The 141357-nt window shown below is 47.0% G+C and overlaps 1 protein-coding gene across 2 annotated transcripts; it reads right to left on the reverse strand.

The window, feature by feature from the left end:
- Nucleotides 1-8050: 8050 nt before the first annotated feature.
- LOC121273538 (NACHT, LRR and PYD domains-containing protein 3-like) lies at nt 8051-120854 on the reverse strand. 2 transcript variants are annotated; one of them, XM_041180715.1, is made up of 18 exons: nt 120696-120789; nt 80829-81051; nt 77071-77166; nt 72066-72174; nt 71826-71963; nt 64166-64283; nt 59973-60078; nt 52597-52692; nt 48277-48443; nt 42405-42576; nt 42248-42313; nt 26046-27783; nt 22474-22560; nt 21950-22120; nt 10935-11105; nt 8958-9128; nt 8664-8831; nt 8051-8463 (listed from the first exon to the last, which is right to left on the reverse strand). In XM_041180715.1, exons 2-18 carry the CDS (start codon nt 80860-80862, stop codon nt 8376-8378), a joined length of 3696 nt encoding a protein of 1231 aa, XP_041036649.1. In that variant the 5' UTR covers nt 80863-81051; nt 120696-120789; the 3' UTR covers nt 8051-8375. The 2 variants fall into 2 exon arrangements, with proteins under 2 accessions (XP_041036649.1, XP_041036650.1); XM_041180716.1 differs by lacking the exon at nt 80829-81051 and having other exon boundaries at nt 120696-120854.
- Nucleotides 120855-141357: the final 20503 nt, after the last annotated feature.

A 141357-nucleotide genomic window follows, 5' to 3' on the forward strand; every position in this document is an offset into this window, starting at 1 on the left:
CCCACTGAGATGTTGCTGTTTAATTCTATTTCCTACAGTTAATTCAGTGGCGGTTGTGATCCTGAAACGAGGGAAATGCGGCCTCTCCAAATGTATCACTCAGTATCTAATGGCAATGACAACAGCAGATCTACTGCTCGTCACCATTGATGTTATACTGAATCGAATTAATAACATTTACTTTCCAATTAATTCCTTATTCATCACTCCAGTGTATAAATTGAAGATAGTTTTGTTTCTTGCAGCCCTGAATTGTTCTGTCTGGTTCACAGTAACTTTTACCTTTGATCGGTTTGTAGCCATTTCTTTTCAGAAGCTAAAACTAAGATATTGCACCAAGAGAACAGCAACTGTGGTTACAGGAACTGTGAGTGTAGTCAGCTGTATGAGTCCATTCCCGTGTACTTTGCCTTTGTTCCTTCAATAATTATCGATAATGTACCCTGGTTTTGCATTGAAACACCAGACTGTTACTTCTCATCCTTTTGGATAGCTTCTGAGCGGATTGACAGTATACTAACACCGTTGCTTCCATTTGTCTTGATCTTGATATTCAACTCTCTGACTGCTCATAACATTATTATTGTCAATCAGCTCCGGAGGGGTCTCCAGGGTTAAGGCAAAGCAGAGAATGATACTGACCCAGAAATAGAGAACCGAAGGAAATCCATCATTTTACTCTTTGCTTTGTCTGCCAATTTTATACTGTTGTGGATTATATATATATTGCACATTCGTTAAACTGGCAAATTGTAAACTATAATTATACCGACAAAACATTTAGCAATCCAGGATATGTCCTGCAACAAGTAGGATATATGCTGCGGCTTCTATCCAATTATTCTAATTGCTAAATTATTTGAACGGCAATCTAAACTTTAACGTCAACAAAAGCTGCATTTCTAGCGCTACAACTCAGTCCCCTTTCAAATTTCATTCCATACTGTCACTTTATAGTCATTGCCATACGTCACATTCTATAACGTGACAATGGTGAAGTTTCCATTCACCTTCTGCACAATCATGCAGGCTTCCAAAGTATTAACATACCATCCGAATCATCTGTTCCATTGACCAGCTCCGTGAAGTTTCACTCACAGAATCACAGTGCAGAAGAGGTCCTTCAGCCCATCAAGTCTGCACCGACATGTGAGAAACACCTGACCTACCTACCTAATCCCATTTGCAAGCACTTGGCCCATAATCTTGAATGTTATGACATGCCAAGTTCTCATCCAGGTATTTTTTAAAGGATGTGAGGCAACCCACCTCCACCACCCTCCCAGGCAGTGCATTCCAGACCATCACAACCTTCTGGATAAAAAATTTTTTCCTTATATTGCCCCTAAACCTCCTGCCCCTTATCTTCAACTTATGCCCCCTTGTGACTGACCCTTCAACTAAGAGGAACAACTGCTCCTTATCTACCCTGTCCATGCCCTTCATAATCTTGTACACCTCGATTAGATTGCCCCTCAGTCTTCTCTGCTCCAACAAAAACAAACCAAGTCTATCCAATCTCTCTTCATAACTTAAGTGTTTCATCCCAGGCAACATCCTGGTGAATCTCCTCTGCACCCCCTCCAGTGCAATCACATCCTTCCTATAATGTGGTGACCAGAACTGAACGCAATATTCCAGCTGTGGCCTCACCAAGGTTCTATACAACTCCAATGCAACCTCCCTACTTTTGTAATCTATGCCTCAATTGATAAAGGCAAGTGTCCCATTTGCCTTTTTCACCACCCCACTAACATGCCCCTCTGCCTTCAGAAATCGCCAAGGTCCCTTTGTTGCTCAGAACTTCCGAGCGCAATGCCATTCATTGAATACCTCCTTGTGAAATTACTACTTCCAAAGTGTATCGCCTCACACTTTTCAGGGTTAAATTCCATTTGCCACTTATCTGCCCATTTGACTATCCCGTCTATATCTTCCTCTAGCCCAAGACGCTCAATCTCACTGTTAACCACCCAGCCAATCGCCTGGTCCTATTTTTAAAATAACATAATAGACAGAGCATATCCACCAATAACTTCTCGTCTTGTCCTTGCACTGTTGCCCATGGATTAATCTAATGATCTATACTTGGAGCTCTGCTCTTTCTCATCTACATCTACAACTAGTCGATATCAATACAAGACGTGGTAGCAGACACATTGATAGGACACAGCTCTACATCTCCAAAATTTTTCTCAACGTGAACTGTCTTTGTATTGTCGAGTTGCCCGTTTGGTATAGAATATTGGTTGTGATTAAATCTCTTACAGCTAAACATGGCAGGGTCAGCAGCTATCAGTCTTGGTTCCTGCTATAAACTCAGCACCCTTTCCGCTGATTCTGTTCTTCCCCATTGTTACTGTCTCATGCTGCTTCACACTGTTTACAATGTTGACATCATGTAAGCCAGTCCGCTGAGATTCTGGTCTTCGTATCCTCTTCGTCCCATAGACAGCCCCCTTTCTCATCTGCAACATCGTCTATTCCTGTGTCAGTCCACCTGCTTATTCATGGGAGTGTCACCTGTAGATGCATCTATTCAAATGCTCTCCTAATCATACTTCTCACGAAGCAAGACGCACTCATAAATCATTCCTAATATTGCTGGCCTACATTAACATCCATTTCCCACAATGTCTCCAAGTACTAACTCCCACCATCGTGTTTGGTTTGCTTCATGGTCTTATCCCTTCCTAAACCTTTAGCCTGCTCCAGCCCTACAGCCCACACCCCCACTCTGAGAATTCACTGTTCCTTTCCCTGTAGCCACAATTCTCTTGCTGCCGCCCTTTGTTCACGATTGCCAGGCATGTCTCCAATCATGTGGCCAAGGATATGAAAGCCCCTCCCTAAACCTCTTTCCGTCTCGATCTATCTCACTCTCTTTAATAGACCTCCTTAAAACTCGCTTGTTCAAACCAGTTTTTCTGTGCCAACTCTGGTGAAACTTCCATTCACTTGGCATTCATTTATGTCTGCTGATGACTCTGTGAAATGTCATGGAATGTTGGGATTTATTTTCTACATTAAAAGTGATATAGTAAAGCATGTTGCTTTTGTATTGTTATATTTACTTACATACTCTTAAAATTTTACAGCAGGGAAGGAAATTATTTACCCACCACATTTGTGCTGCTCCCTGAAATAAAGAAACAGTTAGACCAATTCCCACAAACATTCACATGGTTCTAATTCTGTTTGTTTTATGCCTTAGCCACTCTGTGCATCAAATAATTGTTCTTTCAGTCTTTTGCTGAGAATGATAAATTCATGCTCTCCAGTTTCAGCCTCCCTAGATATTGGAAATATAACTAAATCATTTCATCAAAATTCCTCACAACTTTAAACAATTTTAGCGGATCACAACTGAAGCGTCTTAGTGCTAATGAAAGGATTTACAGCAACGCCACGGTTTTAGCATATCAGTGAAGTTCGTCATATTATTATTTTTTTGCGTTGGTGCCAGTGGAAAGGCCGACATTTCAGCCTCTCTAGTGACACTGCGAAGATAGTATTGTAGCTGCAATCCAGATGGTGATGGTGCTCCTACAGTGTTGATGGGAGGGAAAACCAAAATATTGATCCAGCAGCATCGAAAGAATGGTTAATATATGTACAAATTCACAGTTCTGAGGAAGTGTCATGCGGACTCAAAACATTAACTCTGTTTTTTCTCTTCACAGATGCTGTTAGGCCTGCTGAGTTTTTCCAGCGTTTTCTGTTTTGTTACAAAGTGACATAGATTGGTTAAGTGAGTGGGCAAAAACCTGACAAATGGGATATAATGTGGGCAAATGTGAAAATGTCCATTTTGGCAAAAAGAATAAAGAAGAAGCATATTATCTAAATGATGAGAGATTGTGGAGCTCTGAAATTCAGAGGGATTTGATTGTCATGGTGCATGAATCACAAAAGGCTGGTATGCATGTGTAGCAAGCAATTAGGGAAGCTAATAGATTGTTACTGTTTATTGTGAGGGGAGCCCAATACAAGAGTAGGGAGGTTATGCTTCAGTTGTACAGGACACTAGTGAGACCACATCTGGAGTACGAACTGCTATCCTTCTTTATGGAAAGATGCAAATGCATTAGAAGCAGTTCAAAGAAGGTTTACTGGACTAATATCAGGAATGGGTGGGCTGCCTTATGAGGAATGGTTGCACAGGTCGGGTTTGTATCCACTGGTATTTAGAAGAGTGAGAGGCGACTTTATTAAAACAGTTAAGATCCTGAGGATTCTTGACAGGGTGGATGTGGAGAGGATGTCTCCTCTTGTGGGAGAATCTAGAACACGGGGTCACTGTTTAAAAACAAGGGGTCACTCATTTAAGACAGGGTTGAGGGAAATCTTTTTCACTCAGAGGGTCATGAATCTTTCGAACTCTCTTCCTCAAAAGGTGGTGGAAGCAAAGTCTTTGAATATTTTCAAGGCAGAACAACCTAGATTTGTGATTAATAGGGGTGTGAAAGGATAGCAGGGTAGGCGGGAGGTTGCAATCAGATCAGCCATGATGTTTTGAATATCAAAGCAGGCTTGCAGGGCGGAGTAGCCTACTCCTGCTCCTAATCTATTATGTTCGTATGATTATAGGATACGTTTGTCTTGGAATTTTGTGCATAATGGCGGATAGTAAATCAGCCAAGCTTTTTGTACACGGCCCGATTCCGTTTTCCATTGACTGCTGCTTCCCCCGATGACGTGTTCATCCATGGCGCCCTCTGCTGCTCAAGTGGATACAACAAATCCGCACTGCTCGAATGCAAGAAGATGTGGGGAGTTCCCCAGTGTCTGCATAAACATTTATCCCTCAACTTGCTGCTCTGGTGAGAAACTGGTATTAGAAATCATCAGCCTTACAGAAACCTTTCAATTTCCATTTTAAGGATCTGAAACACCAGTTTTACACCTGAGTGAAATGTTTCTTTTCCATCCAATTCCCAGTTATAGGTGTCGCTGGTAAAGTCACTATAATTGTCAACTCAAATTGTCCAAAGATGTTGCTGTTGGGTCATCTTCTTGAATCATTGATGTAACTGTTTATGCAACTAAGTGGAATACTAGGGCACTTCAGAGGCAGTGAACATAACAGTCAATCACATTGGAGGGTGTATGCTTGTTGTTGGAATCTAGTCATTGCTCATTACAAATTTTTGAAGTCTGATGAATACATTGACGCTTCACCATTTATTATACCAGGGTGAGGAGAGAACAGACAAACTGCATATGATGGGGTATGTAAAATAAATCAGGAAATAATGTAATGTACAGCATGTCCATCAGTATCTGGAAAATAGTATCAATACAACAGAGTTACATCGTAAGGAACCTGACCCAGAACATCAAACTATCTTCTCTACTTAAATGTTGTCGATCCTGCTCTGTGTTTCGACCACAATCCATGTATTAGGGCCACAGTGGTTCAGGCTGTGGGTCCTTAGATGGATCCTGTCCATTTACTGCAGTGTAGTTTACAATGGGTCACTTAACTTCCACAACTTGTTATGCTTAGAGCGGGCAGATGCATTTACGAAGTCAACTTCTTAATTTGACACACTCCAGTCCAGTGTCATTCCAGCTGTTTAGAAATTCATCCTTCAGTGTGTAAATGACAGCAATATCAATAGGGCAGAGTCTGCATTCAATACATTGTTTTAACAACTGTTGTTTTCTAAGTTAGGGAAGGCAGAAAAGCATTAATGCTTTCAGTTCAATTTCCCGGTTACACAATCCAAGGGAACCTCCTATCAGGATGCTCTCCCTGGGTCACCCCATGCAGTGGGTGTTTGTCCCTATTGAACAGCAGGATCTATCTGAGCTGAACAGACCCTGTCCCCATCCTAAACCCACACAGGTTCACTACCCAGCAGGGTCACTGGACACTGATACTGAGCGGGAATCCTGGGCACATTACTCCCAAACCCATAAAGGCTGGGTGTAATTGTCAGTGTCTCATTGCAGCCCAGACTGATCCCTGCCCTGGGTCATTCCTATCTATATATTTCCCCACTGCCCCACTGAGGAACATTCAGCCCTGGATATCCTGCAGAAGGTCAGGAGTGGGGATGTTCGTTGATGATTGCACAATATTGAGCAACATTCATGACTCCTCAGATACTGAAGCAGTGCATATCCAAATGCAGCAAGACCTGGACAATATCCAGGCTTGGGCTGACAAGTGGCAAGTAACATTCACACCACACAACTGCCAGGCAATGAGCATCTTTAACAGGAGAGAATCTAACCATCATCACTTGATATTCAATGGCATTAGGGGTGACAATTAACCAGAAACTGAACTGGACTAGCCACATAAACACTGTGGCTATAAGAGCAGGTCAGAGGTTCAGAATCCTGCAACGAGTAAATCACTTCCTGACTCCCAAAAGACTGTCCACCATGTTATGATCCAAGCTGAGGTTACCCCTGGACAAGCCTGATCCCAGAATGGAACCCAGCTTGATAGATCAACACTTTTAATTGTTTGTTTAGATACATGGAGAGCAGCTACTGAACAGAGTCACAAGAGTCTGCTGACGCACTTTTTAAAAAAGTACAAAACATTTATTAAACAAGAAAAGATTAACCAAATTACAATACTCCTTCACCCACTATACCTTTACAGATATATACATATTTGTAAGGATAACACAAGTCAAAAAAACTATCTTACACTCTAATGTTCACAGTAAGTACACCAATATGTATATGTAAACCAATAGCCACCCTATGGTCAGACACACCACACTCTGAAACCAGGTGACAGATGCCAACTCAACCAGATGATATAGATCTCTCCTCGACTCCTCCAGACACTTGTCACACCATGAACCAACCAGTCTCACTGAACCACGTCTTTCACATGAGGTTTCCAATCTCCACTCTCCAAGAACTCGCTTTGGAATCTTGTGCCAAACCGACACTTTCTCTCAGATGCCTTCCACAAGGGTTCACCTCCAGTATTTTGAGTTCTCCTTCCGATGTTCCTCTCCCTGGGTCACCACATGCATTCAAGCTGTTGTCCACGCACTCTCTCTCACCGGAGCTCAGCATTAACAGTATGCCACTGAATCACATGCCCATAGCAAAAAGTTACAGACCTTCAGCGTCTCTTTGGGTCTTCTTACCTCATGCAAGCTGTTCTCACTTTAAAACTGCTTTCTGGAGCTTTTGTCTTTTTAAATCTGAAGTTTGGAGCCTTTTTCTCTGCCCCTCACTCTTAACTTCACTTAACAGATCTTTTTCCAGGTTCCTGTCCTTCCTTTGACAAGAAGGTCTGCTTGGGAATTTCCCCTGTTCCACTCCCCTGGATTTTGGAGGTATTTTCTTTAGCTTGGAGCTGGCTATCTGTCCCCTTTGCTCCAGTATCTCCTGGCAGCTAGTTTCAAAACCAACTGAACTTAAACAGCTTCCAAAATCAAACTGTTGTTTCTCTTCTTCCATGTGTGTGTCTGTGGGAGGGAACTGCATCTCTGGACGCCAATTGCTAGGCATTAGCACTCTTTTCTCTCTACTTTTGTTTGTTTAATTTAGCTTACAGTCAGAAAACTCCCATTAGAAATGCAAGAACTTTTAAAGTGCAACTAAAACTCAATTTGACCTTTCATAACTTAAATACAGAAATACAAATCAAACTTAAAGTTTAAACCTAAAACTCATTCCTAACACCCAAAAAATACAAATATAACTTACTTAAACTGTCTCTATTTCGTAACAACCATCTACAAGTCACAAGTCAGGAGAGTGATGGAATACCCCCCACTTACCTGGATGAGTGCAGCTCCAACATCATTCAAGAAGCTTGACATCAGCTAAGACAAAGCAGCCCACTTGATTGACATCCCTTCCACAAACATTCACTCCCTCCACCACCGACGTAAAGTGGCAGCGGTGTGCACCGTCTACAAGATGCACTGCGGAAACTCACCAAGCCTCCTTAGACAGCATCTTCTAAACCCACAACCACTACCATCTAGGAGGACAAGGGCAGCAGACAGAAGGGAACACCGCCACCTGGAAGTTCCCCTCCAAGTCACTCACGATCCTGATTTGGAAACATATCGCTGTTTCTTCAAAAATGCAGCTCATCACCACTTCTCAAGGGCAATTAGCATTGGGTAATAAATGCTGGTCCAGCCAGAAACATCCACAACCCATGAACGAATAATAGCAGCGCTGTGGGAGAAGGCGGCTGAGTCTCATGACCCTGTCGCTGGCCCTCTGACATCACAATGAGGGATGACACTCACTCAGCTCGAACTGGAAACTGGGAAATGGCCAATAGGATTTAGACCTGGAGCGCGACAGATTAAAGAGGAGGGGCAGAAAATCAGACAAAATGTTCATATGAGAGTAGTAATGTTTATAAATTGAAATGTTCACACTGTCACACTCAGTCCAGGTGTGAAATCCCGAAGCGACTCCAGGTGTCTCTTTCCATCTGGACCCAACCGATTTCCCTTTAACCTGAAACAGATTAAATATTAAACAGACAATATGCTTTAAACCTAATTTTTAAAAAAACGGAAATCAGATTGATCAATAGTGTCATTAACATGGAGACTAGAGTTAATATTTCAATAAAAATTAGACAAATACTAGACATAAATATAACTGAATCCATTTATATTTTATCTATTACATTAAAAATTATCATAAACACTCACTCGATTTGCTTCAGACTCTTGCAAGTCAGTATGAGGCGGCAGAGAGCGCGGACAGATTGATCTGTGATGGAATTTGATTGCAGATACAGTAACGTCAGTGATTGGTTAGTACTGAGAGCAGAGGCGAGATAATCAGTACCAGAATCTGTGAGACCATTCTTTTCCAGACTGAGAATCAAGGAGAAATAACAGGAATCAAAGTCAATGCAGCGTTTATATACTGATACTAATGATAATTGCAGTGTCAGGCAAGCAGTTCTTAATAACCCCAATCTCACAGTGCCTGGTACTTACTCTAGTGTCTGTATTCTGCAGTCTGGATTCCTCAGGGCCACAGACAGTAGTTTCACTCCTGAATCTCCTAGTTTATTATTATCCAGGTTAAGATCTGTCAGTGACCGGTTTGTACCGAGAGCAGAGGCAAGATCCTCGACACAATAATCTGTCAGACCATTATTACACAGCCTGGGGATTCAATGGAGAAAAATAACAGGAATCAGACTAAATTCACTTTTTTTTTAAGAACAGTATTAATAGCAATAACAATGTATAGTGTGTGACATTCAAGAAGCTATTTATATGGGAGACAAAATACTATTGATGCTGTAAATCTGAAATATAAATAGAATGTGCTCATAATACTCAGAAGGTCAGGCGGTATCTGTCAAGAGGAAAATATAGTTAACGCTTCAGTTTGATGAGCTTTCATTAGAACTGGGAAAAGGCAGGGTTTAAGCAACAGCAAAATGGGGGAGTAGGGGCAAAGGGAATAAAATGGAAGTGCAGGAGAGATTAAATGACAAAAAGGATGATGGTGCAAGGCAAAAGCACAGCATCCCCATGTCCTTACCCTGAGTCGATAGGGAGGAACATGGTTTGGTCAGTGGCTCAAGAATGGAATTTGTGAAGAGAATGACTGCAATTTTGCCGGAAGCCATGTCATCCTAGCAACAGTACTGGGGGTGGGTGGTGTGGCCGTGAGGGAAGGGTAGGCAGAGTTACGAACGCAATATTGCCAGAGCCAGGCAATTGGCCTGCAGGCGAGTGAAGCTATCTACTCAGATGGACAGCGCATATCCCAGTTCAGGCAATGCAGGCATCTTTAAAGGCAGCCAGCTGTACTTTCAAACACTGCAGATCTGGAGGGACCAGTGAGGGAGCCCTGGTTAGTGAATAAAGAGATGAAATGACAGAAGGCAGATCAAGGACTGCTCCCCGATTTACCAATGCTCCTCCAAGTTGTTTGGGCCTATTCCCTCTGGACGGGAAGAGGTCAACCCTGTCAATCCAAGCAAGTCTGGATGGAGATTGCCGAGGAGGTGAGCAGTGTCACAAAAGGATTAATGACCTGATGCATTCTGGCAAGGTGAGTGCAGCACATAATGTTAAACTTACAACCTTATATGTGACTAAGGATGAAAGTGAAATTGGTAGAAAGGTCATTGCTATCCAGCCACTGGCAATGCCCAGGCAGCAGCACTAAGTGTTCGTGACATGTCAGCCTCACTGTGGAGGGTCCTGGTCAGTCAGAATTGATTCCTGCTGCAGCAACTGTCTGCTGCATTCAGGAGGCATTCCTGTGGCTCCATTTTGCAGTCAGGTTGCCACTAGAATAGGCTAGTGTGAGTCTTTGATTGCAATCAACAATGGAAATTTAACTGTTTGTAGAAGAAAGCACACAGCATCAAGGAATGAACAAAAAATGGTGTTGGCATCCAGATCTTGCTATCCTTACACCAATGGAAGATGAAGCGCTGAAGCTGGGAGACCTGCAGGCAGGGTGAGGAATCACTGATGGTGAGATGGGTTGTGGAGCTGAGAGAGTGAGGGGCTGAATGGATGGGCACAGGAGAGCACCTGGTGATCACAAAACATGGTGTTCGTGTGCCCATCACTGGTCACGTAGAGTAATCTGAAGGACGTGTTGGAATGTGCAGTGCCCTCAATCATTCTTCTCTCTCTCACAAATGAAGAGCTGCTGTGACCAGGGGACAGCCGACCACCTCTGAGGAGGAGGAGGGGACCTCAGGGGCTGCAATATTCCCCTGAACCCTCAGCAAAAATTCTGTGAGAGTGACATCCCATAGACTGGGGATCAGAGAGAGGAATAACAGGAGTTACATAAAATTGAGTTTTTAAAAAAATTTAATAATGTTATCACTAACAATAATAATGGACAGTGGTTATTTATTACATTTTCTAACAGTGCTCAAAATATATTGTTAGATATCCAGTTATTATAAACACAATCTCACACGGTTTGGTACTTACTCCAGTCTCTGTATTTTGCAGTCTGGATTCTTTAGAGCCGCAGACAGTAGCTTCACTCCTGAATTTCCCAGATTATTATTAGCCAGGTTCAGAATGGCCAGTGACTGGTTTGTACTGAGGACGAAGACGAGATGCTTGACACAAGAATCTGTGAGAGCGTTATTATTCAGACTAGGGAGGAGAGAGAAATAAGAGAAAGCAGATTCAAATCCTCAGTAATTTAAACAACACTACCGATGACAACAATCAGGTACAGTGTCAACCATTCAAGAAACACAACTTCCAGTCATATAGAAGGAAAATAATGTTGTTGCTGTAAATCTGAAATATAAATAAATATGCTGGAATAAATATATATACTCAGCAGTTCAAGAAATATCTGTGAAAACAGAAACACAATTAACATTTCAGTTCGATGAGCTTTCATTGGAACTTAGAAAAAAGCAGCGACTTGACAGGGTTTAAGCAACAGGGAAATGCCAGGGAGGCAGAAAAAAAAGGAAGTGCAGGAGTGATGAAATGACAAAAGGAATAATGGTACAAGACAAAAGCATAGGATCCTCATGTGCTTACCCTGAGTCGCTAGGAGGAGGCATGGTATGGTCAGTGGTTTGGAATAGAAATTGTGCTGGGGCTGAAGATAATGGCTGGGAAATTATCGGAAGCTATATCATCCCAACATCTGGATTGGAAGTGGACGCAGTGTCCATGTGTATAGAGTAGGTAGAGTTATGTATGTAATATTGTCAGAGCTGAACAATTAACGGCCAGCGGGCGGGTGAGGAGAACAGAACACTCAGGCAGCGTAGACAGAGGATGTCCCAGTTCAGGCAATGCTAGCACCATCTTTAATGGCAGCCAGCAGTTCTTTCGAACACAACAGCTCTGGAGGGACCAATGAGGGGCCTCTGGTTACTGAACGAAGAGCTGAAAGGGCAGAAGGCAGATGAAGGGTTGCTCCCTGATTCACTGCTGCTTCCCTGGACATGCTTCTCCAGGCTGCTTGGGCTGGGGCAGAGGTCCTGTTCCCTCAGTGTCTGTAGCTCATGGAACAGTGGAACAAAGGAGCAGGAGTATGCCATTCGACCCATCAAACTTGCTCCACCATTTAATTAGATCATGGTTGATCATCTACCTCTTACACCATTTCCCACACTATCCCCCTTTCCCTTGATGTCATTGGTATCCAGAAATCTATTTCTGTCTTGAACATGGCCAATGACTGAGCTTCACAGCTCTCTGGCAGAAAAAATTCCAAAGATTCACCAGCCTCTGAGTGAAGAAATTCCCCCTCATCTCAGTCCTAAATGGCCTCCCCCATTTTCTGAGATTGTGTCTCCTGGGTCTAAACTCACCAGCCAGGGAAATATACTACCTACATCGACCCTGTCAAATCCTGTAAGAGTTTTGTAGTTTTCAATGAGAGAATTCAGCTTGGATTTGAAGAGCTGGGGGTCTGAGCTTTGGACACAGTGATGCATCACGGAGGTGGACAGTTATTTTGACTTTGTTCTAGGGGGCAATCACACCCTTAGGCTAGGTAATGGACAGGGAGGTGTGACTGTAGGAGACGCCAGTAGCTGAAGGTGAAGTCTCAGTCTTCGCACTTGTCCAACAGTTTTGATGTTCTCACAGCTTGTGTGGATGAGAGTAGGCACTGAGGAGGATGAACCAACTCACCACAGCAGTGGTGCAGGGAGATATTCAAGCAGGGGGAGCAATAAGAAATTTAGTTGTAGTTTGGGACAGTACAGTCAAGGCGATATAGATTGGACCCTGCAACCGAGGGCATGAGTCTCAAAGGCAGTGTTGCCTACCCAGTGCCAGGGTTTATAAAAGGAATTTGGAGTAGGAGGGCAAGGATTCAATTGTCATCGTACACATGGGTACCAACAACATAGGTGGGACTAAGATAGAGGTTTTGCTGAGGGAGTATGAGCAGCTAAGGACAAAATTTAAAAAGCAGAACCACAAAGGTAATAAATCTCTGGATTACTAACTGAGCCACAAGCAAATTGGCATGGGATAATTAAGATCAGAGGTCGAATACGTAGCTCAAAGATTAGTGTGGGAGAAGCGGATTTTGATTGGTGGGGAAGTGAGGAAAGAGGGAGCTATACAAGTGGGAAAGCCTTCATCTGAGCTGCGCTGGGACCAGTGTACTGACGAATCATATAACTGGCGATGTAGAGAGGGGCTTTAAAATAAATAGTGTGGGATGGATCACATGAGGGAGAATTTAGGAAGTTAAAGAGAAAGACAAGGCAATAATGCAGGGCAGCAATACAGGCAACGATAACCAGAGTGTGACAGGAAGGAAGGAATGTACAAACATAAGCAATAACAATAACAACAGCAATGAAGTCAGAATAAGGAAAGAAATTGTGAAATAAAAGAAAAAAAAAGGATTAAAGGCCCTCCCTCTGGGTGCAGACTGTATTTAGATCAAGATGAATAAAATTATTGCACAAATAGAAACAGACGAGTATGGTATGATAGTCATTACAGAGACAAGTTTCCAAAATTACCATGTTTGGGACCTGAATATTCGAGGCTATTTGACAATTTGGAAGAATATAAAGAAAAGAAAAGGAGGTCGGGGAGCTCTGTTAATCAACGATGATACTGGTACAGTGTGAGAAATAATCTTGGTTCCAAGGGTCAAAACGTCAAATCAGTTTGGGTGGAGATAAGAAATAGCAAAGCAAGGAACTCACTGGTGGGAATGGTTTATAGGTCTGCCGACGTAGCTACACTTCAGGTCAGATTATAAATCCAGAAATAATGGGTGTTTGTAAGAAAGGTACTGCAATAATTGTGGGGGATTTTCATCTTCATATACATTGGAAGAATCAAATTGGCAAAAGTAACATAAAGGATGGGTTCATACAGTGCATTTAGGACAGTTTCCTAGAACAATACATCCTGTAATCAAGCAGGGAACAGGCTATTTTAGACATGGAATGACCTTATCGTGAAGGATTCTCTAGGTAGGACTGATAGTAACATGATGAATTTCACATTCAGTTTGAAAGTGAGATACGCAGTTACCAGGGTATGAAATTTGGCTAAGATGGAACAGCAAAACAGATCCAAAGGTATCACAGTAGAGAAGCAATTGCAGGTATTTCATAACTCTCAGGAAAATTATATTTCATTGAGAAAGAACGACTATGAGAAAGACCATTGCTAACTAAGGAAGTTAAGAATGGCATTGAATTGGAAGAAAAGGCATGCAATGCTGCAAAGATTAATAATAGGCTGTCTAAAAAAGTAATAAAGATGGAGAATTGGGGTATGAGAGAAAATAGCAGGAAAGATAAAAACAGACAGTGAAAGCTTCTACAAGCATATAAAAAGGAAAATAGTAGCTAAAGTGGTTGATGATTCCTTAGAGTGTGAGACTGGGGAATGAATAATGGGAATTAAGGCAATCGCAGAGTCTTGAACAAGTATTTTGCATCTCTCTTCACACTAAAAGACACAAAATGCAAATCAAGAATGGAAGAAAAGCAGGGGGCGAAAGGGAAGGAGGAACTTAAAAAAATCATGATCACTGGAGAAAAAGCACTAGGAAAACTAATGGGACTAAAGGCTGACAAGTCCCCTGGGCCTGATTGCCTGCATCCTAGAGTCTTTAAGGAAACAGTAGCAGAAATGGTGGATGCAATGTTGTAAACTTTTACAATCCCCTAGATTCTGGAAAGGTCCCTGTGCAATGGAAACTCACAACTCTAACACAACCATTCAAAAAAGGAGGGAGACAGAAAACAGGAAACGCGAGGCCAGTTAGCTTAACATCTGTCTTTGGGAAAATTCTAGAATCTATTATCAAGAAGGTAGTAACAGGGCATTTAGAAAATCATAATACAATCAGGCAGAGTCAACATGGCTTTTTGAAAGAAAAATCATGTTTGACTAAATTATTGGAGCTCTGTCACGACATAATAAGAAGGGTGGATATAGGGAAACCTTGGGAGTTGGTGTATTTGGATTTCCAAAAGGCATTTGTAAAGATGCCACATAAGAGGTTACTGCCCAAGATCTGCTCATGTACTGGGGATGATATATTGGCATAACTAGAGGATTGGCTAATTATCAAGAACCAGAGATTTGGATAAATGGGTCATTTTCAGGTTAGCAAATTGTAACTAGTGGAGTGCCACAGGGGTCAGTGCATGGGACTCAAATACTTATGATCTATATTAATAACTTGCACGAGGGACCAACAGTATTGTAGCCAAATACTAGATAAGAAATAATAAATAAATAACAAATAAATAGCCTAAGACTGGAGAAAGGCCAATGCTGTTCCATTGTTTAAGAAGGGTAGCAGGGATAATCCAGGAAATTACAGGCCGGTGAGCCTTACGTCAGCGGTAGGGAAATTATTGGAGAAGATTCTTTGTGACAGGATTTACTGTCATTTGGAAGAAAATGGGTGTATTAGTGAGAGGCAGCATGGTTTGTGAAGGGGAGGTCGAGTTTTTGATCGAGTTTTTCGAGGAAGTGACAAGGATGATTGACGATGGAAGGGCAGTGGATGTTATCTACATGGATTTCAGTAAGGCCTTTGACAAGGTCCCTCATGGCAGACTGGTACAGAAGATAAAGTCGCACGGGATCAGAGGTGAGCTGGCAAGATGGATACAGAATTGGCTTGGTCATAAAAAACAGAGGGTAGCAGTGGAAGAGTACTTTTCTGAATGGAGAGCTGTGACTAGTCGAGTTCCGCAGGGATTAGTGCTGGGACCTTTGCTGTTTGTAGTATATGTAAATGATTTGGAGGAAAATGTAACTGGGCTAATTAGTAAGTTTGCAGGCGACACTAAGGTTGGAGGAGTTGCAGAGAGTGAAGAGGATTGTCAAAGAATACAACGGGATATAGATCGGTTGGAGATTTGGGCGGAGAAATGGCAGATGAAGTTTAATCCAGACAAATGCGAGGAAATGCACTTTGGAAAGTCTAATACAGGCAAGAATTATACAGTAAATGGCAGAACCCTTAAGTGCATCGACGGGCAGAGGGATCTGGGTGTACAGGTCCACAGGTCACTGAAAGTGGCAATGCGGGTGGATAAGGTAGTCAGGAAGGCATAGGGCATGCTTGCCTTAATTGGCAGGGATATTGAGTATAAAAGTTGGGAAGTCATGCTGCAGCTGTATAGAACCTTGGTTAGACCACACTTGGAATATTGTGTGCAATTCTGGTCGCCACATTACCAGAAGGATATGGAGGCATTGGAGAGGCTGCAGAGGAGGTTTACCAGGATGCTGCCTGGTCTGGAGGTTATTAGCTATGAGGAGAGGTTGGAGAAACTCGGATTGTTCTCACTAGAGCGATGGAGATTAAGGGGTGACTTGATAGCAGTTTACAAAATTATGAGTGGCATGGACAGAGTAGATAGAAGCTTTTTCCCAGGGTGGAAGATTCAATTACTAGGAGACATAGATTTAAGGTGAGAGGAGAAAACTATAGAGGAGATGTGCGGGGCAAGTTTTTTTACGTAGAGGGTAGTGAGTGTCTGGAATTCGCTGCCAGAGGAGGTGGTGGAAGTAGGTACAATAGTGGTGTTTAAGAGGCAGCTTGACAAATACATGAATAGGATAGGAATAGAGGGATACGGACACCGGAAGTGCAAAATGTTTTAGTTGACGGGCAATATGATCGGTGCAGGTTTGGAGGACCAAAGGGTCTCTTCCTGTGCTGTACTTTTCTTCGTTCTTTGTTCAAACTTACTGATTCTACAAAGGTAGGTAGGGAAGTAAGTTGTGAGGAGAATACAAAACGTTAAGAGAGTGGGCAAAAAATTGCCAGATGGAATATAATGTGGGCAAATGTTAGGTTGCATACTTAGGCAGGAAGAATCGAAAAGCAGAATATCACCTCAATGGACAGAAGCTGCAGAATGTTGCAATACCAAGTGATCTGAGTGACCTTGTGTACACAGATTACAAAGCTTCAGCATGCAAGTACAACAAGTAATTAAGAAGGCAAATGTAATTTTGGCCTATTTTACAAGAGGAATGGAATGTAAATGCAGGAATATCTTACTGCAATGTAGAGGGCATTGGTGAGCTCACACCAAGAGTGCACTGTACAATTTTGGTCTCCTTACTTAAGGAAGGATATACTTGTATTTGAAGCAGTTCAGAGACAGTTTACTAGGCTGATGCCTGGGATGAACAGGTTGTCTTATGAGGAAAGGTTGAGCAGGTTGGGCCTATACTCATTGGAGTTTAAAAGAATGAGAAATGATCTAATTGAAACATATAAAAATTCTGAGGGGCTTGACAGAGTGGGTGCTGAGGAAACTGGAGCACATACCTCCAGCACACTGTGTTAATTCAACTTTACTACAATCACACAGCTCTTGCTTGAGGTTTTTTCCTGCCTGGTTGATAACTCTGTGATGACAAGGCTGAAAAAAATATTTTTGTTAAGAGCTTCCATCTCACTGAGGAAGGTTCAGGGCAATCCACATCCAACAAGCTGCTCTGAAAACTCTGCTCACTTTTTGATAAATGTGACAAATTACATCAAAGCAGCTGAGGCAATCCACATCTAAAACAATGAACAACATTCTAAATTAAACAACTCTCAATATTTAAAAAAAAAGTCATCCTTCAATGTTAATGGACTCTTTAAAAACTCAGGATCCACATCTGCATCTTCACCAAAAACACACCCTGTGTACCACTTTTCATTGAAGCTTGCACATTAGTTTGGAGATATAGCGTTTACAGACAAACATACCAACAAACAGATGAAAACATTACCTGCACCTCTGTTAATTGGTGGAGCTAATAAAGGGACTCACATTTTAGACAGAGATGTGGAAGAATTTCTTCTCACAAGGGGTATTAGTCTCTGGAATTCTTATCCTCAGAAAGCATTCAGGGCTGAGTTAGACAGACTTTTGATTGACAAGGGAATCAGGGGTTATATGGGCAGGCAAGCAAAGTGGGGTTAAGGTCACAATCAGATCGGCCATGTTATTACTGAATATCGGAGCAGGCTTAAGGGGCCAAATGGCCCTCTCCAGCTTCTAATTCTCATGTTCTTATGAGTACAGGAAGAGGAGGCTGGCCCATTAAATCCAGTTTGAATGAAGATTGCGAGAAGGTGAGCAGACGTTGGGCAGGATCAATGATCTGATGTATTCTGCATCAGGTGAGTACAGCACACAATGTTAAACTTAGACCCTTACATGTGACTGAGGATGAAAGTGAAATTGGTAGAAAGGTCATCCCCATTCAGCCACTGGCAAAACCCAGGCAGCAGCATTAGCCGTTAGAAGCATGAAAGCATCTCTTTGGAGGGTCCCGATCAGTCATGGCTGGTTGCTGCACCGTTGAGACTGAATGGCCACATCTCTGGAGGAGTGGGTGCATCCCTGTGTTACCATGTGGCACCAGGCTACCACCAGCATTGGCTAGTGTGTGTCTTTAATGGGTGGTTAAGATTGGAAATTTATGTGCTTGTAGAAGAGAGCACACAACATTAGAAACAAGGCAAAACTGGTGCCGATATCCAGGTCTTGCCATCCTTATGCCCATGGAAATGAGGGACAAGTGGGGCTCTTGGAGGTAGGGTGGGCTCACGCTGATGGCGAGGTGGGTTGTAGAGTTAAGGCAGTGAGTAACCTAATGGATGGGCACAGCAGGGACTCTGGCGACCACAAACATCGTGCTCGTTTACACCACTGGTTGCAAGGGGCTCCAGATTAGGAATACTCTGAAGTGGAATGTGCATTACCCCCTAATCACCTCCTCTCTCACAAATCAAGGGCTGTTGTGACCAGGGAACAGTCATCCGCCTCTGAGGGGGAGGAAGGAAGAACTCAGACGTTGCACCTTCACATTACTCCTCCACACACTCCACCAGCACAGATACTGTCATGTCATTGGGCAGTCCCTCGTGATCAGCAAAGGGGTCACAACCTGGTGAGTCACGCCCAAGCAGCTGATTGAGACAGTGATAGACGAGGCCACTCACACTCTGAGGACTGTGGGAGGGCAGGGCAATGCCAAGTTTTAGGCTGATCAAATGCCCACTGGAGTCTCTAACAAAGTGGCAGTTGCTGGAGCTGCAGCATTTGTGAACATGTGATGGAACATACAGGCTATGTGCGTCTGTACTTAAATGTTTACAACCAGGCCATGAGTGTTGCCATATGTCTGACATGAGTTTGTATAGAATCCTCTGCTGAGAGATTAGTGACCTTCATGGACAGTCACATCCAGCATACCACCCACTGGAGATACACACTGATCTGCATGTCATCATCACCCCATTAAATCTGTGGCAGAATGATTGGGCGAGAGGGAGATGAGGTGCCTGGAGTCACCGCCAGGTCCTCACACTCCTCTGGTGAGCAGGGAGGGTCCAGTGTATCATGAAAGGGTATAGGAGCGGCTGCATGCATTATCTGGGGGTTCCTCTCTGCGAGCTCCTGGTGTGGGCAGCAGGTCCTCCTCTGCTCTGACCGTGGCACCAGCACTTCACGAAGCCACGTTGACAGAGCCGATTCCAGTTTCTGTGCAGGAGGCCCTCAGTATGTCGGGGCCCTCCAGGCCTCAGGCAACCAGAGGACAAATGACACGGTCGTGTAAAGCTTCGGTGAGAAGGGTCAGCACCCTGCCTGCACTTTAGCTGACAGCACAGTGGGCGCACAATGGAGGAGGATCTGTAAATGTTTTTCAAACGTTCACCTCACTGCACTTGGGTTTCTCGGGGTTATCCTTTATTGTTACATGTCACCTTGCTGTGTATGTGTCTTCAATGAATTCTGAGATGGTGTGCCAAGATAATAGAGATTTACTTTTTCATTTGTTCACACACTAATGGGCCTTTAAAACTGCACTGGCTCCTGCAAAGGGTGAAATGGGAAAGACAACACTGAATGAGGTCAATACATTTCCAATGTATTTGCCGCATGTATTGATGACTCCAGAGAAATGGTAAGGACATTCAAATAAACGGCAATGGGGCTGCAGAAGGTGTAAGGTTTATTACATTGAATGGGTGTGAGTAAGGCTGATGTGAAACATGTAGGTATTACTGAATCTCGTGCCTCCCTTGGACATATCCCATGGTGCCTTGCCTGTGATGCCTGGGATTCTTCATCATGCAGCGTCTGGTCAACACCCACTTCCTCAGCGTCAGAGGAGGCATTGCGCTCTAGGATGTCCTCATTGTTCATAGCTTCTCCCCTCTGTAGTTCCAGGTTGTACAGAGCACAGCATACTACCAGGCGAGACCTTTGCTGGGTATGGCAGCAGCTGTTGTATCTCTCCTCTGCAACTGTGCTTGGGTTCCACACAGTCACAAATAGTCATCCTTTCAGTGGGTAGCATTTGTTTTTATTCTTTCTTGGGATATAGGCACTACTGGAGAGACCAACATGCTTGTCCATCCCTAGTTGCCCTTGAGAAGGTGGTGGTGAGCAGCCTTCTTCAATTGCTGCAGTACGCCTGGTGCAGATATCCCTTAAGTGCTGTGAGGAACAGAGTTCCAGGATTTTGACCCAGCAGCAGTAAAGGAATGGTGATATAATTCCATGTCAGGATTGTGTGTGGCTCAGAGCGGAACTTGCAGGTGCTGGTGTTCCATGCATCTGCTGCCCTTGTCCTTTCAAGTGGTAGAGGTCACAGATTTGGAAGTTGCTGTCAAAGGAGCCTTGGTGAGTTGATGCTCTGCATTAAGTATATAGTACATGATGCTGTCACTATTGGGGTGGTGGGAGCGAAGGTTTAAGATGGGTGTCAGTCAAGTGGCTCCTTTGCCCCGGATGACGTCGAGTTTCTTGAGTGTTGTTGGAGCCACACTCATCCAGGCAATTAGAGAGTATTCTGTCCATCCACTGCTGAACGTAGGGCAAGCAGCACCAAAAAACTGGTGCACTGGAGAGGTCGAGAGAAGTGGTGGAAAAGTAGAGCTGGGTGACATCAGTGTACATGTGGAACATGTTTTTGTTATGTTATGTTTTTGGATGATGTTGCTGAGGGGTATCTTGTAACTGTGAATTAGGAGGAGGACCAAGGGTAGGTTCTTGGGAAATACCAGAGGTAACTGTGTGGGAGTGCAAAGGTAAGACATTGCTGGAGGTTCTCTGGTTGTGACTGGATGAATAAACATGGAAGCAGGTGACTGCAATTCCATCCAATTGGACAATGACAGAGATGTGTTGGAGGAGGATAGTGTTGTCAACTGTGTCAAAGCTGCAGACAGTTCGAGAAGGTGGAGAATGAATAGCATCTGTTGCTTTAAAAGATGCCCATTCCAAGCTGTGGCAGGGGCAGAAACCTGATTGCAGAGGTACTGACATACAGTTGTGTTGCATACAGATTTATTGAGGTACTTTCAATAGCAAAGCGAGATTGGAGATGGAATGGTAATTTACAAGGACAGAAGGGTCAAGGGTAGGCTTTCTGAAAAGGGGCTGATGATTCAGGTTGGGAAGGGAGAGGGACAGTACCTGAGGAAAGGGAACTTTTAACAATATCAGTTAGGATGATGGCCAGCAAGGCCATTGAGTCATTTACAATTTAGTGGAAATTGTGTCGAGAGCAGGAGGTGAGTCTCATAGATAAGATTAGCATGGAGACGGTATTGCGGAGGAGAGGAGAAAATCTAGAGACAGATACAAGATCATGGTTATGGCAGGGGGAACATTTGGGGACATTTGTCTCCCTGGGATAGGGAAAGGAGAGAAACAGCACTGACATCTGAACAAATGCTCTCAAACTGAGTGACAATGCTTGCTGGAGGCACGGTGTAAGGAGCAATGAAGAGTGGTGTAAGAAGTTGGTTGATAATGAAGAGAAATAAAGTCAGGGCTATGTTATTATAGGAATCAGAGTAAATCTGCGGTGCTTATTAATAACACTAATACTGATAGTAATGATAATGTGCAGTGTTTGTTAATGACACTATTACTGATATTGATAATAATTTACCATGGCAGGCATCCAGTTATTATAAACACGATCTCACACAATTTGCTACTTACCTCAGTTCCTGCATTTTGGAGTCTGGATTTTGGAGAGCATCAGACAGCAGTTTCACTCCTGAATCTCCCAGATTATTATAATCCAGCTTCAGATTCGTCAGTGACCGGTTTGTACTTAAAGCAGAGGCAAGATATTTGGCACAAGAAACTGGGAGATTGTTATTATTCAGCCTGAAGTGCAGAGAGAGAGAGAAAAACTATGAAAATTGGGATAAAATATGGTAGGGTTGAAACTGGACTTGGACAGAATTTCAGAATCGACAGTACTGTATTGGTCGCTTGTGATATGGATCTACTTCAATAGACTTCAATATCAGGTGTTTCATATCCATCAGCAAATGTAATTTTGCTTGTTTGGCATCACTGACAATGTCCACTTTCGCCCCCACTGTTTATTGTTAATCCTATTACTAATACCAATCATAATGCACAGTGTTTATAATAACACTATTTCTGATACTAATAACAGCATACAGTGTCAGATTCCAGTTATTATAAACACAATCTCACAGTCTGGCACTTACTCCAGTTTCTGTATTTTACAGTCCGGATTCCTCAGAGCCGCAGACAGCAGTTTCACTCCTGAATCTCCCAGATTGTTACGACTCAGTCTAAACAGAGAGAGTGAGAAACACATTAAAATGGGCTGAAATTTCACCACGAAGGTGAGAATCAGGAGCTGGGTTTATTTTCGCGTCAGAAACCCACCACTGGTGAGAAACTGATTAAAGTTATGGTTTTCACATGGGGATGTCATTAATTGGCATGGAGACAGGTTTCATGTTCACTTAGAGCCATTGGGGGTGGAATGGAGACAGGTCAGGTGAAGGGTGGATTATTTAGATTCACATGCAGCCATCACCGAGGATACTGGTTGTCCTGAGGGAGAGATCAATGGTTTGTGCCAAAGCTTTTCACAGTACCAGAGGGAAGCGAGATGTCACAGGGAAGCCAGAGACCTAGCACCTGGAGCAAGGGCACCCTGTGGGTTATCATTGCCAAACTGGAGGACATGAGGGAAGGGAGAGAGCTCCTCTTCGCCGTGGGTGGCAGGAGGAGGCCACCTCATCATGCAGCAGGGGGTCCATTGTTCAGCATCATCTCCCTCCCCCTCCACTCTCACAACCTGCTATTACCCCAATGAGCTGTCTCCTTCCAGTGCCTCATTGTCCTCAAGGTCCATACCTCTCTAGAGAGCCATGTTATGGAGAGTGCAGCAAGCTACCACACTGACAGAGACCCTTGCAGGAGGGTATTGGAGGGCACCGGCCGACTGGCCCAGGCACTGGAATCGCATCTTCCAAAGCCCGATGGCCTGTCCAACAGTTGTCCAATGAGTAGGTGGCATTGGTTCTATCCCCACGATGCCTCTTTCTCGGACTCCAGCCGAGGGTTCAGTAACATCACGTCAAGGGCTATCTGTTGTCCTCTAGGAAACACACTTTGGAGGTTGAAGTGTCATGGCAGCTGTCAGGAAAGTGAGGGCACACATGGAGGCAGTTTTTGTTGCGGTCAGCTGGATGGTGAAGGAGTGGAAATCCTTCCTGTTGATGGATTTCACTAGCCAGTCGCTAGGTGCTTGATGGCCAAATGGGTGCAGACGATGATGGCCTGCACCAGGCAGAATGCAGCAATGGAGGGGAAACCCAATGCCCTCTGTCCCTGCTTCGCCCGCCTGTCATTAAATGAATGGGCTGTCTAACTCTGGCAAAGAGGGCATCCGTGACCTGTGAGATGGAGTGGTGGTCGGCCATGTGTGACATATCACTAAGGCCCATAGCTGATCATTGGAAGGTGCCAGAAGTGAAGGAGTTCAAGGTCACAATGATTGTGACCAGGGCGGTGAGGTCTTCAGTAACAAGAACACAGATTTCTGTGACCATCTGCCTGGAGAGTCACAATCTCCTGCATCACTGGGTCTTGATCTTGTCTAGGTAGCTCCATCTTCAAAAATAGTTCCTGTGCTGATATATTGGCCTCTGTTGCTTTCCTATCCCTCTCTCCGCTCTAATGTCCTTCTGATGCCCGACGTTCTCTCCGTCCTGTGGAGGGTGTTGCCCCTGATCCAACATCTGACAGCTGTGCCCTCATTGCTAACGGGCACCTTCTTTCTGGGCGGGTGTCCACCCAAATGTTCTTGCAGCCTTGCCCCTATTCCTCTGCTTCCTCAATACGTGGGAGTGACAACCCTGTTCCCATCCCAGGCAACGAGTGCCAACATGCCCTGCCACTTACACAGCACCAAGGACACCTCCTCAGTAAGTTCCCAGTTCCTCTTTGGCCTGCTTTGTGATGCACTGGAACAACCATGACAGGCTCTCTGCTCCACAGCCACTTCCCTTCAGATGAGCAGGTAAATTGCCCACCCGTTTGAAAGAGTAAATCTCAAACCTTCTTCCATGTTTACCGGGGTTTTCAAATATCTCAATTTGCTTCAATTAAGAACTCTTCCCCCTCCTGCACCCCCCCACAGCCCCCACCCCCGACCCCCCATCTACGTCTGGTGATTAATGCCAGTGCCAGATGGACCTTGAAATTTGCACCTGGCCCAGCACCAGTATTCTGGGCACCCATCTCTGCTCTTGCCTTTGGGCAGCCCTGAAACTCCAGCTCAATGAGCTAAAACTCTGCCCTGATTCAAATGTTGTGCCCAATATCAGAGGAAACATGGTAGCAACATCAGAAATCAATGCAGAGGTTTTGCTGTCACTGAAAATTAAATCTATTGGGGGTAATTTGATGTTTTGTTCATCATGTATGATGGGTGATATTGGATATCCCACCCATACTATACCTCACCTGATTGTCCTTTCAATTGAATGGAAAAGAGTGAGCAGTGTAAACTGGTGAACAACTCACTATCGCTGGTTTAACTACTGGTGAAGGCCACTTTCCCCCTCTGTATTTATTAGATAGAGAGTTGTTTGTGTCCAGCCTGTAAATGTCACTCAGTCTGATCTCATGCCCTGATGATCAGAATTATCCTCGTGAAGTTCAGAGACTGGCCCCCAAAGTTTTGGGAAACTTGTTTGGTTTCTGCTGTTCCTTAAATCTGGGGTTTCATAAGAATGGAACAATTTTCTGAGAATTAAATGATAAAGCTGTGATTTCCTGTGCTTCATAACTCTATGCATTATATTAATACCTTAGGGTGAGTTATATTGTGAAACTATGTTAACTGCTTCTGTAAAATCCGGCCCCCTGGACTTTATACAACAGAGAAAGTTTATTCTGTCCTGATACAAAGCTGGAAGTCCCTGTTCACATAGTTTATAGGGGAGGGGTGTCTCTCACTTTATTCCTCATTAAACAGGCTCTACATTTACCACAGGTGCAGCTGTTATATTTCAAGGGAATTTCTGGGAATTCCCTATTCACTATGAATCCTCACGTATGGGGTGGATTATCAGAAAATCCTTTTGTATAAAACTGACAATTTTACTGGAGGCTGTCCACTCTGTGCAAGAACCAGCCAAAGGTACTAGTTACTGGAATTCCTCCCGGTTGTTCAGCCTGTGTCTGTATCCTGGGTATATATAGGTAACGGGGAGTATTCGAGCCTTAAAATAGCAGCAGGTTTCCCCATTTAATGAACAGTATTGGGAGAAATTTTAAATAATTAAATTTAAAAACATCTTCATGTGTAATTTTCCAAATTTAACAGATTTCACCCTCCCCGCCAGAAATCATTTGATTATTTAAGATGGTATATAGAAGTTATTTTCCCTTGGATTCTGTACAGCATACAGCAGGTATATTAAATATTATTAGTATTTTTAAAAACGATTTTGTTTACACTGGTGTTTAATTTGTTTAGAATATCTATATTCGATTCCTCTTGTAGATAAGTAGTTATCACTATTTCTTTTCATCTTAATTCCATGGTGAAACCCTTCGAATCACCACTAAGTATACCAACAACTTGTCAGCAAAGGCATCATTCTTATTTTCCACCTTGGAATGTTACACCTGTTTTCTTATTTGTAAAGTTTTTCTGACTCTGCCTCTTCTTGCTTGAATGGGTTTTTCTTTTATAACATAATAAATGGTTTTTCAACAATGAAAATACCACCTACAGGCCCAAACAAGCGGTTACCTCAACTCCTGGCATTTGTGCAGAACGGATCCCAGCCGCTGGAGTCCTTCACACTGAATGAAGCAATAGTGTAGATCGAGGTGTTTTATTGTATCACAAAATCCAATGATATGTGACAGGACCGTACAGTCAATTGGGGTCAGTCGCAATCGGCGAAATGTGAGTGTTTTCACAGATCCTGCTACGGCCCGAGTCAGTGCTTCATTCTGAGACTCAAACAGGTCGTGAAATGTTCTCAGGAGGTCCCTTTTACCAGCTTCATTCTCTGCATTTCCAATCTGTCCTTCAACCTTCTCCTTCACCGAGTCAATCACTTGACAGGTTGTTTGATGAAGAAATGGACCCAGAAACTCCTCCAGGGGCAGAGCTGACTGTGGGGAGGAAAGGCCAACAACGAAATGGAGAAATATCTCAAATCTCCCATCTCCCTCACTGTGGGCTTCACTGAGAAGTTTCCAGATGTCCTTGGGATCGGGAGTCAGGAATTGTGCGAGTGCAGCTACAAACTCTTGGATGGTGAGGTGTGGGAATGTGTAAGCCACACTCTGGGCAGAATCATCTCTCTCCAAAAGTTCCATCAGGAACCCAGACAGGAACTGGGAAGGGTGAAGATTGTACGTGATCAAATCTCCATTTGTAAACACAATCTTCTTCTCAGAGACTCCTGTGAAGGCCATCTCACCAAGCTTCAGTAACACATCACGGGGGCTTTCAATCTCTGGGCTATGGTTTTTCAGAATGTTGTAAATATAGTAGGAATACAGTTGGGTGATGGTCTTGGGAACTTGCTGCTCTTTCCTGCCTCTTTGTGTAAAGAAGGGACCCAGTGACAGACCGAGGATCCAGCAGTAGGAAGGGTTATAGCACATGGTGTACAGGATCTCGTTCTGTTCCACGTGTTTGAAAACAGCTGCTGCCACTGCCTGATCTTCAAAACACTTGTTGCAATATTCCCTCCATTCATCACCAACAAATCCCAGGATTTCAGCCCAGACACTGATCTCAGCCTTTTCCAATAAATGTAATGCAGTGGGGCGGCTGGTCACTAGCACTGAACATCCTGGGAGCAGCTTGTGCTGTATTAAACTGTACACAATGTCAGACACTTCACACCAGCATTCAGGATCTGTGCACATGAACTGAGGTTCTGTATTTCTCCGATTATCAGCAAAATCAATCCTTTCCTTGAATTCATCCAGACCATCGAATATAAACAGCAATCCCTCTGGGTTCTTCCAGAGCTCTCCCAGAACATTCCCAAAGTAAGGATACTGATCCAATATCAGATTCCTCAGGTTTATTCCACAGTTAATAGTGTTCAAATCCCGGATTTTAAAACTGAAAACAAATTGAAAATGTGGATATATTTTCCCAGTGGCCCAATCATAAATAATTTTTTGTACCATTGTTGTTTTTCCAATCCCAGGGGCTCCGTTCACTGCTGCTGAACTCCCAGATTTGGATTTTCTACAGGAAAAACTGCTCTGGAACAACTGATCAGTTCGGATTTTTTCCAGTTCTCTCCGGAGATGTTTCTCTCTCCACTGTTCATGGTCTCGGCCTCTTGCCAGCAGTTCATGTTCTACAAGTGTCCGATCTCGAACATTAGAAATGATCGTTAACTCAGTGTATTGATCAACCAGCTGGAAAATCTTAACCTTCTTCTCTGGTAGGATAGTGTTCACTCTCAATGTTTCAGTTTGTGCCTGGAGTGTTTCCCTGTGTTTCTGCTGAATATCTTCAATTAGAACAGAGAGAAAGTGGTTTTCAGTGTTACTTGTAGACATAAACACAACTTCTCAATAACATTTTAATGATCAGTGAAACATTGCAAGCTATAATTCATAGTTTCAGTAGTGTTTCATGCAGAAATTAAACTGTGTTAATGGAAGCCATGCTTTAGAGTTAACAACGTCCAAGGAAAGTTTGAATACCTCATTTTTTCTAATATTTGGTAAACATGGAGGTGGTGAGATAGTTGATGCACTGGTTTTAATTTTCCAAAATTACTTAGATTCAGGGAAGATTCCGTTCGATTGGGAAAATAGCAAATAAAACTCCTTTATTCAAAAAGGGAGAGAGACAGAAAGCAGTAAATTATAAGCCAGTTAGCCTAACACCTGTCATAGGGAAAATGTTAGAAGCTATTATTAATTCTGGGCAATCAGGCAGGCACAACATGGTTTGTAAAAGGGAAATCATGTTTATCCAATTTATTAGAGTTCCTCGAAGATTCTTTGAATAAAGGGTGGGTGTACTATACTTGGATTTCCAGAAGGCATTTGATAAAGTGCCACATCAAAGGATATTACATAAAACAAAAGCTCATGCTGTAGGGGGTAATTCATCAGCATGGATTTGCTAGCTAACAGGAAGCAGAGAGTTGGCACAAAGAGGTCTTATTCTATTTGGCAGGATGTGATGAGTGGTGTGCCACAGGGATCAGTGATGTGGCCTTAACTTTTTACAAGTTATATAAATGAAGGGAGCAAAGGAATGATTGCTAAATTTGCTGATGACACAAAGATAGGTAGGAAAATAAATTGTGAAGAGGACATAAGGGGTTACAAAGTGACATAGATAGGTTAAGTGAATGGGCAAAGATTTGGCAAATGGAATATAATGTGGGCAAATGTGAAATTGTTAATTTTGGCAGGAAGAATAAGAAAGGAGCATATTATCTAAATGGTGAGAGATTGCAGAGCTCGGAGATTCAGAGGAATTTAGGTGTCTGAGTGCGTGAATCACAAAAGGTTAGTCTGCAGGTACAGCAGGTAATTTGGAAAGCTAATACAATGTTATCATTTATTGTGAGGGGAATTAATGACAAAAGTAGGGAGGAAATGCTGTAATTGTACAGGGTAGAGATGAGAATACATCTGGAGCATTGTATACAGTACTGGTCTCCTTAATTAAAGAAAGATGTAAATGCGTTGGAAGCAGTTCAGAGAAGGCTAACTAGACTAATACCAGGAATAGGTGGGTTGTCTTATGAGGAAAGAGTGGACAGGCTAGGCTTGTATCCACTGGAATTTAGAAGAGTAAGAGATGACTTAATTGAAACCTTTAAGATCCTGAGGGGTCTTGACAGGATGGATGTGGAGAAGGGGGCTTCCTCTTGTGGGAGAATCTAGAACTAGGGGTCACTGTTCAAAAGTTAGGGGTCACTCATTTAAGGCAGAGATGAGGAGTTTTTTTCCCCTCAGAGGATTGCAATTCTTTAGAACTCTCTCCCTCAAAAGGTGGTGGAAGTTGAGTCTTTGAATATTTTTAATGCCGAGCTAGATGGATTCTTGATTAACAAGGGGGTGAAAGGTTATTGGGTGTAGGCAGGAATGTGGGGTTGAGGTTCAGATGAGCCATGATCCTATTGAATGGTGGAGCAGGCTCGAGGGGCCGAGTGGCCTACTCCTGCTCCTAATTCATATGTTCATATGCTTGTAGGAATATTTCAATGAAGGTTGTGGCCGAAACCTTAGATCAACATCAGAATTGATGCTTCCGACACTGATCAGTACTGGGGGAGGGTGAAACAGGAAGATTTGGCTGGGAGGGGAAGGTGTGCCGGGGTGGGGAGGATGGGCTGGGGCTGGGGGGAGGGGTGGGGGAGGGGGTTGAGGGTGGGGAGGGAGTACAGAGGGAGGAGGGTGTAATGGAGGACACAACAGCAACTACATAGGTAGGTGCAAGGGGGAGGGGTTTGGAGGGGGGTAGGAGTCCAGGGGGGAGGAAAGAGTTTGGAGGGGAAACGGACTCCAGGGAGAGAAAGGAGTAAGAGTGGAAGAGGGAGTAAGGGTGGGGGAGGGAGTACATGTGGGGGAGGGAGTAAGGGTAGGGGATGGAGTAAGGGTTGAGGAGGGAGTATGAGGTTGAGGAGGGAGTAAGGGGTGGAGGAATGCCTCAGGTGAATGTGCAAGGAAAGGGGTCTGTGGAGTCAATGACTGCCTCCTGGGGTGCAAACTGAGGGTGGGCATGGTAGGAGGGACTGGTGAATATGAGAGGGGCAGTGGGCCGGAAGGGTGGGAGGGTGAGGGTGCCATGGTAGTGGTGGAAGAGACAGTGAGGATGGTTGGTGGGGACTTGGAGGCAGACACGGATGTGAGGGGTGGGAAAGAGGAGGTCGGGGAGGTCAATGTGGGGGTGTGGTCCTTGGGATGGTAGAGAACATTGATGTTTACCTGGACATTCTGGAAAGAAAAGGGTTCTGGCTGGTAGGTGACGGTGGGGGTGTGCATGGTGATGCCAGGCAGTCCTCAGTGCTGGGGGAAAAGACGTGGGTGACTGGGCGAGGGGGAAGGACGGGGGAGCTGAGAAGAAACCTGACCACAACCATGTGTTTGAAATCGAAAGTGGCGGGAGCCTTGTGTTGGCTGGGTGCAGGTGCTGGAAGGGAGTGTGATCAGTGGCTGGGCGGAGATGCAGGTCAGCTCAGATAGACAACTGCAAGAGAATCCCAGCAGGCAGGCAGAACTGAAAATGCCTGGGACATTGAAATTATCCTGATGGACGAAGGCTCTGCGCAGGTGGGAGAATACTTGCATGAGGGTCCAAAAAGCCCAGCCGCACACACAAACACAATTCTTCTTCCAGAATTACTCGTAGTCTGGCTGCGTGCAGCTGAACTGCTAGTGGGGAAGGTGGGTGCAGTGGGAGGACTCACAGAGCCTGCAAATGAAGCTGAAAGACACCATTACACATTTCCCAGTGAAAGTGAATATATTTTCAGATTATAAAGTGACAAAATGTGCAACCTCTTGTGATCAGAAATTCTTAACTTTTCCAGGCCTACCACTTCCTCTAGATGCTGCCCTGACATCCACAGGAGGGGTGGAGGGAGCCTGTGCAATGCCTGGCCCTGTTGCCTCCAAACACTTTGGAGTGGGTCCTCCTGGAAACCGAGGCCTTGAGGACCCCGGCTTGCTTTGGCTGTCCTCCTGTGGGTCAGCTGCTCCCTCTGCGGCGACAGAGGACGATGTTGAGGAGGTCACAGGAACTCGGAGGCAGAGGACAACCTCTGGGATTACTGAGTGGATTGCCCTGAGGTGTCCAGCTGCCGCTCCTCTTCCCTGTGGATGCCTGAAGTTCCTAGCCTAACTCCTTGAGGGGAAGGATCACCTGGAGCGATGTTGAGGTGCGCTGTTCCCCTTGTATTGCCACTGCAGGAACTCACCCATGGCTACAGAGATGGAGTGCAGGTCTTCACATTTCTCTACGTTCTGCTGGACCATGGTCTCCATGGCATCCACCATCCTCCTCATTGAGACCTCAATGCGCTCACATGTGGGCACCACGTTATCAGAGAGCAGATGGATGCACTCCTCCAACTCACGTGCCACTCTGTTGCAAGGTTCCAACAGCACTGCATGATTTTTCCCCCGCTTTCTGCTGATTCTCCACGCTAAGTTGAAAGGCTGAATCCAGGGGCTCATCATCTGACTCGGACCTCACAATGCCTCTTCCCCAGCTCCGAGTGCTAGAGAGCTTGGCTGAACCTGCCTACTTCTGCTGTGGACACATGTCCGTGCAGTGAGCATCAGATTGTAAATCTGACCTGCTCTAGATCTAGGTCTCACCGAGGTGTGTGTTTCTGCACTGTGGAGGGTGTGGGTGAGCGCTGTGATGGATCTTCCAGGCTTCTTATTTCTAATTCTTCAATGGGTGAGGTGTCCTCTTGGCTGGGGATGAGGACCTGGATGGAGCTGAGGGACTGGCTGCCTGAGGTCACTTGGCAGAGCTCCGTGTGAACCTAAGTTGGGATGGTTAATGCATGCAGCACAGTCAAAAGCAGGAGAAAGAGCACTCAGTTGCATGGAGAAAGGGAAGATGTGGTGCTGGATCCTCACATGGGTGTTCTCCGCCGACCTCACCGTCGCCGTGGTCCATTTCCTCACCGGTCAGCATGATGGCACACTCATCAAAGTGAGTGACAGGCCTAATGTGGGCCACTCCACCCCAAGTCGGGGAGTTCTCCCTGCTGTTGTGATCCAGCTTCTCCTGCATGAAAACAGGTGGAGAGAGTGTGAACAGGATGCATGAGACTGTGTGGAATGTTTGTGTGGACGGGAAGAGGACGGAGCTCCAGAGGATATGAGCCTGTAGAGATGTGAGAGTGTGTGTGAGAGAGTTAGTGGTGTTGTCCCATGAGGTGTGACGTCACTGTGGATCTGTGATGGGTTTGTAAGTGTGTGAATTGACAGTGATGAGAAGAGTGACTTACCCTGGCAGCACGGATGAAACTATTCATCCTCTTCCAGCACTGGGTGGCTGTCCTCTTTTGCAGGCGTTGGCGCTGACCATCGCTGCCACTGCCTCCCATGCTGGATTGGTGACCTTGCTTGCAGGGATAAAGGATATCATGGGCGGGACTCCGTGCGTCCATTAGGTACTCAAGAGAAGCGTTGCTAAATTTGGGGGCAGCATGTTTCCTCACTTTGGCAGCCATCAGTTTCCAGCAGCTTCTTATCCTTTGAAGTGCACCAGTGCCGTGCAGGGGGAGCCTTTAAATATGAAACCCAATTTACTGAAGGTCTGAGGTGTTGGTGGCGTTGGTGAATAAAAGGCCACCCACCAGCAACTGGGCATGTTTCCCTGGAATGCATAATTAATGAGGCTAGAATGGGACAATATGGCATGAAAAACTGCCATTGCAGCTGGCAGGTAAAAGGTTGTTTTTCCTGCCCACTACTGCACTTAATGCAATTCTAGGATGGTTCTGACAATGGTCTCACCGAGGACCTGTACATCTGCAGTAAACCTTCAGTACTTTTATATTCCATCCCCCTTGAAAGAAATGCCAACATTCCATGTACCTCCTGAATCCCTTGCTTTTCCTGCACATTAACCTTTTGTGATTCATGTACCAGGACACCCATGTCCTTCTGTACCACTGAATTTTGCAATCCCCATTTAAATAGTGTATTGCTTTTCTATTCTTCCTGCCAAAGCAGACAAGTTTATATTTTCCCACATTATACTCCATCTGCCAATTTTTTGCCCACTCACTGTACCTGTCTACATCCCTTTGCAGACTCTCTACCTTCTCTTGACAACTTACTTTACCATCTGTGTTAGTGGCACCAACAAATTGAGCAGCCATACATTCGGTCTCTTCATCCAAGTCATTGATATGAATTGTAAACAGTTGAGACCCCAACACTAATCCCCATGCCAATTGGAAAATGACCCATTTAACTCTACTCTCTGCTTTCTGTTAGCTAAACAATCCTTTATCCATGCTGATTTGTTACCCTCTATATCATGTAGTCTCATCTTGTGTAGCAGCAACCTTTGATGTGGCACCTTAGCATATACCTTCTGGAAATCCAAGTACAAAACATCTACTGGCTCCCCTTAATCCAGCTTATTATTTTCTCAAAAAATTCTAATAAATTAGTTAAATACAATTTCCCTTTCACAAAGCCAAGTTGACTCTGCTTGATCAAATTATAATCCTAAATATCCTGCTATAATTCCTTAATAAAGTTAACCGCATACAGCACTTGCGTATCGATAGCAATGCTGTATCCGTGTTCATTTAACATTGCTAGCCTATTCACCAATGTTGCACTTAAGGAAGCCATAAATATGTGCTCTGCAGCACTATATCATGGCAATCCAAACTTGCCACCATTGCTTTAATCAATATTCATCGAGTTTATGAACTCAGCAACTCATGCAGTTGAGTTCAGTTTTAATGACACTGTGTATGGCCAAGTAGATGGCGTTGCCATGGGATCACCTCTAGGCCCAGCTCTCGCAAAAATCTTTGTTGGGTTCCAAGAGAAATGTGTCTTTGTTGGAATGATACCTAACCTCCTATCCCTCGCATTTTTCCGATACGTGGGGGATATGTTTACTATATTTAAATCCACAGCTGCATGTAATAATTTTCTTCCGTGCCTTAAGGAGCTCCATCCTGTGCTCAAATTCATCTTTGAAATGGAGCAGATGAATGAACTCCCTTTCCTTGATGTACTAGTTGAGATATCTGCCAGGGGCTTCTCTGCCACGGTCCACCACAAGCCTACCTTCACTGGTCAATGTAAGCGTTGGGATTCTCACAGTTCCACACTTGATAATATTGGTCTTATTGGCAACCTTGTAAATAAGGCCCAAGTCATTTGCTCACCATGCAAGTTTGATGCTGAAATAAGACACATCAAAGACATCCTGCAGGATAATCGCTACGCTGATCAGATCATTTTGCACTGTATATCATGCAAACCTATGAACGGGCCTAAGGCCATCACTTTTGGCCCTGAAAAGTACCCCGTGTACCTCAGGTTACCCTGGAAGGATAAGGTATCTCAATAATTTGAGTAACAGGTGAAGCTAGCTGTTTGACGCTGCCAATGTGCAGTAGCAACACAAGTGGTATTTGCCACTAACAGGATGCTGCCAACAAGCCAAAAAGGCTTTCTGCCTCTCACACAAATGAGTAATGTGGTGTATAAATTTCAGTACTAATGTGACGTTAGGTATGTAGGCCGTACATCCCAAAGACTGGCGGATTATAACAAACAGCATGCCCCAGTCGCTGTTAACAACTGGCAAGGTACAGACTGTACTCAACAAGCCTTTGCTTGCAAAACACAAAACACAATGTCCAACATTAAAATGGCAAAATAAAATGATTCTGGATTTCTTTTCATATCATATGGAACCCAACACCAATGCATCTACTATCTGTGCAGCCACTTCTTTTAAGACCCTAGGATGTAGCCCATCTGGTCTACATCCTTATCAGCGTTTAGGTCTAATAGTTTTCCCAGCACCTTTTCCTAATGATGGTGATTGTTTTAAGTTCCTCCCTCCCATTCAACTATTCATTTTCGAGTATCTTCGGGAAGCTTTCTAAGTCTTCTACAGTGACAGAAAATACCGGTTCAATGTTTCTGCCATTTCCTTGTTTTCCATTATTAATTCCTCAGGCTCACTCTCTAAAGGAACAACTGTGGCTTGATTCACACTTTTCCTATTTAAATACCTGTAGAAACTCTTGCCATCTGCTTTTATATTCCTAGCTAGCTTTCTTGCATAATCTACTTACTTTCTCCCTCTTTTCAACTTCACACACAATCTTGCTTTTAGGGTGGTCAGTGTGCTAATAGATCAATCTGTGAAACTGTCAATGATGCAGGTCTTCTGCAGAAATGGGAAACAGGACATTGCATATCAGTGGGAGAAGGACAGACTCTGAAAGGTCAGCAGTCTCACCATTGAACATAGAAGAGATGCACTCTTATTACATCAGGCCTGGGCAGGTTACCTTGATATCATGTCCACTGAGAGGAAGAGTTCTGAATATACGAGAGTTCCACTGTAATTGTGGCAGGCTGTGTGGAGGTATATTGGGTAGAACTGGGTGAGGAATATATTGTGAATGAACGTGAATTCTACTTGGCATGCTGTCTGTCCCATAATTGAGCTTTTCACCCTGTATCCTCAGCAGCACGAAGAACATGTGTATCCATCTCCAGAATATCAGTGGTTTCACTGCTGACTCATCAAATTTGCTGATGAAACCTTTATCATTGGTGTTCTTGACTCCAAATCTAGTATTTTAATGATTTTCTGATAGGCCTAAGGACCCCAATTTGCACCCTCTGTCAACCTGAGTTCATCCAAAACTAGCTGTATTGTAACTCACACCAAGTCCCTTTCACCCATAACCCATGTGTTCGATAACTTAAAATGGTCCAGCAACGTACAGATGTTAAAAGTCTAATTCATGTTATAACATAACATTAACACTCGCTTTCTTTAACCCACACCAGCTTTAAAACCGTCCAACATCTATGTGTTACTCTGATTCTGGCCTATTGTGTATTCACAACTTTCAATTGTACACCATTGTCCAACATGCTTTAGCTTCCTGGGATCCCCTGCTTTAACCTCCCGAATTTCGGAGAAGTTGCACTGTCTTGGGCAGTTTGTCTGGTACATTATATGCACTGGGGGAAGAACAGATAGCAAATATACAACAGTTAAATTGTCGTTGTTTCAGGGTTTGGGCAGCTCATCTGGGATCTTGTGTGCACTGGGAGAGGGAGAGACTGTGGGTAAACAGAAGTGAAGCTACTATTGTTTCAGGATTCAGGTAAGAAACTGGGGTATCAACTGAACTTTTATAGTCAGCTGGTAACAAGATTACAGCCATTCAGAAGTATCTTCTGTACCAGAAGGGGATCTAAAAGATGATATAAGGCACAAAAATAAATTAACGCAGATGCTGGAAATCTGAAAAAGGCAGGAATATTCAGGTCAGACAGCATTTGTGAAGCAAGAAACAGAGTTAAAGTTCCAGGTCGATGGCCTTTCCTCAACTGGAAAGAAAACAAGAGCTATTTATAGTTTTCAGTAAGTACAAAGAAAGGTGGGAGAGGTAAGAACAAAAGTAAAGGTCTGTGATAGGGTGGAGAAATTAAATGAGAAAATGAATGATTATGTAATGTAAAATGAGATGAAAGCAGGACAAGTGAAGGTGCAAAAAATGAGTCCAGAGGACGTGTGAGTGAGAATAGCAACATCGCCACCAATAGTCCAGGAAAATGGGAGCACAGATTATGATCTAAATTAGTTGAACTCAATGTTGAATTTGGAAGTTGTTCGAAAACAGAGGTATTTTCCCTTGAGCTTAAATTGAGCTTCATTGGAATGGTGTAGAAAGATGAAGATTTAAAAAAAGAGCGGTAGTGGGATGGAGAATTAAAATGACAGGAGCCCAGAACCTCGGGGTCATGTTTGCAACGTAAACATGAGGTGCCTCTTAAAGCAGTCACCCAAACCACATTTAAGGAACCACATCCTGTGCAACATTCAGGTTTGAAATTGAAAGAAGTAAAAGTAAGTTTGATATTTCACTGGGACAGAATGTTTTGAATGCTAGATTGTGGGAAAGGAGTAGGTAAAAGATAGGTGTTGCAACTCCTGTGCTTGCATGGGATGATGCCGTGGGAAGGGAAGGAGGTGTTGGGCTGACTGAGGAGTGGACTAGGTTGCAGAATGCCAAATTGAAAGGTGAGGTGCTGTTTCTCCAGCTTGTGTTGAGCTCCATCAGAACTCTGCATCGGGCCAAGGATAGAAAGGTCAGAGTAGGAGCAAGGTGAAGAATTAAAATGACTAGCAACAGGAAGTGGAGGGTCACACTTGTGGACTGAATTGAGGGGCTCCCCAAAGTTGTTACCCAGTCTGAGTTTGGTCTCCCCAATGTACAGGAGACTACATTGCTACTTGCAACTACAGTACATTAAACTGAAAGTACAGGAAATGTGCTGCTTCACTTGGAAGGAATATATAGGGTCTTTGTTCAGAATTAGTCATCTGACTACTATATATCTACCCGGTTATGTGGAAATTTGCCCAGGTATGTCCTGTACACAAAAAGCAGAACAAATCCAACCCAGCCAATTACCGCCCCATCAGTTTACTCTCCATCATCAGTAAAGTAATGGAAGGGGTCATCTATAGTGATATCAAGCAGCACTTGCTTAGCAGCAACCTGCTCACTGATGCCCAGTTTGACTTCTGTTAGGGCCACTCAGCTCCTGATCTCATTACAGCTTGGCTCAAACATGGACAAAAGAGCTGAACTCCCGAGGTGAGGTGAGAGTGACTGCCCTTGACATCAAGGCCGCATTTAACAGAGTGCAAAACTGGAATTAATGGGAATCAGGGGGAAAAATCTCAGCTGGTTGGAGTCACACTTAGCACAAAGGGAGATGGTTGTGGTTGTTGGAGGTTGTTGTCAGTCATCTCAGCTCCATGACGCCACTGCAGGAGATCCTCAGGGTAGTGTCCTTGGCCCAACCACCTTCAGCTGCTTCATCAATTACCCTCCTTCCATCATAAGGTCAGAAGTGGAAATGTTTGCTGATGATTGCACAATGCTCAGTACCATTCACGACTCCTCAGATACTGAAGCAGCCCATGTCCAAATGCAGCAAGACCTGGACAATATCCAGGCTTGGGCTGACAAGTGGCAAGTAACACTTGCGCCACACAAGTGTCAGGCTATGACCATTCCCAACAAGAGAGAATCCAACTATCACCCCTTGATATTCAATGGCATTACCATCATTGAATCCCCCACTATCAACAACCTAGGGGTTACCATTGACCAGAAACAGAACTGGATTTGCCATATAAATACTGTGGATAAAACAGCAGGTCAGAGGCTAGGAATCGTGTGACGAGTAACCACCTCCTGACTTCCTAAGCCCTGTCCACCATCTAAAAGTACAATTCATGAGTGTGATGGAACACTTCCCATTTGCCTGGATGGGTGCAGCTCCCACAACACTCAAGAAGCTTGACGCTGTCCAGGACAAAGATGCCAGCTTTATTAGCACAACTTCCACAAACATTCACTGTCACCAGCACCGATGGACAGTGACAGCAGTGTGTACCATCTACAAGATGCACTGCAAGAATTCACCAAATCCTTTGATAGCACCTTCCAAATCCACAACCACTACCATCTAGAAGGACAAGGGTAGAAGATATATAGGAATATTACCATCTGGAAGTTCCGCTCCAAGCCACACACCATCCTGACTTGGAAATATATCGCTGTTTCTTCATTGTCGCTGGGTCAAAATATGAAACTCCCTCTCTAACAGCACTGTGGGTGTGGCTACACCACATGGAGTTTAGCAGTTCAAGAAGGCAGCTCATCTCCACCTTCTCAAGGGCAATTAGGTATGGGCAATACATGGTGGCCTAGTCAGCGAAGCTCACATCCCATGAATGAATATAAATTAATTAATAAATAAAATCAGCTTAAAATAGGCTCATGGTCTATTTCTCTAGAAATAAATCAGTGGAATAATTATTCTTAGGTGAAGGCAATTGTGATTAGGCTGAAAAGGGGTCCGTGTTAGACAAGGCCTCAGAAATTGTGGTCGGCAACTGATAGGTGCATAAAACAAATAACCGCAGTACAAAACTGAGTTGGGCTTTTCATTTAACTTTGCCCAATTAAGGTGCTTTCTGAAATATGTAACTTCATTAGTGTGTGGAAGTATGCTAGAACTTGCTTAAGTGAACAACCCTATGGTTTAATGGTCTGATAAGGAATGAGAACAGATAGACTGGCTAGCCATTATGTACCATGCGTTAACTGGCCTTATGAACAGTTTTGGCCAGAAATGAATGAGGAGAGGATAAACATGAATGAATGAAACTCTGCAAGTTAGCTTTAGAGGCTGGAGGTGGAATGTTTCTGCAGAGGATGAAACAGATCAGGTAGAGCAGTATTACCTGGAAAAACTCAGCAGGTCTGGCAGCATCGGCGGAGAAGAAAAGAGTTGACGTTTCGAGTCCTCATGACCCTTCAACAGAACTGAGTGAATATTAGGAGAAGGGTGAAATATAAGCTGGTTTAAGGTGGGGGGGTTGGGGGGGGCGTGGGGGGGAGAGAAGCGGGGGGGGGTGTGGTTGTAGGGACAAGCAAGCAGTGATAAGAGCAGATAATCAAAAGATGTCACAGACAAAGGAACAAAGAGGTGTTGAAGGTGGTGATATTATCTAAACGAATGTGCTAATTAAGAATGGATGGCAGGGTATTCAAGGTACAGCTCTAGTGGGGGTGGAGTGGAAAGACTAGCAGGGCATACAAGATTTAAAAATAATGGAAATAGGTGGCAAAAGAAAAATCCATATAAATTATTGGAAAAAACAAAAGGAAAGGGGAAGAGACGGAAAGGGGGTGGGGATGGAGGAGGGAGTTCAAGATCTAAAGATGTTGAATTCAATATTCAGTCCGGAAGGCTGTAAAGTGCCTAGTCAGAAGTTGGGGGAAATGCAAGTTAAATGCTGCTTCACTTGAAAGGAGTGTTTGGGCCCTTGGACGGTGAGGAGAGATGAAGTGAAAGGGCAGGTGTTGCATCTTTTGTGTGGGCATGGGGTGGTGCCATAGGAGGGGGCTGAGGAGTAGGGGGTGATGGAGGAGTGGGCCAGGGTGTCCCGGAGGGAACGATCCCTACGGAATGCCGCCAGAGGGGGTGAGGGGAAGATGTGGTTGGTGGTGGCATCATGCTGGAGTTGGCGGAAATGGCAGAGGATGATCCTCTGAATGCGGAGGCTGGTGGGGTGATAAGTGAGGACAAGGGGGACCCTATCATGTTTCTGGGAGGGAGGAGAAGGCTTGAGGGTGGATGCGTGGGAGATGGGCCGGACACGGTTGAGGGCCCTGTCAACGACTGTGGGTGGATAACCTCGGTTAAGGAAGAAGGAGGACATGTCAGAGGAACTGTTTTTGAAGGTAGCATCATCGGAACAGATGCGATGGAGGCGAAGGAACTGAGAGAATGGGATGGAGTCCTTACAGGAAGCGGGGTGTGAGGAGCTGTAGTTGAGGTAGCTGTGGGAGTTGGTAGGCTTGTAATGGATATTAGTGGACAGTCTATCACCAGAAATTGAGACAGAGAGGTCAAGGAATGGAAGGGAAGTTTCAGAGATGGACCATGTGAAAATGATGGAGGGGTGGAGATTGGAAGCAAAATTAATAAATTTTTCCAAGTCCTGATGAGAGCATGAAGCAGCACTGAAGTAATCATCGATGTACCGGAGAAAGAGTTGTGGGAGGGGGCTGGAGTAGGACTGGAACAAGGAATTTTCCACATACCACACAAAGAGACAGGCATAGCTGGGGCCCATGCGGGTATCCTGAGCAACACCTTTTATTTGGAGGAAGTGAGAGGATTTAAAGGAGAAATTGTTCAGTGTGAGAACAAGTTCAGCCAGATGGAGGAGAGTAGTGGTGGATGGGGATTGTTCGGGCCTCTGTTCGAGGAAGAAGCTAAGGGCCCTCAGACCATCCTGGTGGGGGATGGAGGTGTAGAGGGTTTGGACGTCCATGGTGAAGAGGAAGCGGTTGGGGCCAGGGAACTGGAAATTGTTGATGTGATGTAAGGTGTCAGAGGAATCACGGATGTAGTTGGGAAGGGACTGGACAAGGGGAGAGAGAAGGGAGTCAAGATAACTAGAAATGAGTTCTGTGGGGCAGGAACAGGCTGACACAACCGATCTACCGGGACAGTTCTGTTTGTGGATTTTGGGTAGGAGGTAGAAGCAGGCCGTCTGAGGTTGGGCGACTATCAGATTGGAAGCTGTGGGAGGAAGATCTCCAGAGGAGATGAGGTCAGTGACAGTCCTGGAAACAACGGCTTGATGTTCGGTGGTGGGGTCATGGTCCAGGGAGAGGTAGGAGGAAATGTCTGCGAGTTGATGCTCAGCCTCCACGAGGTAGAGGTCAGTGCGCCAGACAACAACAGCACCACCCTTGTCAACAGGTTTGATGACAATGTTGGGGTTGGACCTGAGAGAACGGAGTGCAGTAAGTTCAGAGAGAGACAGATTAGAATGGGTGAGAGGAGCAGAGAAATTGAGACGACTAATGTCACGCTGACAGTTCTCAATGAAAAGATCAAGAGAAGCTAAGAATCCAGAGGGAAGGGTCCAGGTGGAGGGAGAATATTGGAGGTGGGTAAAAGGATCCGTTGAATGGGGAGAGGACTCCTGCCCAAAGAAGTGAGCACGGAGACGAAGACAGCGGAAGAAGAGTTCAGCATCGTGCCGAGCCCGAAATTCATTGAGATGAGGGCGTAAGGGTATGAAACTAAGCCCTTTGCTGAGCACTGAACGTTCACTGTCGGAGAGGGGAAGGTCAGGGGGTATAGTGAATACACAGCTGGGGCTGGGATTGGAAGATGGGGTGGGGACGGAGGGACAGGCAGGGGTGGAGAGTCCTAGATGGGTGTTGGAGTCGATGAGTTGTTGGAGCTTGCATTCCTTAGCACTTGAGAGAAAGAGAAAAAGTTTCTTGTTGAGGCGTCAGATGAGATGAAGAATAAAATGAAACTGGGGGCACGCGCAGCTTTGAAAAAGGGTACGGCGGTGCTGCTGGAGGGAGAGGTCGAGTGTGTTCATATGGCGGTGCATGGCACTGAGTGTGGATCTCAGAATGTGACAGGAACAGCAGTCCGAGAAACGTTTTATGTCCCGGAGATACCTGTAATCCTGTAATCACTGCTTGCTTGTCCCTACAGCTCCACCACCACCCCCCACTTGATTGACAACGAACTTACCAGAGTTTGATTTTCTGATTCCCAGGTTCTGACAACTTCTTGAATAAACAGTTCCAATGAACCAGATTCTCAGAAACAAAATAAACAGTTCCAAATCCCCATGCCATCCCTTACCTTTCAGCTGATTGGGTTTTTCAGATAAAGCTTGTACGGTGTCCATGTAATCCAACAGCTCAGAACCTGATTAAACCAATTAGATTTAGTGAAACCAGATCTGTCTAACATTATAGTAAAATCTACAGAGTTTGAATTCACTGTGATTTTACCGTACCAAGGTCCTGTATTTCTTTCAGTATTTTATCCAACTTTGGGACCTCATGGCGCTTTTTTACAAAGGATTCCCACATTGATCTTCGGGCCCGAAAGCCTTTCTCCATCACCAGATTTAGGAGAAGTTTGGAACTGTTCACCCGGTTTCCCTTCTCCGTAAGCTCGGTGACTTTCTGGAAAGAATAATGACAAATATATTGAGGAGCGGAGTGAAAATGCACACGGAGAATGAGAAGGAAAAGGGCTGCTCAGTGATAGGATCTCTCAGTTGTTTTGAACACAAAAAACCGTCACTGGGCCAGGGACTGATCCAATCTGCACATGGACTGAAAATTCACATCACATTCTTGATTCAGTCATTAATGACATAAGTATGAATAAACCAAATTTGAAATTAGAAATATATTTTGAGGAGTCTCAGAAATGGCTGAGAACCTGCAGTAATTTTAATGGGATTAGGTTTATTTTCTGTGCTTCAGTGTCCATAATGACATCAGATCACTGATTGACAATATAATCCACTTATTTCTCACACTTACTTCCTGCTGTCACACTTTTTATTTGCTCAGAAATAAAACAGCAGAAAATCAGAACTCGAGGGACAGGGAGGGGATGATTCTGAAATTAGGGAAGAAATGAGTAAACTGTCTAAGAAATCACCACTGACTAATCAAAACAAGCATTATGGACATATTAGTGAGGAGAATCAATCATTAATAATAACACTGAAAATCCAATCACTTCTATAATTTTCCCCCTCTGTAGTTGAAATGCCAGATATAAATTATTTTGTCAAACTGCTGCTGGTATCAAACTTCTGTAACTGGGGCCACAAGTACAGCACTGGACAGTATGGACATCATCAAGAACCTACATATATATAGGACTTCTAACGTTGAAAAAATCCCAACACATTTCACAGGGGTATAATCAAACAACAGACCCAAGGGAAAGCAGGATAAATGAGCAGAAGTGTCCAAAAGCTGAAGGAAGGTTAAGTTTCAAGAAGGAGTTACAGATGGGTGTGTTTTGGAAGTGAATTTCAAAGAGTGGGGTCCAAGACAACTGAATGCCCAGTCACCAGCTGAGGTGCGAAGGAGGGGCTGCAAAACACACCATTATCAGAGCAGCAGAGAATTCCAGTAGTAAAGGAGCTGAAGGAGGTTACAGCCAGAGGAGGCACAAGGGACATTTATTTATTTTAAATTGACAGCATTTGAGAACTGGGAGTCACTATAAGTGTGAACAGGAAACAGGGAGCTGAATTTGAGTACTTGAAGATTGCAAGAGCATGCTAGGTGGAAGGTGAGGTGGGGGAGCAATGCAATAGATGGGTCTGGAGGTCAAATGTATGGACTGGGGTTTAACAGATCCGTTGATGTTGGGGCAGAGACTGGCAATGTTACATATACAGAAGCGGGATTTTTTTAATGATGCTGAGGACACAGAATCTGGAGATCAGCTTGAAATTGGACACTGGAATTGCAGACTGACTGGCTTAACTTCAGGCAGTGGCTGGCTATGGGAATAAAATCAAGTGGCAAAGGATGAAGTTTCTGGTAAGGATAGTAAACGATGGCATCAATCTTTCCAATGTCTAGCAAGGGTAACATAGAAATTGACGCTCTACACAAAGGGAATAGGGCAGAAAATTACAAAGTGAATGAGTTCAATGTCTTGATGTTCCTATGAGTAACATTACACACTAACAGCACAGGGGCAGGAAATTACATGGTGAATGGGCTCACTTTCAGGGCGCTACCCACTGAGGAGTGACATTTCACAACAAGAACACAGAATCGGAAAAATCACAGAGCGAAGAAGCTTAATTCTGCGGTGTACCTCCAGGGTGTGACGTTACACAGTGTGATTGCAGGGGCAGGGAATTATAGACTGAATAATTTCAATTTTCTCATATTCTCCTGGGGAATAATGAGTGATAAGAGGAAAGGAGTAGGAAATTTACCCAGCTGTATGCAGTTTGGGTTTTCCATTATCAAACAAAATAAAAGCAATGACCAAAACATCCCGCAGCTTCATCGGGTATGTTACCTGGGATGAGCAGTTATTGCTAATGTGGGGATTTGAGAATTTCAGAACCACTCCACTCAAGGTGAGCAGATTAAGGGATGAGCTGGTGGAAGTCTTCAAGATGAAGAGTTTTTTAAAATGGGTGATGCAATGAATGCACAGCATCAATGGGGCAACATTGAGTTTTTCTGCCCCAGTTTTGTTGGGTTGCTTTCCTGTTTCGGGTTTCACACATTTTCATCATTACAGCTCTTGCATGTTTTTGAATGGTTTTCGTTTAACACACAGGCTTTTTGTCATCTGAAGTTACCCAATTTATTACTGAGTAGTTTCCTGGGTAATTCGTTGTCTTCTAACTACATCCTGTCTGTTACATCTGGCCCCTCCTTTTTCCAGACACACTAAAACTCTTTCCCTTTGTTTTCAGCCCACAAGCTTCATACACGACCTGTACCCCTGTCCTTTGTACAGATACTAACTGACTGATCATCGGGGCATTTTCCCCTCTTTGGATTGTTGTTTCAGATTCACAATATTTGTTGTTTTATCAATTCTTTTTCCTATTTTGCAGCATCTTTCATGTAACATTCTACAGTTCTAAGGTCTAACAGTGCAGCAATTCTTAATGGCAATGTGAGATGCAAACTCGATGGTGGCGTGTGTTAACAAGGCAATATTGAACCAAACGAGTGAGATATTACTGCCACTTCCTAAAATCAGGACTTAAGCACATAAAACAAGACTGACACTCCACTGCAATGCTGAGGGAGTGCTGAAATGTCAGATGTGCTGCCTTCCAAGTGAGATGTTAAACCAAGACCCCATCTGGCTGCTCCAGTGGATGTAAAAGATCTCACTGCACTATTTCGAAGAAGAGCAGAGGAGTTATCCCCAATGTCTTGGCTTATATTTATCTGCCATTCAACATCACAAAAGTACATTAACCAGTCATTAACCAGTCATTAACCAGTTCATTAACCCTGCTGTCTGTGGGAGTTTTCATAATGCAAATTGGTGCCACATTTCCTACATTACAACACTGACTACATTTCAGAAATACTTAATTGGCCACAAGGAGCTTTGATACACATGGCGGTCATGAAAAACACTAAATAAATGCAAGTCTTTCTTCTCTTTTACTGGTGTGATTGTTACAGTTCTGGTTGCCTCAGCACAAATACGTTATTGAAGAGAGCAACTGGAATGATAGGGCGGATGAAGGAATTGGATTCGGAGCTATTGTGTAAACTGGACGTGTTCTCACTGAGACTGAACAGGTTGTGAGGTGATATTATATAATGTTTCATTTTGTCCAGTCTGGTAAGGACGGAGAACCTGGCTTGAAGAGAGATAAATTCAAAATTAATCGTATAAAACAATATTTCTGTGAGTGAACAGTCAATCTGTGGGGTGTACTCCCTAGATAAACAACAGAAGCTGTCGTTACCGATTCGTTCAAATGGAAATTTGGTTCATTTCAGAAAATAAAACTTTGGAATAGCCAATTTGCATAATTTAACATAACACAATTTTTTATTTAATTCACAGGATGTGGGTATTGCTGGCTAGACCAGCAATTATCACCCATCCCCAATTGCCCATGCAAGGATGGGTGTGAGCTGCCTTCTTGAACAGCTGCAGTCTATGTGGTGCAGGTACACCCACAATGCTGTTGGGAAGGGATTTTGACCAAGCGACAGTGAAGCAACAGTGATATATTTTAAGTTAGGACAGTGTGAGACTTTGAGGGGGACTTGCATATCGTACTGTTCTACCAAGATGTAGCTTGGCTGGTGGTGAGCAAGATCCTTCCAAAATGCCAGGAGTCTCACCCCTTCTGCACGTTGCCCTTGAGGTGGCTGTGGAGGGAATGAGACTGTTGATCACCTCCTTGTGGGTTGTGCCTTTGCAAAAGTCTGGAGAGAGATGCAGTGGTTTTTGTTGAGGTTCATCCCAAGCAGTGCGGTGACACAGGACTCTGTGCTCTATGGGCTGTTCCCAGGGACACACACTGAGACAAACATCAACTGCAGCTGGAGGATCATCAACTCGGTGAAAAATGCTCTTTGGCCTGCCCAAAACTTGTTGGTCTTCCAGTGCAAAGAGTTGTCCCCGACCAAGTGTTGCAGACTGGCACATTCCAAGGTCCAGGACTACATGCTGAGGGACGCACTAAAGCTTGGGGCAGCTGCCGCAAAGGCGCAATGGAGAAAGGTCGCTGTCTAAGACCTTTCTGCCATAGTGCACCGAGGGGCTGGGAATTGCATAGACCCCTTGGGCAGGACGGCTCACAATGAATGTATGCATTGAATACTAATTGTATTATAATTGTATTGAAGCATCTCAGAGTGCACCATGATGTATGTTGATAACTCCAATACCATTGCACTGTCTGACTATCTGTAACGACCACATTGAAATGATTGTAATATTCATTGATTGTACTGAAGCACCTTGTGATCCATATGTAAAAGTTGAATCTGATTGCACTTTTTGTGATGACGATTTATAAATATTTTGTAATGTTCTTCCAGATATTTTGCAAATAAAGTATATTTTTCAAAATAAAAACTTGCATATAGTGCAGTTCTCACGTATCTGCTGCTGTTGTCCTTCTCTGTGGAAGGGATCACAGGCTTGGGAGGTGATGTCGAAATAGTCTTGGGAGGTTACGGCACACTGCTGGCGCTGTGCATTGGTGGTAGAGGGAGTGAATGTTGAAGGTGGTGAACAAGGTGCCAATCAAGCGAGCTGCTTTGAGCTGAATGATGTTGAGCTCTTGAGTGTTGTAGGAGCTGCACTTATCCAGGCAAGTGGAGAGTCTTCCTTCACACTCCTGACATGTGCCTTGTAGATGGTGGACAGGTTCTGAGGGGTCAGGTGGTGCTTAGCTTGCAACTGACTTCCTAACCTCTGACCTACTCTTGTGGCGACAGTACTTATACAGCTTGTCCAATTTAGTTTCAGGTCAATGTTAACCCTCATGATGTTCATGGTGGTGAATACAGTGACATTGATGACATTGAATGTCAAAGAGAGATGGTTAGATTCTCTCTTGTTGGAGATAGTCACTGATTAGCACTTGGTGGCAGGAATGTCACTCACCACATTTCAAACTGGATATTGTCCAGCTCTTGCTGTCTGAGGATTTGAAATTGGAGCTGAAAACAGTGAAATTATCAGTGAAATCCCCACTTCTGACCTTCTGATGGAGGGATGTTCATGAAGCAGCTGAAGATGGTTAGGCCTAGGGTGCTACCTTGAATAACTCCTGCAGTGATGTCCTGGGGCTGTCATCATTGGCCTCCAACAACCACAACCATCTTCCTCCGTGCAAGGTCTAACTTCAATCAGTGGAGAGTTTTAACCCAGTTTCCACTGATTTACATTTTACTAGAGCTCAAATGCTGCCTTGATATCACTCTCACATCACCTCTCAAATTCAACTTGTTGTTCCATGATGGCACTAAAACTGTAATGCTGCTAAGGGCTGCAGGTCCTGGTAGAACCCAAACCGAATTTCGGTTAACAGGTTATTGCTGTCTAAGTACCATTTCAAAGCATAGGCTGATGCTCATCAATCACTTCGCTGATGAGTGAAAATAAGTTGATAAGATGCTAATTCGTTGGTTTGATTTGTCCTGATTTTTGAGCATTGGACATGTCTGGGCCATTTCCCACATAGCTGGGTAGTTGCCCGTGTTGTAGCTGTACTGGAACAACTTGATTAGCAGTGCAGTTAGACCTCAGTCCTTAATCATCCAGCAATTTTGCTGTTGCTAATTCTGTCAGGTCTGTGTTGTTAGAATAAATTAAACTCAGTCGTTTTCCCTTCCACTTACATGATATTCTTCTTCAGTTAAATGGTCCTCGCTTGTTAACATGAGGCCAAGTCCCTCCACCCATTCTTCAATCGCCTGTTCCAGTCTGTCCTGGTAGAATTTTGTAAGCTGAAACAACTGGTAATTGTTGCAATCTGGCAAAAATTCAGTGATTGTAGAATTTGGATCTATGAACACAAACGGAGAAAACTAAACACATTATCGACTTTTTACGCAGGATGTAATAATTTGTCATAACAAGCCGCTTTAGCCTCCTTTGAGCCACACTAACAATCGCCTTCAGAAAGCCCAATAACATTCAGTGATATTATAGCTGATTTGTGAGCTATTTCCATATACCTAATTTTGTCCCACATTCTTAATACCCCTGATTAACCATAAACTGTCCATTTCAAATTTAAAATCAACAATTGATCGAAGATCAGTTGCTAATTGCAGTAAGTATTTATGTGTGTAGGAGTGTTTTCTAATCTCACTCATGAAAGGTCTGGCTCTATTTTTGACTACTCCCCCCATTCCTAGACACACTCCCATTTAGCTGAAATATTTTCTCTCTATCTACCCCTTAAAATATTGAAAATTTCGATCAAATCATCTCATAACATTCTAAACAGCAGGAAAGGCAATCTGTGTTTGTGTTATCTCTCCTCTTATATAACCCTTGAAGTCCAGGTGTCATTTTGGCAAATCTACACTGCACTCTCTCCAAGTCCAGTATATACTTCTTAAGGTGTGGTGCCTAGCTGCTCTAAGTAAGGTCAAAAAATTGTAAAAAGTAGGAGGAGGAGTAGGCCATTCACCCATCAGGTCTGTTCTGCCGCTTGATGTGATCATGGCTGATCTGATTGCGGTCTTAATTCCAGGTGGTGGTCTATTCAGCAGTTTTATAGCTATAGCATAACTTCTATTCCCAGGTAATCTTCTCATCTAGAAGTAAAGGCCAGAATCCCATTTGGATTTTTGATTAGTTTTTGCACCTTTGCATGCATTTTCATAATCCATGTCCATGGACTTCAAAGGTTTTGTCGACCTTCATTGTTTCTAGCTTTTCCCTATTTGGAAAGTTCCCTGTTCTATCCCTTTTAGAAAGTGGAGGCAGTGGCTTAGTGTATTGTCGCTGCACTAGTAATCCAGAGACCCAGGATGATACTCTGGGGACCTGAGATTGAATCCCACCACAGCAGATGGTGAAATTTGAATTCAAGAAAAATCTGGAATTAGAAGTCTAATGACCATGTCAATTCTCATAAAAAACAATCTGGTTCACTAATGCCATTTAGGGAAAGAAATCTGGCATCCTCACCTGGTCTGGCCTACATGTGACTCCAGATCCACAGCAATGTGGTTGACTCTTAAAATGCCCTCTGAAGTGGCCTAAACACTCAGTTGTATCAAAATGTTAAAAAGTCTCAAAGTAATGAAACTGGACGGACCGCCTGGCATTGACCACGGCACTGGAAAAATAAAAGGCAAATTCAGCCCTGTCGACTCTGCAAAGTCCTCCTTACTAACATCTGGGGACTTGTGCCAAAGTTGGGACAGTTATCTCACAGACCAGTCAAGCCACAGCCTGATACAGTCATCTTCATGGAAACATACCTTACAGACGATGTCTCAGACACCACAATCACCATCCCTCAGTATGTCCCGTCCCACCAGCAAGACAGACCCAGCAAAGTTGGCAGCACAGTGGTATACAGTCAGGAGGGTGTTGCCCTGGGAGTCCTCAACATCGACTCCGGACCCCATGAGGTCGCATGGCATCAGGTCAAACATGGGCATGGAAACTTCCTGCTGAATACCACATACCACCCCTCCCCCCCAAACCCCCACTCCCTCAGCTGATGAATCAGTGCTCCTCCAAGTTGAACATCTCAAGGAGGAAGCACTGAGGGTGGCAAGGGTGCAGAATGTACTCTGGGTCGGGGGTGGGGGGAGGCTTCAATGTCCATCACCAACAGTGGCTCGGAAGCACCACTACTGACCGAGCTGGCCGAGTCCTAAAGAATATAGCTGCTAAACCGGGTCTGCAGCAGGTGCTGAGAAAACCAGCAAGAGGGGAAAACATAATTGAACTCATCCTCACCAACCTGCCTGTCGCAGACGCATCTGCCCATGACAGTATCAGTAGGTGTGACCACCACACAGTCCTTGTGGAGGCGAAGTCCCATCTTCACATTGAGGATACCCTCCATTGTGTTGTGTGGCACTACTCCCATCCTAAATGGGATAGATTTCAAATAGATCTGGCAAATTAAGGCTAGGAAGCCATGAGACGCTGTAGGTCATCAGTTGCAGCGGAATTGTGCTCAACCACAATCTGTAATCTCATGGCTCGGCATACCCCCCACTCTACTGTTACTATCAAGCTAGGGGATCAACGCTGCTTCATTGAAGTGTGCAGGAGGGCATGCCAGAATTAGCACCAGGCATACCTAAAAATGAGGTTCAACCTGGTGAAGCTACAACACAGGACGACTTGTGTACCAAACAGCATAAGCAGCAAGTGATAGACAGAGCTTAGCGATTGCACAATCAATGGATCAGATCAATGCTCAGCAGTCCTGCCAGATCCAGTTCCAAATGGAGATGAGCAATGAAGCAACTCACTGAAGAAGGAGGCTCCACAAATAGTCCCTTCCTCAATGTTGTGGGAGCCCAGCATGTCAGTGCGAAAGGTAAGGCTGAAGCATTTGCTACCATCTTCAGCCAGAAATGTCAAGTGGGTGATCAACCTTGGCCTCCTTCAGAAGTCCCAAGCATCCCAAATGCCAGTCTTCAGCCAATTTGATTCACCTCATGTGATATCAACAAACGGCTGAAGGCACTGGATACTGCAAAGGCTATGGGCCCTGACAATATTCCGGTAACAGTACTGAAGACTTGTGCTCCAGAACTTGGCACGCCCCTAGCCAAGCTGTTTCAGTACAGCTACAATACTGGCATCTACCCTGAAATGTGGAAAATTGACCAGGTATGTCCTGTACACAAAAAGCAGGACAAATCCAACTCAGCCAATCACCACGCCATCAGTCTACTCTCCATCATCAGTTAAGTGATGGAAGGGGTCATCAACAGTGCTATCAAGCAGCACTTGCTTAGCAATAACCTGCTCACTGATGCCCAGTTTGGGTTCCGCCAGGGCCACACAGCTCCTGACCTCATTACAGCCGTGGTTCAAACATAGACAAAAGAGCTTATCTCCCAAGGTGAGGTGAGAGTGAGGGCCCTTGACATCGAGGCCGCATTTGACCGAATGTGGCATCAAGGAGCCCTAGCAAAACTGGAGTTGATGGAAATCAGGGGGAAAACTCTCCGCTGGTTGGAGTCATACCGAGCACGAAGGATGGTGGATGTGCTTGTTGGAGGTCAGCCACCTCAGCTCCAGGACATAACTTCAGGTGTTCCTCAGAGTAGTGTCCTAACCATCTTAAGCTGCTTCATCAATGACCTTTCTTCCATTTAAGGTCAGAAGTGGGGAAGTTCACTGATGATTGCACAATGTTCAGCACCATTTGCGACTCCTCAGATACTGAGGCAGTGCATATCCAAATGCATTCAGACCTGCCTTCTCAAGGGCAATTAGAGGTGGGCAATAAATTATGGCCTAGCCATCGAAGCCCACCTCCCTTGAATGAATAAAAAACAATTTCCTAAATTGAAATCTATTGGCCACAATTGTGTCCATTCACTTAACTATTGATACCTCTGTGATTTTATGTTTCCATCTGCTTTGCTTAAAATGTTGCCTATTTTTGTATCATTGAAGAATCTGGGTGTGTGACTTTCTACTTTGTTATCTAAGTCATGAAGAAATACAGTGAACAGATGAGGCCCCATCACAGATTCCTTACGGACACCATTGGTTACAACCTGCCAATTCCTGGGCTTGCCCACTATCCCTACTGTCTTTTCCTGTCACTCAGCAAATTTCCTAACCAGGTGAGTAATTTTCCTTCAGTTCCATGATCTTTAACAAGAGGACCAGTCTGGTCCGAGGGTCTTTATCAAATGCTATTTGAATGTCCATATAAGTAACATCCACAGGCATTGCCATGTCCAATACTTTTAACACAGCCTAAATAAAAAAATCAGGTTGATCTGGCATGACCTTCCCTTTACAAATCCATGCTGGCCCTCTCTGATTACTTGGTAATTTTGAAGGTGTTCATCCTTACTACAAACTAGTAATTTTCAGATTGCAGATGTTAAGTTAATTGGTCCATGATTCCCTGTCCCTATCCTTTTCCTTCTTCCTTTATGAGATCTGGATCCTTTATCAGGATGAATATCATATCTTAAAGTTTTTTCTGAACCTACCGGTGTCCATTCTCATTCTTTTTGAAGATGTTGGATATTCTCCCCTGTTTGACCCTTCAGCCATGGTGATGACAGGCTTTCCCAGATTCTGATTCTCTGTAATAAATATAATATTAATAGGAGGGTTAAAGAGTGAGGTGATACATAGTATTAGCTTATGGGACATCTTTAGGGAATTACAATCTCACAGGCGTCATGAAGGTATGAGTGGTCAACCAGAAAGTTGTTCCACAATGTAGGTGCTGTTGTCACCTCTCCCTGTGGATAGGGCTTTAAACTAAAAGAGGTATTGGGGGTCAGGTAAGGGGGAAATGTAAAGCTAAATGTCAAGGCAATAGAGCAGTGTAACAATCTGTGCAAAAATAAAGAAGACTTGGACAGGGGGGAACAAAGAGTTTAACCATAAAGGTGCATCATTGAGTAAGGCCCAAGTCAAGAACAATAATAATAAAAAACTAAAGGCTCTTTCTCTGAATGTGCGACACACTCACAATAACATAGATGAACTAGTGAAACAAATAGTTTTGATAAAATCACCGTTACAGAGACATAGGGCCTGATTTTGGAGTCATGGACACTCCACAAATCTTTAAAAATGGCAGGCAGGGCCCGATTCCAGGAATTCACCTCTATTCCAGGCACCTTCAATTTTCGCTGGTCACTTGAGAAAGTTTCCCAACCTGGCTGGCTCCATTGCAGGGGTCAGCCTCTCCTAGCACCCCAGCAATTTTCATGGAGTCGGGCCAGCTTCTGAAGGATTCATGGCTCACAGGTACTCAGAGGGCCCATGAACCTTAGTCTGGATTCTGGAACCTTTAGAAAGAAAACTTCAAACGATCTTACCCATACCACCCTCCATGCCAACTGATGCCCCACCACTCACCCCCATAGTCCATTATAGCCCCCTTGTCAACTTATTTCCCACTGATGCCCCCATTCACCCCATGGTCCCTTATGCATAATTATGATTGGCTGAGAGACCAGACTCTCATAAAAGCTTTCACCTTGTTGACACAATCAACATCCTGGGGGTTATCATTGACCAGAAACTGAACCAGAATAGCCATAAAAATACTGTGGCTAAAAGAGAAAATCTGGTCCCAGGAATCCTGGGGTGAGTAATTCACCTGCTGACTCCCCACAGACTATCCACCATCCACAAGGCACAAATCAGGAGTGTGATGGAAAATTCTTCACTTGCCTGGATGAGTGTAGCTCCAACAACACTCAAGAAGCTTGACATAATCCAGTACAAAGCTTGATTGGCACTTCATCCACAAACATTCACTCCCTCCGCTACCAATGAACAGTGGCAACAGTGTGTACTGTTGCATTGCAGCAACTCACCAAGCCTCCTTTGGCAGCATCTTCCAAAGCGAGGACCACTACCATCTAGAAGGACAAGGGCAGCAGGCACATGGGAACACCACCAGCTGCAAGTTCTCCTCCAAGCCATTCGCCATCCTGACTTGGATGCTGCAGTCAAATTTGTGGAATTCCCTCCCTAATAGCATTGTGGGTATACCAACGCCACATGGACTGCAGTGGTTCAAGAAGGCAGCTCACCACCACCTTCTCAGGGACAATTTGAGAGGGGCAATAAATGCTGCCCTGCCAGGCACACCCACATCCCATAAATGAATAAAAACATGGTTCCACAGAAGGGAGAACTTGGCTTGATTGACAGCTTAACAAGAGTTTTTTCCCTCCCTTGATCTATTTTCTCTATGGTTCAGTGTTTACTAACGCAAATTAACCTATGAACGTATATACAAACATAAGAATTAGAAGCAGCAGAAGGCCACTTGACCCCTCGAGCCTGCTCTGCCATTCAATAAGATCATGGCTGATTTGATTGTAACCTCAACCCCACATTCCTGCTTGCACCCAATAACATTTCACCCCTTTGTTAATCAAAGATCCATCTATCTCTGCCTTAAAAATATTCAAAAACTCTGCTTCCATCGCCTTTTCAGGAAGAGTTCCAAAGACTCACAACACCCAGAGAAAAATTTTCCTCCTCTCTATCTTAAATGAGTGAGTCCTTATTTTAAAACAGTGACTCCAAGTTCTATATTCTCCTACAACAGAAAATATCATCTCCACATCCGCCCTGTCAAGACCCCCTCAAGGTCTTAAAGATTTCAAGTAAGTTGTCCCTTACACTTAAAGAGGTATTAAGTGCTTATACTTTCTGTCATTGATATTTAAAGGTTTGGTTGATTGACACTTTTCTAGGCTTGGAATAACAACAGTTTTTTTTTTTACCCAAATTATGAAAGGCTTTTTTAAGCAGTTCCACATACGCCATTGTTACTATAGGGTTGATTGGATCTGAACTGAATGCACCATGAAATTAATGATCATGGAAGTGCCATCAATTGGCTTGGAGGCTATGCTGGACCATGGGGGGAAAGGGAGGGGGCATGAGTTGGCATATCTGTGGCATAGGAAATGGCTGGGGAGGTGATGGTTTGTGAGGGATGAGCGCTATAGGGTCCAATATTTAACCAAACAACTGGGACAAAGTTGCAGAGAACCGAGATAGGCCTTTGATAAGAGCTCACCTCTGAATTTGGCAGTCCCTGTGGCTGCCTCCAATCTGCTCCCTGGGGTGGAAGGCGGGAACTCGCCCCTCCTCTCCCTCCCAACACCCAGAGCAAAAATCCAGCCATTCAGGCACTCCTTCCCTAGGTGGATGTGCTGAGTCGGGATATTTCCCAACACAAGCTACCCATCTTGGGAGTAAAAAGCTGGATCTTGGTTTAGAAGATCAGGAAGTAGAATCAGATACATGGAGGTTAGAAACAAAAGTGTTTCGAAAATGCTGAGGGGAGTTGCTTATAAGCCCCCTGACAGTAATTGCACCACTGAACAGAGCAGTAAACAATAAATAATTGCATATTTTAACAAAGGCAATTTAACAATTGTTGGAGACACCAATCTTCAAGTAGCATGGACAAATCAAATTGACAAAGGTAGTCGGGAAGATGAATTTGTAGAATGCTTCTGTGACAGTTTTGTGGAACGATATGATGTGGAACCAACTAGGGATAAAGCTATTTTACATTTTGTATTCCACAATTAGGTAGGCTTAATTATTAATCTCTTAACATCCTCTATGAAGTAATAATAATACACTTGAATTCCATGTCAATTTTGAAAGTAACATATTTCAGTCCCAAACATGAATCTTGAACTTAAACAAAGCCAATAACATAGGTATGAGAGGAGAAGTGGATAAGGGTGATTGAGTGAAGAGAGCGAAAGGTATGAGAAACAGTTAAAGAAACAAGTCAAAATGTTCAGCAAAAACACATCCCATAAAAAGCGCGAAAGAGCCATGCATGGTTTACTAGGGAATTTAAGGATAGTATAAGACTCAAAGAAGGTTATAATCTTGTGAAGTGAAATAAAAATCCTAACAGTTACAAGTGTTTGAGGACAAAGTACTGGAGAAACTTAAGGGGCTGAAATCTGACCAATCCCTGGGATGTGATGGTCTACATTCCAGGGTTCTAAAGCAGTGCTGCACACATAGTGGATAGTACCAATTAGGATTTTCATAACTTCCCTTGAATCTCAAACGGTCACAGTGGATTGGGAAATTAGCAAATGTAACACTGCGAATCAAGAAAGGATGGAACAATAAAAGATGGAACTACAGGCTGGTTAGCCCGACATCAGTCATCAGAAAAATGTGGGAATGTATTACTAAGGGAAGTCATGGTATCATCAGAGAAAGCCAATATGGCTTTATATAAGAAAATTGTGTTTGACAAATTTATTGGAGTTTTTTAAGGACATATCAAGTAGGTTAGATAAAGGGAAACCAGTCGATACAGTATACTTCAATTTGCAAAGGGCTTTTGACAAGAAGTCATACAAAGGGATAACACACAAGATAAAGGTACATGGAGTTGGAGGTAATACGATAGCATGGATAGAGAATTATTGATTGGAAGGAAGCGAAGAGTAGGAACAAAAATGGGATTTTCAAATTGACAGGCTATGACTAGTGGGGGGCAGTTGGGTGGGGAAGGAGGGGGCAGAAGGAGAAGGGACGAGGGGGGAGTGAAAAAGAGGAGTGGGTGAGAGGTCGAAGGGACTGGGTGGAAGGGGTGAAGGAGACTTGGGTGGAGGCGTGAAGGGAGGAGGGGGGAGCAGGGATGGAGTAGGGACAGAGAGGGGGGAAGGGAGTAGGGGGAAGGGGGAAGGGCAGAGAGGGAGGAAGGGACACAGGGGAGGGAGGAGGGGGAAGCGTGAGAGAAGATGGGCAGGGGGTCATGGAGATGGGGAGGCGAGTGGGGAAGGGAAGTGGGGGAAGATATAGGGGGATGGGGAAGGAGAGAGGAGTGGGGGTGGAAAAGGAATGGGGGAGGTGAATTGGGGTAGTGGGTGTGGGAAGAGGGAGCTTGGAAAGGGAGGGGAAGGGGGAAAGAGGGAAGGGGGAGGGGGAAAGGGGCAGGGAAGGAGAGGTGAGAAGTAGTGGAAGGGGTAGTGGAGGGAATGGGGAGGGGAGGGAGATGGGGAGGGCTTAAGCAGAAGGGAAGGCAAGTAGAAGAGGGGCAAGGGGAATGGGAGGGTAGGAAGAGGAGGGGTGGCTGGAGAGGGTAGTGAGTGAGGGGGAGGGGGTGGCTGAGAGGGGGAGGGGGTAGTGGGAGAAAGAGGTGGGGAGACGTGTAAAGGTGAGAGGGAGAGGGAGTAGTGGGGGAGCACGGAAGTGAGTGAGTGGCGGGAAGGCAAGAATGTGGCGGAATTAATGGTGGGGGGTGGGGGGGGGGGGGGGAGTGCGCAGTGGTGATGGAATGGTGGAAGGGGGCAGGCTCGGCCAGGGCTGGCAGAAAGTCAGTAATGTTGGCCTGGGAGTTTGAGCGAGAAGGGAGCATCTGAAGGAAGTGGGCCAGTTTAGCTGTTCGCAAATAATGTTGGCGACTTATTTGTCATTTCTTCTACAGTAAATTTTGTGTTTTGGGTGAGTCATCTTCTTTCTGAGGTAAGATATTTTTGGAAACTTATGCATTTTATTCAACGCAATTTGCACTCTTGTGACAGTTTTCTACACATTTTTTGATGTTGAAAATAATTAATTGTACAGTTTTCTGCATCCTACATGTTTAATAGGGGCATGCATATTCTACACAGGATTTTTAAATTGTCAATTTCCTCATCAGTCTGACTGAAGAGACTTTGTTTCATGTGTCTGATAGTATAGCAGCTTGCTTAGAAATGTCTTGAAACTATAATATTTTCATGATATTATTGTTGGCTGATGGGTGTGAGTGTGGATGGTTCTGTCTGTGTGACTGGTTTAACTGAATTCGAGTCAGATAGACCGCAAGATTGAAATTATCAAAAGAGTAGGTGTAAAACAGACTTTTAAAATGGAGATGGACAAGTGAGGATGAGGGTTCCACAGATAAGGTGCGAATAAGATTTGCATTTTTAGATAAGTGAAGGGGTTGTTTGATATTCAAAGGCATGGCAGGATGTTTACAATTAACAAGGTAAGCAAGGCCGAGCAGTATGTTTACTTTTTCCAAAGGGATTGACCATATTGATAACATGAAAGATTTTTATATTATGAGAAAAGTAAATTTGCAAAGACATGTAGAACAATGGGACTTTACACATTAAAGAGAGAGAAACATATATAAAGAAGGACGTAGGTGGCCGTGTAACATCTTGAAAAGTAAAAGGTGTAAAATAGCCTTGGGGAAAAGTCTCCAGCCACTTTTGCAGAAGTCTGCTGTGTTCAGTAGCTGAAATTGTGTTAACAAGCCTGTGGAATTCCCCTGTCAAGTGGGTGCATGTGGTAATCTTTCTGGATTGCTTATTTAAATTTAAAATCTATTTTGGACTGTTACCTTAAAGGGGGTGTGTAGTTGGGAATCAGGTTGATTAGGAATTTGGGCATGTGTTATAATATCAAGTAACTGTAATCTTATGTATGTGTTTGAATTATTTTGTTAAAAAATGTTTTAATTTAATTTTTAAAATCAATAAAGGTGCTGGTGGACTCATTACATCTGAATTCAGTGAATAAATTCCCATAATAAGTACAAATAGCAAAACCTTTTTGATAACGTGGCCAAGTTTCCCTTGTCGATTGGTCCTGCTGGCACACATCTGCTGCCACATTAAGACAGGGTGCAGAGCAGATTTAGAGGGATGGTACCAGAAATGTGAGGGTGTAGCTATCAGGAAAGCTAGGTTGTTTTTTTCCTTGAGAAAAGTGAACTGATAGGTGACTTGATAGAGGTCTATAAAATTATAAAAGGTTTTGATTGGATGGAGACAGAGAGAATGTTTCCTCTTATGGGAAAAAGCATAATTAGAGGCCATCAATGTAAGATAATCACCAAGATGTCTAGTAAGGAATTCAGACCAAAAAAACATGTTTATCCAAAGAGTGGCGAGCATGTGAAACTTAATACCAGTGAATAGTTAAGGGGAAGCTGGCCAAGCATATGAGGGAGAAAGGAATAATTTGTTACGCTGATAGGTCTCGATGGGGAAAGATGGGAGGGGGTTCGAGTGGACGAGTTGTGCTGAACAATCTGTTTCAGTGCCCTGTATCCAATGTAACGCTATGCATGCTAGGATACAATTCCACAACACTGGCAGCCCTCTGAAACTCTGTCAAGTTTCAATTTTTCTGTGTGTGAGCTAAGACTGTGCATGCTCACTATTCAACATATATCGGGTGCACACCCTCTCTGGATGCCACCTGACATTCAACAAGCTTGCATTTCAATCAGGTTCACAAGTTAACTATTCGCCTTATTGTTTTTCCCTTTATTAGCCAAGGGGCATTAAAGCCTAATACAGAATCCCAGCTGCCGCCCCAGATAATACCAATAAAATCAGCACATTCTGGGAATTAAACCTCTACATAATTTTGCTAATGGCCAACACCATCACCTATTGACAAACAAGTTTGGTAAATTAGTTCTGTTAATTTATTGAAACAATGACATATATATCTGAATAAATTAAGGAATCCTAGTGGGTGTACTTGTAACAAGTTGTGATATGAATTATCAAGATGGCTAAATGCAGATACAATTATTATAATAAGCTGTCTGGGTCAGAACATCATGGCTCTATAAAACACTCAGTCAACTGATCTATTACTGTACCTTAGCGGTGGTTAAGTTATAATAGTGAGATGAAGAAAGGAAGAGTCAACGTTAAAGCTTTGACGCGTTTGCTGAGTGTAAAAGGGATAAATGTTTCATTTCCTATGACTATTATTTCACATTTTAACAAATTTTCCAACACGTGCAACAGAAAATACAACTATTTATTTGGAGGATGCCTAGTCTGCAGTTGAGCAAAGTTTGGAGGTTGAGCCACTATTATTAATAACATACCACATCGGTTTGACATTGTGCAACAAGTCTGAAACATGCGTCGTTTTGCCTCCAGTTGCCGCGGGATCTTGTATGTCTTCTCAGTCACCAGTTCGAAGTACATATCCTGAAAGCGCAGTGATACAATATGAGTGTGAGTAATTAACCTAGGTTGTTATTCTGTAGAAATTCTAACAGAGCAAGCACAAGTTAGTTAATACCTTGCATTACACCAATGGACATCTGAAACTAACTCCAGGTGACCCAAACTGCTTCCCATTTTTATCCATAAGCTGTAGAATTTCTTCAACATCCTACCATTTTAAAACTGTATGAAATGATTTATCAAATTCCTGTTAGTTTGTTTGAGCTCAGTTTGCATTGTTTATGTAGCTGAAAAAAATGACTGGTTAGCTTGCGACAATAGTCTAGTGGTGATGTTACTGTGCTCATAGTCCAGGGGCCACCAAAACAATACTGCAGAAATATGAATCAAATCCCACCATCAATTCATAATAAATCTGGAATAAAAAGACTAGCCTCATTAATAATGATCATGAAAGAACTGGATCATTGTAAAAATTCCCCAGATTCACTGATGTCCTTCAGTGGGGGATAACTGCCATCCTTCCCTTCTACTGCCTACCTACCCCCTGAAACGGTACAGCCAGCAACTCAGTTGTATGAAACAGGAAAAAGCACTGTAACTGTAACTTATTATAATATTAATAACAAATGGAACAGAGTAGATATGGAGAAACTGTTTCCATTGGCAGAAGAAAACCATTAATTGAAGGTCACTGACGAAAGAAGCAATATGATGAAAAAAATTCCTTTTTTTCTCCATGTGTAGGATCTGGACTGCAGTGCCTGAGAGTATGGTGGAAGCAGATGTATAAGAACATAAGAACCTAAGAAATAGGAGCAGGAGTAGACCACCTGGCCCATCGACACTGCTCCGCCATTCAATACGATCATGGCTGATCTTGTGCTTCAACTCCTTTTTTCTTTCTGCTCCCCATATCCATTAATTCTTTTGAGACCAAAAAATTATCTATCCCAGCTTTAAATGTATTCAACATTGGAGATTCTGCAATCCTCTGGGATAGAGAATTCCAAAGATTCACAACCCTAAATGATTAGCTGCTCATCCTGAGACTGTGCCCCATGTTTTAGTTTTCCCGACCAAGGGAGACAATCTCTCAGCATCCAACCTATCAAGCCCCTTCAGTATACTGTAGGGTGCAATGAGATCGCCTCTCATTCTTCTAAACTCAAGATAATATATGCCCAATTTACTCAGCCTCACATCATAGCACAATCCTCTCACCTAAGGGACCAATTTAGTACTGCCAATCAACACCTGTACTGCCTCCAATGGAAGTATATCCTCTCTTAAATTTGGAGACCAAAACTACACATAGTACTCCAGATGCTGTCTCACCAAAATCCTGCATGACTGTAGCAAGATTTATTTATTCTTGTACTCAAAACACCTTGCAATAATGGCCAGCATGCAAATTCCATCCAAATTGCTTGCTGCACTTGCATGCTAACTTCCTGCATTCCTTGTACAATAGAAATCTGCAATTAAAAACTTGATGATGGCCATGAAACCATTGCCGATTGCTGGAAAAACCCATCTGGTTCACTAATGTATTTTACGGAAGGAAATGTGCCATCCTTACCTGTTCTGGCCTACGCATAACTCCAGGCCCACAGCAATATGCTTGACTCTTAAATGCCCTCTGAACAAGGGTAATTAGGGATGGGCAAGAAATGCTGGCCTAGCCAGGGATGTCCACATCCCAAGAACAAATAAATAAAAAAAGTCTCTCTGAACATCAATACTTACAAGTTTCTCACCTTTAAAAAATGTTCTGCTTTTTCACTGTTACAACTAAAGCGAATAATTTCACACTTTATTATATTCCCTCTGCCATCTTGTTGCCCACTCACCTCACCTCTCTATCTCATTGTAGCCTCTATGTCCTCCCCACAGCTTACCTTTTCACTTAGCTTGGTATCATCAGAAAACTTAGATAAATAGACACAGAGTAATTTATCTTAGCCATTAATATAGATTGTAAACAGCTCAAGCCCCAGCACTGATCCTTGCAGCAATTCGGTATTTGCTGTCCACCGTCTTGAAAAATCCCTGTTTTTCCCCATTCTCTTTTCTATCTGTCTACCAATCCTCGATCCATGCTAATATATTAGCCCTAACTACATGAGCCCTTGTCTTAACAATTAACCCTTTGTGTGGCACGTTATCAAATGCCTTTTGAAAGTCCAGGTGTATTACATGTACTCGTCCCCCTTTATATACTCTACATCCTCAAAACACTCTAATAAGTTTGTCAAATAGGACTTCCCTTGAGTAAAATCACACTGATTTGTTCTAATCATTCCATGCTTTTCTAAGTGCCTTAAGACATCCTTAATAATAGATTCCATCATTATCCCAATAACTGATGTTCAGCTAACTGGCCTGTAGTTTACTGTTTTCTTTCTCCCTCCTTTCTTGAAAAGCAATTTAGTATTTGCCAACGTCTAGCCTAATGGGACCATTTCTGAATCTGAGGGATTTTGGAAAATCAAAGCCAGTGCACCCGCTATCTCTGCACCTATCTCTTTAAGAACCCCAGGGTGTCCAGGGATTTATTGGATTTTAGTTCCTTAAATTTCTTTATCTTTACTGATAATAACTTCCCTAATTTCTTCTTTCTTTTTAGCCCCTAGGTTTTTGTCTATTTCTGGTTTGGAACTTGTGTCTTCTACCGTGAAGACAGACACAAAGTAGGTGTTTAATGCTTCCACATTTTTCTCATTCCCCATGATAATTTCACCTGTCTCTGCTTCTAAGGGACCAACATTTACTTTAGAAACGGTCTTCCTGTTTATAAATTTACAAAAGCTCCTACATTCTGTTTTTTATATTTCTGGGTAGTTTACACTCTTATTCTATTTTTCCCTTTTAATCAACTTTTTGGTGGCCCTTTGTTGGTTTCTAAAACTCCCAATCTCCAGGCTTGTTACTGTTATTTTCAACATTGCAAATCTCTTCTTTTAATTTAATACTATCCTTAACTTCCTGAGTGAGTCATGGATGGGTCCTTTTTTTGCTCAATTTCTGTTCTTCAATTGAATGCATTTATGTTGAACATTTTGAATTGTATCTTTAAATGTTTCCTACTGATCATTTATCTCCATATCTTTTAGTTTATTTACCCATTTGACCGTAGCCAATTCTCTCCTAATAGCTATGTAAATGGCTATGTTTAAGTTGAAGGTTTTTGTTTACGATTGGATGATGTCACTTTCAAACTTAAAAAGGAATTGAATGGTGTTATGATCACTACTTCCCAGTGGGTCTTTTACTATGACATTGCAAATTAACCCTGTTTCATTACACAATACTAGGTCTAAAATAGCTTGAGCCTTTGTCGGTTCCACTACATACTGCTCTAAGAAACTGTTACAGAAGCATTCTACAAACTCATCTTCTAAACCATTCTTGCTGATTTGATTGCCCCAGTCCATAAGAAGATTAAAATCCCCCACAATTATTACATTTCCTTTGTTTCAGGCTCCAATAGTTTCATTTTTAATGCTCTGCCCAACAGAACAACGACTGTTAGGGGCATACATTCTACTCCCACCAGTGTTTTCTGACTCTTGCTATTCCTAATTTCTACCTATACTGATTCTAATTCATGATCATCAGAGGCCAGATCTTTTCTCAATAATGTCCTTATGTCATCCCTTACTATACGGGTAATCAAGTCATTCAATTGAGATCTCAATAATTAACTGAGGAGAACAAAAAATGTAGGCTACAGAGAAAAGGCAGGTGAGTGGGGCTAGGTGAGTTGCTCTTATAGAGACCCAGCGTGGATGCAAAGGGACGAACAGCCTTCTTCAGCGCTGTAGCGATTCTATGAATCTAGGAGTACTGAGATGGTCAGTACTAAGTTCCTCTCTACTTAGTTGGCAGTTGGCTTATTGTTTAACTGTACTTACCACTATCCATTTACTTTGCAGTTTGTTTTTCATCAGCAATCATACAGCTTGCATGCCTACTTTTACATTTATTGTAATGTATGAAGACATTAATGATTGGTCTCTCAGTGTAAAGCAAGAGATCAACTCCAGCTTCACCACTTATTCAAAGGTAAAATTGTACCGCCATCAAATGTCAAACTAGAACTTACCATGCTATTGGCAGACTCGTAGATATTTTCTTCCACCTTCCGTGCATAAGCTACTCGGTTTGCCATCCGTGGGTCTTTTAATGCTGCTGGGCCAGGTGTTGGGAACATGGCTTGAAGTCTATATACAGGGAACCAACAGTTACAAAATAACCAAATGTGCAACAAGCTGACATTTTAAGATGCTGCTTAAACTAAACAATTAGGAGTACAATATCAAACTTTTAACTCAAAATATAGGTTGATTATTAAAATACTGAGTTGCAAAATTAAACATTCTGACTCTTACAGTTTATATCATTAAGTCGTGCGACCCTCTTTCTAGTCAGTTGAACATGTCCAAACTGTTCAGTCAAACATGGAAATTCAGTAAAACATGTGGAATTGCACTTGTTAAATGAATTGTCTGGCAGAGTGTTACATTCAGAATGCATTAATTGTCTGTACTGTAGTATATTCAGAATGGTGAAGCTGACCATCAAGCCAACAAGTTGAATTTAATCAAATTTAAAAAGGGTATGTTGTAGCTTCTCACTAGAACACTAAGAAGTTTAAAATCCTTCCACACGTGGCACTTGATGCTAGGTTAATTGTTAACTTCTAGATCTAAGATTGATAGATTTTGGATTATCAAAGCTATTAAGGGATATGGAGCAAAGGTGGGTATACAGAGTTAGGGTACAGATTAACCATGAATTCATTGCAAGATGGAACAAGCTTGACAGGCAAACTAGTTTACTTCTTTCCTCTGCTCAAATATACAATGACTATAGAAATTAATATTATGAAGAGGTCCAGGACATTTACTGAAACATTCTTTACCATACCATACATGGTTATGGCTCGCTCCACAATTAAGTAAAAAAGACCATAAGACATAGGAGTAGAAATTAGGCCATTTGGTCCATCGAGTCTGCTCTGCCATTCAATGATGGCTGATAAGTTTCTCAACCCCATTCTCCCGCCTTCTCCCCATAACCTTTGATCCCCTTAGCAATCAAGAACCTATCTATCTCGGTCTTAAATACACTCAATGACCTGGCCTCCACAGCCTTCTGTGGCAATGAATTCCATAGATTCACCATTCTCTGGCTAAAGAAGTTTCTCCTCATCTCTGTTCTAAAAGGTCTTCCCTTTACTCTGAGGCTGTGCCCTCAGGTCCTAGTCTTTCCTACTAATGGAAACATCTTCCCCACGTCCATTCAATCGAGGCCTTTCAGTATTCCGTAAGTTTCAATCAGATCCCCCCTCATCCTTCTAATCTCCATCGAGTATAGGCCCAGAGTCCTCAAACATTCCTCATATGTTAAGCCTTTCATTCCTGGGATCATTCTCGTGAACCTCCTCTGGACCCTCTCCAGGGCCAAAACATCCTTCCTGAGATACGGGGCCCAAAATTGCTCACAATATTCGAAATGTGGTCTGAACAGAGCCTTATAAAGCCTCAGCAGCACATCCCTGCTTTTATATTCTAGTCCTCTCGAAATAAATGCCAACATTGCATTTGCCTTCCTAACTACGGACTCAACCTGCAAGTTAACCTTAAGAGAATCCTGGAATAGGGCTTCCAAGTCCCTTTGCACTCCAGATTTTTGAATTCTCTCCCTATTTAGAAAATATTCTATGCCTCTATTCGTCCTACCAAAGTGCATGGCCTCACAATTCCCCACGTTGTATTCCATCTGCCACTTCTTTGCCCATTCTCCTAACCTGTTCCACCTTCTGCAGCCTCCCCGCCTCCTCACTACTACCTGTCCCTCCACCTATCTTTGGATCATCTGCAAACTTAGCCAGGATGTGCTCACTTCCTTCATCTAGATCATTAATATATAAAGTGAAAAATTGTGGTCCCAACACTGACCCCTGCGGAACTCCACTAGTCACCGGCCGCCATCCTGAGAAAGGACCCCTTTATCTCCATTCTCTGCCTCCTGCCAGACAGCCAATCTTCTACTCATACTAGTGCCTTGCCTCTAACACCATGGGCTCTTATCTTACTGAGCAGCCTCCTGTGCGGCACCTTGTCAAAGGCCTTCTGGAAGTCCAAGTAGATAACATCTATTGGCTCTCTTTTGTCTATACTACTCGTTACCTCCTCAAAGAATTCTAACAGATTTGTCAGGCATGACCACCCCTTGATGAAACCATGCTGACTTTGCCCGATTTTACCATGCACTTCCAAGTATTCTGAAATCTCATCCTTAATAATGGACTCTAAAATCTTACCAATGACCGAGATCAGGCTAATCGGCCTGTAATTTCTCGTCTTTTGCCTCACTCCCTTCCTAAACAGGGGGGTTACATAAGCGATTTTCCAGTCCTCTGGGACCCTCCCTGACTCCAGTAATGCCTGAAAGATCACCACTAATGCCTCCACTATCTCTTCAGCTATCTCCTTCAGAACTCTGGGGTGTAATCCATCTGGTCTAGGTGATTTATCCACCTTCAGACCTTTCAGTTTTCCTAGCACTTTCTCCTTGGTAATGGCCACCATACTCACCTCTGCCCCCTGTCTCACTTGAACTTTGGGGATGTTACTCGTGTCTTCCACTGTGAAGACTGACACAAAGTACCTATTCAGTTCCTCTGCCATTTCTTTGTTCCCCACTACTACTTCTCCAGCATCATTTTCCAGTGGCCCAATGTCCACTTTTGCCTCTCTATTACCCTTTATATATGTAAAAAAACTTGCAATCTTCTTTTATATTACTGGCTAGTTTACCCTCATATTTAATCTTCTCCCTCCTTATTTCTTTTTTAGTTGTCCTCTGTTGGTCTTTGTAGGCTTCCCAATCCCCTGGTTTCTCACTATTCTTCACCGCATTGTATGCTTCCTCTTTAGCTTTTATGCTGTCCCTGACTTCTCTTGTCAGCCATGGTTGCCTCGTCCTCCCTTTCGTATGCTTCTTCTTCCAAGGGATGAATTTTTGCTGTGTCTCCCAAATTACTCCCAGAAACTCCTGCCATTGCTGTTCCACTGTCTTTCCTGCTAGGCTCATCTCCCAGTCAATTCTGGCCAGCTCCTCCCTCATGCCTCTGTAGTTGCCTTTATTCAACTGTAATACTGTTACATCTGATTCCAGCTTTTTCTTCTCAAATTGCAGGGTAAATTCTATCATATTATGGTCACTTCCTCCTAAGGGTTCCTTCACCTTAAGCTCCCTGATCAAATCTTCCTCATTACACATCATTAATCTAGAATTGCCTGTTCCCTAGTGGGCTCCACACAAGCTACTCCAAAAAGCCATCTCGTAGACATTCCACAAATTCCTTTTCTTGGGATCCACTACCAACCTGATTTTCCCAGTCTATCTGCATATTGAAATCCCCCATGATCACTGTAACCTTGCCTTTCTTACACGCCTTATGAATAAAAACTTTGTTGGTTTAGGTGACCAACTGTATTTTAATTGTTTTGCTTATACCTTTAATGACGAGTGTGATATTTATGAGAATGCTCAATGGAAAAAACATTATCCACTGGCACGGACATGAAATGATCCTTTCTGCACTGTAAGCATTCTATGATTCCATTTTGTTCAAGAACATATCACAGCAAGCTATCAGATCTGGCAGAGATTATTGATATTAACAAGAACTTGCATTTGTATAGCACCTTAAAGCAAAAAGAAATCCCAAAAGATGCCATCTCAGAACGATAATCAGACAAAGATGAACATCGAGAAGGAGATTCCAGGGAAGTCCCCCAGAAACTTGGTTAAATTGGTAGATATTGAGTAGTCTCATCACTCGTTTTTTAAAAACTTATTAAAATGCTTACCAAGGTTAAGCAATACTGGGTTATGCTGTAAACCTCATGGTTTCAATATTTTCCGAAAACTACTTGAATCTTTTGATAATATTTAGGAATGAGTGGCAGCAGTCTGATTAAAATGGGCATCAATAAAATGATCTGATTACAAAAGCCTAAGGTTTCTTCGTGGGGAACAAATAGTTTGTCCAGTGATTGCTCAGAAGTTTTAATACAAGAATACAAGTACAGAACTTGAGCATTGCTGTAAAAATTGCCATGCTGTCAAAGCTTTTCATCTTGGGCCTGGAGGAGCCTGGCAACTCGTGCAGTTAGCAACACCATGTATGCCCAAATAGATGGCACTGCCATAGGATCTTCCCTAGACCCAGCTCTCGCCAACATTTCTGTTGATTTCCATGCCTTTGATGGAATAGGCCCTAACCTCCTCCCTCTTCCATATTTCTGATGGATAGGTGATATGTTGTTGACTATATTTGAATTTGCAGCTACATGTAATAGTTTACTTATTTGGGCTCCATCCTGGGCTCAAATTCACCTTTGAAGTGGAGCAGTCTAACCTGCTCCCTTTCCTCTACGTGCTAGTTGAGAAATCCGCTGATGGGTTTTCTACTACTGTCTATTGGAAACCTACCTTCACTGGTTAATATACATGTTGGAACTCCTACAATTCTACACGCTATAAGATTGGCCTTATCAGCGACCTCGTAATTATGGCACGAGCCATTTGCTCACTGTGCTAGCTTGATGCCAAAATAGGGCGCATCAAAGATGTCTGGCGGGATAATGGCTACCCTGAACAGATCATTAATCATTGTACATCACACAAATTCATGAATGGGCCTAGGGCCACTGCTTTCAGTCCTGAAAAGTGTCCAGTTTACCTCAGATTACCCTGGAAGGTTAACGTGTCTGAAGAATTTGGGCAACAGGTGAAACTAGCTGCTACATGCTGCTACTATGCAGTATCAACATGAGTTGCATTCTCCACAACAGGATGCTGTTGTCAAGCCAAAAAAGGCATTCTGACTACCACACAAATGTGCAATGTGGTGTATGAATTTCAGTGCCAGTGTGATGCCAGTTATGTAGGCCATATGATCCAACAACTGGTGGATTGTAGCAAACAGCATGTCCCTTCAGCTGTTCACAACAAGCAGAATACTCAACCAGCCCAAGCTTGCAAAACTCAGAACAAAGAATCCAACATTAGATGTGATTCTGGGATTTGGAAGCACTTAATTAACAATCCTAAGTGTGCTGTGAATTACACGAACAACCAATTCAAGATTATCAGTGGGGCTCACTTATGCTTGCTAGAAGCTACATATATTCACACACAGGATCCTGTCCTCAAAAAGAAAGCGTACAGGCATCATGCCTTTTTTCAACTAAACAAAACTTTAGGTGACAATGTCTCCCTGGGGTATTCCTCATGGCAACACCTCAATCAGAGTTCACTTTAAATAAAAGCTTGGTAATAACTGTTGCCTGGTGAATTCTCCATGGCAAAATATCGACCAATCAGAGTCAGTCTGCCAACCAATCAGCATCCTTTTATCATACAGTATAAATTGTTGTTCCCTTTGAGATTCTTGTGTTTCCATCCTGATGAGTGCAAGGTGAAAAGCTTTGACAGAGTGTCTCTCTTTTTTCAGTAATATATAAAATTGTAGTATTTGAACATCAATATGCACAGCATTAATTGTAAAAATTCAGAAGATGTGTTAAGGGATATGCACAATATCAATTAATTGGAATTAGAGAATGATAAGGCACGGAAAGACGAAATCTAGCCCATCATGTCTGTTCTGGTTCTTTGGTAGAGCTAACCAATAATTCTCATTCCTGTGCTCTTTCCCCATAGCCTTTGGCCATTTCAAATATTTATCCAAACCCATTTGATGCACTAATGTCCTTTAGGGAAGGAAAGCTGCCATCCTTACCTGGCCTGGCCTACGTGTGACTTCAGATCCATAGCAATGTGGTTGACTCTTAACTGCTCCTCTGAAATGGCCGAGTAAGCCTCTTAGTTCAAGGGCAATTAGGGATGGGCAACAAATGCTGACCTTGCCAGTGATGCCATGAAAAGAATTTAAAAAAAAAGCTCTTGCCAACCATCTTAAATCTGTCACCTTTGGCTACTGACCCTTCTTCCACTGAAAATAGTTTGTCCTTGCTATCAAAACCATTCATGATTTTGGACACCTCCATTAAATCTCCTCTTAACCTTCTCTACTCGAAGGAGAGAAGCCGCAGTCTCTTCAGTTTTCCACTTAAATTAAGTCCCTCCTCCTTGGTACTGTTCTAGAAAAGTTCTTCCATATCCTTTCTACGATCTTGAAATCCTTCAAATAGAGTGAATGCGCAGAATTGAACACATGGAAGCTGAGGCCAAATCAATGTTTTATAAAGGTGCAGTGTAACTTCCTTGCTCTTGTACATTATTCTACTAAAATAGCCAAATATGTAATATGCTTCTTTAATAGCCTTTTAAATTTGTCCTGCCACCTTCAAAGCTTTGTGTTCACACACCTTCTGTTCCACTGTTCCTGCACACCATTAATATTATACTATTTAATTTACACTACTGCTAGTTATTCTTTATACCAACTTCACTTCACACTGCTCTACGCTAAATTTCACTTGCAATGTGGCCAAGCATTTCACCAGTCTATAGCTTCCTGATATCTCTTATTGCTCACTATACACTACTTTTCTGACTAGCATTTATTGCTTGCCCTTTTCATAAGCATCCCAAGTGACTGAACAGTTCTAATATCATTGTGTGTTGTTATAGGAAAAGTTAGAGGCTTAAGGGAGAGGGGAAATATACTCTGATATTGAATCAGATGTATGCACTACAATAAAAACAAAGCAAAGCATGAAGATACAACTCTGCAACAACTCAATCTGAGATGATAAGCATAATGTGGAGAGCAGGAATTTGTAGATTAGTTGATTTTTCCTAAAGTGTAAAATTACTTTTTGTGTATTAATGATGTTATTATGCAATAGCTGATTGGAGTGATAAATGGAATAACCTGTGATACCTGCTCATCCACAAATTCAAGTAGGAAAATGCAAATTTGCATAATAAGTAGTTTGTTAAACTAGGAATGTTATGCCACATTTTGTACATTATGCAGTTTTCGTTCAGTTTCAATTATAGTTAAGGAGATTAAACTGTTGAGGTGTGAGTGTAAAATTCAAAATCAGTTAGCAAACTGTGGAAATTCTAGTCCAATGATAAAATACAGCGAGTTGTTTTTGGAATTCCTCAGAATTAAATATGTTGCTCGTATGAAAATTTTATTACCTCAACAATTAGTGTTAAATTATTTGTGACAAGTCCCTGAACAACTCAGTTGGTTCAAGCAGCATTCAGTGAAGAATTACGGATCAGAAGTTCTTAGGGTGAAATCCACCTGTGATCTGTGGTGTCGTGAGCTACAATTGGCCACAGCTTCCACATGTAACAGATTGGGAAAGTCAGCCTGGGTTATAATCCTTATCATTGTCATACAATCCCAGCTGCAGTTAGACATATGAGGACATTGGGTGAGCACAGACTTGGGGTTTGGTTATGATGCTCCCTACAATCAAAGAAACGGCCGATATTCTCAGTCTGCCTCACACAGAATATGAAGTGGAAACAAGATACAAGACTCTGGCCCCAAGTGGAACTGTACTCAAGGAAAGGCTCAAAACAACATTCAGTGATGAGAATGTTTTTGGAAAAAGAAGAAAAATGCACTGCTTAACAAAAACAAAATGAAGTTATTTACATCACAAAATCCCAATCATTCCACAACTGCCATGAATAAACTATCTGCCAAGTGCTTGCACCTAGGTCCCCTATCACTTATACATATTCAGTTGATCACTTACAGTTTGTGTACAAGGTGATTGCGTAGCTCCTGAGTAACATCACTATGCCACGATTTCCGAATATCAATATTTGAGGGCAGCACAGCTGTTGGCACCGTATTTGGATTACTGACACTTGTGCCATCACTTAGATTTGGGCTGAAAGCATCAAAAGTTGGTGTGAATAATACATACAAAAAGTTGGAATTTTAGTAGGTAGGACAGAAAAGAACTGGAAAGAATAATGATTCACAGACTCACTTAGATATGTACATGGAAGATAACGGCACATCAGTATGCAGTAACCTGGACTGCTGGTCAGGGACCTGCACACCCACATTTCTTCCATGCACGTCTATTTGGTTGGCACCTGTAAAATCATACAAGAGGTCTTTAGCAAAATATTCTCCATTGATTAAAATCTGATTAGTTCACAGGCAAGCACTAATTGCTACTGTTACCCTACATTCTAATCTTGTCTCAGTTACGAAGCAGCACCATGTAAGGATCTGGTGAAATACACCATTATGCAAAATGCACTTTAAATCCCTTTTAAAAGGGATACGCAGTACTTTTTAATTTGTAAATTACCACAAACGTTCTATAGTTTGAATCATCACAAAAATGTATTGATTAGTAGTTGGCAGTCATAGCTAAGTTAGTTTAAAATAAGACTTCTATAAACTTCTGTAGCCGTTTGTCTGTTATTGTCATTCTTGCATTCAGTGCTCCACATACTGGGCCCCATAGAAATTTTGGTTTCTCTATGGTGGTTTCTCAATCCGAGCGCATTCCATTATCCAATATTTCAGTCAACAGGACCATATACATAATTTTAAAATATTAACTATATCAAGTGCAAATTCCAAGAAGAGCGGCACTTTAGGTGATCCAACTTCAGTGGTCTCAATAATTCAAACTGCTCCACTAAATCTCTATAAATGTGCCTGAATTCTCTTACCACAAGAAAATATGATTCTGAATAGTCATCAACAGTCAATCCAACAAGAAGTCAAAGTAAACAATTCTCAGCTCTTGTGGGGTTTTGACAAAGGTAATTATTGAAAGAGAGTGCCAAATATTTTGCTTGTTTTATGTAAAGTACCATTCTTCTATATTCTTCCATGGATTGTGGGCATCACAGACAAGGCCAGCATTTGTTCCCCATCTCTAAGTATAACACAGCACATTCTGAGACAAACCACTGAGCAAACCACTGGCATTCTGACGTTTGGCAGTCATCAGAAAATTATTTCCAAGCACTGACATCTCAAGCAAGGTCATTATTCTTCCTGGAACCAGTGACCCTCAGGGATGACGAAGGGATCGTTGTTGGAAAGGTCAGCAGCCAATGCTGTATGTGGCGGCTGTGCGATGTGAAAGGCAGCACACCAGGGTGCACCAAGTCAAATACACATTGTGCAGTCTTTCCTCCCAGCATGACATGACCCTGATGGCTCAAGGCATTGCCCTGAGGAATGAACCAGCGAATGGCTATCACTTATTTGTTTAGCTGAAGCAGGTGCAATTTGTGTAGGGCACTTCAAATACATCCTGTGGGATAATGGGTACCCTGATCAGGTCATTTTGCGTTGTATATCACGCAAACTCATGAATGGGCCTCAGGCCGTCACTGTCAGCCCTGAAAAGGCTACTGGAAAGGCAAGGCATCTGAAAAAAGTTGAGCAACAGTTGAAGCTAACTGTTTCATGCTGCGACTACGCAGTAGCAATATGAGTGGTGTTCGCCACTGACAGGACAAAGCCGTCAAGCCAAAAAGACGTTCTGCCTATCACACAAATGAGTAATGTGGTATATGAAATTCAGTGCCAGTGTGATGCTAGGTATGTGGGCCATATGTCCCAAAAACTGGAGGAACTTATCAAACATTATGTTCCAGTTGCTGTTCGCAAGTTGCAGACTGTACCCAACCAGCTTGTGCTTGCAAAACTCAAAACACAGTGTCCAACATTGCTTGTGATTTCACGAATGGACAACATTTGCTAAAGAATCCTCAGTGTGTTTAAAATTACGCTGACAACCAATTTAAGGTTGCCAGTTGGGCTTGTAGTATGGTGCATTTGCGTGTACTGGAAGCTATTAATACATATATTAATACACAGGGCCCTGTTCTTTGCAGACAGAAAGAGCATGTACATACATTGCACCTGGAAGAGAGAGAAGATAGAATTAGTTCTCATGAGCAGACAGAATCCAACATTACATTTAAGTCATTGTGAAGGTCAGGATGTGTGCAACTAATGGAAGGTTCATCCGTACTGGGTAGCGCAGGCAGGTCAATCTCGCCTTCAACACAGGAGCAATCCCTGTCACCCCCTACAACCTACAAACTCAGCTGCCTCCTCCTCGAAATTGGTGAGCTCCTGTATGTCAGGGAGTGCCTCCTACCAGCTGGGATCTCTCCCTCTTGTTGTGGGCTAGCTTGGCCTGCATGAAGACAGATGGGAGGAATGTGATGAGAACAGAACAGAAAGAAGAGATGTGGGAAGCATACAAGTCTGCTGTGTGTGCTGAGCCCTCCCCAGTAAGGGCTGAAGATGGTTTTGTACAGGACATTACACAAGATGGTGGTGATGTTAAAGTGGATGTCAGATATTCAGTGCTAATGTCTCTTCTGCTAATAGTATGTAAGATCCCTGTGGAATGTCACCCTTAGAGTGTCACCCTCATGCCCTTATAAGAGTGTTAGTCAAGAGTGGTGAAGATATAGACGTATCCTGGTGAATCAGCTGACATCATTCATTCACTTCCTGCACTGCAGGGCATTTCTGTTCTGTGTACCACTGGCAGTGACCTCCTTGGCGACCTCCCTCCAAGCTGGTGAAGTGACATTGGTGGACCTCCTGCTACCATCCCTAAGGAAGAGGCTTCACATTTATTCTGGAAGACATGGGGGAGTCACCAGAGAGTGGTTAAAGTGTGGGTCACTGAGTTTGCTTCTCCTGGTGAAAACCTTGGTAAGGTTCCCCATACACCTGGGCTGCAGAGAGTGAATGCGTTTTGGCACTGTTTAAATATGGCGCCAAGACCTCCGACCCCATGAAGGAACGGCGGGGCAAATGAATCAATGACTGGCCCACCACATGATTCTGAGAGCAGCTCACAGTTGCATAATTAATGAGGTTTTAAGCAGAAAATAGGGCACAAGAACTCGCCCCATCGACCAACAGGAAACATGCTGACTATCTCGCCCGCCACCACACTTAATCTGAAAACAGAAATTTCTGCCCATAAGGTCAGAAGTAGGGATGCTCACTAATGATTGCCATATAAATAGTCCATATCCATAAGCAGTCCAACCTGGACAACATTCAAGTTTGGGCTGATAACTGATAAGTGGAAGCAACATTCGTGCCACACAAGGGCCAGGTAATGACCATCTTCAACAAGAGGGAATCTAACTATTGCCCCTTGATATTCAATGACATTACCATCGCTGAATACCCCATGATAAATCAAAGCAATGGAGGTTACCATTGACCAGAACCTGAACTGGACCAGCCATATAAATACTGTGGCTCCAAGAACAGGCCAGAGACTGGGAATTCGGCTGGGAGGAACTCACCTCCTGACTCTCCAAAGCCTGTCCACCATCTACAAGGCACAAGTCAGGATTATGATGGAACACCCTAGATTTGTGTAGATAATACAGCTTCAAAAACACGCAAAAAGCTCAACACCCTTCAAGTAGCCTGCTTCATCGGCACCCTATCTACCAGCTTAAACTTGCATTCCGTCCACCAACAACGCAGCGAAATGTGCCATCTACAAGATCAGACCAAGGGCCCTTTGATAGCACCTTCCAAACGCATGACCCCTACACTTAGAAGAGAAGCAGATGCATGGAAACACTGACTCCTCCAAGTCACATACCATCCTGACTTAGAACTATAAGTGCTGTTCCTTCATTGTCAAAACCTGGAACTCCCGCCCTGAATGCTCTGTTGGTGTCACTGCAGCACTTGGACTGCGGCGGTTCAAGAAGGTGCTCAAGGGCAAATAAAGATGGATAATAAGTGCTGGCCTCACGCTCACATTGCTATAACTAATGTAAGAAAAAGATTCCATCTACTTTGTTTAAAATCTTGGGCTGGGGAGCATCTAGTCCAGAGGATCTATCATTCTTCAGTGTCATTATTTTCTTAATTACTGTTATTTTGTTTATGTTAATTTTGCTGAGTCCCTATCCCTGATTCAGTTCAATTCTGGAGACGTCTAGAATGTTCTTCTCTTCTCTACTATAAATATTAACACAAACTAATTATTCAGCATGACCCCATTTCCTTATTTTCACTAATGTTATCACTGTTATTAATTTTCACAGGATCCACATTGCTGCTGACCACACTCTTTTCCATAATGGAATTGTAAAAACATTATTTGTTGATTTAATGTCCATTGCAAGTTTCTTTTCATACTTCCTTTGCATAGCTCTTACTATCTGTTTTGTCACCCTTTGTTGTTCTTTGCAGCCACCAAGGTCTGTACTATTTTTGTGTGAATTTTCCCTTCCCACTTCTCCATTCAGGTTTCCTGTAAAATCATTGCTCCTGGTGGATTCAGATCACGGCTGTTCCTGCCTTCCCTCCTGATACCTATAATGAGAATCCTTCCCTCCTGCTCCAGCCTTGCACATTGACCAGCTTCATGCTTCTCCCCTTAATTGACCCAGTGCAAAACAATCCAGATACCACAAACCCCGAGGTCTGTTTTTCACTCCAGTGTCTGTCTTAACATTCCCTCTATAAACACATTCCTTTCATTGTTACTAGTTCTGACTGTGGATATTTCCTTTCCTTTCTAGAGATGGTCCCACTTTTTCCAGGATGTTCTTCCCTCTGATACCAGGGAGGTAACACCATTCAGGAGCTGCTCAGGAAGAGTCTGTCTATTCCTCTGACTATAGAAACTCACATCACTCTAACTCGCCTGTTCCTGTACCTCACCTGCCTCTTAAACCATTCCATTCAAGCTGAACTCCTGTTCCCCAGTGTCAGACTGCTATTCATGAAAACCCTGGTCTAAGCCACTGTCTCTATGCACAGTCCCGCTACCAGGTATCTATTAGACAATTCAGTACTCATGTGCTACCTGAACCTGTGACTGTGATGTCCCTCTGGATGATCACCTCTTTCTATCAACCTCTATCCTGTTCCCTCTTCCTGTGTGAACTGCAGGTTCTTGCACAACATGTAGTCCTTCTATCAGGACAAATAATATATTTTGAAGTATTTTGTGAACCTACCTGTGTCCATTCTCATTCTTTTTGAAGATGTTGGATATTCTCCCTTATCTGAACCTTCAGCCATGATGTTGACAGGAATTCCCAGATTCTGATGTTCTATAATAAAATCAATATTAATAGGGGATTCAATGTGATATTAAAATGAGAAGGAAAATATTGAGAACTTCAAACAGTGAGGTGATACACAGCATTAATTTGTAGGATATCTTTAGGTATTTTATAATCTCACAAATGCCACGGTGATATAAGTGGTAGGTATGATGATTGTTTCACAATGTATGAGCCGTCCTCACCCCGTTCCTCATAAAATTCACCCGTGACCCCTTTGTCCGTCAAAAATTCTGCTCCATCTCCAGCCTCCTTGTTCCTCTCCAAATTCCTTGAACCTCCCAAATCCATGCCCTTTCCTTTCCTGGATCTCCATGTCAAAATAAATTTCAACCCTTCCACTGTTCCAAAATGGCTGTTATCAAAGTCATAAATAATACCATATCCGACTCTTTCTGACAGTAATAAATGTAGCATCTTCATCTTTCGCAACCTGGCTTCAGCGTTGACCACGTCATCCTCCTCCAATGCCTCTCCACTGTCCAGCTAGTTGGAATTGTGTCAAAGGTTCCTGGTTCAATTCTAATTTAGAAGTTTGCAGCCATCACTGACATTGGTGTCTCTTTCCACTTCCATGTCGTTATCCCTGGATTCCCCCAACAATCTATCATTGACCTCCGTCTATTTCTCATGAACACTCTGTCACATAGCAATATGGCATCAGGTTCCATATGTAAGCTGATGGCACCCAGCTCAATCTCATCACTACTCTGAAACTTTGCTTCCTGTATCCTAACTCACACCAAGTCACTTTTACTCATCACCTGTGTTCACTGACCCTCATTGGCTCCCAGTCTGACAACACCTCAATTTTAAAATCTTCAACCCAGCTTTTCAAATCTCTCCATTGCCCCCTCTTTGACACCTGTGTGACTTATTCCAGTCCTAGAAGCTGCACTCTCTCTTCCCTGCCACTATCATTCCTGTCCCTGTCTTTCCAAATCTGAGAGGTTCCACATCCTGATGATAATTCACCCACAATTGGGGGTCAAGACAGAAGCTCTGTAATTCATTCCCTAAACCTCTCAGCCTCTTCACCATTCTCTCCTCCATTAATATCCTCCTTTAATTTTCTCATTTAAAAGAGACGACCTCTGACTACAGCATTTGGTCACCTATCGTGACGCTCCTTCGGTGTCTTTTTAAAATTTATACTGCTCTTCTAAGTGGCTTGGGTGTTTTGCTGCATTAAAGTTGCTATACAAGTGCAAGCTATTGAATATTCTGCATGCGTATGTGTGTGTCTCACCTTGTCCATGTGTGTGTCACACCCTGCGTGTGCCCACGCCTGTGCATTGGAAGCAAATGGGCGTATTAGTGAGAGACAGCATGGTTTTGTGAAGGGGAGATCGTGTCTCACTAACTTGATCGAGTTTTTCAAGGAAGTGACAAAGATGATCGACGATGGAAGGGCAGTGGATGTTATCCATATCGATTTCAGTAAGGCCTTTGACAAGGTCTCTCATGGCAAACTGGTACAGAAAGTAAAGTCACACAGGATCAGGGTGAGCTGGCAAGATGCATACAGAATTGGCTTGGTCATAGAAGACAGAGGGTAGCAGTTAAAGGGAGCTTTTCTGAATGGAGAGCTGTGACTAGTGGTGTTCCGCAGGGATCAGTGCTGGGACCTTTGCTGTTTGTAGTATATGTAAATGATTTGGAGGAAACTGTAACTGGGCCAATTAGTAAGTTAAAAACAAAAAAACTGCGGATGCTGGAAATCCAAAACAAAAACAGAATTACCTGGAAAAACTCAGCAGGTCTGGCAGCATCGGCGGAGAAGAAAAGAGTTGACGTTTCGAGTCCTCATGACCCTTCGACAAGTTCTGTCGAAGGGTCATGAGGACTCGAAACGTCAACTCTTTTCTTCTCCGCCGATGCTGCCAGACCTGCTGAGTTTTTCCAATTAGTAAGTTTGCAGACAACACTAAGGTTGGAGGAGTTGCAGATAGTGAAGAGGATTAGCAAAGGATACAATGGGATATAGATCGGTTGGAGACTTGGGCGGAGAAATGGCAGATGGAGTTTAAACCCGACAAATGCGAGGTAATGCATTTTGGAAGGTCTAATACAGGCAGGAATTACACAGTAAATGGCAGAACCCTTAAGTGCATCGACGGGCAGAGGAATCTGGATGTCCAGGTCCACAGGTCGCTGAAAGTGGCAACGCAGATGGATAAGGTGGTCAGGAAGGCATATGGCATGCTTGCCTTCATCGGCAGGGGTATTGAGTATAAAAGCTGGGAAGTCATGCTGCAGCTGTATAGAACCTTGATTAGACCACACTGGAATATTGCGTGAAATTCTGGTCGCCATATTTGGAGAGGGTGCAGAGGAGGTTTACCAGGATGCTACCTGGTCTGGACGTTGTTAGCTATGAGGAGAGGTTGGAGAAACTCAGATTGTTCTCACTAAAGTGACAGAGATTGAGATACGACTTGATAGAAGTTTACAAAATTATGAGTGGCATGGACAGAGTACATAGTCAGAAGCTTTTTTCCAGGGTGGTAGAGTCAATTACTAGGGGACATAGATTTAAGGTGAGAGGAAAAATCTATAGAGGAGATATGCAGGGCAAGTTTTTTTACGCAGAGGGTAGTGAGTGTCTGGAATTCACTGCCAGAGGAGGTGGTAGAAGCAGGTATGATGGTGGTGTTTAAGAGGCAGCTTTACAAATACATGAATAGGGTGGGAATAGAGGGATACGGACTCCGGAAATGCAAAATGTTTTAGTTTGACAGGCAATATGATCGGCACAGGCTTGGAGGGCCGAAGGGCCTGTTCCTGTGCTGCACTTTTCTTTGTTCTTTCCTGTTTCCAGGATCCAGCCCAGATCCCACTCCCCACTGACAACCCCATACCTGCATTTCACTGACCCAGCCCCAACGCGCACCCCACTGATCCAGCCCCACACCCACAGATCCAGCTCCACACCTGAACCTCACTGACCCAGCCCCACACCTACATTCCACTGACCCAGCTCCACACCCACTGACCCAGCCCAGCACCCATACCCCACTGGCCCAGCCCAGATCCCACCCCCACTGACCCAGCCCCACACCTGAACCTCACTGACCCAGCCCCACACCTGAACCTCACTGACCCAGCCCAAACCTACACTCCACTGACCCAGCTCCACACCCACTGACCCAGCCCCTGTACTAAGAACATTCCATTTTCCGACCCAATCGCTTGTTGTACCTGCATCCCGTTGCGTGGAAATTCTCTGAAGTGCTTCTAATACAATTATATCCTTACTCAAGAGAGGAGGCCAAAACTGTACATTGTTTTCCAGATGTAGACTTGCAGAGGCCCTGTACAGATGCAGCAACACTTCCCTCCTTCTACATTCCATTAAATGCCAACATTCCATTTCCCTTTATAGTCACTTGCTGTACCTACATACTAACCTTTTGTTATTCATGTACAAGGACACCCAGACCCCTTGTTCGCTACAATGTATAGTTCTGCAACATATAGTTCGGCAGTCTCTCTCCATCCAAATAATATACTGCTCTTCTATTCTTCCTTCCAAAGTGGACAATCTCACATTTGCCATTTTATATTCTGTCAATTTTTTGCCCATTCACTTAGCTTATGCAGATCCAATTGTAGACTCTTTATGTCCTGTTGACAAATTACTTTCATACCTATTTTTGAGTCATCATCAAGTGTAGCTACCATATATTCGCTCCACTCATCCAGTCACTGATATAGATAATAAATAGTTGAGGGCACAGGATTCGTCAAATGTGGCACTTCGCTGGTTACAGCTTGGAAACCTGAAATCGACCCATTTGTCCCGATCCTCTGCTTCATTTTGACATCAAGGTAGAATTTGACCGAGTGTGGCGTCAAGGAGATGTAGCAAAACTGGAATTGAAGAGAATTTTTTGTTTTGTATTTCTGTTACATTTTGTTGACTTACTCTGATTTCAGTCCAACAGCCAGAAGTTCCTGATAATCCCCTAAATTTCCGGCTGAAAACTACTTTACCATATCCACTCAGCACTTCAGACAAAAAAGCGCTGTGAGATCTTACTGTCTCCATCCTCCCCGGGTTACACACTGTCCAATCTCACTGGCTCCATCCTCCCACAGTTACACACTGTCCGAGCTCACTGGCTCCATCCTCCCCGGGTTACACAATGTTCGATCTCACCGGCTGCATCCTCGCAAGGTTACTCACTGTCCTATGTCACTGGCTCCATCCTCCCCAGGTTAAACACTATCTGATCTCACTGGCTCCATTCTCCCTGAGTTAGACACTGTCTGATTGTACTGGCTCCATCCTCCCCAGGTTACACCCTGTCCGATCTCACTGGCTCCATCCTCCCTTGGTTACATACTGTCCAAAATCACTGGCTCCATCCTCGCCTGTTACACACTATCTGATCTCTCTGGCTCCTTCCTCCTCGGATTACTCACTGTCCGATCTCACTGGCACCATCCTCCCCGGGTTACACACTGTCCGATCTGACTGGCACCATCCTCCCTGGGTTACACAGTGTCTGATCTCACTGGCTCCATCCTAGGCAGATTAAACATTGTCTGATATCACTAGATCCATCTTCCCCAAGTTACACACTGGCTCCATTCTCTCCGGGTTACACATTGTCCGATCTCACTGGCTCCATCCTCCCCGGGTTACACACTATCCAAAATCACTGGCTCCATCCTCATCGGGTTACGCATTGTCCGATCTCACTGGCTCCATCCTCATCGGGTTACACACTGTCCGAAATCACTGGCTCCATCCTCCCCGGGTTACACACTGTCCGATCTCACTGGCTCCACCAACCCCGGGTTACACGGTCTGATCTCACTGGCTCCACCCTCCCTGGGCTACACTGTCTGATCTCACTGGCTCCATCCTCCCCGGATTACACTGTGTGATTTCACTGGCTCCATCCTCCCCGGGTTACAGTGTCTCATCGCACTGGCTCCACCTTCCCTGCGTTACACTGTCTGATCTCAATGACTCCACCCTCCCCGGGGTATACTGTCTGATCTGACTGGCTCCATCCTCCCCGGGTTACAAACTTTCCGATACCACTGGCTCCATCCTCCCTGGGTCACACACTGTCTGATCTCACTGGCTCCATCCTCCCTGGGTCACACACTTTCTGATCTCACTGGCTCCATCCTCCCCAATTACACTGTCTGATCTGACTAGCTCCACCCTCCCCGAGTTACACTGTTTGATCTCACTGGCTCCATCCTCCCCGGGTTACACACTGTCCGGTCTCAGTGACTCCATCCTCCCCACGTTACACTGTGTGATTTCACTGGCTCCATCCTCCCCGCGTTACACTGTCTGATGTCACTGGGTCCACCCACCCTGGGTTACACACAGTCTGATCACACTGGCCCCATCCTCCCCGGGTTACATACTATCCGATCTCACTGGTTCCATCCTCCCCAAGTTACACTGTGTAATTTCACTGGATCCATCCTCCCTGGGTTACACTGTCTGATCCCACTGGCTCCAACATCCGCGTGTTACACTGTCTGATCTCAATGGCTCCCTCCTCCCAAGGTTACAAACTTTCCGATCCCACTAGCTCTATCCTCCCCAGGTTACACAGTCTGATCTCACTGGCTCTATCCGCCCTGGGTTACACTGTCTGATTTCACTGGCTCCATCCTCCCCGGGTTACACTGTCTGATCTCAATGGCTCCATCCTCCCCGGGTTACACTGCCTGATCTCACTGGCTCCACTCTACCCGGGTTACACTGTCTGATCTGACTAGCTCCACCCTCCCCGGGTTACACTGTCTGATCTGACTAGCTCCACCCTCCCTGGGTTACACACTGTCCGATCTCACTGGCTCCATCCTCCCCGGGTTACACACTGTCCGATCTCACTGGCCCCATCCTCCCAGGATTACACTGTGTGATTTCACTGTTTCAATCCTCCCCGGGTTACGCTGTCTGATCTCACTGGCTCCACCCTCCCCGGGTTACACTGTCTGATTTCACTGGCTCCATCCTCCCCGGGTTACACTGTCTGATCTCACTGGCTCCATCCTCCCCGCGTTACACTGTCTGATCTCACTGGTTCCATCCTCCCCGGGTTACACTGTCTGATCTCACTGGCTCCACTCTACCCGGGTTACACTGTCTGATCTCACTGGCTCCACCCTCCCCGCGTTACACTGTCTAATCTCACTGGCTCTATCCTCCCTGGGTTACACTGCCTGATATCACTGGCTCCATGCTCCCCGGGTTACACTGTCTGATCTCACTGGCTCCATCCTCTCCTGGTTACACACTGTCCGATCTCACTGGCCCCATCCTCCCCGGATTACACTGTGTGATTTCACTGTTTCAATCCTCCCCAGGTTACACAGTCTTATCTCACTGGCTCCACACTCCCCGGGTTACACTGTCTGATCTCAATGGCTCCACCTTCCCCGGGTTACACTGTCTGATTTCACTGGCTCCATGCTCCCCGGGTTACACTGTCTGATTTCACTGGCTCCACCCTCCCCGCGTTACACTGTCTGATCTCACTGGTTCCATCCTCCCCGGGTTACACTGTCTGATCTCACTGGCTCCACTCTACCCGGGTTACACTGTCTGATCTGACTAGCTCCACCCTCCCTGGGTTACACTGTCTGATCTCACTGGCTCCACCCTTCCTGGGTTACACACAGTCCGATCACACTGGCCCCATCCTCCTCGGGTTACATACTGTCCGATCTCATTGGTTCCATCCTCCGTGGGTTACACTGTGTGATTTCACTGGCTCCATCCTCCCTGGGTTACACTGTCTGATCCAACTGGCTCCACCCTCCCTGCGTTACACTGTCTGATCTCACTGGCTATATTCTCCCTGGGTTACACTGCCTGATATCACTGGCTCCATCCTCCCCGGGTTACACTGTCTGATCTCACTGGCTCCATCCTCGCCGGATTACACTGTCTGATCTCACTGGCTCCACTCTCCCTGGGTTACACTGTCTGATCAGACTAGCTCAACCCTCCCTGGGTTACACAGTGTGATTTCACTGTCTCCATCCTCCCCGGGTTACACTGTCTTATCTCACTGGCTCCATCCTCCCCGCGTTACACCGTCTGATCTCAATGGCTCCACCCTCCCCGGGTTACACTGTCTGAACTCACTGGCTCCACCCTCCCCGAGTTACACTGTCTGATTTAACTGGCTCCATCCTCCCCAGGTTACACAGTCTGATCTCACTGGCTCCACCCTCCCCGCGTTACACTGTCTGATCTCACTGGCTCCACCCTCCCCGCGTTACACTGTCTGATCTGACTAGCTCCACCCCCCCCGGGTTACGCACTCTCCGAACTCACTGGCCCCATACTCCCCGCGTTACACTGTGTGATTTCAATGTCTCCATCCTCCCCGGGTTACACTGTCTTATCTCACTGTCTCCATCCTCCCTGGGTTACTCTGTCTTATCTCACTGGCTTCACCCTCCCTGCGTTACACTGTCTGATCTCAATGGCTCCACCCACCCCGGGTTACACTGTCTGATCTCACTGGCATCATCCACCCCGGGTTACACTGTCTGATCTCACTGGCTCCATCCTCCCCGGGTTACAAACTTTCCGATCCCACTAGCTCCATCCTCCCCGGGTCAAGCACTATCTGATCTCACTGGCTCCACCCTCCCCCAGTTACACACTGTCCGATCTCACTGGCTCCATCCTCCCCAGGTTACTCACTGTCCGATCTCACTGGCTCCATCCTCCCCAGGTTACACACTGTCTGATCTCACTGGCTCCATCCTCCCCGCATTACACTGTCTGATCTCACTGGCTCCACCCTCCCCAGGTTACACTGTCTGATCTCACTGGCTCGATCGTCCCCGGGTAACACTGTCTGATCTCACTGGCTCCACTTTACCCGGGTTACACTGTCTGATCTGACTAGCTCCACACTACCCGGGATACGCACTCTCCGATCTCACTGGCTCCATCCTCACCGGGTTACACACTGTCTGAACTCACTTGCTCCACCCTCCCCGGGTTACACTGTCTGATCTCAATGGCTCCCTCCTCCCCGGGTTACTCTGTCTGATCTCACTGACTCCACCCTCCCCGGGTAACACACTGTCCGATCACACTGGCTCCATCCTCCCCGGGTTATACTGTGTGATTTCACTGGCTCCACCCTCCCCACGTTACACTGTCTGATATCAATGGCTCCACCCGCCCCGCGTTACACTGTCTGATCTCACTGGCTCCATCCTCCCCGGGTTACTAACTTTCCGATCCCACTGGCTCCATCCTCCCCGGGTCACACACTGTCTGATCTCACTGGCACCATCCTCCCCGGGTTACACTGTCTGATCTCACTGGCTCCATCCTCCCCGGGTTACACTGTCTGATCTCACTGGCTCCACCCTCCCTGGGTTACACTGTCGGATCTCACTGGCTCCACCCTCCCCGGCTTACACACTGTCCGATCCCATTGGCACCATCCTCCCCGGGTTACACTGTCTGATCTCACTGGCTCCATCCTCCCTGGGTTACACTGTGTGATTTTACTGTCTCCATTCTCCCCGGGTTACACTGCCTGATCTCACTGGCTCCACCCTCCCCACGTTACACTGTCTGATATCAATGGCTCCACCCGCCCCGCGTTACACTGTCTGATCTCACTGGCTCCATCCTTCCCGGGTTACTAACTTTCCGATCCCACTGGCTCCATCCTGCCCGGGTCACACACTGTCTGATCTCACTGGCACCATCCTCCCCGGGTTACACTGTCTGATCTCACTGGCTCCATCCTCCCCGGGTTACACTGTCTGATCTCACTGGCTCCACCCTTCCTGGGTTACACTGTCGGATCTCACTGGCTCCACCCTCCCCGGCTTACACACTGTCCGATCCCATTGGCACCATCCTCCCCGGGTTACACTGTCTGATCTCACTGGCTCCATCCTCCCTGGGTTACACTGTGTGATTTTACTGTCTCCATTCTCCCCGGGTTACACTGCCTGATCTCACTGGCTCCATCCTCCCCAGGTTACACTGTCTGATCTCACTGCCTCTCACCTCCCTGAGTTACACTGTGTGATTTCACTGTCTCCATTCTCCCCGGGTTACACTGCCTGATCTCACTGGCTCCATCCACCCCAGGCTACACTGTCTGATCTCACTGGCTCCATCCTCCCCGGGTTACACACTGTCCGATCTCACTGGCTCCATCCTCCCCGCATTACACTGTCTGATCTCACTGGCTCCACCCTCCCCGGGTTACACTGTCCGATCTCACTGGCTCGATCGTCCCCGGGTTACACTGTCTGATCTCACTGGCTCCACTCTACCCGGGTTACACTGTCTGATCTGACTAGCTCCACACTCCCCGGGATACGCACTCTCCAATCTCACTGGCTCCATCCTCACCGGGTTACACACTGTCCGAACTCACTTGCTCCACCCTCACCGGGTTACACTGTCTGATCTCAATGGCTCCCTCCTCCCCGGGTTACACTGTCTGATCTCACTGACTCCTCCCTCCCCGGGTTACACACTGTCCGATCACACTGGCTCCATCCTCCCCGGGTTATACTGTGTGACTTCACTGGCTCCACCCTCCCCGCGTTACACTGTCTGATATCAATGGCTCCACCCGCCCCGCGTTACACTGTCTGATCTCACTGGCTCCATCCTCCCCGGGTTACTAACCTTCCGATCCCACTGGCTCCATCCTCCCCGGGTCACACACTGTCTGATCTCACTGGCAACATCCTCCCCGGGTTACACTGTCTGATCTCACTGGCTCCATCCTCCCCGGGTTACACTGGCTGATCTCACTGGCTCCACCCTCCCTGGGTTACACTGTCGGATCTCGCTGGCTCCACCCTCCCCGGCTTACACACTGTCCGATCCCATTGGCTCCATCCTACCCGGGTTACACACTGTCTGATCTCACTGGCACCATCCTCCCCGGGTTACACTGTCTGATCTCACTGGCTCCATCCTCCCTGGGTTACAATGTGTGATTTCACTGTCTCCATTCTCCCCGGGTTACACTGCCTGATCTCACTGGCTCCATCCTCCCCAGGTTACACTGTCTGATCTCACTGCCTCTCACCTCCCTGAGTTACACTGTGTGATTTCACTGTCTCCATTCTCCCCGGGTTACACTGCCTGATCTCAGGGCTCCATCCACCCCAGGCTACACTGTCTGATCTCACTGGCTTCATTCTCCCCGGGTTACACTGCTTGATCTCACTGGCTCCACTCTACCCGGGTTACACTGTCTGATCTGACTAGCTCCACCCTCCCTGGGTTACACACTGTCCGATCTCACTGGCTCCATCCTCCCCGGGTTACACACTGTCCGAACTCATTTGCTCCATCCTCCCCAGCTTACACTGTGTGATTTCACTGACTCCCTCCAACCCAGGTTACACTGTCTGATCTCACTGGCTCCACCCTCCCCGGCTTACACACTGTCCGATCCCATTGGCTCCATCCTACCTGGGTTACACACTGTCTGATCTCACTGGCACCATCCTCCCCGGGTTACACTGTCTGATCTCACTGGCTCCATCCTCCCTGGGTTACACAGTGTGATTTCACTGTCTCCATTCTCCCCGGGTTACACTGCCTGATCTCACTGGCTCCATCCTCCCCAGGTTACACTGTCTGATCTCACTGCCTCTCACCTCCCTGAGTTACACTGTGTGATTTCACTGTCTCCATTCTCCCCGGGTTACACTGCCTGATCTCACTGGCTCCATCCACCCCAGGCTACACTGTCTGATCTCACTGGCTTCATTCTCCCCGGGTTACACTGCTTGATCTCACTGGCTCCACTCTACCCGGGTTACACTGTCTGATCTCAATGGCTCCACCCTCCCCGGGTTACACACTGTCCGAACTCATTTGCTCCATCCTCCCCAGCTTACACTGTGTGATTTCACTGACTACCTCCAACCCAGGTTACACTGTCTGATCTCACTGGCTCCACCCTCCCCGGGTAACACACTGTCCGATCTCACTGGCTCCATTCTCCCCAGGTTACACACTGTCTGATCTCACTGGCTCCATCCTCTCCTGGTTACATTGTGTGATTTCAATGGCTCCACGCTCCCTGGTTTACACTGTCTGATCTCACTGGCTCCACCCTCCCCGCGTTACACTGTCTGATCTCAATGGCTCCACTCTCCACGGGTTACACTGTCTATTCTCACTGGCTCCATCCTCCCCGGGTTACACTGAGTGATTTCACTGTCTCCGCCCTCCCCGCCTTACACTGTCTGATCTCAATGGCTCCACCCTCCCCAGGTTACACTGTCTGATCTCACTGGCTCCACCCTCCCTGGGTAACACACTGTCCGATCTCACTGGCTCCATTCTCCCCAGGTTACACACTGTCTGATCTCACTGGCTCCATCCTCTCCTGGTTACACTGTGTGATTTCAATGGCTCCACGCTCTCTGGTTTACACTGTCTGATCTCACTGGCTCCACCCTCCCCGCGTTACACTGTCTGATCTCAATGGCTCCACTCTCCACGGGTTACACTGTCTATTCTCACTGGCTCCATCCTCCCCGGGTTACACTGAGTGATTTCACTGTCTCCGCCCTTCCCGCCTTACACTGTCTGATCTCAATGGCTCCACCCTCCCCAGGTTACACTGTCTGATCTCACTGGCTCCACCCTCCCCGGGTAACACACTGTCCGATCTCACTGGCTCCATTCTCCCCGGGTTACACACTGTCTGATCTCACTGGCTCCATCCTCTCCGGGTTACACTGTGTGATTTCAATGGCTCCACGCTCCCTGGTTTACACTGTCTGATCGCAATGGCTCCACCCTCCCCGCGTTACACTGTCTGATCTCAATGGCTCCACTCCACGGGTTACACTGTCTGATCTCACTGGCTCCATCCTCCCCGGGTTACACTGTGTGATTTCACTGTCTCCGCCCTCCCCGCCTTACACTGTCTGATCTCAATGGCTCCACCCTCCCCGGGTTACACTGTCTGATCTCAATGGCTCATCCCTCCCCGGGTTACACTGTCTGATTTCACTGGCTCGATCGTCCCCGGGTTACACTGTCTGATCTCACTGGCTCCACTCTACCTGGGTTACACTGTCTGATCTGACTAGCTCCACCCTCCCTGGGTTACATACTGTCTGATCTCACTGGTTCCATCCTCCCCGGATTACACACTGTCCAAACTCACTTGCTCCATCTTCCCCAGCTTACACTGTGTGCTTTCACTGGCTCCATCCTCCCCGGGTTACACTGTCTGATCTCACTGGCTCCAACCATCCCGTGTTACACTGTCTGATCTCAATGGCTCCACCTTCCCCGGGTTACACTGTCTGATCTCACTGGCTCCATCCTCCCCAGGTTACACTGTCTGATCTCACTGGCTCCACCCCCCCCCCCCCCCCCCCCCCCGCAGGTTACACTGTCTGATCTCACTGGCTTCATCCTCCCCGGGTTACACTGTCTGATCTCACTGGCTCCACTCTACCCGGGTTACACTGTCTGATCTGACTAGCTCCACCCTCCCTGGATTACACACTGTCCGATCTCACTGGCTCCATTCTCCCCGGGTTACACACTGTCTGAACTCATTTGCTCCATCCTCCCCAGCTTACACTGTGTGATCCCACTGACTCCCTCCTCCCCGGGTTACACTGTCTGATCTCACCGGCTCCACTCTCCCTGGGTTACACTGTCTGATCTCACTGGCTCCATCCTCCCCGGGTAACACTGTGTGATTTCACTGTCTCCATCCTCCCCGGGTTACACTGCCTGATCTCAATGGCTCCGCCCTCCCCGCTTTACACTGTCTGATCTCAATGGCTCCACCCTCCCCGGGTTACACTGTCCGATCTCAATGGCTCCACCCTCCCCGAGTTACACACTGTCCAATCTCACTGGCTCCATCCTCCCCGGGTTACACACTGTCCGATCTCACTGGCTCCATCCTCCCCGGGTTACACACTGTCTGATCTCACTGGCTCCATCCCCTCCCCAGGTTACACACTGTCCGATCTCACTGGCTCCACCCTCCCCGGGTTACACACTGTCCGATCTCACTGGCTCCATCCTCCCGGGTTACACACTGTCCGATCTCACTGGCTCCACCCTCCCCGGGTTACACACTGTCCGATCTCACTGGCTCCATAATCCCCGGGTTACACACTGTCTGATCTCACTGGCTTCATCCTCCCCGGTTACACCCTGTCTGATCTCACAGGCTCCATCCCCTCCCCAGGTTACACACTGTCCGATCTCACTGGCTCTATCCTCCCCGGGTTACACACTGTCTGATCTCACTGGCACCATCCCCTCCCCATGTTACGCACTGTCTGATCTCACTGGCTCCACCCTCCCCGGGTTACACACTGTCCGATCTCACTGACTCCATCCTCCCCGGGTTACACACTGTCCGATCTCACTGGCTCCATCCCCTCCCCAGGTTACACACTGTCCGATCTCACTGGCTCCATCCTCCCCGCGTTACACTCTCTGATGTCACTGGACTCACCCACCCTGGGTTACACACAGTCCGATCACACTGGCCCAATCCTCCCCGGGTTACATACTATTTGATCTCACTGGTTCCATCCTCCCCAAGTTACACTGTGTGATTTCACTGGATCCATCCTCCCTGGGTTACACTGTCTGATCCCACTGGCTCCACCATCCGCAAGTTACACTGTCTGATCTCACTGGCCCCATGCTCCCAGGGTTACAAACTTTCTGATCCCACTAGCTCCATCCTCCCCGGGTTACACAGTCTGATCTCACTGGCTCTATCCTCCCTGGGTTACACTGTCTGATCTCACTGGCTCCATCCTCCCTGGGTTACACTGTCTGATCTCACTGGCTCTATCCTCCCTGGGTTACACTGCCTGATCTCACTGGCTCCACTCTACCCGGGTTACACTGTCTGATCTGACTAGCTCCAATCTCCCCAGGTTACACTGTCTGATCTCACTGGCTCCATCCCCTCCCCAGGTTACACACTGTCCGATCTCACTGGCTCCACCCTCCCCGGGTTACACACTGTCCGATCTCACTGGCTCCACCCTCCCCGGGTTACACACTGTCCGATCTCACTGGCTCCATCCTCCCGGGTTACACACTGTCCGATCTCACTGGTTCCACCCTCCCCGGGTTACACACTGTCCGATCTCACTGGCTCCATAATCCCCGGGTTACACACTGTCTGATCTCACTGGCTTCATCCTCCCTGGTTACACCCTGTCTGATCTCACAGGCTCCATCCCCTCCCCAGGTTACACACTGTCCGATCTCACTGGCTCCATCCTCCCCGGGTTACACACTGTCTGATCTCACTGGCACCATCCCCTCCCCAGGTTACACACTGTCTGATCTCACTGGCTCCACCCTCCCCGGGTTACACACTGTCCGATCTCACTGACTCCATCCTCCCCGGGTTACACACTGTCCGATCTCACTGGCTCCATCCTCCCCGCGTTACACTCTCTGATGTCACTGGGTCCACCCACCCTGGGTTACACACAGTCCGATCACACTGGCCCAATCCTCCCCGGGTTACATACTATTTGATCTCACTGGTTCCATCCTCCCCAAGTTACACTGTGTGATTTCACTGGATCCATCCTCCCTGGGTTACACTGTCTGATCCCACTGGCTCCACCATCCACGTGTTACACTGTCTGATCTCACTGGCTCCATGCTCCCAGGGTTACAAACTTTCTGATCCCACTAGCTCCATCCTCCCCGGGTTACACAGTCTGATCTCACTGGCTCTATACTCCCTGGGTTACACTGTCTGATCTCACTGGCTCCATCCTCCCTGGGTTACACTGTCTGATCTCACTGGCTCTATCCTCCCTGGGTTACACTGCCTGATCTCACTGGCTCCACTCTACCCGGGTTACGCTGTCTGATCTGACTAGCTCCAATCTCCCCGGGTTACACTGTCTGATCTCACTGGCTCCACCCTCCCTGGGTTACACACAGTCCGATCACACTGGCCCCATCCTCCTCAGGTTACATACTGTCCGATCTCACTGGTTCCATCCTCCGTGGGTTACACTGTGTGATTTCACTGGCCCCACCCTCCCTGGGTTACACTGTCTGATCCAACTGGCTCGACCCTCCCTGCGTTACACTGTCTGATCTCACTGGCTCCATCCTCCCTGGGTTACACTGCCTGATATCACTGGCTCCATGCTCCCCGGGTTACACTGTCTGATCTCACTGGCTCCATCCTCTACTGGTTACACACTGTCCGATCTCACTGGCCCCATCCTCCCCAGATTACACTGTGTGATTTCACTGTTTCAATCCTCCCCAGGTTACACAGTCTTATCTCACTGGCTCCACCCTCCCCGGGTTATGCTGTCTGATCTCACTGGCTCCACCCTCCCCGGGTTACACTGTGTGATTTCACTGTCTACATTCTCCCCGGGTTACACTGCCTGATCTCACTGGCTCCATCCTCCCCATGTTACACTGTCTGATCTCACTGCCTCTCACCTCCCTGAGTTACACTGTGTGATTTCACTGTCTCCATTCTCCCCGGGTTACACTGCCTGATCTCACTGGCTCCATCCACCCCAGGCTACACTGTCTGATCTCACTGGCTTCATTCTCCCCGGGTTACACTGCTTGATCTCACTGGCTCCACTCTACCCGGGTTACACTGTCTGATCTGACTAGCTCCACCCTCCCTGGGTTACACACTGTCCGATCTCACTGGCTCCATCCTCCCCGGGTTACACTGTCTGATCTCAATGGCTCCACTCTCCACGGGTTACACTGTCTGATCTCACTGGCTCCATCCTCCCCGGGTTACACTGTGTGATTTCACTGTCTCCGCCCTCCCCGCCTTACACTGTCTGATCTCAATGGCTCCACCCTCCCCGGGTTACACTGTCTGATCTCACTGGCTCCACCCTCCCCGGGGTACACTGTCTGATCTCACTGGCTCGATCGTCCCCGGGTTACACTGTCTGATCTCACTGGCTCCACTCTACCTGGGTTACACTGTCTGATCTGACTAGCTCCACCCTCCCTGGGTTACATACTGTCTGATCTCACTGGCTCCATTCTCCCCGGGTTACACACTGTCTGATCTCACTGGCTCCATTCTCCCCGGGTTACACACTGTCTGATCTCACTGGCTCCATCCTCTCCTGGTTACACTGTGTGAATTCAATGGCTCCACGCTCCCTGGTTTACACTGCCTGATCTCACTGGCTCCACCCTCCCCGCGTTACACTGCCTGATCTCAATGGCTCCACTCTCCACTGGTTGCACTGTCTGGTCTCACTGGCTCCATCCTCCCCGGGTTACACTGAGTGATTTCACTGTCTCCGCCCTCCCCGCCTTACACTGTCTGATCTCAATGGCTCCACCCTCCCCGGGTTACACTGTCTGATCTCACTGGCTCCACCCTCCCCGGGTAACACACTGTCCGATCTCACTGGCTCCATTCTCCCCGGGTTACACACTGTCTGATCTCACTGGCTCCATCCTCTCTGGGTTACACTGTCTGATCTCAATGGCTCCACCCTCCCCGCGTTACACTGTCTGATCTCAATGGCTCCACTCTCCACGGGTTACACTGTCTGATCTCACTGGCTCCATCCTCCCCGGGTTACACTGTGTGATTTCACTGTCTCCGCCCTCCCCGCCTTACACTGTCTGATCTCAATTGCTCCATCCTCCCCGGGTTACACTGTCTGATCTCACTGGCTCGATCGTCCCCGGGTTACACTGTCTGATCTCACTGGCTCCACTCTACCTGGGTTACACTGTCTGATCTGACTAGCTCCACCCTCCCTGGGTTACATACTGTCTGATCTCACTGGTTCCATCCTCCCCGGATTACACACTGTCCAAACTCACTTGCTCCATCTTCCCCAGTTTACACTGTGTGCTTTCACTGGCTCCATCCTCCCCGGGTTACACTGTCTGATCTCACTGGCTCCAACCATCCCGTGTTACACTGTCTGATCTCAATGGCTCCATCCCCCCCGGGTTACACTGTCTGATCTCACTGGCTTTATCCTCCCCGGGTTACACTGTCTGATCTGACTAGCTCCACCCTCCCTGGGTTACACACTGTCCGATCTCACTGGCTAGATTCCCCCCGGGTTACACACTGTCTGAACTCATTTGCTCCATCCTCCCCAGCTTACACTGTGTGATTTCACTGACTCCCTCCTCCCCGGGTTACACTGTCTGATCTCACCGGCTCCACTCTCCCCGGGTTACACTGTCTGATCTCACTGGCTCCATCCTCCCCGGGTAACACTGTGTGATTTCACTGTCTCCATCCTCCCCGGGTTACACTGCCTGATCTCACTGGCTCCGCCCTGCCCGCCTTACACTGTCTGATCTCAATGGCTCCACACTCCCCGGGTTACACTGTCTGATCTCACTGGCTCCACCCTCCCCGGGTTACACTGTCTGATCTCACTGGCTCCATCCTCCCCAGGTTACACTGTGTGCTTTCACTGGCTCCATCCTCCCCGGGTTACACTGTCTGATCTCACTGGCTCCATCCACCCCGGGTTACACTGTCTGATCTCACTGGCTCCATCCTCCCCGGGTTACACTGTCCGATCTCAATGGCTCCACCCTCCCCGAGTTACACACTATCCAATCTCACTGGCTCCATCCTCCCCGGGTTACACACTGTCCGATCTCACTGGCTCCATCCTCCCCGGGTTACACACTGTCCGATCTCACTGGCTCCACCCTCCCCGGGTTACACACTGTCCGATCTCACTGGCTCCACCCTCCCCGGCTTACACACTGTCCGATCTCACTGGCTCCATCCTCCCGGGTTACACACTGTCCGATCTCACTGGTTCCACCCTCCCCGGGTTACACACTGTCCGATCTCACTGGCTCCATAATCCCCGGGTTACACACTGTCTGATCTCACTGGCTTCATCCTCCCCGGTTACACCCTGTCTGATCTCACAGGCTCCATCCCCTCCCCAGGTTACACACTGTTCGATCTCACTGGCTCCACCCTCCCCGAGTTACACACTGTCCAATCTCACTGGCTCCATCCTCCCCGGGTTACACACTGTCCGATCTCACTGGCTCCATCCCTTCCCCAGGTTACACACTGTCCGATCTCACTGGCTCCATCCTCCCCGCGTTACACTCTCTGATGTCACTGGGTCCACCCACCCTGGGTTACACACAGTCCGATCACACTGGCCCCATCCTCCCCGGGTTACATATTATCTGATCTCACTGGCTCCATCCTCCCCAAGTTACACTGTGTGATTTCACTGGATCCATCCTCCCTGGGTTACGTTACACTGCCTGATCCCACTGGCTCCACCATCCGCGTGTTACACTGTCTGATCTCACTGGCTCCATGCTCCCGGGGTTACAAACTTTCTGATCCCACTAGCTCCATCCTCCCCGGGTTACACAGTCTGATCTCACTGGCTCCGCCCTCCCTGGGTTACACTGTCTGATCTCACTGGCTCCATCCTCCCTGGGTTACACTGTCTGATCTCACTGGCTCTATCGTCTCTGGGTTACACTGCCTGATCTCACTGGCACCACACTACCCGGGTTACACTGTCTGATCTGACTAGCTCCACCCTCCCCGGGTTACACTGTCTGATCTCACTGGCTCTATCCTCCCTGGGTTACACTGCCTGATCTCACTGGCTCCACTCTACCCGGGTTACACTGTCTGATCTGACTAGCTCCACCCTCCCCGGGTTACACTGTCTGATCTCAATGGCTCCACCTTCCCCGGGTTACGCTGTCTGATCTCACTGGCTCCACCCACCCGGGTTACACTGTCTGATTTCACTGGCTCCACTCTACCCGGGTTACACTGTCTGATCTGACAACTCCACCCTCCCTGGGTTACACTGTCTGATCTCACTGGCTCCACCCTTCCTGGGTTACACACAGTCCGATCACACTGGCCCCATCCTTCTCAGGTTACATACTGTCCGATCTCACTGGTTCCATCCTCCGTGGGTTACACTGTGTGATTTCACTGGCCCCACCCTCCCTGGGTTACACTGTCTGATCCAACTGGCTCGACCCTCCCTGCGTTACACGGTCTGATCTCACTGGCTCCATCCTCCCTGGGTTACACTGCCTGATATCACTGGCTCCATGCTCCCCGGGTTACACTGTCTGATCTCACTGGCTCCATCCTCTCCTGGTTACACACTGTCCGATCTCACTGGCCCCATCCTCCCCGGATTACACTGTGTGATTTCACTGTTTCAATCCTCCCCGGGTTACACAGTCTTATCTCACTGGCTCCACCCTCCCCGGGTTACACTGTCTGATCTCAATGGCTCCACCTTCCCCGGGTTACACTGTCTGATCTCACTGGCTCCACCCTCCCAGGGTTACACTGTCTGATTTCACTGGCTCCATCCTCCCCGGATTACACTGTCTGATCTCACTGGCTCCACACTCCCCGCGTTACACTGTCTGATCTCACTGGTTCCATCCTCCCTGGGTTACACTGTCTGATCTCACTGGCTCCACTCTACCTGGGTTACACTGTCTGATCTGACTAGCTCCACCCTCCCTGGGTTACACTGTCTGATCTCACTGGCTCCACCCTTCCTGGGTTACACACAGTCCGATCACACTGGCCCAATCCTCCTCGGGTTACATACTGTCCGATCTCATTGGTTCCATCCTCCGTGGGTTACACTGTGTGATTTCACTGGCTCCATCCTCCCTGGGTTACACTGTCTGATCCAACTGGCTCCACCCTCCCTGCGTTACACTGTCTGATCTCACTGGCTCTATCCTCCCTGGGTTACACTGCCTGATATCACTGGCTCCATCCTCCCCGGGTTACACTGTCTGATCTCACTGGCTCCATTCTCGCCGGATTGCACTGTCTGATCTCACTGGCTCCACTCTACCTGGGTTACACTGTCTGATCTGACTAGCTCCATCCTCCCCTGGTTACACTGTCTTATCTCACTGGCTCCATCCTCCCCGCGTTACACTGTCTGATCTCAATGGCTCCACCTTCCCCGGGTTACACTGTCTGATCTCACTGGCTCCACCCTCCCCGAGTTACACTGTCTGATCTCAATGGCTCCATCCTCCCCGGGTTACACTGTCTTATCTCACTGGCTCCACCCTCCCCGAGTTACACTGTCTGATTTCACTGGCTCCATCCTCCCCAGGTTACACAGTCTGATCTCACTGGCTCCACCCTCCCCGCGTTACACTGTCTGATCTCCCTGGCTCCACTCTACCCACGTTACACTGTCTGATCTGACTAGCTCCACCCTACCCGGGTTACACACTGTCTGATCTCACTGGCTCCATCCTCCCCGGGTTACACACTGTCCGATCTCACTGGCCCCATACTCCCCGCGTTACTCTGTGTGATTTCAATGTCTCCATCCTCCGCGGGTTACACTGTCTTATCTCACTGGCTCCACCCTCCCTGCGTTACACTGTCTGATCTCAATGGCTCCACCCTCCCCGAGTTACACTGTCTGATCTCACTGGCATCATCCTCCCCAGGTTACACTGTCTGATCTCACTGGATCCACCCTTGCCGCGTTACACTGTCTGATCTCACTGGCTCCATCCTCCCCGGTTTACAAACTTTCCGATCCCACTAGCTCCATCCTCCCCGGGTCAAGCACTATCTGATCTCACTGGCTCCACCCTCCCCCAGTTACACACTGACCGATCTCACTGGCTCCATCCTCTCCAGGTTACTCACTGTCCGATCTCACTGGCTCCATCCTCCCCGGGTTACACACTGTCTGATCTCACTGGCTCCATCCTCCCCGCATTACAGTGTCTGATCTCAATGGCTCCATCCTCCCCGGGTTACACTGTCTGATCTCACTGGCTCCACTACCCGGGTTACACTGTCTGATCTCACTGGCTCCATCCACCCCAGGCTACACTGTCTGATCTCACTGGCTTCATCCTCCCCGGGTTACACTGTCTGATCTCACGCTCCACTCTACCCGGGTTACACTGTCTGATCTGACTAGCTCCACCCTCCCTGGGTTACACACTGTCCGAACTCACTGGCTCCATTCTCCCCGGGTTACACACTGTCTGAACTCATTTGCTCCATCCTCCCCAGCTTACACTGTGTGATTTCACTGACTCCCTCCTCCCCGGGTTACACTGTCTGATCTCACTGGCTCCACTCTCCCCGGGTTACACTGTCTGATCTCACTGGCTCCATCCTCCCCGGGTAACACTGTGTGATTTCACTGTCTCCATCCTCCCCGGGTTACACGGCCTGATCTCACTGGCTCCGCCCTCCCCGCCTTACACTGTCTGATCTCAATGGCTCCACCCTCCCCGGGTTACACTGTCTGATCTCACTGGCTCCATCCTCCCCAGGTTACACTGTGTGCTTTCACTGGCTCCATCCTCCCCGGGTTACACTGTATGATCTCACTGGCTCCATCCTCCCCGGGTTACACTGTCTGATCTCACTGGCTCCATCCTCCCCGGGTTACACTGTCCGATCTCACTGGCTCCACCCTCCCCGAGTTACACTGTCTGATCTCACTGGCTCCATCCTCCCCGGGTAACACTGTGTGATTTCACTGTCTCCATCCTCCCCGGGTTACACGGCCTGCTCTCACTGGCTCCGCCCTCCCCGCCTTACACTGTCTGATCTCAATGGCTCCACCCTCCCCGGGTTACACTGTCTGATCTCACTGGCTCCACCCCCCCCGGGTTACACTGTCTGATCTCACTGGCTCCATCCTCCCCAGGTTACACAGTGTGCTTTCACTGGCTCCATCCTCCCCGGGTTACACTGTATGATCTCACTGGCTCCATCCTCCCCGGGTTACACTGTCTGATCTCACTGGCTCCATCCTCCCCGGGTTACACACTGTCCGATCTCACTGGCTCCACCCTCACCGCGTTACACACTGTCCAATCTCACTGGCTCCATCCTCTCCGCTTTACACACTGTCCGATCTCACTGGCTCCATCCTCCCTGGGTCACGCACTGTCTGATCTCACTGGCTCCATCCTCCACAGGTTACACACTGTCCGATCGCATTGGCTCCATCCTCCCCGGGTTACACACTGTCCGATCTCACTGGCTCCATCCTCCCCGGGTTACACACTGTCCGATCTCACTGGCTCCATCCTCCCGGGTTACACACTGTCCGATCTCACTGGCTCCACCCTCCCCGGGTTACACACTGTCCGATCTCACTGGCTCCATAATCCCCGGGTTACACACTGTCTGATCCCACTGGCTTCATCCTCCCCGGTTACACCCTGTCTGATCTCACAGGCTCCATCCCCTCCCCAGGTTACACACTGTCTATCTCACTGGCTCCACCCTCCCCGAGTTACACACTGTCCAATCTCACTGGCTCCATCCTCCCCGGGTTACACACTGTCCGATCTCACTGGCTCCATCCCCTCCCCAGGTTACACACTGTCCGATCTCACTGGCTCCATCCTCCCCGGGTTACACACTGTCTGATCTCACTGGCACCATCCCCTCCCCAGGTTACACACTGTCTGATCTCACTGGCTCCACCCTCCCCGGGTTACACACTGTCCAAACTCACTGACTCCATCCTCCCCGGGTTACACACTGTCCGATCTCACTGGCTCCATCCCCTCCCCAGGTTACACACTGTCCGATCTCACTGGCTCCATCCTCCCCGCGTTACACTCTCTGATGTCACTGGGTCCACCCACCCTGGGTTACACACAGTCCGATCACACTGGCCCCATCCTCCCCGGGTTACATATTATCTGATCCCACTAGCTCCATCCTCCCCGGGTTACACAGTCTGATCTCACTGGCTCCGCCCTCCCTGGGTTACACTGTCTGATCTCACTGGCTCCATCCTCCCTGGGTTACACTGTCTGATCTCACTGGCTCTATCGTCTCTGGGTTACACTGCCTGATCTCACTGGCACCACACTACCCGGGTTACACTGTCTGATCTGACTAGCTCCACCCTCCCCGGGTTACACTGTCTGATCTCACTGGCTCCACCCTCCCTGGGTTACACACTGTCTGATCTCACTGGCTCCATCCTCTCCTGGTTACACACTGTCCGATCTCACTGGCCCCATCCTCCCCGGATTACACTGTGTGATTTCACTGTTTCAATCCTCCCCGGGTTACACTGTCTGATCTCACTGGCTCCATCCTCCCTGGGTTACACTGTCTGATCTCACTGGCTCTATCCTCCCTGGGTTACACTGCCTGATCTCACTGGCTCCACTCTACCCGGGTTACACTGTCTGATCTGACTAGCTCCACCCTCCCCGGGTTACACTGTCTGATCTCAATGGCTCCACCTTCCCCGGGTTACGCTGTCTGATCTCACTGGCTCCACCCTCCCCGGGTTACACTGTCTGATTTCACTGGCTCCATCCTCCCCGGGTTACACTGTCTGATCTCACTGGCTCCACTCTACCCGGGTTACACTGTCTGATTTCACTGGTTCCATCCTCCCCGGGTTTCACTGTCTGATCTCACTGGCTCCACTCTACCCGGGTTACACTGTCTGATCTGACTAGCTCCACCCTCCCTGGGTTACACTGTCTGATCTCACTGGCTCCACCCTTCCTGGGTTACACACAGTCCGATCACACTGGCCCCATCCTTCTCAGGTTACATACTGTCCGATCTCACTGGTTCCATCCTCCGTGGGTTACACTGTGTGATTTCACTGGCCCCACCCTCCCTGGGTTACACTGTCTGATCCAACTGGCTCAACCCTCCCTGCGTTACACGGTCTGATCTCACTGGCTCCATCCTCCCTGGGTTACACTGCCTGATATCACTGGCTCCATGCTCCCCGGGTTACACTGTCTGATCTCACTGGCTCCATCCTCTCCTGGTTACACACTGTCCGATCTCACTGGCCCCATCCTCCCCGGATTACACTGTGTGATTTCACTGTTTCAATCCTCCCCGGGTTACACAGTCTTATCTCACTGGCTCCACTCTACCTGGGTTACACTGTCTGATCTGACTAGCTCCACCCTCCCTGGGTTACACTGTCTGATCTCACTGGCTCCACCCTTCCTGGGTTACACACAGTCCGATCACACTGGCCCAATCCTCCTCGGGTTACATACTGTCCGATCTCATTGGTTCCATCCTCCGTGGGTTACACTGTGTGATTTCACTGGCTCCATCCTCCCTGGGTTACACTGTCTGATCCAACTGGCTCCACCCTCCCTGTGTTACACTGTCTGATCTCACTGGCTCTATCCTCCCTGGGTTACACTGCCTGATATCACTGGCTCCATCCTCCCCGGGTTACACTGTCTGATCTCACTGGCTCCACTACCCGGGTTACACTGTCTGATCTCACTGGCTCCATCCACCCCAGGCTACACTGTCTGATCTCACTGGCTTCATCCTCCCCGGGTTACACTGTCTGATCTCACGCTCCACTCTACCCGGGTTACACTGTCTGATCTGACTAGCTCCACCCTCCCTGGGTTACACACTGTCCGAACTCACTGGCTCCATTCTCCCCGGGTTACACACTGTCTGAACTCATTTGCTCCATCCTCCCCAGCTTACACTGTGTGATTTCACTGACTCCCTCCTCCCCGGGTTACACTGTCTGATCTCACTGTCTCCACTCTCCCCGGGTTACACTGTCTGATCTCACTGGCTCCATCCTCCCCGGGTAACACTGTGTGATTTCACTGTCTCCATCCTCCCCGGGTTACACGGCCTGATCTCACTGGCTCCGCCCTCCCCGCCTTACACTGTCTGATCTCAATGGCTCCACCCTCCCCGGGTTACACTGTCTGATCTCACTGGCTCCACCCTCCCCGGGTTACACTGTCTGATCTCACTGGCTCCATCCTCCCCAGGTTACACTGTGTGCTTTCACTGGCTCCATCCTCCCCGGGTTACACTGTATGATCTCACTGGCTCCATCCTCCCCGGGTTACACTGTCTGATCTCACTGGCTCCATCCTCCCCGGGTTACACTGTCCGATCTCACTGGCTCCACCCTCCCCGAGTTACACTGTCTGATCTCACTGGCTCCATCCTCCCCGGGTAACACTGTGTGATTTCACTGTCTCCATCCTCCCCGGGTTACACGGCCTGCTCTCACTGGCTCCGCCCTCCCCGCCTTACACTGTCTGATCTCAATGGCTCCACCCTCCCCGGGTTACACTGTCTGATCTCACTGGCTCCACCCCCCCCGGGTTACACTGTCTGATCTCACTGGCTCCATCCTCCCCAGGTTACACAGTGTGCTTTCACTGGCTCCATCCTCCCCGGGTTACACTGTATGATCTCACTGGCTCCATCCTCCCCGGGTTACACTGTCTGATCTCACTGGCTCCATCCTCCCCGGGTTACACTGTCCGATCTCACTGGCTCCACCCTCCCCGAGTTACACACTGTCCAATCTCACTGGCTCCATCCTCCCCGGGTTACACACTGTCCGATCTCACTGGCTCCATCCTCCCCGGGTTACACACTGTCTGATCTCACTGGCTCCATCCCCTCCACAGGTTACACACTGTCCGATCTCACTGGCTCCACCCTCCCCGGGTTACACACTGTCCGATCTCAATGGCTCCATCCTCCCCGGGTTACACACTGTCCGATCTCACCGGCTCCATCCTCCCGGGTTACACACTGTCCGATCTCACTGGCTCCACCCTCCCCGGGTTACACACTGTCCGATCTCACTGGCTCCATAATCCCCGGGTTACACACTGTCTGATCCCACTGGCTTCATCCTCCCCGGTTACACCCTGTCTGATCTCACAGGCTCCATCCCCTCCCCAGGTTACACACTGTCTATCTCACTGGCTCCACCCTCCCCGAGTTACACACTGTCCAATCTCACTGGCTCCATCCTCCCCGGGTTACACACTGTCCGATCTCACTGGCTCCATCCCCTCCCCAGGTTACACACTGTCCGATCTCACTGGCTCCATCCTCCCCGGGTTACACACTGTCTGATCTCACTGGCACCATCCCCTCCCCAGGTTACGCACTGTCTGATCTCACTGGCTCCACCCTCCCCGGGTTACACACTGTCCAAACTCACTGACTCCATCCTCCCCGGGTTACACACTGTCCGATCTCACTGGCTCCATCCCCTCCCCAGGTTACACACTGTCCGATCTCACTGGCTCCATCCTCCCCGCGTTACACTCTCTGATGTCACTGGGTCCACCCACCCTGGGTTACACACAGTCCGATCACACTGGCCCCATCCTCCCCGGGTTACATATTATCTGATCCCACTAGCTCCATCCTCCCCGGGTTACACAGTCTGATCTCACTGGCTCCGCCCTCCCTGGGTTACACTGTCTGATCTCACTGGCTCCATCCTCCCTGGGTTACACTGTCTGATCTCACTGGCTCTATCGTCTCTGGGTTACACTGCCTGATCTCACTGGCACCACACTACCCGGGTTACACTGTCTGATCTGACTAGCTCCACCCTCCCCGGGTTACACTGTCTGATCTCACTGGCTCCACCCTCCCTGGGTTACACACTGTCTGATCTCACTGGCTCCATCCTCTCCTGGTTACACACTGTCCGATCTCACTGGCCCCATCCTCCCCGGATTACACTGTGTGATTTCACTGTTTCAATCCTCCCCGGGTTACACTGTCTGATCTCACTGGCTCCATCCTCCCTGGGTTACACTGTCTGATCTCACTGGCTCTATCCTCCCTGGGTTACACTGCCTGATCTCACTGGCTCCACTCTACCCGGGTTACACTGTCTGATTTCACTGGTTCCATCCTCCCCGGGTTTCACTGTCTGATCTCACTGGCTCCACTCTACCCGGGTTACACTGTCTGATCTGACTAGCTCCACCCTCCCTGGGTTACACTGTCTGATCTCACTGGCTCCACCCTTCCTGGGTTACACACAGTCCGATCACACTGGCCCCATCCTTCTCAGGTTACATACTGTCCGATCTCACTGGTTCCATCCTCCGTGGGTTACACTGTGTGATTTCACTGGCCCCACCCTCCCTGGGTTACACTGTCTGATCCAACTGGCTCAACCCTCCCTGCGTTACACGGTCTGATCTCACTGGCTCCATCCTCCCTGGGTTACACTGCCTGATATCACTGGCTCCATGCTCCCCGGGTTACACTGTCTGATCTCACTGGCTCCATCCTCTCCTGGTTACACACTGTCCGATCTCACTGGCCCCATCCTCCCCGGATTACACTGTGTGATTTCACTGTTTCAATCCTCCCCGGGTTACACAGTCTTATCTCACTGGCTCCACTCTACCTGGGTTACACTGTCTGATCTGACTAGCTCCACCCTCCCTGGGTTACACTGTCTGATCTCACTGGCTCCACCCTTCCTGGGTTACACACAGTCCGATCACACTGGCCCAATCCTCCTCGGGTTACATACTGTCCGATCTCATTGGTTCCATCCTCCGTGGGTTACACTGTGTGATTTCACTGGCTCCATCCTCCCTGGGTTACACTGTCTGATCCAACTGGCTCCACCCTCCCTGTGTTACACTGTCTGATCTCACTGGCTCTATCCTCCCTGGGTTACACTGCCTGATATCACTGGCTCCATCCTCCCCGGGTTACACTGTCTGATCTCACTGGCTCCACTACCCGGGTTACACTGTCTGATCTCACTGGCTCCATCCACCCCAGGCTACACTGTCTGATCTCACTGGCTTCATCCTCCCCGGGTTACACTGTCTGATCTCACGCTCCACTCTACCCGGGTTACACTGTCTGATCTGACTAGCTCCACCCTCCCTGGGTTACACACTGTCCGAACTCACTGGCTCCATTCTCCCCGGGTTACACACTGTCTGAACTCATTTGCTCCATCCTCCCCAGCTTACACTGTGTGATTTCACTGACTCCCTCCTCCCCGGGTTACACTGTCTGATCTCACTGTCTCCACTCTCCCCGGGTTACACTGTCTGATCTCACTGGCTCCATCCTCCCCGGGTAACACTGTGTGATTTCACTGTCTCCATCCTCCCCGGGTTACACGGCCTGATCTCACTGGCTCCGCCCTCCCCGCCTTACACTGTCTGATCTCAATGGCTCCACCCTCCCCGGGTTACACTGTCTGATCTCACTGGCTCCACCCTCCCCGGGTTACACTGTCTGATCTCACTGGCTCCATCCTCCCCAGGTTACACTGTGTGCTTTCACTGGCTCCATCCTCCCCGGGTTACACTGTATGATCTCACTGGCTCCATCCTCCCCGGGTTACACTGTCTGATCTCACTGGCTCCATCCTCCCCGGGTTACACTGTCCGATCTCACTGGCTCCACCCTCCCCGAGTTACACTGTCTGATCTCACTGGCTCCATCCTCCCCGGGTAACACTGTGTGATTTCACTGTCTCCATCCTCCCCGGGTTACACGGCCTGCTCTCACTGGCTCCGCCCTCCCCGCCTTACACTGTCTGATCTCAATGGCTCCACCCTCCCCGGGTTACACTGTCTGATCTCACTGGCTCCACCCCCCCCGGGTTACACTGTCTGATCTCACTGGCTCCATCCTCCCCAGGTTACACAGTGTGCTTTCACTGGCTCCATCCTCCCCGGGTTACACTGTATGATCTCACTGGCTCCATCCTCCCCGGGTTACACTGTCTGATCTCACTGGCTCCATCCTCCCCGGGTTACACTGTCCGATCTCACTGGCTCCACCCTCCCCGAGTTACACACTGTCCAATCTCACTGGCTCCATCCTCCCCGGGTTACACACTGTCCGATCTCACTGGCTCCATCCTCCCCGGGTTACACACTGTCTGATCTCACTGGCTCCATCCCCTCCACAGGTTACACACTGTCCGATCTCACTGGCTCCACCCTCCCCGGGTTACACACTGTCCGATCTCAATGGCTCCATCCTCCCCGGGTTACACACTGTCCGATCTCACCGGCTCCATCCTCCCGGGTTACACACTGTCCGATCTCACTGGCTCCACCCTCCCCGGGTTACACACTGTCCGATCTCACTGGCTCCATAATCCCCGGGTTACACACTGTCTGATCCCACTGGCTTCATCCTCCCCGGTTACACCCTGTCTGATCTCACAGGCTCCATCCCCTCCCCAGGTTACACACTGTCTATCTCACTGGCTCCACCCTCCCCGAGTTACACACTGTCCAATCTCACTGGCTCCATCCTCCCCGGGTTACACACTGTCCGATCTCACTGGCTCCATCCCCTCCCCAGGTTACACACTGTCCGATCTCACTGGCTCCATCCTCCCCGGGTTACACACTGTCTGATCTCACTGGCACCATCCCCTCCCCAGGTTACGCACTGTCTGATCTCACTGGCTCCACCCTCCCCGGGTTACACACTGTCCAAACTCACTGACTCCATCCTCCCCGGGTTACACACTGTCCGATCTCACTGGCTCCATCCCCTCCCCAGGTTACACACTGTCCGATCTCACTGGCTCCATCCTCCCCGCGTTACACTCTCTGATGTCACTGGGTCCACCCACCCTGGGTTACACACAGTCCGATCACACTGGCCCCATCCTCCCCGGGTTACATATTATCTGATCCCACTAGCTCCATCCTCCCCGGGTTACACAGTCTGATCTCACTGGCTCCGCCCTCCCTGGGTTACACTGTCTGATCTCACTGGCTCCATCCTCCCTGGGTTACACTGTCTGATCTCACTGGCTCTATCGTCTCTGGGTTACACTGCCTGATCTCACTGGCACCACACTACCCGGGTTACACTGTCTGATCTGACTAGCTCCACCCTCCCCGGGTTACACTGTCTGATCTCACTGGCTCCACCCTCCCTGGGTTACACACTGTCTGATCTCACTGGCTCCATCCTCTCCTGGTTACACACTGTCCGATCTCACTGGCCCCATCCTCCCCGGATTACACTGTGTGATTTCACTGTTTCAATCCTCCCCGGGTTACACTGTCTGATCTCACTGGCTCCATCCTCCCTGGGTTACACTGTCTGATCTCACTGGCTCTATCCTCCCTGGGTTACACTGCCTGATCTCACTGGCTCCACTCTACCCGGGTTACACTGTCTGATCTGACTAGCTCCACCCTCCCCGGGTTACACTGTCTGATCTCAATGGCTCCACCTTCCCCGGGTTACGCTGTCTGATCTCACTGGCTCCACCCTCCCCGGGTTACACTGTCTGATTTCACTGGCTCCATCCTCCCCGGGTTACACTGTCTGATCTCACTGGCTCCACTCTACCCGGGTTACACTGTCTGATTTCACTGGTTCCATCCTCCCCGGGTTTCACTGTCTGATCTCACTGGCTCCACTCTACCCGGGTTACACTGTCTGATCTGACTAGCTCCACCCTCCCTGGGTTACACTGTCTGATCTCACTGGCTCCACCCTTCCTGGGTTACACACAGTCCGATCACACTGGCCCCATCCTTCTCAGGTTACATACTGTCCGATCTCACTGGTTCCATCCTCCGTGGGTTACACTGTGTGATTTCACTGGCCCCACCCTCCCTGGGTTACACTGTCTGATCCAACTGGCTCAACCCTCCCTGCGTTACACGGTCTGATCTCACTGGCTCCATCCTCCCTGGGTTACACTGCCTGATATCACTGGCTCCATGCTCCCCGGGTTACACTGTCTGATCTCACTGGCTCCATCCTCTCCTGGTTACACACTGTCCGATCTCACTGGCCCCATCCTCCCCGGATTACACTGTGTGATTTCACTGTTTCAATCCTCCCCGGGTTACACAGTCTTATCTCACTGGCTCCACTCTACCCGGGTTACACTGTCTGATCTGACTAGCTCCACCCTCCCTGGGTTACACTGTCTGATCTCACTGGCTCCACCCTTCCTGGGTTACACACAGTCCGATCACACTGGCCCAATCCTCCTCGGGTTACATACTGTCCGATCTCATTGGTTCCATCCTCCGTGGGTTACACTGTGTGATTTCACTGGCTCCATCCTCCCTGGGTTACACTGTCTGATCCAACTGGCTCCACCCTCCCTGTGTTACACTGTCTGATCTTACTGGCTCTATCCTCCCCGGGTTACACTGTCTGATCTCACTGGCTCCATCCTCGCCGGATTACACTGTCTGATCTCACTGGCTCCACTCTACCTGGGTTACACTGTCTGATCTGACTAGCTCCATCCTCCCCTGGTTACACTGTCTTATCTCACTGGCTCCATCCTCCCCGCGTTACACTGTCTGATCTCAATGGCACCACCTTCCCCGGGTTACACTGTCTGATCTCACTGGCTCCACCCTCCCCGAGTTACACTGTCTGATCTCAATGGCTCCATCCTCCCCGGGTTACACTGTCTGATCTCACTGGCTCCACCCTCCCCGAGTTACACTGTCTGATTTCACTGGCTCCATCCTCCCCAGGTTACACAGTCTGATCTCCCTGGCTCCACTCTACCCACGTTACACTGTCTGATCTGACTAGCTCCACCCTACCCGGGTTACACACTGTCTGATCTCACTGGCTCCATCCTCCCCGGGTTACACACTGTCCGATCTCACTGGCCCCATACTCCCCGCGTTACTCTGTGTGATTTCAATGTCTCCATCCTCCCCGGGTTACACTGTCTTATCTCACTGGCTCCACCCTCCCTGCGTTACACTGTCTGATCTCAATGGCTCCACCCACCCCGGGTTACACTGTCTGATCTCACTGGCATCATCCTCCCCAGGTTACACTGTCTGATCTCACTGGATCCACCCTTGCCGCGTTACACTGTCTGATCTCACTGGCTCCATCCTCCCCGGTTTACAAACTTTCCGATCCCACTAGCTCCATCCTCCCCGGGTCAAGCACTATCTGATCTCACTGGCTCCACCCTCCCCCAGTTACACACTGACCGATCTCACTGGCTCCATCCTCTCCAGATTACTCACTGTCCGATCTCACTGGCTCCATCTTCCCCGGGTTACACACTGTCTGATCTCACTGGCTCCATCCTCCCCGCATTACAGTGTCTGATCTCAATGGCTCCATCCTCCCCGGGTTACACTGTCTGATCTCACTGGCTCCACTACCCGGGTTACACTGTCTGATCTCACTGGCTCCATCCTCCCCGGTTTACAAACTTTCCGATCCCACTAGCTCCATCCTCCCCGGGTCAAGCACTATCTGATCTCACTGGCTCCACCCTCCCCCAGTTACACACTGACCGATCTCACTGGCTCCATCCTCTCCAGGTTACTCACTGTCCGATCTCACTGGCTCCATCCTCCCCGGGTTACACACTGTCTGATCTCACTGGCTCCATCCTCCCCGCATTACAGTGTCTGATCTCAATGGCTCCATCCTCCCCGGGTTACACTGTCTGATCTCACTGGCTCCACTACCCGGGTTACACTGTCTGATCTCACTGGCTCCATCCACCCCAGGCTACACTGTCTGATCTCACTGGCTTCATCCTCCCCGGGTTACACTGTCTGATCTCACGCTCCACTCTACCCGGGTTACACTGTCTGATCTGACTAGCTCCACCCTCCCTGGGTTACACACTGTCCGAACTCACTGGCTCCATTCTCCCCGGGTTACACACTGTCTGAACTCATTTGCTCCATCCTCCCCAGCTTACACTGTGTGATTTCACTGACTCCCTCCTCCCCGGGTTACACTGTCTGATCTCACTGGCTCCACTCTCCCCGGGTTACACTGTCTGATCTCACTGGCTCCATCCTCCCCGGGTAACACTGTGTGATTTCACTGTCTCCATCCTCCCCGGGTTACACGGCCTGATCTCACTGGCTCCGCCCTCCCCGCCTTACACTGTCTGATCTCAATGGCTCCACCCTCCCCGGGTTACACTGTCTGATCTCACTGGCTCCACCCTCCCCGGGTTACACTGTCTGATCTCACTGGCTCCATCCTCCCCAGGTTACACTGTGTGCTTTCACTGGCTCCATCCTCCCCGGGTTACACTGTATGATCTCACTGGCTCCATCCTCCCCGGGTTACACTGTCTGATCTCACTGGCTCCATCCTCCCCGGGTTACACTGTCCGATCTCACTGGCTCCACCCTCCCCGAGTTACACTGTCTGATCTCACTGGCTCCATCCTCCCCGGGTAACACTGTGTGATTTCACTGTCTCCATCCTCCCCGGGTTACACGGCCTGCTCTCACTGGCTCCGCCCTCCCCGCCTTACACTGTCTGATCTCAATGGCTCCACCCTCCCCGGGTTACACTGTCTGATCTCACTGGCTCCACCCCCCCCGGGTTACACTGTCTGATCTCACTGGCTCCATCCTCCCCAGGTTACACAGTGTGCTTTCACTGGCTCCATCCTCCCCGGGTTACACTGTATGATCTCACTGGCTCCATCCTCCCCGGGTTACACTGTCTGATCTCACTGGCTCCATCCTCCCCGGGTTACACTGTCCGATCTCACTGGCTCCACCCTCCCCGAGTTACACACTGTCCAATCTCACTGGCTCCATCCTCCCCGGGTTACACACTGTCCGATCTCACTGGCTCCATCCTCCCCGGGTTACACACTGTCTGATCTCACTGGCTCCATCCCCTCCACAGGTTACACACTGTCCGATCTCACTGGCTCCACCCTCCCTGGGTTACACACTGTCCGATCTCAATGGCTCCATCCTCCCCGGGTTACACACTGTCCGATCTCACCGGCTCCATCCTCCCGGGTTACACACTGTCCGATCTCACTGGCTCCACCCTCCCCGGGTTACACACTGTCCGATCTCACTGGCTCCATAATCCCCGGGTTACACACTGTCTGATCCCACTGGCTTCATCCTCCCCGGTTACACCCTGTCTGATCTCACAGGCTCCATCCCCTCCCCAGGTTACACACTGTCTATCTCACTGGCTCCACCCTCCCCGAGTTACACACTGTCCAATCTCACTGGCTCCATCCTCCCCGGGTTACACACTGTCCGATCTCACTGGCTCCATCCCCTCCCCAGGTTACACACTGTCCGATCTCACTGGCTCCATCCTCCCCGGGTTACACACTGTCTGATCTCACTGGCACCATCCCCTCCCCAGGTTACGCACTGTCTGATCTCACTGGCTCCACCCTCCCCGGGTTACACACTGTCCAAACTCACTGACTCCATCCTCCCCGGGTTACACACTGTCCGATCTCACTGGCTCCATCCCCTCCCCAGGTTACACACTGTCCGATCTCACTGGCTCCATCCTCCCCGCGTTACACTCTCTGATGTCACTGGGTCCACCCACCCTGGGTTACACACAGTCCGATCACACTGGCCCCATCCTCCCCGGGTTACATATTATCTGATCCCACTAGCTCCATCCTCCCCGGGTTACACAGTCTGATCTCACTGGCTCCGCCCTCCCTGGGTTACACTGTCTGATCTCACTGGCTCCATCCTCCCTGGGTTACACTGTCTGATCTCACTGGCTCTATCGTCTCTGGGTTACACTGCCTGATCTCACTGGCACCACACTACCCGGGTTACACTGTCTGATCTGACTAGCTCCACCCTCCCCGGGTTACACTGTCTGATCTCACTGGCTCCACCCTCCCTGGGTTACACACTGTCTGATCTCACTGGCTCCATCCTCTCCTGGTTACACACTGTCCGATCTCACTGGCCCCATCCTCCCCGGATTACACTGTGTGATTTCACTGTTTCAATCCTCCCCGGGTTACACTGTCTGATCTCACTGGCTCCATCCTCCCAGGGTTACACTGTCTGATCTCACTGGCTCTATCCTCCCAGGGTTACACTGCCTGATCTCACTGGCTCCACTCTACCCGGGTTACACTGTCTGATCTGACTAGCTCCACCCTCCCCGGGTTACACTGTCTGATCTCAATGGCTCCACCTTCCCCGGGTTACGCTGTCTGATCTCACTGGCTCCACCCTCCCCGGGTTACACTGTCTGATTTCACTGGCTCCATCCTCCCCGGGTTACACTGTCTGATTTCACTGGCTCCACTCTACCCGGGTTACACTGTCTGATTTCACTGGTTCCATCCTCCCCGGGTTTCACTGTCTGATCTCACTGGCTCCACTCTACCCGGGTTACACTGTCTGATCTGACTAGCTCCACCCTCCCTGGGTTACACTGTCTGATCTCACTGGCTCCACCCTTCCTGGGTTACACACAGTCCGATCACACTGGCCCCATCCTTCTCAGGTTACATACTGTCCGATCTCACTGGTTCCATCCTCCGTGGGTTACACTGTGTGATTTCACTGGCCCCACCCTCCCTGGGTTACACTGTCTGATCCAACTGGCTCAACCCTCCCTGCGTTACACGGTCTGATCTCACTGGCTCCATCCTCCCTGGGTTACACTGCCTGATATCACTGGCTCCATGCTCCCCGGGTTACACTGTCTGATCTCACTGGCTCCATCCTCTCCTGGTTACACACTGTCCGATCTCACTGGCCCCATCCTCCCCGGATTACACTGTGTGATTTCACTGTTTCAATCCTCCCCGGGTTACACAGTCTTATCTCACTGGCTCCACTCTACCCGGGTTACACTGTCTGATCTGACTAGCTCCACCCTCCCTGGGTTACACTGTCTGATCTCACTGGCTCCACCCTTCCTGGGTTACACACAGTCCGATCACACTGGCCCAATCCTCCTCGGGTTACATACTGTCCGATCTCATTGGTTCCATCCTCCGTGGGTTACACTGTGTGATTTCACTGGCTCCATCCTCCCTGGGTTACACTGTCTGATCCAACTGGCTCCACCCTCCCTGTGTTACACTGTCTGATCTCACTGGCTCTATCCTCCCTGGGTTACACTGCCTGATATCACTGGCTCCATCCTCCCCGGGTTACACTGTCTGATCTCACTGGCTCCATCCTCGCCGGATTACACTGTCTGATCTCACTGGCTCCACTCTACCTGGGTTACACTGTCTGATCTGACTAGCTCCATCCTCCCCTGGTTACACTGTCTTATCTCACTGGCTCCATCCTCCCCGCGTTACACTGTCTGATCTCAATGGCACCACCTTCCCCGGGTTACACTGTCTGATCTCACTGGCTCCACCCTCCCCGAGTTACACTGTCTGATCTCAATGGCTCCATCCTCCCCGGGTTACACTGTCTGATCTCACTGGCTCCACCCTCCCCGAGTTACACTGTCTGATTTCACTGGCTCCATCCTCCCCAGGTTACACAGTCTGATCTCCCTGGCTCCACTCTACCCACGTTACACTGTCTGATCTGACTAGCTCCACCCTACCCGGGTTACACACTGTCTGATCTCACTGGCTCCATCCTCCCCGGGTTACACACTGTCCGATCTCACTGGCCCCATACTCCCCGCGTTACTCTGTGTGATTTCAATGTCTCCATCCTCCCCGGGTTACACTGTCTTATCTCACTGGCTCCACCCTCCCTGCGTTACACTGTCTGATCTCAATGGCTCCACCCACCCCGGGTTACACTGTCTGATCTCACTGGCATCATCCTCCCCAGGTTACACTGTCTGATCTCACTGGATCCACCCTTGCCGCGTTACACTGTCTGATCTCACTGGCTCCATCCTCCCCGGTTTACAAACTTTCCGATCCCACTAGCTCCATCCTCCCCGGGTCAAGCACTATCTGATCTCACTGGCTCCACCCTCCCCCAGTTACACACTGACCGATCTCACTGGCTCCATCCTCTCCAGATTACTCACTGTCCGATCTCACTGGCTCCATCTTCCCCGGGTTACACACTGTCTGATCTCACTGGCTCCATCCTCCCCGCATTACAGTGTCTGATCTCAATGGCTCCATCCTCCCCGGGTTACACTGTCTGATCTCACTGGCTCCACTACCCGGGTTACACTGTCTGATCTCACTGGCTCCATCCACCCCAGGCTACACTGTCTGATCTCACTGGCTTCATCCTCCCCGGGTTACACTGTCTGATCTCACGCTCCACTCTACCCGGGTTACACTGTCTGATCTGACTAGCTCCACCCTCCCTGGGTTACACACTGTCCGAACTCACTGGCTCCATTCTCCCCGGGTTACACACTGTCTGAACTCATTTGCTCCATCCTCCCCAGCTTACACTGTGTGATTTCACTGACTCCCTCCTCCCCGGGTTACACTGTCTGATCTCACTGGCTCCACTCTCCCCGGGTTACACTGTCTGATCTCACTGGCTCCATCCTCCCCGGGTAACACTGTGTGATTTCACTGTCTCCATCCTCCCCGGGTTACACGGCCTGATCTCACTGGCTCCGCCCTCCCCGCCTTACACTGTCTGATCTCAATGGCTCCACCCTCCCCGGGTTACACTGTCTGATCTCACTGGCTCCACCCTCCCCGGGTTACACTGTCTGATCTCACTGGCTCCATCCTCCCCAGGTTACACTGTGTGCTTTCACTGGCTCCATCCTCCCCGGGTTACACTGTATGATCTCACTGGCTCCATCCTCCCCGGGTTACACTGTCTGATCTCACTGGCTCCATCCTCCCCGGGTTACACTGTCCGATCTCACTGGCTCCACCCTCCCCGAGTTACACTGTCTGATCTCACTGGCTCCATCCTCCCCCGGGTAACACTGTGTGATTTCACTGTCTCCATCCTCCCCGGGTTACACGGCCTGCTCTCACTGGCTCCGCCCTCCCCGCCTTACACTGTCTGATCTCAATGGCTCCACCCTCCCCGGGTTACACTGTCTGATCTCACTGGCTCCACCCTCCCCGGGTTACACTGTCTGATCTCACTGGCTCCATCCTCCCCAGGTTACACTGTGTGCTTTCACTGGCTCCATCCTCCCCGGGTTACACTGTATGATCTCACTGGCTCCATCCTCCCCGGGTTACACTGTCTGATCTCACTGGCTCCATCCTCCCCGGGTTACACTGTCCGATCTCACTGGCTCCACCCTCCCCGAGTTACACACTGTCCAATCTCACTGGCTCCATCCTCCCCGGGTTACACACTGTCCGATCTCACTGGCTCCATCCTCCCCGGGTTACACACTGTCTGATCTCACTGGCTCCATCCCCTCCCCAGGTTACACACTGTCCGATCTCACTGGCTCCACCCTCCCCGGGTTACACACTGTCCGATCTCAATGGCTCCATCCTCCCCGGGTTACACACTGTCCGATCTCACCGGCTCCATCCTCCCGGGTTACACACTGTCCGATCTCACTGGCTCCACCCTCCCCGGGTTACACTGTCCGATCTCACTGGCTCCATAATCCCCGGGTTACACACTGTCTGATCCCACTGGCTTCATCCTCCCCGGTTACACCCTGTCTGATCTCACAGGCTCCATCCCCTCCCCAGGTTACACACTGTCTATCTCACTGGCTCCACCCTCCCCGAGTTACACACTGTCCAATCTCACTGGCTCCATCCTCCCCGGGTTACACACTGTCCGATCTCACTGGCTCCATCCCCTCCCCAGGTTACACACTGTCCGATCTCACTGGCGCCATCCTCCCCGGGTTACACACTGTCTGATCTCACTGGCACCATCCCCTCCCCAGGTTACGCACTGTCTGATCTCACTGGCTCCACCCTCCCCGGGTTACACACTGTCCAAACTCACTGACTCCATCCTCCCCGGGTTACACACTGTCCGATCTCACTGACTCCATCCCCTCCCCAGGTTACACACTGTCCGATCTCACTGGCTCCATCCTCCCCGCGTTACACTCTCTGATGTCACTGGGTCCACCCACCCTGGGTTACACACAGTCCGATCACACTGGCCCCATCCTCCCCGGGTTACATATTATCTGATCTCACTGGTTCCATCCTCCCCAAGTTACACTGTGTGATTTCACTGGATCCATCCTCCCTGGGTTACGTTACACTGTCTGATCCCACTGGCTCCACCATCCGCGTGTTACACTGTCTGATCTCACTGGCTCCATGCTCCCGGGGTTACAAACTTTCTGATCCCACTAGCTCCATCCTCCCCGGGTTACACAGTCTGATCTCACTGGCTCCGCCCTCCCTGGGTTACACTGTCTGATCTCACTGGCTCCATCCTCCCTGGGTTACACTGTCTGATCTCACTGGCTCTATCGTCTCCTGGTTACACACTGTCCGATCTCACTGGCCCCATCCTCCCCGGATTACACTGTGTGATTTCACTGTTTCAATCCTCCCCGGGTTACACTGTCTGATCTCACTGGCTCCATCCTCCCTGGGTTACACTGTCTGATCTCACTGGCTCTATCCTCCCTGGGTTACACTGCCTGATCTCACTGGCTCCACTCTACCCGGGTTACACTGTCTGATCTGACTAGCTCCACCCTCCCCGGGTTACACTGTCTGATCTCAATGGCTCCACCTTCCCCGGGTTACGCTGTCTGATCTCACTGGCACCACCCTCCCCGGGTTACACTGTCTGATTTCACTGGCTCCATCCTCCCCGGGTTACACTGTCTGATCTCACTGGCTCCACTCTACCCGGGTTACACTGTCTGATTTCACTGGTTCCATCCTCCCCGGGTTTCACTGTCTGATCTCACTGGCTCCACTCTACCCGGGTTACACTGTCTGATCTGACTAGCTCCACCCTCCCTGGGTTACACTGTCTGATCTCACTGGCTCCACCCTTCCTGGGTTACACACAGTCCGATCACACTGGCCCCATCCTTCTCAGGTTACATACTGTCCGATCTCACTGGTTCCATCCTCCGTGGGTTACACTGTGTGATTTCACTGGCCCCACCCTCCCTGGGTTACACTGTCTGATCCAACTGGCTCGACCCTCCCTGCGTTACACGGTCTGATCTCACTGGCTCCATCCTCCCTGGGTTACACTGCCTGATATCACTGGCTCCATGCTCCCCGGGTTACACTGTCTGATCTCACTGGCTCCATCCTCTCCTGGTTACACACTGTCCGATCTCACTGGCCCCATCCTCCCCGGATTACACTGTGTGATTTCACTGTTTCAATCCTCCCCGGGTTACACAGTCTTATCTCACTGGCTCCACCCTCCCCGGGTTACACTGTCTGATCTCAATGGCTCCACCTTCCCCGGGTTACACTGTCTGATCTCACTGGCTCCACCCTCCCAGGGTTACACTGTCTGATTTCACTGGCTCCATCCTCCCCGGATTACACTGTCTGATCTCACTGGCTCCACACTCCCCGCGTTACACTGTCTGATCTCACTGGTTCCATCCTCCCTGGGTTACACTGTCTGATCTCACTGGCTCCACTCTACCTGGGTTACACTGTCTGATCTGACTAGCTCCACCCTCCCTGGGTTACACTGTCTGATCTCACTGGCTCCACCCTTCCTGGGTTACACACAGTCCGATCACACTGGCCCAATCCTCCTCGGGTTACAGACTGTCCGATCTCATTGGTTCCATCCTCCGTGGGTTACACTGTGTGATTTCACTGGCTCCATCCTCCCTGGGTTACACTGTCTGATCCAACTGGCTCCACCCTCCCTGCGTTACACTGTCTGATCTCACTGGCTCTATCCTCCCTGGGTTACACTGCCTGATATCACTGGCTCCATCCTCCCCGGGTTACACTGTCTGATCACACTGGCTCCATCCTCGCCGCGTTACACTGTCTGATCTCAATGGCTCCACCTTCCCCGGGTTACACTGTCTGATCTCACTGGCTCCACCCTCCCCGAGTTACACTGTCTGATCTCAATGGCTCCATCCTCCCCGGGTTACACTGTCTGATCTCACTGGCTCCACCCTCCCCGAGTTACACTGTCTGATTTCACTGGCTCCATCCTCCCCAGGTTACACTGTCTGATCTCCCTGGCTCCACTCTACCCACGTTACACTGTCTGATCTGACTAGCTCCACCCTACCCGGGTTACACACTGTCTGATCTCACTGGCTCCATCCTCCCCGGGTTACACACTGTCCGATCTCACTGGCCCCATACTCCCCGCGTTACTCTGTGTGATTTCAATGTCTCCATCCTCCCCGGGTTACACTGTCTTATCTCACTGGCTCCACCCTCCCCGGGTTACACTGTCTGATCTCACTGGCTCCATCCTCCCCAGGTTACACTGTGTGCTTTCACTGGCTCCATCCTCCCCGGGTTACACTGTATGATCTCACTGGCTCCATCCTCCCCGGGTTACACTGTCTGATCTCACTGGCTCCATCCTCCCCGGGTTACACTGTCCGATCTCACTGGCTCCACCCTCCCCGAGTTACACTGTCTGATCTCACTGGCTCCATTCTCCCCGGGTAACACTGTGTGATTTCACTGTCTCCATCCTCCCCGGGTTACACGGCCTGATCTCACTGGCTCCGCCCTCCCCGCCTTACACTGTCTGATCTCAATGGCTCCACCCTCCCCGGGTTACACTGTCTGATCTCACTGGCTCCACCCTCCCCGGGTTACACTGTCTGATCTCACTGGCTCCATCCTCCCCAGGTTACACTGTGTGCTTTCACTGGCTCCATCCTCCCCGGGTTACACTGTATGATCTCACTGGCTCCACCCTCCCCGAGTTACACTGTCTGATCTCACTGGCATCATCCTCCCCAGGTTACACTGTCTGATCTCACTGGATCCACCCTTGCCGCGTTACACTGTCTGATCTCACTGGCTCCATCCTCCCCGGTTTACAAACTTTCCGATCCCACTAGCTCCATCCTCCCCGGGTCAAGCACTATCTGATCTCACTGGCTCCACCCTCCCCCAGTTACACACTGACCGATCTCACTGGCTCCATCCTCTCCAGGTTACTCACTGTCCGATCTCACTGGCTCCATCCTCCCCGGGTTACACACTGTCTGATCTCACTGGCTCCATCCTCCCCGCATTACAGTGTCTGATCTCAATGGCTCCATCCTCCCCGGGTTACACTGTCTGATCTCACTGGCTCCACTACCCGGGTTACACTGTCTGATCTCACTGGCTCCATCCACCCCAGGCTACACTGTCTGATCTCACTGGCTTCATCCTCCCCGGGTTACACTGTCTGATCTCACGCTCCACTCTACCCGGGTTACACTGTCTGATCTGACTAGCTCCACCCTCCCTGGGTTACACACTGTCCGAACTCACTGGCTCCATTCTCCCCGGGTTACACACTGTCTGAACTCATTTGCTCCATCCTCCCCAGCTTACACTGTGTGATTTCACTGACTCCCTCCTCCCCGGGTTACACTGTCTGATCTCACTGGCTCCACTCTCCCCGGGTTACACTGTCTGATCTCACTGGCTCCATCCTCCCCGGGTAACACTGTGTGATTTCACTGTCTCCATCCTCCCCGGGTTACACGGCCTGATCTCACTGGCTCCACCCTCCCCGCCTTACACTGTCTGATCTCAATGGCTCCACCCTCCCCGGGTTACACTGTCTGATCTCACTGGCTCCACCCTCCCCGGGTTACACTGTCTGATCTCACTGGCTCCATCCTCCCCAGGTTACACTGTGTGCTTTCACTGGCTCCATCCTCCCCGGGTTACACTGTATGATCTCACTGGCTCCATCCTCCCCAGGTTACACTGTCTGATCTCACTGGCTCCATCCTCCCCGGGTTACACTGTCCGATCTCACTGGCTCCACCCTCCCCGAGTTACACTGTCTGATCTCACTGGCTCCATCCTCCCCGGGTAACACTGTGTGATTTCACTGTCTCCATCCTCCCCGGGTTACACGGCCTGATCTCACTGGCTCCGCCCTCCCCGCCTTACACTGTCTGATCTCAATGGCTCCACCCTCCCCGGGTTACACTGTCTGATCTCACTGGCTCCACCCTCCCCGGGTTACACTGTCTGATCTCACTGGCTCCATCCTCCCCAGGTTACACTGTGTGCTTTCACTGGCTCCATCCTCCCTGGGTTACACTGTATGATCTCACTGGCTCCATCCTCCCCGGGTTACACTGTCTGATCTCACTGGCTCCATCCTCCCCGGGTTACACTGTCCGATCTCACTGGCTCCACCCTCCCCGAGTTACACACTGTCCAATCTCACTGGCTCCATCCTCCCCGGGTTACACACTGTCCGATCTCACTGGCTCCATCCTCCCCGGGTTACACACTGTCTGATCTCACTGGCTCCATCCCCTCCCCAGGTTACACACTGTCCGATCTCACTGGCTCCACCCTCCCCGGGTTACACACTGTCCGATCTCACTGGTTCCATCCTCCCCGGGTTACACACTGTCCGATCTCACTGGCTCCATCCTCCCCGGGTTACACACTGTCCGATCTCACTGGCTCCATCCTCCCCAGATTACTCTCTGTCTGATCTCACTGGCTCCATAATCCCCGGGTTACACACTGTCTTATCTCACTGGCTTCATCCTCCCGGGTTACACACTGTCCAATCTCACTGGCTCCATCCTCCCCGGGTTACACACTGTCCGATCTCACTGGCTTCATCCTCCCCGGTTACACACTGTCTGATCTCACTGGCTTCATCCTCCCGGGTTACACACTGTCCAATCTCACTGGCTCCATCTTCCCCAGGCTGCTCACTGTCCGATTTAACTGGCTCCATTCTCCCCGGGTTATGCACTGTCCGATCTCACTGGCTCCAGTCTGTACTAATATTGTGATTCTCCACATTAATATTGAATCTCTTAATGTTCACACTCCGCAGTGTTTAGATGTGACTTTCTTACCGTCAAAGACCCCTCTGTGCCGAAGTATAGCCATGTTGGGCTCGAAATGTTGAATCTCTTTCTCCCGCCACAAACACAGCTGAACTAGTTTTGTTTTTCCAGTAATTTCAATGTTTATTATAAACAATCCACCTATTGGAATTCCCCGTGTTAATAGCAGGAAGCAGCAACGCGCATGCGTGGGATAAGAGGCCTGCAGCACTGCGCCTACGCATCGACGTTTCGGCCCTTCAAGTTGCTGCCTTTGCCGGGCATGCGCAATCGAATCTTTGATCCTCACATCATATCGAGCAAAGGCCTCAGCAGCGGCCTGGATGAAAAATGGCGCCGCTCAAATAGTCACAGCTGTGTTTTCTCTCGTTTCGGCAAGTCAAAGCTCTCCCCTTTTTTCAAGACGTTACAATTCTCAGTTCAGAACTTGAATTAAATATCTTTAGGAATAGTGACTTCACCAATATCTTTTTTTTAAGAAGGCAGAAATCTTAAACCGTATCTTTATTTTAAAACTGCCGTTAATATCAAATACATTGAACCGCAGAAACACGTCCAATGCATCATGGTTTTTAAAATTTAAAATTCTGTTTTTAATGTCTTTAAAGACGAACCTACGGAGCCTGAATTTGGGGGACGGTCAGGTTTGTATACCGGTTGTAACTTGCATAACCACAGCCCATGCAAGCGGCAGCTGAAAAGCAGTACATAATGTGAAGCTATTTCCCAAACTTACCTAGAAAAGTCGTCTAACACAATATTCCGTAAAGCTTTCGGGGCAGAGGTTTTCTGTTCAACTGGTCCTCTGACAAAGACTCTTCATCAGGAACTTAGTCACAATAACAGGCCAATTGTGTCCGTGCCTGCCATCAAGCATCTATCTGTTCTAATCCTCTTTTCCAGCACTTGTCCCCTAGATCTGTATGCTTTGGCGTTTCAATTTCCCTTCTAAATACTCCTTAAATGTCGTGAGGGTTCCTGCCTCTACCGGCCTTAAGGCAGTGTGTTCCAGATTACAAACAACCTCTGGGGGAAAAGGATTTTTCCTCAAAACCCCTCTAAACCTCCTGCCCCTTACCTTAAATCTCTGCCCCATGGTTATTGACATTTCCGCTAAGGTGAAAAAGTTTCTTCATACCTACACTATCTATGCCCCTCATAATTTTGTATACCTCTATCAGATCCATGCTCAGCCTTCTCTGCTCTGAGGAATACAACTCTAGCCTAACCAGTCTCTCTTCATAGCTGAAATGCTCCAGCCCTGACAACATCCTGGTGAATCTCCTCTGCATCATCTCCAGTTCAATCAGATCCTTCCTATAGTGTGGTGACCAGAACTGCACACAGTGATCCATCCGTCTATGGCATTTTATACAGCTCCAACATAACCTCCCTGCTCTTATATTCTATGTCTCGGCTAATAAAGGCAAATATTCCATGTCAACAAAAACAGAATTACCTGGAAAAACTCAGCAGGTCTGTCAGCATCGGCGGAGAAGAAAAGAGTTGACGTTTCGAGTCCTCATAACCCTTCGACAGAACTGAATATACCATGTGCCTTCTTAACCACCTTATCTACCAGGGGATCTATGGACATGTACGCCAAGATCTCTCTGATCCTCTATACATCCTAGGGTTCTACCATTCACGATGTAATCCCTTGCCATGTTAGTCCTCCCAAAATGCATCACCTCTCACTTCTCAGGATTAAATTCCATTTGCCCCTGCTCTTCCCATCTTACCAACCCAACTATATCAACCTGTAATCAAAGGCTTTTCTCCTCACTATTTACGAAACCACCAATTTTCATGTCATCTGTGAACTTACTAATCATACCTCCTATATTCACATCTAAATCATTAATGTACACTACAAACAGCAAGGGTCCCAGCACCGATCCCTGCAGTACACCTCTCTTCACAGGCTTCCAATCACAAAAGCAACCTTCGACCATCACCCCCTGCCTCCTATTGGCCACTAAGCCAATTTTAGATCCAATTTGCCAAAATAGCCCAGGATCCCAAGGGCACTTTCCTTCTTGACCAATCTCCCAAGTGAGTCCTTGTCAAAAGAATTATTGAAGCCCATGTAGACTAATCAACTGCACTACCTTCATCTACACAACTAGTCACATACTCAAAATATTCAATGTTGTTAGGCATGATCTCCCACTGACAAAGCCATGCTGATTATCCCTGCTTCTCCAAGTGGAGATTAATCCTGTCCCTCAGAATTTTTTCCAATAGTTTCCCTCCCACAGATGTTAGACTCACTGGCCTGTAATTACCGGGTTTATCCCTACTACCACATTCGCTGTCCTCCAGTCCTCTGGCACCTCTCCTGTGGCCATAGAGAATTTGGAAATTAGTTTCAGAGTCCCTGCAATCTCCTTCTTTGCCTCACATAGTGCTTCTGTCAATTTGTTGGTGATTCAGTATTATAAATTCAAGATTGGAACTAAAAAGTAATCAGTACACTTGGGAGAAGGCACCCTGTTTCTCTTCAAGTTTAACTCCATATGGTTAATTCCTTCACGGAGACAACCATCCCTCTATTCCCACACTATGAGGTTAATTCCTGCAGGAATCCTGACAATCCTGTATTCCCACACTAAGGGGGTAATTCCTGCAGGAAGCCATCCATCCCTGGATTCCCACATTAAGTGGTTAATTCCTGAAGGAAGCCTGGATTGCCACACTAAGGGGTTAATTCCTTGTTAGCCCTCCCCAAGTGCATTACTTCACACTTTTCTGAGTGGAATTTCATTTGCCACTACTCTTCCCACCTGACGAGTCCAATGATGTCCTCCTGCAGTTTACGGTTATCCTCCTCACTATTTACCACCCTACCAATTTTCATGTCATCCACGAACTTCTTGATCATACACCATACATTTAAGTCCAAATCATTTATGTACACCACAAACAGCATTGGCCCCAGCACCAAGCTCTGTGGAAATGCACTAGAAACAGACTTCAAGTCACAGAAACATCCCTCAACCATACCCTCCGCTTCCTGCCTCTCAGCCAATTTTGGATCCAACGTGCCATTTTGCCTTGGGTCCCATGGGTTCTTACTTTCATGACCAGACTGCCATGAGGGACTTTATAAAAAGCCTTGCTAAAGTCCAAGTAGACCACATCAAATGCATTAGCCTCATCAATACTCCTGGTTACCTCCTCAAAAGATTCAATCAAATTTATCAAACACGACCTTCCCTTAACAAATCCATGCTGACTATCCCTGATTAATCACAAAGATAAAAGCAAAAAACTGCGGATGCTGGAAATTCAAAACAAAAACAAAAATACCTGGAAAAACTCAGCAGGTCTGGCAGCATCTGCGGAGAGGAACACAGTTAATGTTTCAAATTTGTATGACTCTTCAACAAAACTGAACAGCTCTTTCTGTTGAAGAGTCATACGGACTTGAAATGTTAACTGTGTTCCTCTCCGCAGATGCTGCCAGACCTGCTAAGTTTTTCCAGGTATTTTTATTTTTGTCCCTGATTAATCCGTGTCTCTCCAAGTGCAGATTGTGTTTCGTGTTCCATCATTTGTGTTTCGAGTTTGATTATTTCCATAACCATTGATTCCCTTGCCCAACAGGAATCTGTCTAGCTCTGCCTTAAAAATATTCAGTGGCCCCGCCTCCAACAAATCCATCCTGACTATCAGAGAGAGAGTTCCAAAGTCTCTCAACCCTCAGAGAAAAAAATTCTCCTCATCTCTGACCTATAAGGGTGACCCCTAATTTTAAAACAGTGCACCCCTAGTTCTGGACTTGCCCACAAGAGGAAACATCCTTTCTACGCCCACCTCGTCAAGACCATTCGGGATCTCATATACTTCAATCAAACCATCACTCACTCCTCTGAACTCCAGTGGATATAAGCCCATCCTGTCCAATCTATCCTCATAAGACTGCTCTTCACATATATGAAATTTCTTCTTGACTCAATCAGAACAAAAAAAAGGATATTCCAGGAAATAGCTGTGGAATGGATGTCTCACCCAAAAGATAGCACCTCTAACAGTGCAGCACTCCCTCAGTACTGCACTGGAATGTCAACCTTGATTTTTGGGCTCAGGTCCTGGAGCTGGACTCGAAGCTGGGACCTTGGGCTTCAGAGATGTGCCACAGCTGACACACATGGGTACAGTGTTCTATTCTGTGCTCAGACAGTGGCTGAGGGCAGTCCATTCTACATCAGGAATTACAGAGCTCAATCTAGTTTTCCACCAGTATCCCCACTACCACATTTTAAGAGTGGTTGCAGAGCAGAAAGCAGGAACACAAATTTTGGAAGTTACCTGATCCTGGTCAAATGGCATCTCCTTCCCATTTTAGAATTTGCTGCTCAGTAAACCTGGTCATTTCTCAGTCCATATGCTTTTATTTTCAACTGGACATTTTAACTTACTGAACCATTTAGTGTCCAGTATATTTTAATATACTGTAACTAAGTACAGATAGAACCAGTAGTTCAGATCAAACACATTAGTTCTGCTCAGTAAAGGGTTAACATTCACATTGGCCAATTATCACTCTGCCGAGTGTCTGGGCAATCATGTATTACCAAACTCATTCCAGTCACAGGATCGGAGCAATGTCTGAGATAATTCTGACCCTAAAGAAGCTATTACTGCTACATTGTGAATTTAACTCAGACACAATGTGAATTAGCTGGGGGAATGGAGCAGGGATTTCTCTTTTTGCTATTTTAACTTCATTGTAATGAAGTGGTTATTTGCCAAATTTTTGAAAGGTACACAGAGGCCACTTTAGAAAGCAGCAAACTTCAGGAATGTTTGAATAGGACACCTGCCCCAGGGCAGATACCAGCGTTCATAGGTATGAGGATCTTAATCCCTCAATTTTATATACTTAGCTATTCAAAATAAGAATAGGTAGGAAGGCACCATAATGAATGCTGTTGTAAAAATTAACTTCTAAAATTGTCAGCATAAAATTATAGAACCAGAGAATTCTTACAGCACAGTTTACTGTACTTGCGAATTGAGTTTCATCTGCAACTGTAGATTTAAAACTCTCCCCAAGTCATTAATAAATTTAATAAAAACTTGAGGTCCAAGAACATAACCCTAGAAAACAATGCTTGTCACTTCAATGTTAATAAAAATAAGCAGTGATATAAAGTAGATTGTCGACTCGCTATCACCCATTTCACGATGGCACAAAATCAACACCCACCCCCTTGTTACATAAAAATAATGGAAAGTAATTGTACAGTCTTTTCAAAACAGCTGCAAATTCATTGTCTCCCATTTTTCTGCAGGTGAGCGCAAGTAAAAGTATGTAAGCTAATCTTCTTGAAAAAAAAGTGATGTAATTAACAATTGTTCACGTTTCACCAGAACAATGTTCTGATTGTGCTGAGTCTTATTTTGTTCTAACTTTTCTTCATACTTAGTTCCCTTTAGCATCAATTCATAAAGTGATCTGTCCATGAAATATTCACTGCTTTTCTCCAAATGTCACAAACCACTGAAACTCTTCGAACATGGGATGATTATCAACTCCACAGATTGATGAAATTCTACGAGGGCAGGCTGTAACAGGCGATTGAAGAAAGGTTGGGCAGTATTAACCTGATGTTGACCCAATAGGAAGAAATTACACAAGAATTAGAAGTAGGTCCCTCGAGTCTGCTCTGCCATTTGATAGGATCATGGCTGATCTGATTTGGCCTCAACACCCTTAGGCTCCCTTAATCAAGAATTTAGTGGACCACAATGTCAGGTAAGTGACAAACACAGATTAAGTTTGATTGGCTTGGAGTAAGATGCTGCAGCCCAGAATTTGCTGGTGACATCATTATCTGACAAACAAATCAAATGAGGATTTCTAACATATCAGTGCTATTTTAGCCCTCTAAGTAGTATTTTAAAGGCTTATTCCCCTTGAAAAGGATGAAAAGAAAATTGCAGAACAATACGATACAAATCTGTCAAGCATTGATCTATTTGTTTTGTTATTAGCAATTGCCACCTTGGTTCCAGACAGGTCACCTGCCCAGAAATCAGCAAGGTCCATATTCCAGGGATATCTTTCACATTCAGTCCTGAATAGGACCACTGAATGAGTTCCCCAGTTTAAAATCACAATACTTTTATTTAACATTGAAACAATGGGGATAAAAACCAGGGTTTTTTTTATAACAAGGAACACTGACAGTTTTATGTTGATAGTGATGGGGGAGGAGTCGGAGTAGAAAATTTGTCCACTACCACCTGGAACCTAAGCATCACTGGGGCTGACTGCAGCAAACAGGACTCGTGCAGCCTTTTTTTTCATTCATTCATGAGATGTGGGCTTCGCTGGCTGAGCCAGCATTTATCACCCATCCGTAATTTCCCTTGAGAAGGTGGTGGTGAGCTGCCTTCTTGAACTGCTGCAGTCCATGTGGTGTAGGTACACCCATAGTGCTGTTAGGGATGGAGTTCCAGGATTTTGACCCAGTGACAGTGAAGGAACGGCATTATATTTCCAAGTCAGGGTGGTGAGTGACTTGGAGGGGAACTTCCAGGTGGTGGTGTTCCCATCTATCTTCTACCCGTATCCTTCTAGACGCTGGTGGTCGTGGGTTTGGAAGGTGCTGTCGAAGGAGCCTTGGTGAATTCCTGCAGTGCATCTTGTAGGTGGTACACACTGCTGCTACTGTGCATCGGCGGTGGAGGGAGTGAATATTTGTGGATGTGATGACAATCAAGTGGACTGCTTTGTCCTGGACTGTGTCAAGCTTCTTGAGTGTTGTGGGAGCTGCATTCATCCAGGCAACAGGAGAGTATTCTATCACACTCTTGACTTGTGCCTTGTAGATGTTAGACAGATTTTGGGGAGTCAGGAGGTGGGTTACTTGTTGTACAATTCCTAGCCTCTGACATGCTCTTGTAGCCACGTTATTTATATGGCTAGTCCAGTTCAGTTTCTGGTCAATGGTAACCCCCCCAGGATGTTGATAGTGGGGGATTCAGTGATGGTAATGCTATTAAACATAAAGGGGCAGTGGTTGGATTCTCCCTTGTTGGAGATGGTTATTGCCTGACGCTTGTGTGGTGCGGATGTTAATTGCCACTTGTCAGCCCAAGCCTGAATATTGTCCAGGTGTTGCTGCATTTGGACTTAGACTGCTTCAATATCTGAGGAGTCGCGAATAGTGCTGAACATTGTGCAATCATCAATGAACATCTCCACCTCTGACCTTATGATGGAAGGAAGGTCGTTGCTGAAGCAGCTGAAGATGGTTCAGCCGAGGACACTACCCTGAGGAACTCCTGCAGTGATGTCCTGGAACTGAGATGACTGACCTCCAACAACCACAAACATCTTCCTTTGTGCTCGGTCTGACTCCAGTCAGCAATGAGTTTTCCCCCTGATTCTCATTGACTCCATTTTTGCACTAGGGCTCCTTGATGTCACACTCTGCTAAATGCCGCCTTGATGCCAAGGGCAGTGACTCTCATCTCACCTCGGGAGTTCAGCTCTTTTGTTCATGTTTGAACCAAGGTTGTAATGAGGTCAGGGCTCAGTGGCCCTGGTGGAATCTAAACTGCGAGTCAGTGATCAGGTTATTGTTAAGCAAATGTCGCTTGATAGCACTTGATGACCCCTTTCATTACTTTGCTGATGACCTACTCCTTCACTTATCTAAAAATGCAAATTTCCTTTACACCCTGTATGCTAAGACGTCATCCATGTTTACTTATTAACATTTCAAGCACCCTTCTACACTTAATTCCTTTTGATAATTTCAAGCCTGCAGTCTAGCTGATATCAATTCAATTAAATCAGAGACAGAATCATCTATACTTACCCCTATAAACCTATTTACAATAAATCACACTAATATTATAAAAAATATTATAGTTCTTGGCACCTTGATCATCGATCAAGGTCTATTGATTGGATCATTTTCTCTCCAACTCGAACATGCATGATCCGGGTGCAGTGAGCACCAGGAATATGACCAAATCTGTGCACCACCCTCTTCTGGGAAGGGCTGGTGCTGGGAAGCAATGACAACATATCCTGGATTCACGTCTGCAGCTGTAGAAGTGCTTGTCTCCTCCTCTCTTTTGCACCTCAATCTACCTCCTGCCCCCTGTATAGTTGAACTACCTGTGGTACCATGGACTTGGGTCTGGCTACATTCCCCAGTAGAACCATCACTCTAACGAGTATTTAGGACTGAATATCGGCTGTAGAGTGAAATGGATCCAGGGGATTCCTGCACTACTGGCCTTGTCCTCGACTGCCTAGCAGTCACTCATTCCCTATGAGGAAAGTCTGAACAGGCTGGAGTTGTGCTATTTTGAGGGTCTAGCTAGAGTGAGTAGGAAGGACCTGTTCTGTTAACAGAGGGGTCAATAACTGGGGGGCCAGAGATGTAATGCAATTGAAGGCAGGTGAGGATGATTCTTTTCACCCAGAGAATAGTAAGTGTTTGGAACTTGCTGCATGAAGATGTGGTATGCAGAAATCCTAATCAGTTTTAAAAAAAACCTTGGGTATGCACCTGAAGGCACATGGCCACAAGGCTATAGACCAAGAGCTGGAAAGTGAGATGAGGCTGGAGGCCTTTTTTCCATCAGCACTGATACATTGGGCCGAATGGCCTCATTCTCTGCTGTAAATTTTCTATGTTTCTACGAGCGGTTATGTATTCTCCTCCTCACTGGACAGACTGACCCCTGGATTTGTACCTGGACACCTGCAGTTCAGCTTTTCCTGACCTAAACTGTCACCAAACACCGGTTCAGTTCCCAGTGCTTAAACTGGAGTCGTGCCCGAGGCCACATCCTGCAGATCTTGATGTATGTTGTATTTACATTCCTGTTCATTCCTTAATATCTGCAGCATGGCTTATTCATACTGATGGTTTTATATTTCATTCTGTACCAGTGTTAGGTGTGCCTCAGCGGTAGAACAATTGCTTCTGAACCAGTGGTTTGTGTATTATAAGGCTGTTAGAATACTGATATTCAGTGCCCCAACATGGCAAGGGAACAGTTTAACCTTCGGCCCCTTCACCTTACATTGATACTAAGGAATCATCTCAGTTTTACCTCCCTGCCTACGTCTAAAAGTGCATGATGCCTCATATTGTTCGGCGGAATTGTCTTATATCATCCAGTTCCCATTGAGTTTGAGTCAACTTCACCAACTCTCAATCCAAATCCCCACAAGCTCCTGCAAGAATGATCTAAACTATAGTTTGATAATCAGTGACAAAGTAAACTCATCTGATAACGATGGGCCTTTCCTATCAAATCTTCGAAGAACAAGTCAGACAGCAAATCATCCTCTGGCAATGTTTAATTGACTCAATAACACAATGATTATAACTTAAACATTGGGTCTACTAATAATTAATAAAAAATGTTGTAGACAGGGTTGCCCAGAAATATTAATAACACAGATAATCAGCACAAAGAATGAGAGGTTGTCAGCTCAGCCCATTGTCATCAAATGAGTTTACTTTGTCACTGATTATCAAATTATAGTTTAGATCAATGTCTGAGATTACTACAGATTGAGGAGATTCATTTAGTATCAACTATTTTGCAATCCAATTCATCCAGTCGGTATTCTGTCTATCTAATACTGTTACATAGAACATAAGAAATAGGAGCAGGAGTGGGCAATTCAGCCCCTCGAGCCTGCCCCGCCATTCATTACGATCATGGCTGATCTCATTTTGGCCTCAATTCCAATTTCCCGCCCTCTCCCCATAACCTTTCAACCCATTACTAATTAAAAATCTGTCTATCTCCTCCTTAAATTTATTGAGCTCCCAGCATCCACTGCACTCTGAGGTAGTGAATCCCATAGATTCACGACCCTTGGAAAAAGTAATTCCTCCTCATCTCTGATTTAAATCTACTACCCCTTATCCTAAAACTATGGCCTCTCATTCTAGAATGCCCCAGAAGGGGAAACACCTGCTCCACATCTACTTTGTCTATTCCCTTTTGCATCTTATATACTTCAATTAGATCTCCTCTCATCATTCTAGACTCTAGCAAGTATAGGCCTAAACTGCTCAATCTGTCCTCATAAGGCAAGCCCCGCATCTCTGGAATCAATCGAGTGAACCTCCTCTGAACCGCCTCCAATGCAACTACATTCTTCCTCAAGTAAGGGAACCAAAACTGTGCACTGTACGCCAGGTGCAGTCTCACAAATGCCTTGCACAGTTGCAACGACACTTCCCTATTTTTATACTCAATTCTTTTAGTAATAAACACCACAAAATTTCATTTGTCTTCCCTATTACTTGCTGTACCTGCATTCCAGCTTTCAGCGATTCATGCACAAGGACACCAGATCCCTCGGCGCTGAAGCATTCTGAAGTTTCTCTCCAGTTAAACAAGTCGCTTTTTATTCTTCCAACCAAAATGGATAACCTCACACTTATCCACATTAAGCTCCATCTGCCAAATTTTGGCCCATTCACCTAACCTGTCCATATCCATTTGTAAATTTCTTATTTCTTCCTTGCAACTTATTTTCCCACCTATTTTTGTGTCATCTGCAAACTTAGCTATAGTACCTTCTATCCCTGAATCCAAGTCATTAATATAGATTGTAACTGTGGCACCCCATTAGTTACAGCTTGCCATCCAGAAAAAGACTAATTTATCCTGACTCTGCTTTCTGTTGGTTAGCCAATCCTCTATCCAAGGCTAATATATTACCCCTAACTCCATGTGATCTTATCTTGTGTATTAATCTTTTGTGCGGCACCTTATCAAAGGCCTTCTGGAAGTCCAGATATACTACATCTACAGGATCTCTATTATCCACTTTGCTTGTCACATCTTCAAAGAACTCTAGCAAATTAGTCAAACATAATTTACTCTCTATAAAACCATGCTGACTCTGATGGATTACATTTTGACTTTCCAAATGCCCCATTACTACTTCTTTAATAATGGATTCCAACAATTTCCCAACGACAGACATTAAACTAATTGTATGTAGTTTCCTACTTTCTGCCTCCCCTGCTTTTTGAATAAAGGCATTATATTAGCATTTTTCTAATCCATTGGAACCTTTCCAGAATTTGGGGAATTTTGGAATATTACAGCCAATGCATCCTTTAAGATCCTGGGATGTAGGCCATCAGGTCCTGGGGACTTGTCACCCTTTAATCCCAATAGTTTGCTCAGAACAATCACCATCACGAGAGAAAAAATACTAAGTTCCTCCTTCTCTATATCTCTGCACTACTATTGGGGTGGTACTAGTGTCCTCCACTGTGAAAACTATGGCAAAATATTGATTATGCATCTCTGCCATTTCTGCGTTCCCCACTATTAATTCCCTAGTCTTGTCCTCCAAGGGACAAACATTCACTTTAGCTACTCTCTTTCCTTTTATATACTTGTAGAAGCTTTTGCTATCAGTTTTTACATTTTGTACTAGTTTTCTTTCATAATTTACCTTTGCTCTTTTTATTATTTTTTTAGTAACCCTTTGTTGATCTTTAAAAGTTTCCCAATCTTCCAGCCTGCCACTGACCTTTGTAATTTGGTATGCCTTAGTTTTTGCCTTTAAGTTATCTTTAACTTCCTTGCTTAGCTTTTTCCCCCTCTTATCATCTTTCTTCCTCATTGGGATATATTTTACTTGGGAGGATTTGAATATCTCCTTAAATATCTGCCATTGTTCATCAACTGTCCTACCTTGTAATCTTCCTGCCCAGTCCACTTGGGCCAAATCTGCCCTCATACCTATGCAGTTACCCGTGTTTAACTCGAGTTCACTCGTGTGGGACTCAAGTTTCTCGTTCTCAAACTGAACTTGAAAGTCGATCATGCCATGATCACTTTTCCCTAGAGGATCCTTTACCATGAGACCAAGGTTTGTCTTGGGATTTTGCCAAAAACAGGGGATAGTAAATTGGCTAGGCTTTTTGTACTCGGCCCGATTCTCTCTTCCATTGACTGCAGCTTTCTCTGATGAGGTGTTAACCCATGGTGCCCTCTGTTCAAGTTCAACAGATCCCCAGTGCTCTAATACAAGAAGATATGGGGAGTGCCCCGATGTCTGCATGGACATTTATCCCTCAACTTGCTGTTCTGGTGAGAAACTGGCATTAGAAATCGTCAGTCAATTTCCATTTCAAAGATCTGAAACACCAGTTTTACACCTGAGTCACGAGTTTATTTTCCATCCATTTCCCAGCTGTGGGTATCACTGGTAAAGTCACTATAAAGTCCTTTGTAATTACTCAAATTGTTCAAAGATGTTGCTGGCAGGCCATCTCCTTGAATCATTGATATAACTGCTTGTTACAACTAAGTGGAATACTAGGGCACTTCGGAGGCAGTGAACATAACAGTCAATCACATTGGAGGGTCTGGAGTCAGATACAGAAACTCAGACAGATTAATGTTCTCTGACAACAGTTTCTGTTTAAAATTTGGTTTCTACTCAACTAAATTAAAATCCTTCGCCTCTGTTACATCTGTTACGATGATGCTACCTTCAAAAACAGTTCCTCTGACATGTCCTCCTTTTTCCTTAACCGAAGTTTTCCACCAACGGTCGTTGACAGGGCCCTCAACTGTGTCCGGCCCATCTCCAGTGCATCCGCCCTCATGCCTTCTCCTCCCTCCCAGAAACATGATAGGGTCCCCCTTGTCCTCACTTATCACCCCACCAGCCTCCGCATTCAAAGGATCATCCTCCGCCATTTCCGCCAACTCCAACATGATGCCACCACCAAACACATCTTCCCTTCACCCCGCCCTGTCGGCATTCCATAGGGATCATTCCCTCTGGGACACCCTACTCCACTCCTCCATTACCCCCTACTCCTCAACCCCCACCTATGGCACCTCCCCATGCCCACGCAAAAGATGTAACACCTGCCCCTTCACTTCCTCTCTCCTCACCGTCCAAGGGCCCAAACGCTCCTTTCAAGTGAAGCAGCATTTCTCTTGCATTTCCCCCAACTTAGTCTACTGTATTCGTTGCTCCCAATGCGGTCTCCTCTACATTGGAGAGACCAAACATAAACTGGGTGACCGTTTTGCAGAACACCTGCGGTCTGTCCGCAAGAATGACCCAAACCTCCCTGTGGCTTGCCATTTTAACACTCCACCCTGCTCTCTTGCCCACATGTCTGTCCTTGGCCTGCTGCATTGTTCCAGTGAAGCCCAACGCAAACAGGAGGAACAGAACCTCATCTTCCGACTAGGCATTTTACAGCCTTCCGGACTGAATATTGAATTCAACAACTTTAGGTCTTGAGCTCCCTCTTCCATCCCCACCCCCTTTCTGTTTCTTCCCCCTTCCTTTTTTGTTTTTTTTCCCAATAATTTATATAGATTTTTCTTTTCCCACCTATTTCCATTATTTTTCAATCTTTTATGCTCCCCCACCCCTACTAGAGCTATACCTTGAGTGCCCTACCATCCATTCTTAATTAGCACATTCGTTTAGATAATATCACCAACTTCAACACCTCTGTGTTCTTTTGTCTGTGACATCTTTTGATGATCTGCTCCTATCACTGCTTGCTTGTCCCTACAACACCCCCCCTCCACTTCTTCACCCCCCCCACCCCAACTTAAACCAGCTTATATTTCCCTCTCCTTGTAAAGAAAAATCAGTTCTGTTGAAGGGTCATGAGGACTCGAAACGTCAACTCTTTTCTTCTCCGCCGACATTGCCAGACCTGCTGAGTTTTTCCAGGTAATTCTGTTTTTGTTTTGAATTAAAATCCTCAAACTATCATCTGAATTCATGTTCTCTGGGTTATTCTCTGGATTGCTAGCCTAGTAACATAACCAATACACTACGCTCCACTGATAATTGAAATCTAATCCATTAAATGGCCATTAACTCATTGCAAATTGTGGATTATGAGTATTAATTGGGTGGAAGTGATTACATCACAAAAGCAGATGAAAACTGTTATTAAACAATTTTTTTCCCTGTTACCTGCTTTATACATGTATGTATATATTATATACAGATTAGTTCCTTACTACTGTATGGTGATTAAGTTGACATTTCTGAGTTGTGATTACTCCAGTTTCTGTATTTTACAGCCCAGATTCCTCAGAGCTGCAGACAATAGTTTCACTCCTGAATCTCCCAGATTATTGCGACTCAGTCTAAATAGAGAGAGTGAGAAACACATTAAAATGGCCTGAATTTTCACCACAGAGGGAAGAAGCAGGAACTGGGTTTATTCTCAGGTCAGAAACCTAGCACCAGGGGGAAACTAATTAAAGTCACGATTTTCAACTGGGGACACCATTAATTGTCATGGAGACGGGTTTCCTGTTCACTTAGAGCCAGTGCGGGTGGGAACGGAGGTGGGTCAGATGAAGTTTGAACTTATTTAGACTCACAGGGCAGCCATCACTAAGGCTGCTGGTTGTCCTGAAGGAGAGATCTGCAGTTTGTGCCAAAGCCTCCACAGCACCAGGGGGAAGTGAGATGTCACAGGGAAGCCAGAGGCCTGGCACCCGCTGCAGAATATCCCCTCACTTCATTGATGCTGAACTGGAGGCCATGAGGGAGAGGAGGGAGCCCCTTTGCCCAGAGGGTGGAAGAAGGAAGCCACCTCATCGTGTCATTGAACAAATGTCTTGTCCAGCTCTGGTAAAGATGGCATCTGCGATGTGCGAGATGGAGTGGTATGCACCACTGCTGTGTGCAACATGCCACTTCGGCCCACAGCTGATCCTTGGAAGGACCCAGAAGTGAAGGAGTTCAAGGCCACAATGATTATGACCAGTGCTGCGAGGTCTTCAGCAATGTGGGCACAGATGACTGTGACCATCTGCCTGCAGAGTCATAATCTCCTGCATCACTGGGTCTTGATCATGTCCCAGGTAGCTCCGTCTTCAACTAAAGCTCCTGTGTTGAAGTTTTGGCCTCAGTTGCGTTCCAGCCCCTCTTTCCTCTCCTGTGTCCTTGACCACTTAAAGGCCGTTTCCCACCAAGTGTCAATTTTCAGGCCAGCGGGAGTAATTCAGGGGCGGGGTAACCCCTAAATGCAACCCTGCTCAGTCCTCGGGTGGAAAGTGAGGGGTGGGGGGAGCCTCCATTTGCAACCTCCAAAAGGGCTGGCACCTGCAGGTCCTTCTACCCATCCCCCACTCCTGGCTACTCCACCAACACCCAACCCAGTCTGTCCGGCCCCCTGAGCCTCACCTCCTCAGGCCACCCAGAGATCCCCAAGACTTACCTGCTCCGGGAATCCCAGGACTTAGGCTCTGGGGACTGCTTGCAGTCCCAGTCCTGTCCACTGCAGCTTCTGGTGCTACAGGGACACGAGAGTTGCTGGCCAGCCTGATTGACTGGCAACTCTCTAAGGTGGAACTTCATCCCGAGTGAGGGGGCGGAAGTCCTGTCTCCAACTACTTAATGCTTGTTGGAGTGTTAAACGGCTGCAGAGCAGGTATTCTCCGCCAACACCTCGGATGGCGGGAAGGGAAATCCACCATTCTAAAAACCCTGGCCTTCCTTTCAGTTGTTCATTAAAGCCAGGGTTTTATGAGAATGACATACATTTCCGAAAATTAAATGATAAAGCAATGATTCCCTGTGCTCCCGAACTCTGCGCATTATATTAATCTGTTTAATAACTCAGGGTGTTATATCGTGAAACAGCACGAACTACTGCTGTAACATCTGCCCCCCTGGATTTACGCAACAAGGAAAGTTTATTCTGTCCCGTTACGAAGTTTAAATAGCCCTGTTCTCCTGGTTTATAGGGAAGGGGTGTCTCCCAATTTATTCCCTATTAAACAGACTCAACGTGAAATCCTGGTGTTTTATTTTGAGGGAATTTCCAACTTCCAAACGATCCTCGCATAGGGAGTCGATAATCAGAAAATCCTCATGTCTATCACTGAGAGTTATGCCTGAGGTTGTTTACTGTGTGCAGGAACCAGACGATGGTAAAGGTTCCTGGAAATTCCTCCTGGTTGGCCAGCGTGTGTCTGCATTCTGGGTTCAAACGGGCAACGGGGGAATTTGAGCCATTAAAACAACAGCAGGTTTCCTCATTTAATGAGCAGAACTGGGAACAATTTTCAATAATTAGACATAAAGGTCGTCTTTGGTAATTATCTAACTTTAAGATATTTCAACCTCCCTGCCAGTAATCCTTTGATTATTTATCGTAATATGTTGGACTTAATTCCCTTGTGGTCTGCACAGTTTGCAGTTGATATGGTAAATTATTTTTAAATTACTTATTTATCTGCACTAGTGTTTAATATGTTTAGAATATTCTGTTCTTCCTGTAAAAATATATCACTTTTTTTTCATCTTAATTCCATGGACAAACCCTTTTGAGTCACTACTAAGTATACCAGCAACGATCTAGCAAAGGCATCATTCCAATTTTCCACCTTGAAGATTTACACTCGTTTTATTTTGTATAGTTTTTCTGACCCTGCCTCTCTTTGCTTGAACTAGAAGTTATTTTCTTTCTTTTATAACCTATGAAATGGTTTCGGAACAATTAAAATCCCAGCTACTAGACCGAATGAGTACTTACCTCAACTCCTGGCATTTGGGCAGAATGGGTCTCAGCCACTAGAATCCCTCATGCTGTATGTAGCAGTCCTCTAGATCGAGGTGTTTTATTGTATCACAGAGTCTAATGACATACGATGGGACAGCACAGTCAGTCGGGGTCAGCTGCAGTCCACAAAACCAAAGTATTTTCACAGATCCCACTGTGGCCTGAGCCCGTGCTTAATTCTGAGACTCAAACAGGTAGTGCAATATGTTCAGGAGGTTCCTTTAACCAGTTTCACCCACTGTGTTTCCAATCTGTCCTTCAACCTTCTCCTTCACCCAATCACTTGACAGGTTGTTTGATTAATAAATGGACCCAGAAACTCCTCCAGGGGCCAACCTGCCTGTGGGGAGGAAAGGCCAACAGCAAAACGGAGAAATATCTCAAATCTCCCATCTTCATAGCTGTGGGCTTCACTGAGAAGTTTCTGGATGTCCTTCGGATCTGGAGTCAGGAATTGTGCAAGTGCGGCTACAAACTCTTGGATGGTGAGGTGTGGGAATGTGTAAAGCACCCTCTGGGCAGAATCATCTCTCTCCAAAAGTTCCATCAGGAACCCAGACAGGAACTGGGAAGGTTGCAGATTATACTTGATCAAATCTTCATTCCTAAAGCCAGACTGCTAGAAGGGGCAGGCAGTCGGTGCAGAAATCCCCTGTGGCTGTCCCCCTCTCTAACAGGTATACCATTTTGGATACTGTTGGGGGGATAGCCTATCAGGGGAAAGCAACAGCAGTAGCACCACAGCTGGCTATGTTGTTCAGCAGGGGGTGGGGGGGGGGTCAAAACACAGAAGAGCAATTGTCATAGGGGACTCTATAGTCAGGGGCTCAGATAGGCGGTTCTGTGGTCGTGAAAGAGACACCAGGATGGTACGTTGCCTCCCTGGTGCCAGGGTCCAGGATGTCTCTGATCAGGTATGGGACATTCTGCAGGGGGAGAACAGGCAGTGGTACACATTGGTACTAACGACATAGGCAGGAAGAGTGACGAGGTCCTGCAGCAGGAGTTCAGGGAGTTAGGCAGAAAGTTAAAAAAAACAGGACCTCTAGGGTTGCAATCTCAGGATTACTCCCTGTGCCACGTGCCAGTGAGGCTAGAAATAGGAAGATAGTGCAGTTAAACACGTGGCTGAACAGATGGTGTAGGAGAGAAGGTGTCCGATATCTAAATCATTGGGATCTCTTCAGGGGCAGGTGGAACTGTACAAGAAGGACAGGTTGCATCCAAACTGGAGGGGCACCAATATCCTGGCTGTGAGGTTTGCTAGTGTCACTTGGGAGGGTTTAAACTAGTATGGCAGGGGGGTGGGAACCAGAGCATTAGTGTCAGCAGGTGAAATAAATGACTGGGAACTAGTGAATAATGCCAGTAGGACCAAGAGGAAGAGCAGGAAGGAAGAAATTACTAAACACAGTGGGACTGGGGGTCTGAAATGCATTTATTTCAATGCAAGAAGTATAACAGGCAAAGCAGATGAGCTTAGAGCTTGGATTAGTACTTGGGACTATGATGTTATTGCTATTACAGAGACTTGGTTGAAAGATGGACAGGATTGGCAGATAAATGTTCCTGGGTTTAGATGTTTCAGGCAGGATAGAGAGGGATGTAGAAGAGGTGGGGGAGTTGCACTGCTGGTCAAGGAGATCATCATAGCTGTACGACAGGAAGACACCTCGGAGGGCTCATGCAGCGAGGCAATATGGGTAGAGCTCCGGAATAGGAAGGGTGCAGTCACAATGTTGGGGGTTTACTATAGGCCTCCCAATTGCCAGTGGGAGATTGAGGAACAGTTATGTAGGCAGATATTGGAAAGATTTAACAGCAATAGGGTTGTTGCAGTAGGTGATTTTAATTTTCCCTTTTTTGACTGGGAATCACTTAGTGCTAGGGGTTTGGATGGTGCAGAATGTGTAAGGTGCATCCAGGAGGGCTTCCTGAGACAATACGTAGATAGTTCAACTAGGGAAGGGGCAATACTGGACCTGGTATTAGGGAATGAACCCGGCCAGGTGGTCGAAGTTTCAATAGCGGAGCATTTCGGGAAAAGTAACCATAACTCAGTAAGTTTCAAGGTACTGGTGGATAAGGATAACAGGAGTCCTCAGGTTAAGGTGCTTAATTGGGGGAAGGCTAATCATAACAATATTAGGCAGGAACTGAGGAATCTAGGCTGGAGGCGGATGTTTGAGGGCAAATCAACAACTGACATGTTGGGGACTTTCAAACGTCAGTTGGTAAGAATTCAGGACCGGCATGTTCCTGCTAGGATGAAGGATAAGTATGGCAAGTTTCAGGAACCTTGGATAATGAAGGATGGTGTGAGATTCGTCAAAAAGAAAAGGAAAGCATTCGTAAAGACAAGAAGGCTGGGAACAGATGAAGCCCATGGAGAATATAAAGAAAGTAGGAAGAAACTTAAGAAGTCAGGAAAGCTAAAAGGGGTCATGAAAACTCATTGGCAACCAGGATTAAGGAAAATCCCAGGGCCTTTTATACATATGTAAAAAGCAAGAGGGTAGCCAGGGAAAGGATAGGCCCATCAGAGACAGAGGTGGGAATGTGTGTGCGGAGCCAGAAGAAATAGGAGAGATACTAAATGAGTAGTTCTCATCAGTATTCACCATAGAGAAGGACTTAGCTGTGGATTTGTCTAGGAAAGAGTGTGTAGATAGCCTGAATCATGTTGAGATCAAAAAAGAGGTGTTAAGCGTCTTGAAGAATATTAAGGCGGATAAGTCCCCTGAGCCAGATGGGATCTACCCCAGAGTACTAAGGGAGGCAAGGGAGGAGATTGCTGGGGCCTTGACAGAAATCTTTGTATCCTCACTGGCTATGGTGAGGTCCCAGAGGACTGGAGAATGGCCAATGTGGTTCCATTGTTTAAGAAGGGTAGCAGGAATAATCCAGGAAATTACAGGCCGGTGAGCCTTACGTCAGCGGTAGGGAAATTATTGTAGAAGATTCTTTGTGACAGGATTTACTACCATTTGGAAGCAAATGGGCGTATTAGTGAGAGGCTGCATGGTTTTGTGAAGGGTAGGTCATGTCTCACTAACTTGATCGAATCTTTCGAGGAAATGACAAAGATGATTGACGATGGAAGGGCAGTGGATGTTATCTACATGGATTTCAGTAAGGCCTCTGACAAGGTCCCTCATGGCAGACTGGTACAGAAGGTAAAGTTGCATGGGATCAGAGGTGAGCTGGCAAGATGGATACAGAATTGGCTTGGTCATAGAAGACAGAGGGTAGCAGTGGAAGAGTGCTTTTCTGAATAGAGAGCTGTGACTAGTGGTGTTCCGCAGGGATCAGTGCTAGGACCTTTGCTGTTTGGAGTATACGCAAATGATTTGGAGGAAAATGTAACTGGGCTAATTAGTAAGTTTGCAGACGACACTAAAGTTGGAGGATTTGCAGATAGTGAAGAGGATTGTCAAAGAATACAATGGGATATAGATCGGTTGGAGACTTGGGCGGAGAAATGGCAGATGGAGTTTAATCCGGACAAATGCAAGGTAATGCATTTTGGAAAGTCTAATACAGGTAGGAATTATGCAGTAAATGGCAGAACCCTTAAGTACATTGACGGGCAGGGGGAGCTGGGTGTACATGTCCACAGGCCACTGAAAGTGGCAATGAGGTAGATAACATGGTCAGGAAGGCATATGGCATGCTTGCCTTCATCAGCAGGGGTACTGAGTATAAAAACAGGGAAGTCATGCTGCAGCTGTATAGAACCTTGGTTAGGCCACACTTGGAATATTGCGTGCAATTCTGGTCACCACATTACCAGGAGATATGGAGACGTTGGAGAGGGTGAAGACGAGGTTTACCAGGATGCTGCCAGGTCTGGAGGTTATTAGCTATGAGGAGAGGTTGGAGAAACTCGGATTGTTCTCACTAGAGCGATGGAGATTGAGGGGCGACTTGATCGAAGTTTACAAAATTATGAGTGGCATGGACAGAGTAGATAGTCAGAAGCTGTTTCCCAAGGTGGAAGAGTCAATTACTAGGGCACATAGATTTAAGGTGAGAGGAGAAAACTATAGAGGAGATATGCGGGCAAGTTTTTTACGTGTGTCTGGAAT

This window comes from Carcharodon carcharias, assembly GCF_017639515.1.
Source record: "Carcharodon carcharias isolate sCarCar2 chromosome 24 unlocalized genomic scaffold, sCarCar2.pri SUPER_24_unloc_3, whole genome shotgun sequence".
NCBI lineage: Eukaryota > Metazoa > Chordata > Chondrichthyes > Lamniformes > Lamnidae > Carcharodon > Carcharodon carcharias.

Bases quoted from the DNA above. Each gene is read 5' to 3' on its own strand.
- LOC121273538 (XM_041180716.1), bottom strand. From the start codon at position 120,729: ATGGCTATACTTCGGCACAGAGGGGTCTTTGACG. The intron at 22,561-26,045 runs GTAACCGCTTGT...CTCTCTGTTTAG, and splicing joins CACAAATGCCAGGAGTTGAG to ACTGAGTCGTAACAATCTGG. The intron at 22,121-22,473 runs GTAAGTGCCAGA...TCTGCACTTCAG, and splicing joins TGTAAAATACAGAAACTGGA to GCTGAATAATAACAATCTCC.